Consider the following 112,836-nt stretch of genomic DNA (forward strand, 5'->3'; position numbering starts at 1 on the left):
CGGATTCCAATAACTTAATTTATATTAAATCGCGTGCGCGATTCTTAGATGATTTATTATTATGATATATGAATATATCAAAGTATGTGGGATCGTCGAAACGATTGGAGGTACCTACCGAAGTATTTGTCGAAACACACAGAAGAACATCCGTCCCACAATTAATGTAATGGATCCACCTACAAATAAAATGTTTAATACATTAAGTACCTACCTATAGGTATAATATATCGACTAATTCCAAAAAATAGACTTCTAACCTGTATAATAAGTCACGTGATGGTTACAAATTAATGTTCCTATGTAATATACTGCGGTACTTAATCGTCTAATATATGCTACCTAACAGTAAACTGATATTGCCTACTAAAAATTATTTTGAATATTTATAATTTTCGGAATGTAAATATATGTGTGTGAATGTTAATATGTTATGCTGCAGTATTTATAAATGTGTACACTGGTAACGATCCAACTGACCAACTCTATCCATAAATATAGATAGCGATACGAACACTGTTTTATTTGATCCTATATTTGTGATGATTAACATCATAATTTTTTAAGATAAAATGAAATTTTTATTGTACCATAAAAACATTTAATAAAGCTCTTATATTTATCATATTCAAAAAAATTAAATATGATTACAACCTGCATGAAAAATGTAAATAAAGGTTAGAGGAAACAAGAACAATTCAATTATTAAGATATCAATAATGTGACAGTATTACATATGTGGCAATATTACATATATAATAAGAAGAGTGGTCGATCAATTCTAAAAATTATTTCTACGAGTTTTAAAATCAATATAGGTACATGTATTGAATATTGATATATAATAATTAATAATATAATAAAATAAGCACAAAGCAAATATTTGAGGAGAGCATGAAAATGAAAATGGCTATGGTGAATGTAAGATAAAAGTAAACTGTATATAATTATGTATTGAATAATTATTGATAAGTAGGATATGATATAAGTGCAGGTGCAGGATATCTGTTAAAAACCTACATTGAAAGCATATTATTGAACATAGTTCCCAATCCCCATCACGTCTTATATTTATAATACATTAATATACAATAAAATAGTATATGGTTTATTAAAAGTTATTCGTATCTATACATCATTTATGTTATGAATCTCATTAAATAAGTAATGTATCAGTATTTAAAATGATGATGCCAGTAATACAATATGATAGATTTCTATAACAGTATACTTAAATAGTATATAATATATTATTATAAAACCAATTTTATAACTTATAACTTAAAAGTAAACTTTATTAATAGTACTCACATTAAATTATGTTCCCGATAAGTGCCACACCCACCTAGAACATAAAATATATATTCATAATTCATACTAGTCCATTCATGTATTAAGTCTTGCAATATTACAGTGAGGTAGCGATGCTCAAAGATTACTATATACTGTATATCTGTATACACACACAACTGCCATCCAACCATAATTTTGAGTGTATGTATGGAACTGTAACAGTAAATAGGTATACTTGGACTTCATAATAGGTTCATTGTTTGGTGCTACAGCATTAAATCGAAAATGATGTGGTGGGAATAAGTTTTAATTTGTCGAGCTTTTTTTCTACGTTATTATGATAGTAGGTTTTTATTATAAAGTTAAAATTTATTTTTAGAATTTATCAAAATAAATATATAAGATTTTAGATATTAGCATAAAATTTATTATTATTAAAATTAAAATATCAAAAAAAATTTTTACTAAACTTATAAAAAAGCTAATAAATTTGAACTCTTTTTGAATTGAATTATTTTGTTAATTTAGTTAAATTCTACATAAGCCAATTGTTATCTAGCTTTCAGCTGTAAAACAGTGCAAAAAATATATTGTTCCAATACTAACCAATATATTATGTTATATGTTGATACTTGCAGATAACTATCAATAATGTACGATTGAAATTTAAAATAAATAATATTTTGATTAACACTTAAAATAGCGTGTACACAAATCAAAAAAATTTAAAATTAAAAAAAAAAAATAAAGAATAATAACAAGTTTTCATAAAACAGCCACTATAGAACGCAGGTTACTGAATAATTAATATCTTGTATTAGGTATACTAAGACACAAAGTGTGTCGTATTGGTCATATACTATATATATAATTTAAATTTTAAATCTTATAATTCAGGTGTTTCGTATTAAACTATAAAAATTATGATCAAGTTGTCTTTTGGATATGACACATTATTGGGAGGTCGTTATTTGTTTGTTTTTCGGACACACAACTAAACATTGCGACCTTGCCGAAATTTGCGAAATACGGTATAAACTACTACAACGGTGGTTGACACAATAACACCATCATATCTTTTTTCTTCTCTGTCTCTCACTCAGAGAGAAAGATAGTAATTTTTTTCATAATTTATTACAACGGAATGTCGTCATTATAAGGTACATATTATAAGGTATATATATATATATATAAAGGTGTACAAGAAATATGAATAATATCCAATTCGGATGTTTCCTGAAATTTGAATACGTTTTGTTCGTGTATCGCGTATTCGATCAACATGTCATCGTGTTAAGTGGTTTGGTCACTTTTGTGTATGAATATTGTACATTTTTATTTTACCTCCGTGTGCATTTCTCTGACAATTTGCATAACATTAATTGTATTTTGTATAGTAAGTTGCGGTCGGTATATGTACAATATCTCAGAGATTCTGATAATTTTATTAAACTAAACACTAAGTGATACAACATTTATTTGTGTGTAGGTAAACTGTATATTATACTTGCACCAAAAATTATAACATTTAGGTAAGTTGTGTTTGAATAAAAAAAGGTTCAGAAAGGTCATACGTATAACTTGCATATCGCTTGCAGCGTGCATTTTTAAAAATCTAGTTGTATCCCTATAACTATTGAATGTTATTATATGTACATACAAAATACAATAATTAATTGAATTATAATAATACGTGAACTAACAACCAACTGATTAATCTTCGTTATTTTATATAACTATAATCTTAGTGAATGACAATTTTTAAAATTGGTGAAATATAACAAACAGAATGATATTAATCATAGTTTGTTTATTTTTTTACTATAATTTAAAAAAAAACACAAGAAAATAATTAAAATACTTATAACATATTAATTGTCATAAAAAAATGTATGTAATCCACTATGTTATTCCTTATATATAAATACATTATGGTTACCTACTTATTTTTTAAATTTTTAATTATAACTTAAATAGATAAATATAATGATAACTTAATTAAACAATCATCATAATAATTATAATTAAATTGTCAAAAAATATATTATACTAGCTAGAAAAAATATTTAGGATGGATTTAAAATAAATAATAGAATCAAATCTTTAAAGTTGACAATTTTTTTTTAAAACAATCCATTTGATTCTCAAAAATGCTTGTACTTATAAAATTTATATTTCTAATTAATAACAATGTTCGTTATCTTAATATTGCCCTGGACTATTGATTAATTGAGTTTCAATATATTTTATCCAAACATTCAAAACGCGTAATACTATGTGCAATAACCACCGCAAAGCTCTTTATATCCTCTTCTGGATAAATTCTTCAAACTCAACATTCGAACAAAAATGTTACTTTATAAAACCTTACTAATAACTAATGTTAATCTAGATTTATAAACCTAGGTTTAGAGTAACAAATTTGAAGAGATGTAAAACTATCTAATTAAAAAATCTAAGCTTTTCAATCTTTAATTTTTCAAAAATAACATAGTTATGCAACTTTTTATTCAGACTTGCACATTAACACAATAACTAAACTTATAGGCTTATTACGTCTTTCGCTTCATCATAATATGTTAATTACACAGCTTATTACCAATACCTTAGGTATAGGTGTTCCTATTTTGGAGACTTAAACGCAGATGCCGCAGACGATATAAATAAAAATGTGGTTGAGTACCACTCTTCTGTACATCGGTTTGTCGAGTAGGTTACTATTATAGGTGTGTTAATTTGAATTCAACGATGTATCATTGGTGTATACGATGAATGGTTCTGAAGGGAAATGGTCTATTGCCTATATCCCTATATCATTAAGTGATATATATTTATTTGGTTGTGACCTGAGGGTGAGTTGTTGTTAAATATGTCGTTTACGATGTAGAGACCGGTGAATTTCGGACTAATAATATTTTAGCTGTAGGCGAGTTGCGGCTTGAATAATTATCATTACTTATGTACCTGGGAGATGCGGTGATGGTTACATAGCGACAAACGATAAACAAAATGATCGACACGTAGGCATGCAGTTATATCTTTATAATATAATATAATAAAGATAAGATTGATTGTTTTATCGTATTATCTCTCGTATGACTTGCATTATCTATGATAATCGGAACTTCAAATAAATATTAAAAAAAAATTTGCCTAGGTATGTATTTTTAATATTTTTATGCAGATATATAATTTATGTAAAATATTGTGGGTGCTAAATTTTCAAGAAATTTGACCCAGTGAATAATTTTTATTTATATTTAATATATACCTAGAAATAAAACCAAAATTAAAAATTTCTCATGTCTATAAATCACTAAAAAGAGTTGAAAATTTTGTCGTATAATGAAAGTGATAAAATAAAAATTTGGTGTAATATTTATTAATTGATTTATAAAAACTTTTTTTGGACTTATTTTTTTATATCTTTTAATAATAACGTACCAAAATTTCTATCAACATTTATAGAAAAATAAAATTGATAATTTCTAAATTTTAAAAATATTTAGAAAATTATAATATTACGTATAGAAATTAATTGTATAACACTTGTTCAAAATATCAAGTTTCTATAATTATTCGATTTTTAATTATAAAAAACAAGGATAAATTTTGTGAAAAACTGGTTTAGTGTGAAAATTCCGGTTTAACCTCATTTTTTTTTGTTTTTTAAAAAACATATAAATATGTTATACAACTATTAATTTTGCTAATTTATATCATATTATGCAATACCCATTATTTGTTATTAAATTTACCACCTATTTAATATACCTTTTTTGGCGATGAAATAAGTAATAGGTATACTAATAAAGTTATGTTATAATAATGTATAATAAATTCAATAATATATTATTTTTGGTTAATTAAAATTCAATATCATAATAATTTCATATCGAGAGGTGTTTAAATGTAAATATTTTGTGTGACCATAAATTAAAAGAACAATAGTATAAAACAATAATGATATGCTGCTCTGAATGCTTTGATGTAATGGTGTTACCATGCCCTCCACATCACAATTGTTGGCCCTAGGGCCCTGGTACAGAACTAAATTCAGGCCTCTCTTAAATAACAATTAATTTTTTACATGAATATACGTATATTATACATACCTTCAATATTAGCTTTATATTAGCTTTTATAATTGATAAAAGTAGGTATAAAATATTAACAAATTTATAGGTATCCTTTAAAAATTGAAAACATAGTGTAATAATGTAATATTATATATAAACACCATTGATTACAAATATTATATAGTATATAGTATTTATAATCAATCATAGTAACTAAACTTGTACACTAAAAATGTATGTTAATAGTTAAAATCTTGAAAAAGTTAGTCATTTATTAGGTAAAAACAAAATAGTATGATTGTTATAACTTATACTGTATTATATTTGAATGTATGTAGGTATGTATAGTTCTGGTAATGTTATAAATCATAATACTATTGATACACATTATCACTTGAATTCAAATTTCTTTATCAACTAATTTTTTTATCAGTTATTGTATAAATATGAATATTACTTATATTTTAGATTCTCTATTTTGTTCGTACCATAGTTATTGATAGGTTAGTTATTATTATGAAGCCTGTAGACAATATCACTTCTTTTAGTGTAATAGACTGCCACTGACAGTGTAGAACCATAGACATAGTAATAAATTAACAAATGTATTAATATGTTTAAGTATAGAAATGCACGTTTACACAAAATAAATATATTATAATTATATTACGATATAATATATAAATAAAAACTAACTTATGACTAGAATAATATTCTTCCATTAATATTACATAACTAAATTATTTCGAAAAAATATCACGTGTATACTAGTATACAGCTGTATATATTTTATAAATAAACCAACTTTGGTTTTTAGTTTGGGAAAGAGAGGGAAATATTTCATAGACGATCGATTGTTTTCAAGTTATTAATATTGGTGTGATATTATAATATTTAAGATGTAATCATAAGTCATAAATTTCGCATATAATTTTTGAGTTGATTAAAAAAAATCCTAAAATAATATTTGAATCTTAAAAAAATTTAAGTACCTACCTATTTAAAATATTTTCCTAATATATTTTGAAGTAATTATTTACACAAACGTTGGGCCTCTATAAAGTCCGGACCCCAGTACAAACCCACCTCTTTTGGAGGCCCTGGGTGTAACATGTATAAATAATAAAATATTTTTTTAGTTAAATTGTTTATATACATTATAATGTAGTGAATGAATAGACGAATAGTTATCAAACGTGTTATAAAACTAAAAACTGTACGTAGATACATTTTTAAAATATTCCAATGAAAGTATTATGTCTATATAATAAAATTATAAGCCACAATATACATTATATTGTGATTGTTTAAATAAAAAATCTTTGTAAATCAGTTAATGCATTGTCTGACTAGTTATCGCTTCTGCAGGTATTGTAGGTTAGAACCAATAGTTGATTTCTAGTCTTCGTGCATATAGTTTCCGCAAACCCATAACTATAAAGTCATATACTATTATAAAATACCATAAATGTATATTCTGTATACTGCAAAGTGCAGTAATATACAATCTTTACATTATACACATATAGCCTCCTTTGCCAAAATAAAACCTAGTTAATGATCTCAACTATATGTATTTATGTGGGTAAATAAAATTAACTAAATGTGTTATTTAATGAGCATTGAGCTCTGTGATATCATAATTAATTATTATTTTTAGTGCATAGGAACTATTAGTGCAGTTATGTAGTTTAGTCCCGTTACATTTTAGTAAATGATAATAATAATTAAAACATTTTTTTTTTTAATGAAGTTATGTAGTGTATTATAATTGTTTATTTTTCTTAATGTTGGTAATATCACGATTTCATAAGTGCTTACTATTATACTGTTATACGTACGTCTTAAAAATTTCCGGTCCTGAGTGGTACATGTATATCATATTGCCCATATCCTATTTATAGGTAAGTACATTGTACATTGGCTTAACTGAAGCCCAATTGCTCCTGCTTTGCATTATTATTATTTAACGGTATATATATATAAAATTAATAAATTATATAATCGATGAACAGCTTAAAGTTAGTATTAATCTTCATTATTTGAAAATTTTAAGTAATAAAATTAAATAGGTAGCTAAAATAAAAATTGTATAAGATCATATTATTTTGCACATCTATCTTATGTGTTTTATTTTATAAATAGGAAAATGGTAAATTTATTTATAAAAATTATATACGTAAATAGTTATAATACTCGTTGATAAATACGAACTAAACATCGTTGAATAATACAAAAACTGGTTAAACAATACGAAAGGTATAAATATATGATATGGTAGTGATTGGACGGAATTATATTGTTTTATAACATTTAGTTTGCTCGAAATTATATATTATATTATTTATATTAGGTATTTATCCACTCAAAGTTTATTTATAATAAATTATGTTCATAAAGTTTTAGTTAATTTAAATTGATTTTAGTTCATTTTTAAAGAAATATGTTTAAATGTGGAACAGGACTGCTGGTGTACAATGTTGGTATGTGACATATTTTTTACACCGCATACCATATAATATATTATATAGCTTTTTTTAAAATGAACATACCGATACCATTGCTGGTTATCGTGTTATAAATAATATTTTTTTTAATACATTGATTCATACATAAAATTATAGTGTTTTAACTATATAATTGATTAACTAAAACAATATTTTGTTCTCATATTATACCTACACATTATTCTTCTAGCTTTCCATAAGTTATAATGCGATGATTATTAATATAGATAGATATATTAACCATATATTTTATTTTTTATTTTATATCGTAAAATAAAAAATAATAATTCTATAAATACTTACCTATTCTATATAAGTAGGCTGATACATTTATTATTTTTCCTTTTATATTATACCACATAAACATAATAATACACTACATATATTATATAATATATAATATGAATATGGAATATACAAGATACAACCCTTGCCCATAAACCATAATATATAAACCTGTAGATAAAGATATTGAATATTGCATGGTAATAAAAATCATATTGTAAAAATTATTGAATGGTAAAACGTTAATAAATAATAATATATCAATTACAATAATCTGAAAATATAATTAATATGCCATAAATATTTTAGATACCTATTACCTATTAAAACAAAATCATTTGAAAACAAAAATTGCGAAAGTCGGTCTGCTGGGGTGTTGAGTTTTGCTCGTCATAGTTATGCATGTTTAAAGTTTAAATTAAATTTCAATGATTTTATACGAAAAACAATATTCTGTGCGTCGATGTCCTGTCTGTCGGCCTACATTTCTCTTGATTACTTTTTATTACATATTATTTGTTTTTGTATTAGTATAATTTATTTTATTAGTAATATTTTAGATTGAATTAATTTTTACTAAAACGATTTACCTATGTATAATATGTGATCTAATAATATTATTATGATATAATTTCATAAAAATTATTACCTAGTTATTATTATTAGTACCGGATAAACCTATACAACAATGTAAATCAGTTTGTGGGAAAGTGGTATAATAATAAAAATTAGCTTAAAATAATTCCAAATATTCTAAAAAAAGCATATAATATGATGATGAAAAATTACTTGGAATAATATTTTTCAAACTTTAACAAATTAATTAAAATTATTATTTCTTATTTGAATTTTAAATTTTGGAAAAATATGAAGTTGAAAACTATAAAAAAAATGTTTAAACGAGAAACCTCGCAGTGAATTTTTAAAATTTTTAACCTAGCATAATATTTTTCATCAACTTATAAAGAAGTCTATTTTATTTACATACAGAAGAAAACTTAAAATTGAAAATTTATGTAGGTAAATTCATAGATCAAAAAGAGTTGAAATATTTAAAAATTAAGTTATGTCTATACAATTCAATTATACACATAAATAAATTTAAATATAATATTAGTAATTAATGATGAATAAACCAGTACACCGCACGGCGCCCACATCGTGGTTATTTTATAATATATCACCTTAACTCTGCATATACGATTTTTTTCAACACTTTAACTCCGAACATTAGATACTATATACAATACTTATTTAACTTGTCATATTTAAATAAAACTTCATTTAATAGTTTTAAAGAATAATATTTTAAGCAAATACTAGTTGGAGAATGTTCAAAGAACTGAATGACCGTACAAAAATACGGTACATACAGAGTTGCGGATTCACAAAATATTTGTATTAATTAAGTAGGGAAAACATTACATCAAATTAGTTATTATTAATGCATATTATTTAGTAATTTCATAAATACAAATTTATATACTAAGGATTTAAAAGTAAATTTTCATCTACAACGATTTTTTTTCAATTTAAAAATCATAGAATTGAAAAGGTTATCCTTAAACAATCCACAAAAGATTAACCAAAGTATTTGGCATAAAAGATAAAATTCATAAAAATGTTATATTAAAAGTGCATCAAGAGTAAATTAATTCGTCACCTGCAATGTATTGTAGTACAATACAAATGTATTGTCGCCGCTATACAAACGAACTGTACATCAGAAACTTCGTTCAGTAGAACTAATTTTTATTTGTTAACTTTAATAAATAATATTACACAGTAAATTGACCTATAGGCTATAATACAATTTACAAGTAAAAAAATTATCTGTATTTTTAATGATTTTATGTGTTGATGCGAGTAGGTATTAACTTTACTGTATAAAACGTAGTATATTTAAAAACTGTTGAATGTAAATTCGTTACATTGTGCCCCCGTTAACTTTTTTCCATCAAGAAAATGCAACATGATTATGCCCCGTGATATACGTACTGTATTTTAAATACCTAGCTAAGACGCCCTTATAGTTATTATTGTGTTATAGCTTATTATAGGATTATCGGTTTTGAAAATTGTATACCTTTATTTTTTACATATTGGGAAAACACAAATATTTATTTTGCCATGTATTAATACTTTTTAAATAATACATTGGAAAATTGTTAAAAGGACAACACGTATATTTCATGGAACGTAATCGCGTTACGTATTTTGCAGATAAAACAGTAAACTTGTCGCATTCGTAGTAAAGCCATAATATGCTACGTGCACAAAAATAGGTACACTTTATAGTAAATAATATACAATTATGCACTTAAATGATTACAAACAATAATTATTAAATTTGAGTTGCACTATTGTGTTGTTTTTTTATCCATGTGAATTTATCCCCAGTGTATGTATATACACACATATATATATATATATCATAAATATATTAGATATGTCTTATGTGTGTTTTTATAATAAGTTACAGTTGTTGATAAATTAATTACAGTAGTTGTGAATAAAAGTTAAGTAATTTCAGAATTTGCTAGTTACATGTAAGTATAGTAGTTTTCTGCAAGTCATAGGTAATTTAGTAATTGTAATCCAAGATTGTAGTAGGTAGATATGTATTTAGTAGATATATTATTAATATGGTAATTGTGATTTAAATAGCTAGTTGTAAGGTTTAGCTAGGTACAAGGGCATTAGAATTGTTTATTATAAAAGTTGTGGAATTAAGGTCTTATAATTAAAATCTCTACTAATGAATTATTTGAATAATATCGTGTAATGATTTGAACGATATTGTATATTTTTATGTATAGTATAGTATCGTATGTTTTCTGTAGTATGTTATTAATTATTTAATTGTTATTTACAAAAACATTGGATATCTATACGGGACTATACCTAGTTTGTTAGTTTATTATACATATATTTATTATTTAATTAGTTTGTTATTAATTTTGTTTTTCTCTTTTATTTCCTATATCGTTTTCTGTTACTAGTATACTAATGAATAAGTAAATATTGTTCGTTAAGGAAGAAGATTAATTTCATACAATAACTACCATCTATATCTAATCTATCGTATGATATTTTTCAAAAAACTTGTAATTTATGTAGGTATACAATTATTTGCCTCTTAATAATTAAATAAATATAAATCATTATTCTTGAAGTTTTAGTTAAATTATTCAAAAACTATTTTTGGAAATATTAACAAATTTATAATTTTTGTGGAACTTAAAAATGCTGTTATTTTATTGGTTTGGCTTATACTATGTTGAGTAGTACAGTCATGTCAGCTCGTATTGGAGTATATTGTATATACAGTACATATAATACATATATTAGTATATACAGTATATTGTATACTGTGCCAGTGCTACTATATATTATGTTTGATGATTAATGTTTTGTGGCATGTGTCGTATATTGGTTGAGACTCTTTGCTAATTAAATATGAGTGTGTGAGGAAGTATGGTGTTTGATTCTGATGCGTGTGAATGTGTGATTGCGATGTATTCAATGTTTTGTCGTCGGTATAAATTGGTAGGAGTATGACATTTTTTTATTTATTTTTTTTTTTTATAATATTTTTGAGTTAATGTAGGTATTTAATTTTAGTGATTTTGTCAAGATGAGAAAATTTTTTTACTAAACAGATTTTTAATGTGTTTAGTGGGTATCTATTATTGTAGAATTTATAATAGGTTTTGTTGCGTAATCGGCATAGGTATTATGAAAATTTTTTCGTTTCTTCCGATACCACTGTGGAATGGTACCCACATCAATTCAATTTTTTTTTGTTTAGATGTGTATGCTTAAATTTTAAAGGATTAGTACATTGTTTGAGGATTAGTTTTTAAGTGTTTATAGGGCACTTAGGAAATCACTGATTAATATTAAATCGTTTGATTCTACTCTTTTAGAGAATTAGTAAGTTTTACCTTTTCATAGATGTCGTATTTTTTGGCGGAAATTATGATAATTACTTTTGGAAGTTTGTGTTGAAAGATTATGTCATCTTTAATCACTACGAAACCTATTCCATGTTCAAATATAGATGCATCTGTGTATCTTTTTTTTATTGTATTATGTTATACGATTTATATTACTACAACATAACTATTAGTCTATTATACACTAATACTTACAGTTTCTTAATTTGAAAAATCGGCATGTAAATATATAATATGAGTATATTGATATCAGAATTTATTTTAAAAGTCGTAACAAATATTATTCGAATTATTTATGCTAAATTTAATTTACTAATATATAAATATTTATAGGAATTTAACTAATGGCGCATACTATATTTGTTAAATGGTAGGCATGTTATTCTAAATACACTAACATTTTTAATATTTGCATTCATAGCTATGACTTACGAATGTGGATAATATACAGAGAATTACTTTAATTTGTATTCAACTAATTATTTTAATGTTACAAATGATAATCATTAGTGGAGTGTATGAATATCTCCGTTTAAAAATGAATAGGTGTTAATGCTAAATTATCTATATTATTAATGAGGGAAAATATTGAATATAAGTGTTTGAACACTATACATATTTGTGTATGATGGAAAAAATGGAATATATATTTAAATAATTACCATAAATAACCGTAGGTTGTTTTTGTTAAAAAAAAAATAATTTATTTACACAAAACAACGATAGCATATTAATTTGCTATTAATTATCATTATTTTTATTATTATTATTAAACAGTTTAAATTATAGGTACTACATTTTTTAAATTGAAACAATATGATTACTTGAAAACTTTAAAGTATTAAATATATTATGCTTGTTTCTTTGTAAAACTTTAAGTTTTATTATTAATTATCTAGTTTTTCAAAATTAGATTGAATTGACTGATCAATTATAACATTCAAATGTAAGATTATTATCCAGGAAGTTTTTATTAATATTTTGGTTGTGAAGTAAGACCTATTACTAGATACTTGAGGTAATAAGGATATTGAGGTACTAAGTATAGTACCTCAACCTTTTCATATGATTCCTGTCAGTTAGTTTTGAGTTTTTGAAAAATAATACTCTAATTGTTGGTTTTTACTTGTTTATTATTGTTTATGAATTGAGTATCATAAAACTATAGGTAATGAAAAAGGGCTAAAATAAATAAATATAACATTTGAAATGTATTTGTAGTATACGACGTAACTACGTAAGTCTTAGTGATAAATATATCGATGAACCTTTTTTTTATTAAAAATGTTTACAATCCATTTACCAAATTGTGCACCAGTATATAGACTTTTATTATTATAAAAGTCATTCAGTTAAATAGTTATTGAATACAAATTATGAAATAAATCATTAATAATTATTTAAGAAAAAGAATTTTTTAATTTTGAATAATTTTAGTACTTAGATATGTTTAAAATGGTGTTATGTAATATATTATATATGTTATTTATTTTAATTAAATAAAATAATTAAATTTATTTTAAGTTTGTCTAATTTTACTAACACTGCATTTTTGTATAAAGAATTTAATGTACTCAGTTTTGATAAATTTTTTAACAAATGTACCCTACTATTAGCATAAAAAATATTTTACAAATTGTTGTCATAACTATAATACTAGGCTCAAAAAAAAAATATTAATATAAATGCACCAATTTGTAATAAACATTTTGGTACCAAGAGTTGTCTAAATCGTGCGATAACTCTTTGTAGAAACTTACAAATGAATATTAATAATTTTCCTAACTTTATTCATTTTAAGCGTTATATAATATTATCCATATTTTAAATTATTATTTTATCTATTTATTTAAGTATACTTTTAATTTATTTGTTTTCCTTTTCACATTGTAAAGATATTAGATGTCATGCAATTACCACCTAGAAATGCATAATCATCATATCATAATTATGTTTATTATTGTATTAAATTTAGTTTAACTTTATTTTGTAATGATAAATCTCACATGATTTTCATCGCTACCTACTACATATTATTAGTATTTAAATGTAACGACTAATTTAAAAACATCTCACCACCACAAGCTGTGCTTATATAGGAGGTAAACAAACAAACTTATTTCATGTATTGTTAAATGAAACTTTTCTTTTTCCATATGTTTGTTTTGTTTTGACATTTGTTTGCAAATATATATTATTATTATTATTATTATTAAAATTTACCTAGTTATGTTTACTTAGATTATTAATCTACTTTAATAGTTCTAATATATTATAATACTTTTCAATTTAAAAATGAGTAAAAGATTTATCATTTTATATTATTAGCATTGCTTCATTAAATGTATACTTAAAGAAATTTAGTTACGCCTTATTGATACCAAAATAAATGTTGTGTAAATTAAGTTACATATCTATATTAGTTTTAGGAGTAATGTAAATAAATATAATATGAAGTATGGTATTACTAATAAAATATATAATTCAAGTTTTTAAATTTCTTTGTTTATAATTTATGCGATTTATAAGGCAAAATAGTTTGTTTTTTTTTTTTTAAATTTTTTTTCAAGACGACTTTTGGAATGGTTAATTAACTATTAACATATTTTTTACAATAATGCATAGTCAATACATAATAATATAATAATATAAAGAGCATTAATAATAGGCAGGGATATTAATTTTAAAGCTTATCCAAAATACCACCTATATTTAATTAAAATTAAAATTGACAAATAAAGTCTTTAATTTATTTTTGTATTACCATTTAGTTTATGAAATATTTTGAAATTATATGATTATACTTGCTTATTTAAAAAGGTTATTTTGTAATTAAGTAGGTACTAATGTACTTGTACTATATATGTTAGTTCTTATAGTAAGTGTAGGTAGTAGTTAATAGATATAATTTATAGCATATAAATTCAATCGGTAGTTAATAAATATTCATACTTAACGGCTTAAAATATAAAAAGTATTTAAACAAATATAGATTATTTACATAATAATAAATTTATTATTGAAATTATTGAAATTGTTTTTATTTATTAGTATTATAAGAGTTTTATAATGAGTGATTATGCATTTAAACTTTTTATTTATTATTTACATGTTATAAGTGTATGCGTGTATTACGTATTATATTTATAAATGTATTTGATATTTATTGTTTGTATACTTATATAAGTGGCTAAAATATGTATGTATAATAAATTATAATATATATTATAAATATATATATATATATAATTATGCATTTTAACGAAAAAATATTAAATAACTAGTTTTTTTAATTATATAATGCATTGTAGATATAAAAATATTTATAAATGTGTATATATACGAGTATACTATATATTAATGTGAATACTAAAAAATAATATTTACCTACATGCATTATATATGCATAGGATATAGTTAGTATATAAATATTATTAATTTTAGTAGATAATTACTAATAAATATTTTTGAATTTTTAAACGCAATTCATTATTGTAAAATGTTTGTATTTCCATATAGTATTATATTACCTATATAAGAAGATTTTTTTAATTCAAGACATTTATTATTTAGTAAACTTATCAACATTTTTAAAATGGTTTTTTATCAAATTTTAAGATATAAAGATAATATTTAAAAAAATCGGTTTCATTATTTCTATCATTTTTTTTAATTTTTAGACCCCAATGAATGTATTGCTTTTACAATGATGTGTGTTTTTTTGTGTATGTATATACTATATATGGTTTTTAGTAGAAGCAATGTTTCAATTTTCAACTTAGATGAAATTAACTAGATATTTTTGGGTTGTCAAAATTAAAAATTAAAAATAACTATTTTTTTTAATAACCGGGAAAAACTGAAAGAATTACGTAAAATAAACAATTTTTGGTTATTTCGTTGTAATTTAAAAACATATAACCGTAGGTATTCAAAATTTTTATTTTTTGCCCCCTTACCAATACCATATTTCTAAAAGAATTATGTGTTGTTAAAAATAAAATCATAAAAAAAAAAACATATTATACGATCGACTACTATAGAACCTTTTAGAAGTGTAGTAGATCTATTGTCTATACTAGGAAATATAAATAATCTATAATATAACATAAATATACTATGGTATGATACTATGATTATAATTTAGCTCCTCCCACAACCAAGTCTCTGAAGCCGCTCCTGTACATTACAGTAAATTACTTTATGACGAGATACACTCAACTCAATATCTACTGTAGGTACTTACAGACTACAGTAAAGCATAATTCCCTCCTTTTATTTTTTTAAATGTCAGCATACTAGTTTTTATATTTATGAAGAAGAGTATTTTATTTTTAGTATTAACAAGCTAATAAAGGATATTATGGATTAGAAAAAGTGTTGAAATCGAAAGCCCTATCTAAAAACTTAAAAATAAATATGTATATGACACTATTAAGACGAATTGTTCTATACGGCTCAGAAACGTGGGCATTGAGAAAAACAGAAGAATCGAGACTTATGGTATTCGAAAGAAAAGTTCTACGGAAAATTTACGGCCCAGTCTTAAACAGCCAAACCAATGAATGGAGAAAACTATATAATGAGGATGAGGAACTCCAAAGACTTTTCCAGAGGCCGGATATAGTTAGAGAGGTTGCAAAACGAAGATTAAGTTGGGCAAGCCATGCTTGTCGCAAACAGAGTATTTTAGGCAAACGGGCGATTGAAGAAAATCCTACGGGAAAATGACTCTTAAGCTTAGGTAGACCTAAGCTGAGATGGGAAGATGCTGTGAAGAGAGAAGTTAAAAGAATGGAGCCTGATACCAATTGGAGAGAAGCAGCAGAAAACAGGGAGATAGGTGGCAAAGTTTATCTTTAGCAGTATAGTCTTAAAGGCTGTGACTAAAGAAGAAGATATAATATATAAAACTAAATTTTGAACAAGTAGTTAATCAGCTATAATTTATTTAAATGTATATATTTTTAAGTTATATCCAATTAAGACTACTTGTTCAAATTATGAATTTTATAGGTAAATTGAATTAGTTACACCAAAAAATATTTTTCATAGGAATATGAAATAAGAAATGTATGCTATGATTTAAAAGTAAAATCTTAAAGTATATAACATTATTTTGTCATATTTTATACCTTAAAATTACGAAAAAATGTTAATGGTTTCTTTTAAGTGACTTCATTTATAAGAATTATATACTATTCATTTTGTATGTTTAAAATTCTTTGGGTCTAAAATAAAATATATTATACAATGACGTCTTACCAAGGTTTGTTTTTCACATGTGTCATAAATAAAAACCAAATGATTTTTGAACTTAAACAATATAACAGTATCTTCTTGAAGAGTAAATATAACAAAAAAATCTTTTTGTTTTGTTGAAGGGATTTAGTTTATAAATGTATATATTATTACGTTTTTCTTATTTCACCCATTAATTTTTATATATATATACCATTATGAGAAGAGGAACTTCTTATAAGATGACCGAACCATTTTGTCTACAGTTGGTGTTACAGCCACAATCCCTTAGTGTCACTTCACAGATCCATCATATTGCATTCTCATCTCTGCTACAATCGCCTGTTTTATTGTTCATTCACCAAAATTCCGATCCGCGCAACACGGCCAGCCTTACAACTCTTTTATAGAATCTACCTTTTAATCTCGACGGCATTCTCTATTGTCACACAAAATACCTGACACTTCTTTTCATCTACATATTATAATTCTATTTCTAACGTCATCCTGAAAGTTACTATTATTTTGTACCACCGGACACCGGTTTTAAGTACTTGAACAGTTGAACCTATTTACCTTATGCACTACAATATCATGAATAATATAAATATTTAAATTTTAAATTTTATCAAGATGATTTAATTATTTATCTTAGATGACTTATTAATTATTTCCTATTGACCTGGATTATATAAAAGATAAAAATATACCTATTTAGATTATTAATGATTTATTTAACTTGTCGTATACGGGAAAAACAGGGCGTTTAAATAATATATAATTCAAGTTGTTCATACGTGAATTGTTCATCTTAAGAGAACGCTATACCCGTATTTATTGTCTCCGTCTGTGTAACATAGCAAATCTACGCTAAGCAGTTCTCGTCTTATAACCTAGTATAACACTTAATGGTAAAAACTTTATATGTATTCATATGTAGGTTACGATAATTTAAATTTTAAGTGAGTTATGAGCATTTTTAAACTACACTTTTTTTTTAGGCAAGAGTAAATGCAAAATAGAGTTTTAGTAAAAACCAACATACTAACATCATTAAGTTTTATAGAAGGTCAATTCACTATAATATTAAAGTTAGCGAAGTTAAACGTGAACTGCTGCAGAACATAGATTTGCTATGTTACGCATCGTAAAACGGAAACAATAAATGGGAGTATAGCATAAGTACTCTTAATATAAATAATTTTATTATTATTGGTTAACTATACCTATAAATATAAAAAAATATTTTGTTCATAATATTATATGAAAATGTATGTTATTATATGTTCTACAGATATTTAAATTTTTATGTGTTTGAACAAAATAATTCAAACAAAATATTATGTACTTATCTATAATATCTTATGTTAAACAGCAGATATGTCAAACTAAAAGTATTAATTCAACTGAAAATATTGAATAGAGTACTATATGTGAGATGTTTGAAAAACTTAAAAAAAAACATTTTATACAACTTTTTTTGTATAATTTTAAGACCACATTAGGTAGAAGGTACCAATTACTAAAAATTATATTTATTATTTTTGTTCTTTATTTTCATTTAATTTTTCGATAAAAAAGATAATTGTTGTGTGTTTGACGAGTGATTGTAAACTCTGCCAGATGTTACATAAAAAGGTAATGAAAAGGTTAAATGTAAACTTCATTAGTTTTATTTTGTTACTTTTGATAAATAAGTGGAAATTCTGCCAATTTTAAGACTTTTCACATTAAATACATTGAGATTATCGTTAAGATGACATCCGTTAAAATTTCTAAAATTACTATTCTAGTTGAATGTGTCATTTCAATTCATTTATTAATATTTAAAATAATTTTATCATACGATCCGACAACAGAATAATTAAGTTTTTTAATTAAACTGTTGAAAATTAAACTAGCGAAAATGCAGCTTCTGCCTTATTTGTGGACTAATCAATGTGCAAATATAAATAGAACTACAAATGTTTGTGAATCCTACATAATTATTTAAAAAATTAATTTTACAGTCATCCAAATCTATATATTTTTACTAGAGCTCTTATCTTATCAAATTTCATACCCAAACTAATGTTTAAAATATAAGATTTAATGATATAATATATTAATTAAAAATTCAATTCAATTTAAAATACCACTCTAATGTACATTAAGTGTTGAGTTGATCACTATAATGGCTGTATTAAATTTGAATTCAATGATGTATAATTGTATTTGAAAAACAATTCTAAACGGAGACCGTTTGTCAGCTTATATCACTAAGTATATTTCATAATATGTTTTTTGATATAGCTATTAAATACATTTATTTTACTAATATTATTATAGTAGATTGATTATAGGTTCCTGATACGCGTGTCCCGTTTGATTTTCCCTCAAGTTATTTTTAGTACGTACTGTATGATTCAATTTTTTTTAAGAATAATAATATTTAAGCTTATTCCATAATGATGTGCAGGGCTGGTTCACCAATTATGCTCACCCTTTTTCTCCATTAATGCAGACAATGCAGTTATTCAAAATTTAATTTTTGGAATTTTCAACTATACTTCAAGACTTTTTATACTACTTAAGAAGTGTTCTGTAGAGATACGAACTTCTGTTTTCAAATGAAAGCTTTGTTTTTCTACAGTTAATAATTTAGCAGATAGTTTTTCTGAACATTTTGACGTATTGAAATTAAAATTTAAACTAGTACATTTTGTATTATTTAACTTTGTATACTAAAAATATTAGGTTATATAGGTGCTATGATGAATTGTAGTAATTTATATTAATTTATTAACATTAAAATAAAAATGATCAAATTATAATAAACGTTAGATCCAATTGTAAATTTTTATTTTATATTTTTAAGAACTTTATCTTCAACATAAGAATTTTAATAGCTGACTACTCGTTTGAAATTTAAATCGAGTATATCAACGTTTTAAAATAAAATCACTAAACAATTTACAGTAAAAAAGAGGATTTTCATTTGAGAAATAAAAGTTTGTATCGCCACTTAACACTTATTAAGAGGCAAAAAAATCTTAATAATTTGAAAATATGGTCTTTATGTCAGAGTATATTTGAAAATTCAAAAAAGAAGAATTTAAATAAATACAAAATAGAGCAGAGCATACTTGGTAATTCACACTGTATACAATTATAGTAAAATCAATAAATATAATATTTTTAAGGAGGTATACGAATAGATATAGATTGGTTAATTTCATGGGTGCACCTATGTACATGTACATAAAAAATCGAGATGAATGAGTCTCGTCCTGTTATATTCCTATCCAATTCATTCAAAAACGGAAATATATCGGATGCGAATTAAGGGTATTGCAAACAAAGGAACCTTATATTATACAAATATGGAGCAACTGTTCATATACCCTTCTCGGGGCACGATATCGTATCTCTTTTTGTGTATGTGTTGTAGGTACGTTATTAAAAATTCCGAATTTGTTTTTCTATAGTTTGAGAGGGAGTGGCGGCGTTCAATAGTATACATACTAGGTAGGTAGATATAAAATACCTCGAGGCGCCGCTGCTGTAGTAGGCAGTGTATCGGTATATATTATATAATACGTTTATATATTATATATATACTTAAAATATTATTGCATTGAATTCTGACGGTCGCATATGCTTATACTTATGTTCAATCGTTTACTTTTTGGTAAACCTATACACATTTTTTACCCAATTCATAATTATTGCAGCCGGCCTTTTATTATAATATACGTATATAATATGTCTACTATTGCTCTAAATACGCATCATGTATTTTGATACTGAGTTTGCGTGGATCTACAAAAATAACGTACTTATGTGTTATGGGTGCGTGCCTCCTATATTTATATAATATGTTATATACCGTTGAGTTTTTCTTCAGGCGCGTCGTGTACATAATTTTCAACACAACTCTATTTATTTTTCATTTTTTTTTTCGCCATCAGCAATCGAACCTATACATACATCGAAAACACACACGAGATTTGGCTCGAGATAAAATACGTGTTTTATACCTTTCTATATACCTATAATATATAAGAAAAATAATAATGTGTAGGTCTTAAATATATAATAATCATTATTGTGGTGCACCGAACAAAACACAGTCGCTATGTATTATATACGGTCATTATTATTATAGAAAACACGAACACATTATTATTGCGCATTTGTCGTGTCTCCGCCGTTGCGTGTTTCTCATCGTTTTATGGACGATGTCCTACGACGTTAAATTATTAATTATTAAAATAGATAACCAATACTTAAAAAAAATCAAACCAAACGACGCCGTTTACACGATAAAATGTTTTGTGGAGCAGCGGCGCGCCATATAATATTTTGATAATAATATTATGTGGTCGGCCAGCGGCGGTGGTGGTGTGTAATACATAGGTAATAATAATATTACGTGTGCAATACATTAATTTATATTTAATATTATTATACACGAAATATACAATAATATATTATTAGGAGGTATATTGAAAAAATAAAAAAATGCTCGTTCACATAAATAACAGGCACGAGACTATAATGCCGTCGGTACCATAAACTACAAAAGTAACCATAATATACAGAGTGATTCGATAAGCATTCTCAACAGTCAACTCCATTTTTCATTTAATAATGAATTTATTCGAATTTTAATTGTATGAGTTTTTAAACACACTTAAAGACTATGTTTTAAATTTTTGAGATTCTTTGTAATAATTAAAGAGTGTGTTATACAAACTAATTTTGTTTTTCGAATAAGTACCTTCCCTCTTTTATTGTAAATATTTAGTGGATCATTTTTTTTTTTTTTTTTTGATACTTTTTATGTATCTACCTACTTACCTAGCACAAAATTCAAGGATAATAGGACCATGATAATGTGTTTGAAAGGGATATATATGAGGTATAGTAATTTAGAGGTATGGTAATTTAAAAATGTTAGTAATTAATTTTAATCTATAAATATTTATAACTTTTGGTAAAGATGGTCTATGTATAATAATCTCTAGATTCAATATTAGTAACGTTAAAAATGTCTAAATACTATCCAATAAATAATTTACAAAAAAACGAGGGGCTTTCATTTAAAAAAAAAGTGGTCTATAAATAGGAATATTTCAAAATTAAGAAAATTTCGTCATTAAATGAAAAAACGGAATTGAGCACGTTCAATGATTCACCCTGTATACTATTATTGCCGTAATCTCTGCAGTCGACACCGCCACCCGCGCTTGAAGCAGTATTCAGCAAGTGCACTCGCACACGCACGCAAATATAATAACGATGCGGATTGGTGGGTGGGTGGGTTGGATGATCGGTCGGCCGTCTTCGGCATCGGCGGCGTTGGCGGCGTTGGTGGTGGTGGCAGTAGTGGTGGTGTTGTTGTCTGGAATACCTGCCGACGACACACGCTAACGCATCCGTCGCCGTCGCGAATGGTTATAGGCTGCAGCCGCCGTGTATCGCACACCGCCGATGCACGCGCACACCAGTTTGGACCGCGATAGAAACGCATCGAACTATAGCGCCTGAACTTTGACTACGCCATCATCATGAAGTGCCGCGCACGATCGTCTTCCGTCTCGTTGCAGTGGTACCTTGTCTTGTCGACCGCGATTTTTGCCACTACCGTCGCCACTTATGCAGCCGCCACTGATGCAATAGCTGCATCCATTGGCGATCCTATGCGCGACGCACGTTGTTTTGCTAAATGTTATCGTCAGATCGCCGCCGAACAGCCCAAAGTACGTATACACACACACACACACACACACACACCAACGCAGGCGTACAATTAAGACAGATTAACAGCTACTTCGTCTGTCATGCCGTGTGCCTTTTATCGTATCCTGCGATTGGTCATTTTAATCGTAGTATACCGTGTATACAATTCACTAATCATCATCTCCCGGAAAACTTCACAAGTCAGACCAAACTCGACATTTGGACGCGACGTGACACGACAGACGACATGGCTGTGAAGCTAGGTTTGCAGCGTTTATAAGTATTACCATTGATTTCATCAATAAATTTAAAATTAAAAATATGATCATTCATAGGTAAGGGTATAGCGACCATCGGTTACGGGTACGGAATAACTGATAGCCGATAGGTATGCATTATACTATTGGTGTCGTCCGGATGGCTTTATTCGACCATAGTAATATAATATGATACGGGTATTGAGTTTACATCATAAATAAATAATATATTTAATTTTAACACATTATAATTAAGTTTTCAACGGCCTAGAGTTGCGCTGTAAATTACGAAAAAAGTTTATTAAATAAATGGAATTATATTAATGTGTCATGTGAAATTATTATGGTTTTGTATTTATTAATTACTTTATTAAGAGTATGTTACACCCGCATGTATCGTATCCATCTTATAAACGTACAATATAGCAAATTTGCTCACAGTAGAACAAATTTTGTGTTGTTACCTTAACTATTAGAGCGTACTAACAAATTTAAAGGTAAGAACATTATCTGTTATCTGTCATCGGTTTTTACGATATTTTAATTTTTAAGCTAGTTATGACTTGTGAGCATTTTTATATTTTAGTAATAGTTTATACTTATTATTCACTTAAAAATTAAAATATCGTAAAAAAATTGACGAAAGATTACAAATAATCTTCTTATCTTTAAATCTTATAATGAGTAAATTCACGTCAATGAAATCACACAAAATCGGTTCTATACTGAAAGCAAATTTGCCGTGTTATATATTTGAAAGACAGAGCCAACTTATGCGGGTGTAGCATCCTCTTAAAGGGACCCACATGACGTGTTGTCTTCGTCTTATAAACGTACAACTCCAAATTCTAAGTTCACAGTAATCCATTTGAACCTGTTATTTTTAAAACTAGAGTGGATTTATTGATTTATTATGCACTTTAAAGATAAGATATTTTCATCTTGGGCATTTTATATTTATATTTTATTTTATTGATGTTTAATTTATTTTTAAAAATATTTTTGAATTTATACTTACATACTAATTCCACTAACGTTCATTGAATGACGGTTATTAATAATTTTTTTGTTTAACGTAAAATTAACGTAGTTACTTTTCTGATTAATAAGTAAAATAATTTCATTATAATTTCATTTGAATAACGAGTAAAATTATTTAATTACTAATTAAAATAAACTTAGCAATGGCCAACCCTGCAGCACTGTATTAGATATATATTATTTCTTTTTTGTGCTGTTTAATACACCAAACACCCATAGTGCAACATCCCATCACTTGCTATGGAATAACACTTATCGAAATGACTCGTAAACACTATCGGTTTCTAGTGTGCCTGCTTACATATATCCATAACGGTGTAATAATTGTACTTAGTACTTAGTTAAATTATTCATTACACATCACAGAAATTTCAGAAAACAAAACAACTGCACCTATGTATCCACTATCCACGGTCTTACTCGTCGATTTATTATAATATTATTGTATTCTATATAATATGTACGATTTATACGATTCAAACGATTGAATTCGATGTTAATGAAATGAAGGATATTTGCGGTTATCTCTTGTCAGGGTTTTTACCAAAGAGGTTTTAATGTTTTTTTTCTTGACAAGAAATTCGTGCGCAGCTGATCTTTGCTCTTCTCGAGTCTTATTTTTAGTTTTGAAAATTTGACGCATATTCCAAATATTACATAGAAAATTAATAAGAAATAATAATAATATTATCATGTATTTGTGTTTTGAATGTTTTGATTCATTATATTTGATTACTATGTCCATATACTCCATATATATTATATTTTATTTTGCCACGATGTATAAAAAGTTGTAAAACGTGAACCTAAAAAAAATAAATAACTTTGTTTCTTTTTTAAATATTGTTATCATTGATCAGTTGACATAAATTGGATATAAAAATAATGTTTCATTAGTTACTGTATACGCATTAATAAATTAATAAAAAGGTCACTGGAAATATATATTAAACTTCTTTACATAATATATAATCTTAAATGTGTAGGCATTTAAAAGGGTATAGAATTGTGTTTATTTTTAGACTAATATCACTTGTTTGATATAGTAAAGTAGCTAACTATAATACTAAGTACTAACTTGTGTACCACATGACAAAAATAATTATTATAGTATCTCTAATGAGTTATGATTGTAGTTTGATACATTTAAATAATTTATAAATTGTCTGTCGTATTATCGTATTGGTTCTGTTGCTTACTTGCTTGTCATAACGGTTCAAAATATTATATTCTATGTGAGGTATTATTTGTGCATTAACAAGTCTGTATAATGAATAATAAAAGTAGGTATATTTTATAATATACCCATTATATTATGATGTGACGTCAAAAAAATTCAAAACTTAAGATAGGTAACTACGTCATATAATTACAGATTTGGGTTTTACGCAAAATTTTATTTGTGAGCAATACTTGTAGACTGGACTGCATTACTAGTTACTGCATTAAAAAATATACTATTACAATACGTCTTCTCTCTCTCTCTTTCTCTGAAGTCCGATATCTATATCAAGTATACTTAACGTGACTATAATTTTTTTTCTTTAAAACGAAACATCTATACATTTTTATAGAAAAACTATATCATTTTATGTAAAATGACAACACGAGAAATATAGTAAAACACATACCGTTTTTATTAGAAAAAAAATGTATACCGCATACTAAAACATCAAAAACATTGCAGTATAAAGTGATGTATGAACACAATATAACAACATGGAATTTCAGCGGAATGTATCATTTTTGTAAAATAACATACAATACCTCTTGGATTTCGAATAACAAAAGAATTTATTTGGAATTGGTTCATTAGCATTAAACCACAACGAAAATAAACACACGTAGGTATTTATATATCGTGCTGTTTTTGAATGAAACCTAACCTAACCTTAGTATGTAATGTTTACTAGTGGTATTATAAATTATAATTTAATTGTTATTCGGAAAACGAAATACAAATTTATTTATTTTTTTCAAAATTTAGAATGACCTACTATAACCTAATATAAATAGCAATAAGTATAATATATATGTTATATTATTATAATTATACTTCTAATAATTGTAAACAATAATTTTTAACTAAAAACTGTATTTGCTTTTTGAGTAAATAACCTAAAACAATAATTAAAAGCAAATATTAATATTGAATTTGATTTAGAAAATATCATTAGAATTTTATATTTTTTAAAAGAAATTGGTCAGGTTAAATAGTAATTGTGATTTTTGAGTTAAACTGTTGATATCTATAATTTTACCGGGTAAAGTTCACTTTTTATTTGATTTTTTTTAGAGGAAAAATAATTTATTAAGATTAGTATATCTATGTTTTTTAAATAAGAACCAACTAAATTGTACTGTCGAAGAGTTTCACTGTTTCGCACTATTTCTGGTTTCTATAATAATGATAAAAATAATTTTTAGGTAACAAGTAAATAATTATAACAGATACAATGAATATTGTATAGTGGTACAAGAGTAATAAATAATAATTTATAATAATAGTACAATAATTGAAAATCCATAGAATATTAGAATATAATAATATAAACAGAACAGTTATAGGGGTAACAATTATCGGGAAAAAAAATATATAACTAGTTTACCTGGTACTTCCACATTTTTGTATACCTACTCATTATTAATTAATATCTACTTGTTATATTTTTCTAATAATATAATAAAAAATTATTTCTGTGTAAGCGATTTGTATACTTATTGTACATTAAAATTAAAGTCGATGTTGGGTAAATAATTATTATGTTATTATACCTGATTAGATTAGGTTATTTTGCTAGTAATTAAAGTATGAATATAAAATAGCTTCATATTATTTTACTTGTTATTGATATATCATAATACCGCTAACTAATATAGTTAATTAAAATAATGGTTTATTTAAATATTATATTCTAATAATGAATTTAATTGTTATAGTTTAAAAAATATTAAAAAAGTTTGGCTATCACTTAACAAAGAGTTGGTATAGACTAATAGGTAAAACAATACATCGATACTGTAACTAATTTTCATTTAAGTCACGTTTTTTATTCTAATTAACTTGTGACTTTTACGTGTTAGAAAAAAGAGTTATATTTTAACACTAAACTTAATTTACTTTGTTTAATATTAACGTAACTTAGTGTTAAAAGAATAGATAATTTAGAAAATTTAGTTAACTTGCCCAGAATTAAAATACGCTATACCTACGCTATACGAGACAATTAATATATGCAATGATCATGCACCATAATATAATTGTTGTGAAATGAAGTGCAGTAATTTGAAATTAAAAAAAAAGAAGCTATTTACAATAGGGTGTGATCTGTGTTTTGTGTATTACTATAATAGGTTGTTTTGTGGGATTGTATACATTTGAGTTCTATGTCTAAATATAATGATATGTTATGCAAACATACATTTAAATAGTGTTTAGCATATAATGATCTATGAAAGTTGTTGATAAGTGATAACCATTTACATTTATAATTTTAAAATATTGAATCGATCAATTTGATTGTAAATTATTGATCAAATAATTTATTTATCAATTTAATTAGTTACGAACTATAAACAATATTTGAAAAATGTGATGTAGGTAGTTGATAAAAAAAAGTTCAGGAAAAATAAGTTTATAATTATTCACAAAATACAAATTCTAAAATCAAATTAAATTGTTTTTAAAAGTATATTACTATATTAGATAAAAAAAAAAACACTGATTCGTGTTTGTAAAAAAAAAGTATATTTCGTAAACTTTGTACTGTTTATATTGGGTTTATTTATATTTTCAAAATATTCAGAAATAGTTATTTTTATTGGATTAAGCCATCGATAAACTAATGTTTATACTAAATTTTTGTCTATTATAAATAAATTATGATATTATTTTTTAATTGTAAATATTGTATTAGTTGTAGAGAATAACAACATTGTTGTTGCCGTTTTATATGATTACTTATCTTTGAATTTATGTGATTGGTGAAAGTTTGGGTTGACGGATAATGGTCAAATAAATTTAAAAACACATACACAATACAATTTATTATTGAAAAATTGTGTAATTAAAATAATATAGCTAATTTTTTAATTTATGAGAGTTAAAAATATTCAGATTGTGATTCAGTTTAAGTTTAGAGGATTATATCTAGAATTGATAGAATAATATAGTAAAAACAAAAATATAATTAATAATACGTAAGTATTTATGATAACCATGGTTGACAATAATTTAATTTTTTCATAGTCAAATTTCATTTATTTTATCAATTGATAAAGTGTTAACACTCATCAATAACACATTATCTTCATTTAGAAATTAGAGTTGACAAATTGTTCGTTAAAGAGATATTGTGTAACGTCATAGAAATATAGATTTGACAATTAATTTTATTTGCGGTACCTAGTTTAAAATTTTAATTAATAATTGCTGCTAAGGCAATTTGTAGGTACTTATATTTTAACTATTATATAGAGTTACATAAATGTTTCTATATATTTATATCGTTTTGTTAACAGGATTTTAACTAAAATTAACTTGAATAATATTATTAGTAAAACATAGAATTCCGTTTAAAATATTTTATTATATTAGGGACTATTATAAATAGTACAGTACGTCAATATAAAATCGTAGGTTGCCGTTTAAAAAAATCACAATGACAATAAATAAGAAAGCTTGGTGAGTAACCAGAAATCTTGAACGATTTAATGTGCATATTAAATAGATATAAAATAATAATACAGGCTAAAAAAACCAAAAACCAATTCACTATTAAAATCTTTAGCAAAATCGCTGGCTCATAATAACAAAAAAAATTATCCCGTGTATTTATATATATATATAAAATAATATGTTGTGTCAGCACAATATGTTTGTCGTTATAATATAATATAGTATTCGTCGTCGTCGTCAATGTATGTAACTATACAGAGATATTCACTAAACAGACTCACCCTCATTTTTCATTTAATAATTAATTTATTCAATTATTTGGAAATATTTTTGTATATTTTAATGAGTGTATTGAGGCAATACAAACTTATGGGTTTTAAATGAGAATCCCCCTTTTTTACTATGCATTATTTAGTGGTTAGTTTTTTAAACAATTTTATGTTTTTAATTTGTTATAATATCATTTGTCTATATCACCGCAAAATCCCTCAAAAATGATTTTACAAAAATATAAAATAAATTTAATATTGGATCTATATAGTATTTATTGTATTAGGACCAATTTTATTAACGATAAATATTAATAGATTATTATAAATTACTAACATTTTAAAATTTCCATAGCTCTAATACAAATTCATTATTATAGAACTATTATTCCAAAGTATCATGGAATTCAATTGTGATATCACAAAGCAAAAGAAAAAAAGACCTATTAACCTTAATAAACAAAATTAAATGAATCAAAAATTACTCCTTCAAATTTTGATTTTAATACGTTCACATTTTTATGAAAGTGATCTACTAAATAATTTCTGTTTAAGAGGGAGGATATCTAAAGGTATACCTTAACTAGTAAAAAAATCTCAAAAATTTTAAAATATGACATCTTTAAATTTATTTAAAAAATTCAAAAATTATATTTTAAATAACTGCGTTATTGAAGAAGAAAAAAGGGGTTAGCTGCTTGCTGAATCACTCTGTATATTACTTTGTAGTATATATAATATATGATTATTATATAGGTACCCATGTATAATAAATAATAATGCTTAGCACAACACGTATGTTTTATATATATATGCACACACTTCCATGGTGGTTATATTTTTCATAATTTTTTTGTGTCTATCTTTTAGTAAATAAAATCGATTGATTGTACATTTTAGTCTATGCACGCGGCATTATATGTATTGGTATTTTTTATAAACGTACATTATAATGTTGTCGCGTGTTATTATATTGACGGGGAAAAAAGTAGAAATAACAACGAAAAAAAATCGCGGTGGCATGTAAAATATGCGTCTGGTGTTATTGGTATATTAAAGAGTATACGAATAAATAATGATAAATATATGTATATTGTATATAATATATAGTTAATAGTCTTCGCGATTACAACGACGGGGTTATAAAAAAAAAAAAAAACGGAACGGGCTTCGCCACAACCGCATTATTAGCCGCTGACGCCCCTGAGTCGTTTTTACATCGTCCGTCGTGTCCATTAAAATATGTATATTGTATATATTAATACGTGTGTGTGTGTATATATATAGGTGGTATGTGTTAATGTATGTACCGCAATGATGCTCTTTGTGTACAGAGTGATTGATTTTTAGGTTTCCACGTGGACTATATGGATATAGGTATATAGGTGTCAGTCGGTTTCAGTTGACACACTGCTACAGGGGTCGCCCATAATTCAATACTAAAAAAAATATAAATACAAATTTAAAAGTTTGACTCCACAAGAGTAGATGCAAATTACCGTGACATACCCCGTGCGTATTATATGGTCTACGAGTTTATAGGTTCTAGATTCCTTAAAAATACCTCTGACAACGCGCGCATCATCTTCATAATTTTAGTATCGATTTTTACGTTCACCATATTATTGTGATAATTTAAAATAATAAAAAAAAAAATGTCAAAATCAAAGAACAAGAAGTATAGCGTCCATTTTTTTTTTCAAAACTCTGAACACTAAGCAAATAATTCAAATTTTAATTTCAAGTCAGAAAAAGTATGTTACATTAATAAGGTATCAGTAATGTGTATACTGCGAGGTGTGGTATGGCCCATCCTGTATGTATATTAAATTACATTTTAAAGCATAATATATTGCTGACAATGCGCCGTTTTCCGTATGTGTATAGGTAATGTTATATACATCCTAACCTTTACTCAACAATAATAATATTAACCTTACATATAACATTTGACGAGTGTCGCAATAGGTAAGCGTGGTAGGTATCCAATAATAATCGTGGTTTAAAATATTTTGTTTGTATTGTATTGTTTTGATTTTGTTCGCAGTGTTATAGCGGTTGTCTGAACGAACGATGGATTAATAAGCCGGGCGAGTGTCCGGTCGGCGACCTTGACAGCGTCGCCTCACTGGACCGACCGTGTCTGGAGCAATGCAGTTCCGACGACTTTTGTCACGCCGAGTACAAGTGCTGCCGGCACAGTTGCGGAATAACATGCCAGCCGCCCATCGGCTTAGCTGACCACCGTCCGGGTACGTTACCTACCTATGTTATTATATGTTTATGATACACCACACGCTATTATAATAATACTCTGCAGTCGATTCTCGGTAACCCGAACCTTGATGACTGAAAATTATCGATATATCGATTAAATAAAATTTCTTTTCAAATAATATTGCCATAACACTATATTATGATATAGTATGATAAAGTTTAAAATATAAAGTCTCGTTGATTCGAAAATTAATCGGTCAAATTGTAGATGTTTCGAATTTTCCTAGCTACATTATATTTTAGTTTGTCGCATAGCAAATGACCAAGACGTTATCTGATTCGTTAAATTAAACCCCATTTACAGTACCTACTATAGTTATAGTTATTTGCTGTCTGTTGTCTATTCGTTTGTTAGTTCATCCGTGTTGGTATCGTGTGACAGTCTTTAGTGTTATATGCATTATAACGGCTCAAAAAAAAAAAACAACTGACGGTATTAAGAGGGCGCTAGTACGCTACACTCTTACGTATTATCTCCGTCTTACGAATGTACAACATAGTAAATTTATGTTCAACACTTCCGATTTTGTATAGAAAACTTGAATAATATAGTGAATGATCGATTATTATCAAAATTATTGAAGGTATAAATATTATCTTTGATTTTATATAGGGATTTTAAGGTATTTTAATTTTTAAGTAAATCATGAGAATTTTTAAATATGTGATTGGTAAACTAGGTCCAGTTACCTTATTTTGGTTCATTGAGTCCTGAAAATAAAAGGTTCGGAAAAACAAATTATTTATTTTTTATATCTATTATTAATCTTCATTAGTAGTCAAAACAATAATAGGTCATTATAATATTTTATAACTATGGTATAAAATATAATTTGTATAAATTATTAATTAAAAGATTAATTTTTATTATTAGAGTTATATCAAAATTAAATTAAGTAAGATTCGCTTCGTGTACTGTCCAGTTAATAATATGGTGGTATAATATATATTAATTGAAGGTAGGAACGAAACTCGATTTACTACTTTAAAAATGTACACATATTATCGCAGACCCAATTTACCTAGCCCCTTTCAATTGTACCTAATATTATACATATTTATAACTTGCTAAAAAATGTAAATATCGTGAAAACCCCATATTATGCAAAAACACAGTCAATGTTCCATTGTATTAAAATGTTAAGGTTTTTGATACCTCGAAATTTTGAGTAACAAGAATCCCCCCTCTGCTAAAACTTTTGAGTGGCTAATAGTCAAAACTTTTTTAATATTATTCTCATTTTTTCTATTATCGTTATGTACAAACTACAGGGCCACCTAACCTAATCTTACCTTCATGGTTGCATGCTATCCATGTGTGGAAAAATTTTAACCACCCTGTATATAGTATAATAATATGCCGTAAAATTTATCGTAAATATTATATCGTTTTTGGCACCAATACGATTATTCGTTTTTTATTTTTACGGGTTTGCTACAGACATGGTGATTTCGGTCTTGATGTATTTGCATTTTGCACATGTATAATCTACTTCTATACTCAAGTTAACGTGTCGTATAAGTGCATCGAAAATAAAAAAAAAAACCGGTCACTCCTATGACATTATTAGGTACATAATAATTTATTATCGTATTTTGGGACGGTGATAAATATAATGAATTTTGAGCGTATTGCACGAACAATTTAACCATGATTTACTACAATGTATTTAAGGACCTCTTTTAAAGGACTGGTTCCTATACGTACACATATTATAGGATTTAACGGGCACGAGTATCTGAATATTAGAGAAGTACATATTATTTTAGAGTAAATTTAAGGGCGAACAATATTTTATTTTGACATTTCGCTAATCATTATGCAGGATTTCTTTTTTGAAAATTATAAAATGTTTATCCATTTTTTTTTAATTTGGTTTAACTATATTGCAATCTAGTCGTTTTTAATCAATTGTATTTATAATATATAATTAATATGTTTATCATCAAATAGTTTATATTGTTTTACGATTGACTATATTATATAACATTTAATTTTCATCATTCGTATAGCTAATATCAATATTTTAAAAAAATTGTTCAACAGAAAATTTAATATTCATGTGATAAAAATATAAATTCATAATCATTGTTTATAAGCAAGGTTAGGTATAGAAGTATCTGCCCGCTAAAGTGGTGTTTGGTAAATGGTAATAATCCCAGTGATCTCACCAATGGATAATAATGTGCATAATAATAACTGTAGACCTAAATTATATAGTAATAAAATATTATTAATCAATTTATTATTAAACCCCAATGGTTTTGATGCTAAACTATATTGATATAATAATAACATATTGAAATTTGCAACCAAATTGCACATACATTGTTAACCCTCTTTCAAAGCCAAATAGTCGATAATTTGTATTTGAATCGCATCCCGACGTAAGGTAAACTAAAACTGATAGTAAATAAAAATGGTCTAGTACTAAATAGTTACCTCCAAATGAACAGGTAATAAATGTATAAGAGAATCCCATCACAAACAACATACTTTTGAAAGAGAGAGAGCTATGTATAAAATATTGTAAATAAGTGAATATTAAATTATGATTAATATTTAACATTTTAATATTAGATTATAAAATATTTTTTTTTATTGATCAACTATAATTAATGATTTATTTATCGAACAAACTCATTATTTAAATATCTATATTAACGTTTATAATACATTTTTACTTTTTTGTGTGACAACATAGGTACATATTTAATTCTATATTTTAAAGCAGAATATTTTTCGAGTTTTTTTTAAATACATTTATCTATTCAAGTGGTATATTTTAGTGATGTTAGTGAACTATTGCTTTATTCTATATTGGAGGTATCTAGTATGAATATGTTTGAGAGTATATATTACTAAACTATCTCCATGATCGTCGTCGGTAGCTAGTTTATATTAACTTTTTTATTTACGATAAGAATGGGAGGTAATTCGTATATTTTAGAAGGCAACTATATAGCGTGTACCTGATGTAATTTCATAATCACACACTATTTATATGGCCTGCAGGTTTACCAGATGTGCCAAAAATCGTTGCAGTATCGGACTATGGTAAGGCGCTGGCGGTCGAGTGGTCTGCGCAGTCCCCGGACACAACCATAGGTCACGTTACGTATTTGATTCAGGAACGGCACCACGTGGGCGTGACGTACGTACCAGAACGTATGACTAGGTGGGCAATGGTAACCAGGAGCGACAGAATACGTGAACAGTTCAGACAGCTGCACTTGCCGGGACGATGGTTCCAGTTCCGCGTGGCGGCTATCAATGAGAACGGAACCAGCGGTTACTCTCTACCTTCCGAGCCGTTTTTTATCGACATCGGATCGCGTAAGTACAATTGTGGGTATAACCACATATTTATTACTAGTTGAATTACCCGGCTATATATATAAGGATAATTATATTATAGTGAACCCAGTGTTGGCCTCAGATAGTTTTTTTTATATTTACAAACAGGGAGATATAAATAAGATATAATTATAATTATATAATTATATAAGATATAAATTCATAAATTATCTAGATGTTGATAATAATGAAATAATATTAAATATATTACAAAAATAGAAATGAAATTTCATTCATTTTTAGTTTTTACATCTAATTATTCTTGATAAACACAATAAACAACATTATTTTTAATGTTTTAATATAACTTAATAATGTATTAATAACATATTATATTTTATTTTGCTATGTTAAGATAACATATTAATTTTACCAATATTAGTTTAATTTAAATTAAGTATTATTAAAAATAATTATCTAAAAAAAAAAAAATAATAATAATAACAATAATTTATAAATTATAAATGTCAAATAATTTGGATAATCAAGCAAATTTATGTATGGATAGCTATTATTTTTATGTTAAATGGTAGCTTTAAAACATTTTTGGAATTTGTCTAGATTTGATACAGATAAGGTAATCTTATCCCGATAAGGAATCTAAGTAAATTTAGTTTTCGGTGAAATTTCTAAATCCTGGACGCCGGTTGTTAGAATTTTGTCTGCTTCTCAGAGTTCCAATTCTTAATTCGAGTTAAAAAAAAGTTAATGACTGACTGTCCCTAGGAATGATTTTAATTTATTTCGTTTTTGCACGGCACTTATCTTAAACGTAAACAATATACATATTTAAAAGTAAAGAATGACAAAGATTAAGCTGTATAGCATCATTGGAGAAGTTAAAAACTGATAGATTTTTGTTGATTTCCAAAAAATTTGAAGTTTTCAAATGATTAAGTTGCAACTTTTATTAATAATAATATGCATGCAGATAGAAAAATATATTAATATTACTAATGTAGTGTTGTATAAGTGTTTACAAGTTATAACATATTGATATTATACTGAATGAATAAAATCAAAACATTCATCAATTAAGATCCGTTTAAGCGACTCACACTTGGTTTTAGATCCAAGTGCATTTCTTATAGTCTCTATTACGCCGATCATTAATATTTAACGTGATATCCAAACTTCATCATTTTGTATCACGGTTTTCATATAATATATTATTACATCTAATAATTGTAATGCGTGTTATACCCACAGTATATTATTATATATAACTTTATTGAAAACACGTGCGCCTTCTAAAAAAAGAACCGGAAAAAATGCACAGTTTTTTTCATTTACACGTGCAGCACTCACATGCTTATATCGACATAAATTCTCGATGCGCGTGTATTGAAATAATATATTTGTATGTTGTTAATTGTTATCATACCGAATTGCAAAATTTGGCTTGGTATATTTTATTTTTTTCTTGTTTGTATTGGTGTGATATACAAACAAATTATGTCTTTTATGTTTAAAAAAATATATTACTCATGTCTCACAGAATGTATTAATGTAACTTATATTATTCGATATCAATAACAATTATTATCGTTTTAAAATTAATGTGAAAATAATATTATAGATTAAACGCCGTAACATTTTAAAATCTATACCAATGTTTTATTATTGATTCGTTAGATTTTTTTTTATGTGTTGCAGCGCAGAATACTTTATAATATGTGTAATACTATGTTAGGCACATATTTTTTTATATTGTATTTATTGTTCTATACCTAATTTATTGTAGCTGTTATTATTTAGCTGCCATGGCAACTGTGACAGAAAAAAAATTTGCATTCAGCCTTAAAAAAAATATTATTAAAAATAAAATGTTAGCATATAAATTATACCAACAATAATATAATATAATAATATTTTCTATTAAATTGATATCAAAAACTATAATACCTATAAGTTCCATTGCCGAGTTGTCTACATTGAATAACTTTGAATAAAATAACATTACTATAGAGAAAAATATATTGAAATATATATATTTTTTTTAAATTATTAAGATACTGTAACATTTTTCAGGTCATAAATCGCACGATAATAGAACGGACATAATATTATAATAAAACCAAGCTATTTACTGGAATTTATTAAACGTTTTCGACTAGTGGCGGCGCCAGAATTTTATACCTGGTAGGGCCAACTTGAAGCACATAATTTTAGTGTAGGGCCAATACAATACATATACTATATATACATCAATAATAAGGTGTACAATTTTTCCTTCACACTTCTTGTCAAAATTGTACCCAGAGAAGAAATTTATGGGCTTTAGATTTTAGACACTAACTACATTTTTGTTAGATTAATAAATAATACATTATTTCATTCATTCAAAAAGTTTAAAAAAATATGATTATCACTTTAGAACTTTCTCTATAAAATAAAATGATAGTTACATCAATGTAAATTAAATTTATATTTCAATGTTTAATGTAAGGTACACATTTGAACACGTTAACTTTTATAGTTTAACTTACATTAAACATTGAAATATAAATTTAATTTACTTTAATGTTATCCTCCTAATAACTCTAACAATCACATCGTGTAAATCATCGATGACATTACTTATTGTGTTTGCATATTATGCATTTATATTTCTCCTCGTATCCATACTAATAAAATACAACGAAGAGTATTTAATAACAACTAGATTTTGATGTACATTTTAAAATTTTCAATTTTCATAAAATTTCAGTGCGGGTCAGTTTACGGGCCAGGTATTTTCAGCTAGGGCAATGCCACTGTGTTCGTCTATAATTATACTTGTATTGTTACCAATGTTACTTATTCGCTATTCGTTTATTGTCGTGATGTACTAATATGTGTGTCGTATATTATCGGGGATGATATTATTTGCATATTATAATACGTTATATTCGTTTCGGTGCAGACGTCGATCCACCCGGGCCGCCGCAGGACTTGATGGTGTCATCGTTGAAATGGACCAACAAGGAGTACCAGCAGTGTGTGCTTTCGTGGAAGCCGCCCGCCGAATCCGTTCTACCCGTGCGAAAGTACAAAGTGTTCATCAGCGTACGAGACGGACCGCACGTTTACCACAAACGGAATGTGGTCCCGGCAGTGAGTTCACAAACACAAAATATAATATTATTGCGATATTGTACATCGTATATCACTGGCTTGTCGTGGTACACTTCTAAGGTTTTAACAATTAAGTCGTGTGGCCAGGTAGAGGAGGTGGTGAAGTAAGCTGGAGTATTTAAAATGTAAAGCTTAACAAATTATTTTAAAATCATACATGGGATATTATAGTTTACTGTGCGTTGTATCTGCTAGATGTGTTTAGTAACCGTGAACTAAGCGCGCTCGCTGAATTAACTTTTCTGATTTGTTACGTAATACATAGGGACAATATTACGTTACTTGACGTGTTGCTGTGATTTATTCCATATTATTGTGTACTATTTGAAATTCAACCTTTTATATTATACAACGATGTACAGTAAAATACTGTTATCATTTATTTAGTTGTTAAGTTGTTCTATCTCATTTATTGGTTTAAGTACATATGTACACAGGCATACACATCCATTACACACGTATATAGTTCATCAAACCAGCAAACCCCTCCACCTCAGAGTGAACTACAAACAGATTTACGCGAGACCAGGTACACGGTCTATTATTGTTCGTATCCGTCCCGTATAGACTTGTACGACTGTACAGTGTGCGAGTATATTAGTATGCACATACTTGAAATATTTACATTTTACGTATATTATTGTATTATACTATACACAATTGGTATTTCAAAAATATTTAAAAAAATTTGAACAATATAGATGTATAGAAGTAATATAAATGTACAAAAAAAAAAATATAATATTTAGTAATAGCTCCGATCAAAATTGTTTTTAGTATGCAACGATTTATTTATGAATCTAAATTTAACACATCCATTACAGTGTCCTACTCAATGACGAGGTACACTCAACATTACACTGTATAGCAGAGCGGTCACTTACTTGCTCGCTTTTTTTTTTTTATCATAAATATACTCAAATGTGATCATATAGGTATTCATTAATATGGTACGTCACACACGACACGAGTTCCAGTTTTTTTTTTTTTATGGCTTTTTATCAGAGGGAGTAGGCTACCCGAAGGCTTTATTTGATATTCTGTTTGACAGACTATTTTGTTTGGCACCCATTTAGGCATTCTCGTCATATTTAGGGTATTTTCTTTGTTTTGGGAGAGAAGTCTCAGTTACTATTTAGTTATCTCTGCTCAGAGAGATGTCGTCTGTGTGGGGTTCAAATTTTCACTACGATGTGCATGTTGGAACCACCATCTTGATTCACTCCATCTAAGATGCATCTAAATATATATATATATGCATAATAAAACGTAACAACGTAAATATCGTGTTATACATCTTGGTATATTATAACAAAGGTGGGTATAATATAGGTCAAAGGCAAACAAACAAATCAAAAAATCGTTTTTATTTAATAAATTAAAAGCAGCCTCTGGGGATTCTTAAGAAGTCGAACTTTCAGTGGTTGATACTACTACTGACAAGATTGAAAAAAAACTTGTAAATTAAGCTGAAATCGTAATTTATGCATAAAATATTATAATTTAATTTTTTTCATTGCAATGAAATTTTCATGAAATATTTCATTGCAATGAAAAATAAAATATTTATTATTGTATCTCAAAGTTTATAATCACGTCAACTTGTAAGTGAAAATTTTTAAAAGTTAGTTTAAATAAAGAAAATATGTATAATAATAAATAATAATAATAATACCCAATAAGGACCCAATTAATAATACAAGTGATAAATATCAAAAATGTATAGTGCATATTTTTGCATATTTACTATCAATATTTTCTGTATATAATCAATATATTATTTCTAATCAACTATAACCGAACACGTTTTAAAAAAGAAAAAATATTTTTCAATATTTCATTGAAATATTTCAAAAAGAGTGAAATTTTTAATTTTTCAATATTTCAATTGAAACATTTCAAGTGAAATATTTTAAATTTAGAACCCTACATAACATACATTACTATTTTCATATAATTCACGCTCTTGTTAAAAATGTAGAACAACTTTTTTTAAACTGAGTTAAGTAAAATGTATTGTTTGTTAACATTAACTTCTTTTAATTTAACAACCTTGCATTCGCTTAACTTATTACTTGAATCAATTATTTTCATTTATTCGGTCACCTTTGTCTATTGTAAAATGTTGATAGAGCACCAGACGGAGGTTAAATTAGTACGAGGAGGTAGGTGATGCAGGATAAAACGAAATGGTAAAAATATCGTATTACACGTCTTGGTCTATTATAATGTAGGTATAATATAGGTCAAAGGCAAAAATATCATTCATTTAATTGAACAATAACAGGCAACCGGGATGCTTACGGGGTCAAACTTCCAGTGATTGACATTCTGCTGCAGCTCGTCCGGCAAGTCTTCTTGGTTTTCGACTGGCTGCGTGTTCGATTTCAACAACACTGGCACCAGATACGAGGCCGTCTTGCACCAGTTTCCGCTGCATGTGACCGACAGGAGTTCTTTGGGGTAGTGGTTTTGGGTTAGCCGGTGGATCGTTGTTCTTTGCGTGCAGTTGCAAACCTCGGACGCCGCCACTGACACGCTATCGACGTATCGCGAATCACCGCTATTGCTGCGGCGCTGCTGCCATTCATCCCGCTTTTGTTGCTGCAGCTGGCGGTGGTGATGCCGTTTCTGCTGCTCGTCCCTGTGCCGCCATAGCTGCTGCTGCTGCTGCTCGTCTCGGTGACGCCACAACTGTTGCTGCTGTTGCTGCTCGTCCCGCTGCCGCTGTTGGTCGTCCTGCTGCTGAATCACATTTACGGTTGCGTGGTGGTCGGCGGCGGAGAAGCGTTCGAACGACTCGTCGTTCGGCATCGGGTCGTATACCAATTCCCATCTCACTTTTTTGGCCATCGACAGACATGAGACTGACACGCATGACACCAACGCCTGACAAAAAATATCATTGCATTAATATTGTGATAAGGAAAGGGGGTAAGGATTAAATAATTCAGAGCTAAGGGAGGACACGAATAAGAAAGCTCACCACCTGAGAGTCATCTGCCATATAGTTGAAATGGAAATTACTTAATAGATTTCGAAAAGAAAATGAAAGAACAAATGGTAGTATGAAAAAATGTGGAATAAAAAAGGACGGAGTATAAAAGCAAAAGTGGTGAGGAATAAGATGCAGATAAATTTAAAAAGGGAAGATTTTATGGCGACAGCCCGTATTTCAGATATAGCGATAACAAATCGCTGCAAATTGGGAAGCGAAAGAAATAGTGAATCTGAAGACCGTCAAGAAGAGAAGAAAATCAGATAATGACCACGGTAGGGTAGATGCGTTTTTGACTGGCAGCGGTAGTTTTAGTGAATGTTTTGTTCATTTGCATTCACATAATAATAATATATTATAATAATAGTTATATAAAAGTCAACAATTTTGCAAAAGTTTAGAGATTGACTAGATTTTGGCGTATAAAAAATAAAGAACATTATTATTGTCTTATACCATAATGATAAATGGAGATTTCAGTAATTACCAAGCTTAATTTAAATGAGGTAGAATTTTTTTATAATAATTATTTAATAAACTAATTACTGCATGTCGTAAATTAAAAATAATACAATTTACTGAATCGTCAAACATGATTCTTTACAGAAACTATAATAATTTTCGATTTCTAAGATTAAAATATCAATGAAAAAAGTTATTAATTCTCGTTTTTGTATTACAGTATTTATTACAGTGTTTAATATTATTTTGATTACAAATTATTCTTATCAAACGCATTAAGCAATATAACAATATTAAACGTACTTATATGATATTATAATATTATACGAATGTACAAATTGTGTTCCTAAATAGAAAATAACTTTAATGGGCGTGAAGGGAAATAAATATAAGTCTTGATTTTAAATTGTTTTCAACCTTTTATAAATCATAAGATACTTGGAACTATCATAAATGATTTAGGGATTATCTCACCGTATTGAATTTAATGCATGCCTGACGACAGACGAGTATTCGGTAGTATTATCGAAAATATGATCATTATATTGGGATGGGTCTTATTAGGACGTTACCACCCACAGGTATCTACCGTCTTATATTATACAATCCTACACATTATATTAATATAACGCTCTACTAGTCTTCAGAGTTAGACGGCCGAAAATTTCATTGAAAAAACGAAAAATAAATAACCTTATTTATACGTTCATTTGTTGTTATCAACTTTTGATGTGAATGATGTGATATAGCAAAACTATAAAAAAAAAAATGGTGTTAAAATATAAAATTAATTAAAACTCCCCAAAAATATATTTAGCTAATTTCTCTTAATAAATAACAAAATCTGTAGGTACCTCATTAACTTTTATATTTTATATTTCTCGTCCATGGCTTGATTACACAAATAATTGAATAGATTTTCAATAAAATGTTGAAGTTAGGTATAAAATAATACATCAAATGAGCGGGATGTGTAGTACTTTGTTTTAGATAGACACTTAGTTATACCTACCCATTAAATAAAAAATAGAAAATTAATGGTTGAGCATTTATATTTATTATGGATATTTGTTTGTTTCAAACTATTGCGTACGTTTAATTGTAAAAAATAAAGTTTGTTTATTGGGAAACGAGGAAATTTTTGGAAAAATGTTCGTTATTGCATAATATTTAGGTCTATTTTCTACGTTTATTCAAAACATAATTTATTGATATAAAAATGTAACATTTGTAAAACATTTCCTATGTTTTATCGTATCATTGTCAATATTACGTATATTTATATTTAATTTTATAACAAGCAATATATAATAAATAATTAAATTTATTAATATACCTATATTAAGATGTGCCTAAAATAAAATATAACATTCAATTCAAAGACAAAGTGTAAACTCTTAGCCTGCCGAGAATTTTTTAATTTTTTTATGGGCCTAGTTAAAAAAGGTTGGTCACCGCTTTTATAGAGTATAGACGATAGTTGATCAGAAAGTATAATTATTTGCCGGTAAAAATTCTCGTTTTTGTATCATAGAAATTTTCTTTTTTTCGTTTGTTAATTATTTGCATAGGGTAGTTTCAATGTTAAATTAAATCCAGAATTACTTAATTGTATTTATCAAAATTATAAATATATAAATTATAAATTGTTTTTTTAAATATTCAAAATTTCAAATACATATTTTGAATATATCATTAATACAGAGCATGGAGTATAGAACAGTCTTTATCATTATATCAAATATATTTTTAAATTCATGAAATTCATACAATATTTTGTTCCCTATAAAAAATATGCACATACTCGTATTTAGATTTCGTTTTTAAATTATTGTTTAAAAATTATTACATTTTATAAATTTAAGATCAATTTTAAATTTAACAAACGGAACTTATTTATATTGTGATAATTAGCTCGAGATTAATTTTTGTTACTATTAGAGCTTAATTATTGTTGAAATTTAGTTTTGAATGCGAAGAAATTTAAAAAATCAATCTACATAAATTTACCTAAAAAAATTTAAGTACTTACGTATAATGTCCAAATCGAAATACTGCCCAAGACAACATGCATCGTTCGAATGAAATGAATGTACTGAAGTCTTGCGAACTATACCTCCACTATAAATAGAACAGTATTACATTTAACAATATATAACAATAGAACTACCCTCGACTTATCCTAATGGACCACGTAACAAGATAGGTGTTTCGCAACTATTATTTTGTCGCACGATGACGTCATTTATCTGTATATGAAAAACATTATTATATACTTTTTTCCCCCTCTGGCTAGGATATTTTGAGGTTTACAATCAAAAAGCTGAACTCGAATTCCGAATATTTTCTTCAAGTGCAAGCCATTAGTGAATTCGGAAGAAAAAGATTCGCTGGTCAAAAGGCTTCAACAACCCTGAAAACCAAAGGTGAATGAAAACGTAATATATGTACCTATTTAACCATATTATACACTTAAATAAAATGTGTTTGTATAATATTTAAGGTTTATTGGTATAATATTATGAATAATTCTTTATTGTCCAATACTTCATTGAATTTTTATACTATACTCTTTATATTATTAGCTTTGTTATTAAAACATAATTTATTATGCGCTAGAACTCGTAATTAAAATCCGTATTAGAGTACTGATAATTAATATATACATTTGATGTAATAACATTAAATTGATGATTATTAAAATATTAAGATGACATTAATTAAGCATTTTTTTTTCGTTGAATTCACCTGTAACTTACGTTATTACTAATTAATACATATTTAAGGTCTTACAAAGCATAAATATTACCCAGTTTATTAAAACCAATTAACTCTAATATACTAGCTATTTTCTAAACAATATTTTTAATAATTCCTATATTTTTTATTCATTCTTGTTTAACAATAAAAATGCTGTTTATTTTAATAACAGCTACTTGAACTTTATTGTGTACCTACATTTGCACAACATTTCTACATTGGTAGAATCATTTATTTAAGAATATTCATCAATGACTTAAAACAAAAATGCATTTTATTAGATCTTGAATATTTTCCTGCTAAAATTTCAAAAAAATATATCATTTTTTATATGCTTGTGATAATTTGTCGAATTTCAACTAAAAATTAGGAACTAATAGTTTTGTATAACATTATATTATTTATTTCTCAATTCTCAATGAATATTTTAAATTTTTATCAAGTTCTTAATACACATAATAGGAAGTTGGGCTTTAATTAAACTAAATAATTATTATGTATTATGTACACATAAAGTATAATAAAATTAAAAAATTATATTATAATTAAAGAATAAAAACAAACATTTTTTGATTTATTGTTTCAGGAAAAAAAATATTAAATCCTAAACAAATCACAGGACTTAAAATTGTAGTTATTGGAAATCCTGACAAACGCAATTTAATTAATGCTAGATTATCTTGGAGACCAGTTACTTTGGCACTAAAAAAATTCCACTACACATTGTCGTGGTCTTCAAAAGATTGCAATGACGAGAGTAAGCCGTTAAGAGTTAGAACTCCGGTAAGTAATTTATTTTTTTAAGTTAGACGCTACTGATATTAATTATTAATATAAATATATAGCCAATATAGGTATATTAATTATCATCAAATATATATTTTTTGTATAATAGATTTATTTTATCTTTATAATTATAATTATCTAATTTGTATTGTTATTATAAAGAATTTATTTTTTAATAAAAATTACAAATAAGACATATTTATATAAATGCGCAATATTGTATAATTACCATTAAATTAATTGTCGCAGTAATAGAAAGTAGTAGAAATATATATTTTTATTTATGATTTCTTATTTTGAAATACAATAGTATAAAATGTTAATTGGTTATATTTATAATAATTAATTTTCGTATTATATTGTTTTAGGTACCATACTTTGATTTATTTTCATTAAAACCACAATGCGAATATGTAATAATAGTTTCAACTACATTCAATGGATCCAAATATGTGGGTTCATTTAATTTTACACCTACTGTATTGAAGCTTTAAAAATTGAAATACTTAATGTTACTATATTTATACTTTCTATAAAAATAAGAACGTTGAATTAGCTATATTCTTGCATGTGGAAACTCGTATAATTATATATTATATAACATTAATCATTAATAATGTTTTAAATTTTAAAGATTATATAATTAATACTTTTGGTGAAATTATATTTGAAAATTTTTAAGACTACCTACCTATTATTATTATTACAGTAGGTACCTACTGTTTAATTTTTTGTTTTATTTTTAACTACTACGATCAATACATATTATATACTATATAGGTATTAGTAGTAGTACATTGAACATTAATTTGTATTTAAATGAACGTTTAGGTTCCTACTACAAAGGTTTAATTATACTTGCGGGGCTGTAAATAGATGATTTAATGTAATACCTACAGTTCTTAAGTATACGTCACTCTTTATTTAAAATTTCAATGTACAATGTATGATTTTGGCAGACACGACGTTTGTTTTTGTGATAATCACAAAATATAATAATAATAAAATAATTCAATCGTATTTTATTTTATTCTACGGGAGACAATATTGACAATTGAAGATCTAATTACCAGTTAAATGCACTGCAAAGACAATAATCCCATCAACTATTTTATTTTATTTTGTACTCAGTAAATTGTTTGTAACTATGTTCAACTATGTTTTTTTATAAGTTAATTTGTTTATTTTATTGTATTTGTATTTTTTACCTAGACATTTACGTGTACCTTGTATGTATAATGTATATTATGTATAATTATTACTAATATCGTTGAGTATTTTTTACTCAATCGCAATATGTATAAATTTGAACACAAATCAAATCAATTCACACTAGTTAAAAAAAATCCCTTGAAATATTATAATATTATTTTTTACAAATTACTAAAACTATCATCATAATGTCGAAATGATATAATTTAATATTGTAGCAATAAATTAAAATTGTTTTCTTTTTAAATACTTTTTTTAAGGGAATTTTTCCTTAATCAAAATATTATATATTATAAATATTTGTTGTTTCAATTATTATACATTTGTATTCTTGGTGTACTACTGATATATTCAAACAAACTTTATAACATAAACACAGAAACAATAATAAAAAAATATATATAATGTGAAAAATATGCAATTTAATTTATTTTTAAAAAGTATGAGTGTCATCATCAATAATAACTTAAACAACTAGATAATTTTTGTAGCACAATCAGAATATAATATGTTAGTTGGGTTGTTAAATGTTACATAGCTATTATTGTTTATTTCATAATTTGCGAAGATCGTTAATTCATGTTCATTTTCTTATAAGAGGAAAATAATTAGGTATATAGTATTGTGCTAGTGAAAAGAAATTAAAGCTGAAATTTTTAGAGGTTTTTAGAAGCAGAAATGTGTTCTCAAAAACAAAGATTACGTTTTTGTAAAAACGACTGCATAAAAGATCAATATTTTTTTTTACTTTGATCATTGTTTAGAAAACTCTCCAAATAAAACTTCAACAATTAACTTGTAAAAGTACCGAAATTTTACTTACTCTCTAATTTGCTCTGAATGTAAACTAAAAAAAATAACATAATAACTTAAACACCACTTTAGTCATAATTGACTGCTTTAGTATTTAAATATAGGTATAATATTAAATGTATATGTCACTGAATCAAATACTTTAGTAATCCTATACATGCTGTAACCTAGTAATAAAAAAGTGAAAATAAAACAAGTTTCATGTTGTAGTTAGATATTTATCTACTAGAGAGCAATTACGTACTATGCAAAATAATATTGATATTATTATTTTCGTTTTATTCCGTAAGAAACCTTCGAATGGTTCAAGTACTTTAGGCTATACGCTTGTTTACATAATACTATTGATCACAATAATAATTAAACTCTGATCTTTTTTATAATGTTCTTAATATTTATATGATAATTATTAATAATTGCCTACGTAGATGGTAGATATTCCGTGAAAATTGATAATTATTATAAATATTAAATAAAATATTATAGTAATTATTATGTAGATACTAACACAACGTAGGTAGGTATTCATTAAAATAACAACTCACTTTATTCCACGTAATTTGGTAATGGCTAATTTAAATTTGAGTGCAATGATATATTATTATTATAGATGAAAAACGATTCTGAGCATAGATGCACTGTCATAAGTTTCTAAAGATATTTTATATATTTTCCTATTTATAATTCTAGTAAAATAGATTATAGTGATTACATTACCTAATATATTAAAATATTATTGTTTATAATTAATAATAATAACAATAAATATGTAATAAGTATCATATTTTATACTTATTTTTGAGGGTATTTTGATACTTAAAAGGTGGAGAAACGTCGGTGTATTGTTTTAAATGTACAATCATTTTTTTTTTAACTACAACAAAATGACAAAAATACTTTTAATTTATTATTTTACGTGTGAATATTCAATGTCAGCAAATTTTTAACTTTAATCATTCATCAAAAATATACGAGGCTACATGTTAAGTTTTTTTTTAATTCCAGTAAAAACAAAATCATGTGGATTTTCTTGATTTATTATCAAATCAAAATAGGTATGAACTTTTAACTAAAAAATAATTTTTAAATCTCCGTGATAGTTTTGTCAATATTTGAACACACGATTATAAAAAAATTATGACAATATATTTTTTTTTTAATTTCTGTAAGAGTAAGCTATGACGAATGTTGTATTAAATTATAAAGCTACTTTAGTATTTTATTTACAAAAAAAAAAAAATAAATAAATAAATAATAATAATCATATATAATAAAGCGAAGAATAACTAAATAAAATGTCTAAAATTTAAAATGTATTTTTACCAGAAGATACAAACTTTTTTTAAAGTCATATCTCATCTAGAAAATGCTAGTATAAATATTTGGTAAAAATGTAAAGGTCTCTACTGTTATATATTTTTGAACCACAATATCACAACGATTCAATTAGTTTTGATTATTTTATAAAGTATTATCAATTTCTTTAGTCATATTATAATTTCTGACCTCTCCCCCAAAGTACCAAGTAGATCCAATTTCCTACCAGACACCACATTTAAAGTTGAAGATTTATGAACAATATGGAAAAAAAATACACTCATATTATGTAATATACGCTATATTGCTCCGCTCAAAAGCTATAATCATTAACATTTCATAAAATATTTTAAATATTCAATAAATAGTATACCTTATAATTGTATAGTTGTAAATAATGGTCATGGAATAGTCATGAATTCGTGATACATGTCAGTATTTTAATATTATTTTAAATATCAAGTTAACGTAAATGGTATACATAATATGTTATTAGACTGTAGATAAATTTACAAAACCCTATGTATTGATTTACCTAAAGGTTGTGATTTTTATGACATACGATTACAAATACGGCTTCATGGGTTCCTATAGAGTTTGTATTAAGTTAACATAATTTTATTATTTTTTTATTAAGAAAATAAAATTAAAACAGAACAAATTAAAATACAATTTACAATACAATACATTTAAATTAATTTACCCCACTAAGCATAACTTGTGGTGGGTAAAATGAGTTACTTGCTTACAACTTAAAATAAATATATAAAAAGAGAACAAAATAGATAAAATAAGATAAAGTAAAAGAAAAAAAAACAAGATATAAGTTTAATAATTACATGATTAATTTTCTATAAGTTAAGTAATGACTAAAAGGCTACAATTTAAGATTTTCAAATAAGTAGTTAAATATAATTGTTTTATTAGCCTTTAAATAACTTAGCTTTCTTCCGATGTTATGAAAAATAATTTTTTTTACGTAAAGGCATTGTATTTACTATTTGGATGCTTATCTAAATCAGGTACCTGCAGTGTTATGATAGATTTGTAACCTCGACAATTCATATCATTTTATTATTTTAAACCGTCAATGTTTTTAATTTTTATTTTCTTGTAAGTACGTATAAGTTATACGTATTTATTATGTAAGTTTCATAAACTTTAAAAAATTTAATAACAACCAAATGATCGCGCTATAAGATCGATTTATTTACGTTTAGAAAAATAGTGCGTTGCAGGTGTGTATGAAATACACGGGATTAAAAATGTTTTGTATTAGTGTAATTGAATTTCTAAATAATTAGGGTATATAGTTTTTAGATGGTATTTTATTATAACCGACGATAAAAACTAATAACTCTACGGTAACCAAATTCGAATTTATATTATAGGTATATCGTGTAATATTTTATGTGAATATTTTTATATTTATTCATTGTAAAATATGTTCTTTTAAATTAAAGAAAATATAATGTGGAGTTATAAATTATAAACAATTTTAAACCGATCGATAAAGAGAATATTAATTAAACAGAGTTGTTTATCTTCGATAATCATGCCACTGTATACATTATTATATATGTTTATACTATAACTATTACCTATGGTCCACATTCATGAATAAAAAATGTATGTTATGAATGTTTCTATAATCACGATGAACTAAAAAGAATTCACTTTTCCTTAGAATATTTTAGTGCTTTAACATAAAATGTAGGTAGTTATAATATTGTAATATTTCTATTAGTAATCAATTTTAGACTCAACGTTTATTTAATATAAAAAACGGAAACAATTTAAGGAAAATCACTCGATATTTATATGGAAACGCTTATACATTGTTTCTATTCGTATATGGTACACACCTAATGAGTCTAAAATAAATACCTAAATAATTTTTGTTATAATCGGCTAAAATATGTTTGGATTTGCGTAGGTACATAAATTATAATCGTAGACTATGAATATACGACAAACATGTCTAAACATCATTGTATACATCTGTTGGCCGCTTTTAAAACATATTTATAATAAAAAATAAATATTCTTCGAAGAATTGTAAATCGATATCACTATATAGACATAATAAATATATTATAGTAAAATATATGATAATATTACTATAGCTGTCGTTTTTTTTTTTGGGGGGGAGGGGCATGTCTAGAACTTTGACTGCATACTAGTTGCATTCCTGTATTCGTAAAATACATATGAAAAAAGGTCTAATCGGAATTGCGGTACGATTAATTTTTGTCCACGTCTGCTCATCCTATATATTATTACCGTTCCTCATTCTATAATAACTACAGTCAGCAGTCATAATATTATAGGTTTATAACATTATATCGAGATAATATGATGATATTTCATCTCAACTGATAACTTGTTGACTGTTTAATAACGACAGTACAACGTAGATACCAAAATGCCAAGAACATCTTAGTCGTAGCTTTTCTAGCACCGAGAACGTTTCACCGCTTACAGATTTCAGTTCTAATATTGTTTGTGTCTTACTTTTTTTCTAATGGCTAATGAAACGAAAACGAAATGTATAGTGCGGAAAATCGTAGTTTATATGTTATCGATGGATATATACATTTCGTTTCCACAAATGTTAAAAAAAATTATTGCTGAAAATGGGAAAAATTAAAATTTGTAATATAAAATTGTATATTTAAACAATGTGTGATTAATAAAATTTGGGCTGAAACTTGTATATAAGCTAAAAAAAATCTGGGCTGCAATTCGGAAGAAATTTTTACCACCGAACGCAATTAGTTACCACTCAGAACTATAAATATCGTGGAACACCGACAAGTCAAAAAATTAATTTTTAAATTATTGTGGCCTGTGGGTAATTTAAAGAAAACGCGATTTTACCAAGTCTTTTTATTATTTACATTTTAAACAAAATACATATTAAAAATTAAACTATAATTTCTCAATTTGCTTGCAACAGTTATTTTTAAATTTGTAGGTCCATTATTTTTTAATAAAATCGTTTTTACCTATAAACGTATAGAACTTACTCACGTCAAATTTACATCGCTTTTAGTTTGCAACTATAGTTATATTTATTTTAGTTACAATAACTACTAGCATATTAATAAATAATTTACAAAAGACCTGATTTATCAGTACCTAGTGGATCAATTTTATATCAAAATTAATTTTAATTAATTTAATTTTTGTTCCTAATCTATCCATTCTAGTATATCATATGCACACACACACACACACACACACACACACACACACACACACACACACACACATATATTTATATATATATAATATTTGTATTATTTATAATCCTAATTTTATTCTTATAAGGTGCATGAAATCAGATTATTGGAAGAATTCGATAAATTTTAAGCATCATTTAGCAATCACGCGTGTAAAATACTAAACCAAAATAATCCTTTTGAATTTTAAATTAAAACTGTATAAGAATATTTTCTACAATTTTTATTATATCTATCATAGTATCATGTATTTATATTTTATTTCATTAACTATTTTATTCTAAATATTAATTTATTACTAACTTACCAATATTATTGTATCCTTTAAATGAATAATAGATATATAAATATAGATATTATTACGATAATGCTATGAGAATTTTTTTATTGATACCTAAATATTCTTAATGACCTTTATTATAATCAAAATAAATGTCTTATTTTTTTTATAAAAATACGACTGTGATTTTTAGTGATACATTTTAGAATAAATAACAACATAAGCGACAAGCAGTTAAATTTTAATAAACAAATAAGGAGTACTGTGAAACACATTAAGCAACTGTAGTAATTAATTAAAGTGATCTTATTAAAAAAAATAATTTAATCTAATTGTTGTTAACATGCAATTTAGTTGAAATACAATTTTAGTAAAAAAGAAAGAGGATAAATTACTCGGAACATTCTTGCATCCTTAGTAGAATCATTGAGAAAGTAGGACATAATTGTAGTAGTTTGGCCACTTCCCTTAAAATACGTCTTGGCAACTTAAATGAAAAAATATTTATATTTAATATAATATATATGGTATTGATGTATTACGATAAATTAATAGTTTTGTAGTTTTTATACTCATTTAATATTTATAATAAATATTACTATATATTATAATATGGTTGCTTAATTTATACAAAATTGACTTTGTTATCAACATGATAATAATATAAAATTCAATAATTAAACAAATATATTTTAAAACCTTTCTTTTTATAGATAAATTACAAAAATATTAAAAAACTTAATTTCTTTTTTCTATGAACTCTTTTTCGGATAGAAATATGCTTAGAAGTTTTCATGTTATACTTTTATTGCTAGGTTAGTATCGAGTCTAAGTATAGCCGTACTTTTAAAAAGTTCTTTATTTTTATTTTTCATTTATTATTAAAAATGGCAAGAATTATTTAGAAAGCATGAATCTGATATTACAATGTATTGTTGTATGGCTCTTTTTATACAGATATTAGTTAATTAAATAATAAAATAAAATATTTTTTAAAATATTTAATATTATAAAGAATGCACAAAAGAATCCATCCACTAAAATAGAGTACTGAATTAATATAAATAAAATTAAGTTTGTTTTCTTTAAAATAAAATAAACCAAAAAATTATAAAAATATTTAAATATAATTCTTATTGAAACTATTTTTACTTCATTTTTTATATAGTTTCCACATTAACAAGTCATAACAGAAACAAGACATTACACTGATTGATTTTTAAAATAATAATAATAATAATTTTTTTTGAAGTACGAGCAAGTTCAAATGGGCTCATTAATGAGACTTATATGATATTAAATGAATGCATTGTTTCCCTAGTATTACCTACCTAACGAAAATGTTTACATTTTATATTTATAGATTAAAAAATATTTTTGTTTAGCTTTATAAACACTAAACAGACAAACGTATTGACAATATCTATTAATATTAATTTAAGAAATTAATCTGATATGTCGATGCCAAGTAAACAATAATATGTAAAATATAGTATATTATTGATTTAAATTTTATAAGTTGCAAAAAAATCTTTTTAAGTAAAACATATGTATTGTACATAGGTATTTAAGGTATTATTTACATTTCGTGTAAAAAATTTACAAGCTAATACAAACATTGTTACTTTTGATTTTCGTAATATAATTAAAAAAACTGTTGAAACAACATGAGGCAACCTTAGTATCTACTGACTTAATCATTATTAATTACATACTATTTTAGATATAATATTAGGTAGATATTAATTCGTACCTATCTACTAAGTACCATAGGAACTTACTTCAGAATACAAAATCCATAGTTTATGCTTATCTCATTAATGTCAGTTCAATTTGCATCCATGCAATTAAAACCAGTGATAATATACTATAATTACTATAATTGCCTATTTATGTGAATTTTAATGTCATAGAATGTTGTATAGGTATAAACTTTTAAACATTTTTCACATCTAAATCAACTGTTTTTTAAAAATCGACATAGTATATTTTTTAGCATTTTAGAATTACTGATTAATCCCATTATCTTAAATAATAGTGTTATCGTATGACAATAATTAGATATCTAAAAATTAATTTCAATTAAAACATTTATGTTATTGTCGTCTTGGTGATAAAAAAAAATATACATTGACGCTCAACTTAATATTATGAGGTTTAAATCATTAAAATTTATTTCCGGAAGTGATCAGTATACATTTCCCTAATTCATAAAAATATGAAATGATTAATATAACTATAAAAATATATATTATTATAATTTTACAATAATAATATTAATAAATTATCGAACCGTCGTCGTAACCACCAACATTAATTATTATATTTATTATTCCGTAACAATCTCGAATTGATGAGACTATTTGTCTACATCTCAGTGGTGACCTCTTGTCTACTATACTATGTTCATATACATATATTACATTATATTATTCGGGGACTGCCTTCACATAATAAAACTTCTCGTGCACACACGCACACACACACACACGCACGCACACACACACACACACACACACACACACACACACACACACACACACACACACACACACACACACACACACACACACATGTTTAAAACGTTCCTGAGCTTTCTCCGAGTCACGCACATATTCTGGTGCGTTGACTGTAGTTATTCTTTGAGCCTAAATCAGCGCAGCTTATCGTCAAACATCTGTACTTAAACGTATATAATATTACGATATTAGATATTATTTTATTTGTACCACGAATCGCAGCAATATGGATGTAGCGTGCATTACTGGCAAGTAATAATAATATACTAAATAATAGCAAGATATTAATATTAATGGACATTTAACCTAACCTGTTGCCTGCGACTACGATATCAATGAGCTGGAATAAACTTTAAATAAAAAAAATATATCACAGCCGTCCCCGTGCTCTAAACGAGTATTCCAATTAATGATCAACGCAGAACCAGTTTTTTTTAAAGAGGCCTCCCGAAAAAATAACATACACATACACACCAATAATATTCATAGACAAATACCATTAATTTCATCCTGTTCGTTTCCAGTTCTTATTTTAAGGCACCGCGAAAACTAGGTCAACACGTACCTATACGTTTTCAGAAGTGTTGTTGAAAAATTATGACATATTACAATCTGTGCGACTGAAAACTTTGATCGCTTACCTACACGAAATGTCGACATTTTTATGTGGACATAGTGATAAATATTTGTTTTTATCGACCCGACGTTATTATTTACTATTATTATACGCATTTGAATACCGGATATCAGGAGATAACTGATAAAAAATATGTACCACCAAAGCGACACGTTCTCCGTTGTTGAACCAGTTTATTCACGAATTATACAATTTAATAAGTGCATTTTATTCATCGCTGTATAATATTATTATGGCGTGTTTTAAAGTGGTAAAAGTTTTATTCTATATTATTATCGGTTTTAGCCGCTCGACGTTGTGTTATAAGCTGTTGAAAAATGACGAGATGAAGTGTCCAGAAGTCAGGGCCAGGAGCAATTGTGATCTAGACGCAGTGAGAACTATATAATATATGATAAATGATATAGTATTCCCATTCATCATTAATAAATATAATATTATAATATAAAATAAAATGTATCCAAGTACAGTAAGTATTATCCAATGATAATAATATTCTTTGAACATTTTCAACATTAAATAATATAGTAAGTCTGTCTTATAGTGCCTATTTATTAAAAATAAAAACATTGTTTCATGATATATTTTTCTTACTACAAATTACATAATATATTCATATGCATATTTTAGAATAATATATTATTGCTTGCAAGATTTAATTCGATATTAACTTTTAATTAGGTTTAATATTATTATATCAGTGACATAGTGAAGAGGACTTTAAAATATTTTATTTGATTAAAACTATAGACTGTTGTTACAGTATAAAAAACAAATAAAAAAAGGTAAGCAAGTATCGCTCTGTACATTAGGCGTCAAATGGTTTATTGTTACATTTGAATTGAATGATGTTGTTTGAAAAACGATTCTAAGTGGAGTTGTGGTCTTTTAAGACTAAAGTGTCAACCTATGTCACTAATATATTTTATAATAATATGTTTTTTTGATATAGCTATTAATATAAGATCTATATTTGATATGATATTAAATAGGTATTTATATTACTTTTAGTATTACTGTAGGTTGATATAATATTTTCCGAAGATATTGTATTTATTATATTATTAATACTTAATATTACCATAATATGTATTTAAACAACATCATATCAGCTTAAATAACTCAAAATGTAATAATATATTTTTGTAAATACCGTTAAATAGTAAAAGTAAATTCATAGTATGAATAGATAATATCTTAAAATAAATCGAAAATTTCATAGCGCATAGTAAAATTCATAATAATATAATATACATCAAAGCTGTAATTTCCCGTGAATAATGTTTTTTATTTATGACGAAATAATTAACATTGTTAATCATTATTAAAACAAGAAATTTTATTCAAAATTAAATTTCTTCAATTGCATATAAAAAATAATTTTTAGCTCCAGTATAATAAAATACTAATGAGAAATATTATATTAAACTTTCAAAGTTTCAAACCTTAGCTATAAAAATTAAAGATTTCATAAACTCTTTACTACAAAATACTTGTAGATTATAAGTTTTGTAGTTAATAAATGTTGTAAAAATTTGAACTTCAAATACTCATGTATAAAAAAAAATTGTGTTTTGTATTTTTAATAATATAATTTATGTAAGATCTAGTATTAAATGCTTAAGACATTTTAACCATCAAACATTTTTTTTTTATTGAAATCTATAGAAAAAAAAAACTAAAAAATCAATGAATACTCATGCCATTAAATGCTTAAAAAGTGTCGACATGTTTAGAAAATTATACTAAATGAACATTTGGTTAAATATTCAAATATTTAGGATTATTTGTTTAATAATAAAATAAAACAAAAATCGTAAGGAAAGAAATAGTACTTATAAGGGTAAGTATCTATTGTCATAAAAATTTCAAATTCAAACGGTCATCAAAAATTTATTTGACTTACCGATGGAAAATTTTTCCAATTACAGATTTAAAAATGTTAAGAATTTTGTGTTCATTTTTCAAATGTTAGGTATAAATACAACATTTTTTATGAATTTCTAACTATAAAATAGTAACTAAAAAATACTATAAAAATAAATATTTGATAATTTTAAATTGAATTTAACAATTTATGAGGAGTTTTGTAGTAAGTTTATAAATATTTCTACCAAGCAAATAATTTTTAATCAACATTTATAAAAAAAATCAAAAATTATACCATATATCGTACATAATAAAAAATGATCATATAAAAAGTTGGTAACATTTTAAAGTTTCTACGGTTATTCATTTTTGAATTATAACAAAATAAAGAAATGATCTTAGAGCAGAAATTCTCGTTTGTTTTTATTTAATTTTTTGTTTATTTTTTCAAATTACCTATAAAAAAAAGTACTAGGCATTTTTAATTTTGTACTCTTTAAGGTAGAAACAACATTTAATTTTTTACTAAAATTAACCTCAGTGTTGAAGTGTTGAACATTGAAGCATTTTATCAACTACATGTAAATATTATAAATTACTTATACTAAGTAGTATAACTATATGAATTACACATACATAAAAGCACACACACACATACACACACATCAATGTATATCAATACATTTATCGCTCTGCTTATAATCTAAAAAACTTTTTTTTTAAATTTAATGAATATTAACGAAAATGATAAAATGTTAACTATTATGTATATAAAATACAATAACGAACTTATTAATTATATATTAATAATAATAATAATATAAGAAAATTATACACTTAAAAATGGAACAATTGGAAACAGTTTTTAAAAATATAGACACGCAATTTTAACAATATACCTAACATTTATTATGCTCTCTACTTATTTTAAAACTATTATTATATGCGAAAGTTAAAACTACAAACATAATTCTTCCATTTTATATTCTCAGAACACAATATAAATATAGAATTAAAAATATGTACTATCAAAATACAAAAAATGATAAAGTATTATTTTGTAATGACTAATTTATATTAGTACACAAAACTTAAATAATTTTTGAAGCTTTGAGTGTTTATTGTTAAAATAATCACTGTGTATATCTATATAATTTGTATTGGGTATATCGTATATGTATAATAATTATACAATAAGAGATTAATAAGGCTAATAAATGATAAAATAGCACCACAAATATAAATATTAAATAATGTATGATAGTGTTATCAGTCAAGCCCGGATTATTATGCAAATCGTATTATTTTTGGGTGTTCTAGAATAATGCATTCCAAGTACAAAATTCGTATCGTTTAACAGATATTTTACTGAGACTCGAATAAAATTACAACTAATTTTTTAGTTGGTAAATACATCGCGATCGCATATATTTCCAGTATTCCTATACAGTTCATTTATTGTGCGTGCCTATAAGTTTGGTATTTATTTTATGTTTTATTGTTACTTTAGCTAAGATAAAGAAGGGTCAAAATGCTGAAAGCTAAACCACAAGTTTCTCTAACACTTACGCAGTTGCGTGCCTATAAAAATAAATTTGAACAATTTTTTAAGGTCATTATTGTATTGAAGAGGAATTTCACAGGGTCTTTAAATACGGACTTTAGTTATCAGTCACCATTTATCAATTTATTAAAATTTTAAAGTATTATAAATAATAAGGAAAAAAAAATAGATAATAATAATATGGTATAATTTATAGGTTTTAAATATGTTTCCGCACATGTGGTTTGTGTTATATTAAAAAATCGTATTAGACAATTATTTAAAACAAATGTACGATATAATATTATGTAAGTGAATTCAAAATATATATCACATTTGATGAACGTTTGTGTGTGTGTGTGTGTGTGTGTGTGTGTACCAGTTTAATACGTAATTCGATATTCAAATGTTCATACAGCTGTTACTGATTATATGGCGTGTGCACTGTGCAGTCAAATGTTATCATCGTATACATATAGTACACATGGGTCAAAATGGGACTGTGGGAAATCATTCCACTGACCACTACATATTTTAATATACTTACATCTTTCAACCCTCTTCTTATTTTTTCCTCAATCCGCTCTAACAAATTGTGGTGTTAAATAATAATAATAAATGTGCATGTAAGTTATTTATAGGTGTATAGTTTTCATATGAACTGCAATATTCTTAATTCAACATTGATTGAAAAACCGTTTAGAGATACCTAAGTAAGAAATTTCGAAATAATTGTAGTACCCCCCCACCCCACTCTTACTATATAGGTACACACACATAGACATCATACACTCATAGGCTTAACTAGGTATTTCAATCTAGAAAGAGTAGGAAGCTTAAATTTCACTTAAAATAACGTCTTAGTCGATGATCTTATTATTTTACGCAAATGCTTACACTCTTATATATACTTCGCCAATTCAGTTACCGCATATGGAAAAAACTACATGTACCATACTACCATTACCTATATAATTAGTGCTTGAAATGTTTCGTGAAATATTTCTATGTTTTAATAATATTTTGTTTTTTTAAATAAGCTTTATTTTTTCGGACGTTTGTTACAACTTTACAGGTAGAGCTAAAATATACACTTACCTTTTTGTAAAAAACTTTAATCCATAAATATTAATATAATTAATAGCATTTAAAATAAGATTATATAATTATCTAATTTAGATATATTTCGTATTAGATATTCTCAAAAAAAAAAAAACAAATAAATATTTTATCTAAATGAAACTAACTTACATTTTAATTAGATAATAGTCAATTATATTGATCGATTACTGAATTTAATTGATTTCAATTAATTTTGTACGCGGCGTTCTTGTGTAGATACACGCGGCAATGTGCATTGTATAAGTGCCTTTAAAATTCAAATTATATAATAATATTTTTTTAATAATTAATATTGTTTAAAAAAAAAAATGAGCACAAAAGTCCAAAAATAAAGAAATATGCCTCAAAAAACAAAAAGGAATCTAAATATTACAAATTTGAATTTGTTGTATCATGAAATAAATTTGTATTTAGTCGGTCTTTTTTGCGATAGTGTAAAATAAACACGCGAATGTTACCTCAAAGTCATGCGTGATTGTTTTCTTTGATATTGTAAAAGTATTTAAAATTATTTTACATCGATAAAAAATATAAAAAATACTTTAAATAATACAATATTATACATATGTAAATACAGAGTAATTACATTACAGTAACACATTATACACTTTTATATTTAAATATGCCGACAACAACACTCAATGCATTATTATTATTATTTATTAATATTTATTATAATCGATATTTGTGATAAAAAATTCAAAGTTGCGCGTTCTTATGAAATATCTCAGACCTTAAATGACTTAAACACTACCTTTAAAAGGCATACATACATACATGCGTAGGTATCTATGATACGATTATTATTATTGAACGTCTATGTACAAGTATTATAGGTGGTCTAAAATAATCAGAAAATAAACATCGTTACATTGATGGTACCGCATGCTATGTCAAAATGTTCATGATAAATTAATGATAATACACCTATAATAAGCGAAACGAAATGTGATTTTCAGATTAAAGGCGCGTGGAACGTGATAGAGTACTACGCAAGTTCGGAAGAGGTGGAGATCTATAGATGCATGAGATCGACGTTCAATCTATCGCCGGACACGCCGGAGATTTCCATGGACTTTACGTACAGCTATGCGGACGACCCAGACAACGAGATGCTGACCGGCAACATCACGTGGAATATACCAAGCTTCGAGCATCCCGGTCATTGGGTTCACATGGAAACACCATGTATGGCACATTGTGATATCACATAACACAATATTATATGATATCATAATAGTTTGTTTTAAAATACGTGCGCCCGTCTATAACATATTATAGTGTTACATAATAATAGTATATACACTACAGTTATGCCTAGTCATGAGTTGCATAACTTTGCAAAGTTAAAATTTAGTTGAAACTTTAAGTTATATTTAATTTAATTTATGTTACGTAATAGATACCGAGAAGCAATTATTAATTGTTTTAATTGATTCTAATCGGAAATGTCGTAAGAACAGCAATAGCCAATAATTATGAGAATTAATTTGCATTAATTCATAATTATTTTTTATTTTGTATGTAAGTTATACAGTTGTTACCCCAATCGAATTGTAATACGTATATCGTACATTTTCAAAGTTTGTTGGATTCGTTCAAGGAATATAATATCAAACACTTCATGACTATTATCTAATTGCTGAAGCGTTTGAACTGAAAACCCTTGCTTAGTGTAGGCGTACGCTTGACATAATGATATAATGAAATTTCTTGATGAATTTTTTCAGAACCGAATTGTTTCTACCTAATCTCCCACATTATAATATTTGGTCAATTTTAAAACATTTTCTCATTCTACAGTTCTGCGTGTTTTAATACGATTATCTACTCATATGTTCCAATAGACTTGAGTTCAGCCACCACAAATCGCCTAAAAACACCTAAGTAATTAAGCAACCTGCATCTTTCCTATATGCTTTCATATTAAAATTAAATTTGTAATATTGTAAAATCTTATCATATTCACTATAAACTGTTAATTACGTTTTAACATAATAATATGTTACTTCAAATATCATAGATGAAATCTCGTATTTGTATTTAATTATTAAAAATAAATAATACATGTTTGTGATGACTAAATATCTTAATTGCGCTACAATTGTGCTTATAATCAATATTATGAACTTGAATAATAAACTATTAAACTGCTATACATGTTTACGTCTAAGTATACTTTTGTTGTACTCAATTGCAGACGAATCGAGTTTTCGTAGTGATAAAAATTAACTTAAACGCGACCGTTTTGTGATTTTTTAGACGAAGGCGTTTACAACACGTTCGTGCTGGACTGTAAGGACACGTGGGCGGTGCTTTTGCACTGCGCCGAGAAACCGTCCAGCCCGCGATACTTGTCTAGCATCCTGTTGTCCAGGGACAGGACGGTGCCGGTAAACGTGCGCAGTTACGTGCACGATAAATTGCCCAAGTACGGCGTCCAGCTCGAGTACACATTCCCTATGGTTCAGGACGATTGCAGTCCTGCCGTCATCCCGTTGTACTACGGTACGAAAACGGCCGGCGACAAGAAGACCGGGTCTGGGAGTAACATTTTCAAGCATCCTATGTTGCACAACGACCGAAGCAATAAGCAGCAAACCGAAATCGATACCAATAACCAATAATTACTGATACTGTATATTGTAAACGCATTAATATCGATTTGCTTTAACATATTTTAGTAAAATTAAGTATACATAAAACGTGATCGATACACATAATTATTATGTCTAGACATTTGCATATTATTTATTTATATTCAAAAACTTGCGTTTTGTTGATATTTTTTACAGTTAACCGCGTCGGCATAATAACAATGTTATAATTTACAGCGGTCGAAAACTTATACTTTTCAAACTCTTCGTTTCTCCGCGACGAGAATATTTTTTACGGCCTCAGTAGTATACTGCTGTATAATAGGTATAGTTGCATATTTTATTAATAATATGAGGTAGGTAGGTAGGTAGGTAGGTAGGTAGGTATATAGGTTAGGCTAACCTCAACGTGCAATTATACATTCTTTCAAATGCAAACACATTATTACTTTTAGTTTTCACTTACTAGCCCAAAAATTTGAATTATTTATGACGTGCGTCTTTTTATTGTAATGAAAATAATTAGACCGTTTGAAACATTACTTATATACATAAGTACAAACTATTTGAATATTAAAATTTAATATATACATTTCGTTTATTCGCTTTTAATAACAATGGACTCTTGTCATAGCAATACAAACAATATAATATTTTATTATGAATACAATCTGAACGAATAAAATAGTCGCTTGCGCTTTTCCTTCTCGCGACTGAGTATTTTGACTTACTTATAATATTGTATTGTTTGTAATGACACGTAACACATAATAATGTATTATTTATAACGATATAGTGTCATATAATGTTTGAAGTCGATAATGTATGACAATATGATGAAATGACTTTTTTCGGCGTTTCCGATCGAAACGTTCCGATAACAATATCTCATATAAATTGTAGAATAATGAGAAATCTGGTCGACGGTTTTATCGAAAAAACGACGGATGTACCCGTACGATATTATTATAATGATAGTAATTATTTTACACCGAAGAGGCGAGGGCCACGAACGCGCGCGGCGATCTCGTTTGTTTGATCTGTACACATTATATTTTATATATATAATACACACACACACACACACACACAGAACGCTAATCAATGGCATGCTAATAACGTACGCGCAAAGTGAACTGAACCAGTGCGTATTATAAACTTATATACTTGTACCTACCTGTTTATATATACAACACATATATGTATATACATTACGTGTGGTCCCGACAAGCGCGCGCGCGTGTGTCTGTGTGCGTATAATAATATCAATGGATCATTAATACTAGGTTTTTTTTTTTTTTTTTTACTTTCCATAACATTTTTTCGTACGCAAATGGCGTGTTGTTATACATACGCGCACACACCACGCGCGATAGGACGAAGAGGAGGAAGTAGTTATTCGGTTAGCCCCTGTCGGCGGTGGCTTCCTTTCGCTTCCGACACCACTGCGAGTGGCGGCTCGCGTACACGCTCACTCACACGTATTATACGTCTATCCAGTTCCCATAAAACGGGGTTCCACTTACGGCGATGACTTATGAGTGTGTGTGTGTGTGTGTGCCACGGAGAAATAAAAAGTACACAGAGGGGAGGCGATTAAGCCCGGAGCGCGTATAATGCGCGCGCGCGGGTATATACATTATATAGCTGTTGCTGCCGCTGCCGCTGCCGCCGCTGCTGCTGCTGCTGCTGCTACAGGTACTTATGTACAACTACAAGTATACACACACACACACACACACACACGTATATACACACACATAGATATGCGAGAAGAAGATAATAAGTAGGTTACGGGGCCGACCTGCCCGTTGGAATGCAGACTGACCGCCCCTCCTGCCCAAGGTGCTTTCCCTCGCTCCCCGCACCCCCTCTCCGAACACCCGTCGCTCATCCGCCAAGCGACCCGCCGCGTAGACGGCCGACGGGGACACGTGGGAACCAGCCCGCGAGTCCATTGCCAAAATCGCATTAATCCTGCTTATTATCCCTTTCGTTTTGTCATTACACGTCAGATATACATATATATACACTCGCGCACGACGCACGGACGTATATATTTATGCGTTATATCGCAGTGCCTGCGCATGATATGCACAATGGCCCTGTAGCCGACGACTCTTTCCTCCCCCCCCCCGTCCTACACGAGATCTTCCGTCATTAATCCGATGCAGAAAAATGAAAATTATGTATATATATATTAAATCTTTTGAAGTTTATAACAGTGTAGTTATGCTGAATGATCATTTAACGTAGTAATAAGACTTTTGTATAACGATCACAGACGTAACGTTGTGCGGGGTACCTCGCTGCTGTATCGCTCCACTACTCCACTCATTTGCATTTTAAATACATCGGAGAACTCCGATTAATATTGTATTTCGGCGTACTGTAAACGGTCTGCAAAATCAAAGATTACAATAATAGGAAACTAAACTTATGAAAAAATATACAATCGACGGTAAAGACGTACACGATGGCGACCATTCGGCATATAAAATTATATTATATGCATAAGTGATATCAACACTGAACAACTAACACCTCCGAATAGCGGTCAATATATTTCAACGAACGAGAGTCTTCGGAATTTAAAGGTTTCAATAAAAATATCGGCATATATACAAAATATTTAGGTATCGATTCGGCGGTGCTCAATATATTATATATATATATATAATTTAATATAGGTACGCTCTACGTCCTAGACCGGAACTGCGACATAAGCGGCGGCGGCGGCGGCGGCGTCAAACGAGGGAGACGACTCGACCGAGGCTGTACGCGGTCCATTTGATCGTCGATACGTACCTCTATATATTATTATACTCGGAAGAAGGTGCGTTACGCACGAGTCCACGTTGCGCGTATATAACTACTGCATGCACCTAATAACAATATAATAACGCGTGCGATCGCCGTATATGTACGTATAGCGTAGAAATGCATACCCGTGTATCATATATATTGTTATATTATTATTTATCATCATACGAACATTATTATTGCCGCCGCCAGTGCGGGAGAGAAGGCGAACTCGCAATAATTAAAAACGTTTTATTTTTCGTACTTTTACACGGGTACACCTACCTACATACTACGTTGGTGTTATTATTATTATTATTATTATTATTATTATTATAACGATGATAATAATTATATCGCTACACGACTGCGTGTTATTATTATTATTATTATTTTCGGTGTTGTTGTGTATAATAATATTATTATCGTCATTCATCGCACTCGTATCCGTTCCGTTGCCGGATACGTTAATTAATTAATAAGGGGAAAATAAAAACGATCGTACGCGCTATACAGCAAGCCCTCGCAGTCGATCGACGTTAACGTAAGAATATTTAATACAACGGTACGGCGCGATGCTGCGCGTGTATAATATTACATATCATTTTTATTATTATTATTATATTATATGGGCACTATACCGCTGTACAAGTCGTGATTTTTTTCACACACGCGCGCACGTCGTCGTCTTCGTTGTCGTGACCGATAATAACTATATTCGCGAGAGGAAACAATAATATAATGTAATAAAATAATGATACACACACGGACACGTCAATGATAATGATAACGTGTAACCGGTGGCGTAACTTTTGTTTTGGAGTGGGAGACATGATAACATTTAGTTAGGTCAAAACTATACACACGAATGTGTTAATAACAATATGTGTAGCTTACATTTAATAAAGTTTAAGAGACAAGATAAGTCCGCTAGTACTGTCATGGACAGCGCCGCGGTACAAGATCAACTATAATTTAATCAACTGTAAGGGGTAACAATAGATATCATTTGGAAAATCAAAGTCTAAAGCGTAAGAGGTATTACTCTGGGTGATCCGCTTTTCCGTTTAACATTAGTACATATATTTCCGTTTTCGCCACCAAAATTTTCAGTTTTTATATTTTGGTAACCCCTTACTATGAAAACATGTGAAGTTATTGTTAATTGGCAATGATTTTTAAAATAAAAAAATAAGTAGGTAGGTAATCGGTTATTAATTAAATACATTTAAAAAAAAAAAAAACATTAAATAAATACTCTTTTATTGTATAAATAGGATGTTGTAAAATATTTTAAGAAACCACACACACATTCAAGTAATACTTAAACTATTGTATAATGTCAGAATTACTGGAGAAAAAATATGATTCTAAAAATATTGTCTACGTGATCTATATTATATAATAAAATATTTCAATTTTTACAATAAGGGGTTACCAAAATATAAAAACTGAAATTTGTGGTGATTGAAAATGGAAATATATATTATTATACTGGCGGTAAATGGAAAGGTCGATTTTGGCGAAAAACGGTGACGCCCATTACTTTAACCCAAAAAACAAAATTATCAAAATTGGATCACTTCACGAGGCGTGATAAATTTTCTTATAAGGCGTGTTTTAAAGCAAAAACAGGTCACGTACAGGCCCTCTTGAGAGGACACCACATCCGCTTGTGTCGTCTCCATAAAAACTTCAACATAGCGAATTTGCGTTCAGTAGAATCCATTATAGGTGTTGTTATCTTTAATATTAAAATGAATTGAACTATTATCAAAGTTAAAGGTTAGAACATTATCAGTGACTAAACATTGGATTTATTCGATATTTTAATTGTTACGCTGGAGATGAGCATTTTAAATTCGTAATATTTTACGTAATAAATCTAACAATACATATAGTGGGTTCTTTGAACGCAAATTTACTATATAGTATGATTGTAAGACGGAGACAACATATATGATTGTTGCATTCTCTTAACGAAGAATAAGAAACAATAAATCAGTTGGCATTTAATTTGTCACAGGCTACGCTATGTGATGTACCGGATCAGATATAATAAACTGTTATTTTTAATTTATGATTATTATTATTATTTAAATATTTTTTAATAAATGATTGTGTATTCTATTATTTAAAAAAAAAATAGTCTAATGTCTTATATTATATAGTTACACTAAACAGGCTATTAATTTTAGTTTATCGTAATTATATTTTATTATTTATATATATATATTGAACACAAAATACTTTAATGGAACAATAAAATCAAGTTATTAAATTTATTTGCAAATTAAAAAATCATATTAATTATAAAAAATTGTGACAACATTTCATAGACATTAATCAATTTATAATAGAAGTCTACCGGTAAAATTATTTGATAATCCGTCAACATATTTTAATATAAAATTCACATCTCTACGATAAATATTTTGTACGTACCTATTATGTCGAAAACATAGTGGGAAAGAAGTGAATACAATCTTTCTACCTTTCAAATAATTTATCAATAATAAATCAATGCGCATACGTCAACACTGGGTATATAATACAGAGCAGTAGGTACTTCAAGTTGTATAAAATTGTTAAATTTAATGAAAAAAATATTAAACTAGTAGCGTTATTATATCGACTATATTACTTTAAGTATAGCTGTATTGATAACCTATACAATATAAGTGTCTTAATAACTTGTTAGTGATTATAGGTAAATCCATAAAACGCTCACAGAAATATAATCAAACTCATGCATTATACTTTAAAATAAAAAAATTTAACTTCTTGTAATGTACAATAAATTAGAGCTTAAAAACAAGGATAAAACTATATCATTACCATCTCTTCTATAAAATACTAAAGAGAAACCATACCCGGCTAGATTGCACACATGCATATAACTGTAGTGTACCTATTGTGTTACGAATTTATGATTAACCATCATTATTACGATGTATGTAACCAAATGATAATATTTTACGATTGTAGCGATCGCAACGAATTCGTTTTGAGAACTATCGGCAGCTGCAGAAGAATGGACAGTGGCGATCTGCAATGAATTACACATATTCAATGAGATTTAATAAAATCAACGGAAAATCAATTTATATTATTACTTCGATTTATATAATATATACCATTTACTTCCAGTCTTACATAGTTTCGAATAATTTAACGATATCGAGACGTTTCTAGTCGTTTTCTAAGCAAACGTCTATTACAATTATATATTAACTTGCGTCGTTGTATACACGCAAATTATAAAGTTACTAATACAAGGATAAAATATATTGTCCATTGAAACTAACCATACATATTGTATTAAATTTTTATGGTTTTGTCAACTTATTATTTATTTTAAGTTTTAATAGGTATAACAATATACCAATAATATACTTATAATAAGGTTAATCTTCGAAACAGTTTTCTTCTATAACATTGAATTGTAAAACTACAAAAGAGCATAGGTGATCGTTAAACTGATTTCTCATATTATACTATTATTATACCAGCTATAGTATTTCATGTTTTAATTCAAAACAATATGGATGTACAATTTTGTTAAAACCATTATAGGTATCGATCGACAGCTATTATAAAATACGATTAAATATAGCATAAAAATAAAATTTTGTATAGAAGCTCGAAAAATGTTGTTGAAAATATAATATATCACCATATTTTGAACTTTGAAGAATATTAATAGATTGACTATTTTTAATTCAGAGTTGTATGTGGGAACCATATATTATGTTATAAATACACGATTGTTATCCATTAATAGGTTTCTGAAAAATATTATATTCTTATACTTGTATATATAAAATTATTTTTAAGTACCCACATACGAAAAATAACGAATATCATTACATATAAACTTTATTTTTCTCGCAATCATACGTTTGTGAAAACATATTTTTTGACCGCTTAATATTTTCACAATTTTATGCTTCATTTTAATTTTTTTCCGTACCGTAACTGCACACGCATTGTGGCTATTTATTTTAATATATCGCTTTAATTCCGCTTAAAAGTTTGTTTTAACTTCGCACATCACAATATAGGTAATATAATACACATAATGGGTATTAATTAATTTATTGTTTAAATACCTACAATACATGTTATTAAAGTTAAATAAAAATAATATTAGATAGGTAGTACCGAAAACCACATCATTTAACATTCAGTAGGTGGATTTTATTTTTTTTTTGAGGGGGCATATATTACATAATATGATAGAATTTTGTAAACACAATATTTAAGATTTGATGTTATAGGCCTTATAAATACAATATAACTGTAAAGAAGTGCCTCAAATCCACTACTGCTAAGGTTTATATCAATTATTATATAAAATAGATCTAAGTACTAAGTAGTATCAAAATAATAATAATGAAGTAAATTTACTACAAACATCGTCGCCATCCGTATAAAATTATATCAAATATAAATTTAAATTTAATTTGATTGAATAAATTCTTACAAAATTATACCTATCAATTAAGTTGTAATTATATAATTATTTATTTTTATTTATAAATTGTATATTATGTTTTTGTTATGGTCTAATTCTCCTACTTTCATTATTGTTGACAGAATAATTGCAAGAACCCGTCTTCGTAACTTATACATCTTTAATGAAAACATCAATATTTGGTTGTACTGAAGTCTGAATTAAATAAATTACCTAATTTGGCATGAAAAGAGTTACAGTTATTTGTTGATCTCTCCATTTCTGCTTCTTTTTTGTCCCAAATAATGGGTGGAAATTTTGCATCGTTTTGATGCTGCTACTACATTAGTAGGTTGCCATTTAAAGTTGTATTTACTTGGACTTTGGAGGGACGACAACTTATAATAAAATCAAGTCTCATTTTATCCCGTTACTAATCGTTTGTCGATAATATTGATGATATTTGCATGTGAATGTGTACCTGATTTGCGAAGAATTAATATCAACGCCAATAGTGTATAATTTACTTAACGCGTTTTTTTGTAAATATGCATTTCCGTTCAATTTCTTCGGATTTTAATTCCCTATACTTTAAATATTTATAATTACTCTTTATTGATAGCACATTTTTTCGTTGACTGTATACAGCACTTATCTTGCTTGCCATATTTCAATAAAACTTAATTAAATAGATGTGTAATAATTTCATAATCTTAAAGAATAATATTTTAAGCAACTAATAGTTAAAGAATGTCTGAGAATGTTCAGAGATCTGAATTTGTCCTGTAAACATTACACCCAGGGAAAATAAATATACTGGTTATAAATTTATGATGTTATCAATTATATCAGTTTTATGGCATGCGGACTTTTGGTATTTAAAATATTTTTAGAATGTGTAGCTACAGTGCGTTAGCTTTTTCGAACGTGCAGAAGTACGGATTCACTAAATATTTTTATTCGTGCGGAGGTATGGTCCACTTTATTTTTGGTAAAGTAATATAAAATAATTTGTGAAATCAAATAATTTTTGGATAAAATTAGCCCTTAAGTACTATATATATATGTGTGTGTGTGTGTGTACTGCGCCATAAAAACATAGAATTATACAGCACGTGACATACAATAATTCGCGGTTTTACTAGGATTACCAGGATCCTACTTACTTTAAACATTTTTCAAAGTCGTACTTAGAACTTCAGTGTTTTAGATAGGTACTCTTTTAGGTACTTCATAATATATAAAAAATTTTCTTCCCGCTCATCCTATTTTACAATAATTAAGTTGATATTGTACTTTGGTCATATCAATTATTGCGCAATCTTTTTAATTATTTATAACCTAAGCTATTACTTCATGTTTTCATCCCCTCCTAAATACGACCCTGGAATTTTGCATAATTTACTGTGTGTAATATATATATATATGTAAGTTGTGAACTTTAATTTTAATTGCGTAACAGTTTAAGACAATAGTAATTAATTATTTATTATGAATAAGAACTTTGAAAAAACAATGAAATATACACAAAACATTTTTTTACAAAAATATTTTTCAATACAATTTTAATATAAATATGAAATACGTACACATAGTAAAAATAAAAAAATAAGGCTCTAAGTTATTTTAAAATGTTATTTGTTTAATACTTACAACTTTTTTCTTTGGTTTATTAAAACCTTTGAATACAATAATATTTAAATTTAGACGATATGCTACATTATTTTATAATTTGCAATTTGAGTATTTAGTTAAATTTATATCAAATTAAATTTTAAATGCATATATACCTACCTAAAAAATGAATAAACATCTTATATTTTTAGCATTGATTATGAGATTTAAATCGATATTTTCCATTAATATTTTTTTAATTTATTTATTTATATACTATTATTAGGTATGCCTAAAACTTATTATATTTTTTACATAATTGTTTGGTAGTCACATGAGTTACCTGTTTTGCATTTCAATGAACTGAACCTAAACAACTCATTTTGTTGTTAAAATCGTTTAAGTTGATTGTAGGTATTTATTACGTGTATAATATATTATGATATATAACAGGCACGGGGAATTCAAAGTTATTAGAGAGTCAATTTTTAGAACCTTTAAATCTGTCTGCATAGAGTAAAGAAATCAAAAAAAAAAAGTTATCATTTACTTTTTATATTTATAACATGTTTAAATGTTAAAAAAACATACTACAATAGTATACAAATAAACGCTAAAACTGTGTAAAGTAATTTTAAAATGTAGCACAGGCTAGGTAAAAATGTATGCGGTTTGCCAGTTGCCCATCCCTAATATATAATAATTAATGAGAAATCAAATTATATTCATTGTCGTAATAAATGTTTGTTATTGAATTTTTTTATATTACCTACGCGCGATCAGTTGAATTTACCTGAGTAATATAATAAAAATCATAAAGTAATAAAACTAACCTTAAAAAATTGTTGAATAAGTATGTCTTTATGTCACCAAGAAAAATTAAGTATCGTTTCTTTAGCAAAACGGAACTGTTTTCAAACGTTATTTCAATAAAATTAAGTAGTTTATAGAAAAAACATATTTTAAATAAATAAATATAAATTTAAACTGTAACAAAACTATATTGCCGTGAATCGTGATCAATAATGACTATACACATCGTGTCAAAAACCTGTTGAATATTATTTGATAATAATGGAAAAACGAATAATTTTGCTTTAATCTGATGTCTGATAATCTTTACACTGCACATTCGTGTAAAATCATCAATGGTAATTGATTAAATTAATTGTTCATTACTACATATTCACGTATTTTATTATCAATTCAATTATTCCTCTTCCAAAATGTTTATAACGATTTCTACGTTGTAAAACATATTTCAAGAATCGTGAAGGAGATATTCGGCAACATAACATTATGAGGTTAGTTTTAATCGTAGTTCCTTTTCATTATAGATTGTGTAAACTCGACAGTTCACACGTACCTCACATCAATGTTGTTTGATCTAAGAACAATGTTCTCTTTCCATAATCTTTGTCTGAAATCAATTAATTATATTCCCTACCCTTTATAAATAGATTTGTCTAAGTAAATCTCACATAATTATTATTTATAACAATTATATAATGGTATAGAGTATAGACTATGATAGTTGAAAAGAGCGATGCAAAGAGTTAGGTACAGAATTAACTATGATTTAGGTCTTGGTAATATAACAGGCGTAAACTATATACTCTGTGAAAAATATTAATTATTGTACATAGAATTTCGTAAACTATACGACATTTTAACCTTTAAACAATTTTATATTTAATTATGTTTTACATAATAATTATACAGTACCTATATTATTATTATATTACGGAAATTGTTTTATTATTAATATAGTAGATATATCATAATATGATAAAAATTTATATTTTGTTATAAAATTATTTTGTAGCAAAAAATAAAATCATACAAATCGAATAAATTATTAAAATAGTTATTTTCTCCGAAAAAATGTATTTACTATAAGTATAATATATTGCTTTTTAAACTTTTGTTATTTAATTTAATAGATAGTTTAAACTTAAAATATTGTATTACTCAATGTTTAGTAAAAATACTATCAAATGATAAACTGCATTCATTGATAACATGATTCATTTTCAAAACCAAATTCTTTTTTAAATAGTTGACCTACTCGTCGGGTGTTTTATTACAAATCGAGGGTTATTGTATAGAAAGCGGAGCGAAGATGAAAGCCGAAACTACTAATAATTACTGTCGATTACATGAATATCAGATGTGGAATTTACTACTGACCTTTTCTATGGAAATAAATTCTCGGGTGGAGTTGATACAACATTTTTATGGCCCGTCTTTTCCGGTGGAATTTACATGTGCCACATAATTTTACGAAAATTGACTTTGAAAATATTTAATTTCATATTAAATATCATTAAATGTATTTATTTATTCTGAAAACCACGAAAGTAATAAAATCATTAAATTAAAAAAAAAAAGTCATAGGTACTTTTTGAAATTTGTAATGTTAATAAGACGTATTTATGTATATAATGTAAATACATCAATTGATTAACATAATTATATTGAATTAATAAAACATATTACTAACTACTGTATGTCTGTATATTGTAATAAAACATGATATTTACTTATATTTTAAATTAAATGAATAGTTTATCATATTATAGTTTAATATTATGACTACAAATAACTTTAAAATAACTGTACCACTTAAATAATGAATTAAGTAGGTAGTTAAGTAAAAAAATGAAGTTAAGTGAAGTAAATGAAAAATATATTGTAGCATTATTTTATATCTAGGTACCTACCTAATTAAAAAAAAATAAAGTTAATACATAATATTAATTTGAAATTCATTGGAAAATATACATTAATAATTTTTTTATACATATTAAATAATACAATCAAAATAATGAATACCTATTACCTAGCTAATTGTTAAAAAATTAAAATATGTTATTTTGAGTTATTGCTAGTATTGCTGTCTCAAAAAATAAATTATTTTAATGGCTATACATTTTTATTAACAGGTGTTTAGTAAAGTATTTTATTTAATCTATTTTTACAATGCCTGAAATTAAAACTAAAAACCTAACCGTCTACAATTACTAAACGTGACATACTTTTAAGTATAACAGGTTACTATTTACAATAATTGAATAATATTATATATTATATTCACACATTTCACAAAATAAATTTAGTAAATTAGTTTTTTAGAGAGACCACCAATGTGTTGTCACATTAAATTTCTAAGCGATTCTTATCACATTCTAAAATGAACCATTTTTAGAGTTTTTTTTATGGTATTCCATAAAACGAGAATCTCATAACTTTAATACATACTTGTACAATTTGTTTTTAATCTTTAATTATATACCTATTACACTCGAACATTTTAGAGCAATTTTACTTTTGAAAAAAGTTTTTTTACACATTTACTGTAATTACTTTTTATGCACTTATATAGTTTTAATAAACTTTCTAGTATTTATCTAATAACTAGATAATCCTAACGGCTAATAACCTTATCAACTACATAGACCTATGAAAGAATATACGGTAAAAAATCACATTTACAAAGCAATTCTATGCAAAAAATAGGTGTACAAATATTTATTTCAAACTTTTATAATTTTTTTTTTTTTATTATTAACAGATAATAATTTTTTAAATAGGGCATATTAATAATTGCATTATTCTTCTTTTACTAAATATTTTTTTTGTATATGTACGCTGTCATCTTGTCGATTGTTTTACTTAGAGTGAATTTAATTAATTTTAACGATGTATAATATATACATACATATATATATATACATAATTACTATGTATATTACTAAAATCTTGATACTTAAAAGTAAAAATTAACACTTAAATACAAACTAAATCATTTTTAATACTTACTATTTAGATTTTGTTTTTAATTATGTTAGATTAACTAACTTAATAGTTATTATAGTAACATAATTATTGAAATAAGCAATAATTGTTATCATCAAAAACGATACGCACATACCGATACTTTTAAATATACTGATTTTTTGTCAGCAAATATTCATACATTTTTTATTGTTTTATACTAGATACTATAATTTACTATACTAAATACTAGAAACTCAATTTTCTTTTGATTGGTATCAAAGACACATCACGCTTCATTATATCTTTTACTGGTAAAAAAATATAATTTGGTTAGCAATATAAATATTTGTTTATTTATTGATTAGAATTATAATATTACATTAATAAAATAGAAAAAATGAATTCTTCATATTAATATGTATAATATAGAATACATGGAATTCAATAGCAGTTCGTACTTTATTATTGTACAATACTTGTGTCACATTATTATTATTTACATAAATAATAAAAAAAGATAAATATTTTAATAAAATTAGATAATTACTAATGTAATAGTCTTAAAAATATTTAATAATATTGTGTATTAATATTTTTTTCATTTTATGCAACAGTTGAATTAATTAATTACTATTATTTTAAGTATAAAAATTTAATTCATGACAAAAAAAAATTATTCGTATAAAAATATATGTAATATACAAAGTACCATTAGCACTTACATAGAATATAAAAATAATTCAAGTTCGGTGCCGAAAAAATTAATACTTGGCATTGTGACTTGTGCTACAGCATAATTTTACTAAAAATAAATACATCACAAATAAATACAATTGTGACGTGACTATATGAAAAATGTTTAATTAAATGTTGCATTTTATAACATGATTATTAATACTAAGAATGTACAAGGAACAAAAATTATTATAAATGTCTAATGACCCACCTACTTTGGCGTAGTGACTCAAAATCATCATCTATAATTTGCAAGTTAATTTTTCGAATTCGAAATATATATTTACCAAAAAAAGCATCGAGATTTGCAATAAAATGCGTGTAGTTGCTTTACCCATAAAACTCACTTTTTAATCGTGAAATTGGTCCATATATGTTGACCTATAACTTTAAAATTAGTAACAAATCATGCCAAATTATTTACGACAATTTTCAAGTAAGCCGTTTGCAAAATATTGTAGGATGAATCGATAAAAAGTTGTTCATGGTTGGCTCTAAAATTTCGTAAGTTCGTCATTCTGTTTTGAAATTTTATAATATATTTAATGTGGTGGAAAATTAACTTGACTTTAACCAATTATGTGTGTGATACCAAGAATATGGTTGATATTAGGTAAGGATATAGAATATAATAGATAATACATTTACTTATATATAAACGAATACAATTATATAAGTATTATAATGTACAGTACATTTACATTACTACAGATAAAAAAACGTTATTCCTAATTAGAAGATAATTATTAATGATGAGCAATAGCCATGAAATAGTACAAAATATATTTTCTTAGAATATGTTTATAATACTATACATTATCAACGTGTGATAATAACTTAGATATAGGTATAATCGTAGAATTTTAAATAAATTTATCTAGCTACGTTTTACATTAATATGTTATAATTTGCGAAAGATTTTGTTCAAAATTAGGTTATATGATTTTAATGTTAAAATTTCACAACTAAAAATAAATAAAGGCTGCGCGTTTACACAATTGTGTAATTAGACAGTAGGACTTTTCTCTCTTCTGTATGCGTTTTGGCGCATGTATACTACTTTCGTGGAGTGCCTACGTTATATTATTATCTTAGAATAGCATTATCGAGCCATATCCGTACAAATAGTTTCAATGAAGCACAAAATCGTAGTGAAACAGCGGAGAAATGGATAGAGACAGAGCGAGGGGCCTATGGGAAGTGAAAGAGTGCAAGCGAGAGAGAATAAGTGTGTGTGTGTGTGTGTGAGAGAGAGAGAGAGAGAGAGAGCAAAACAGCGAGAAAGACGTGTAGTAAATACTCATGCGCAGACGGGAAGAGAGAGGAACAGTGTACACACACACACACACACACACACACGCAGACTAATTGCTATGCGGGCTTTGATGAAACCAGACCATCCGACTTGTTCCTGTTGAGGTCTAGGTCATGACCAAGTGGCTGGTATCTATCGTGAGTGGCCGTGAAGGAGGAAGGGGACACGGAAACACGTTGTCGCCGTTTCAATATCATCATCGGACCCCTGTAAAGCTAACCACGACTAAGAGATGGATGGATCTCATTGATCCTTTCTTCTTGCCGGCCAAGAGTTCTCGATCACTAATCGTCTTGAAACCGTCGCGTCAACTGCTCGTTCGGGCCTAAATCATTAGAACTTTTTGTAGTTTCCGAAAACTTTTAACACATTTTTTTTTTCTGTTAATAGTGTGTTACAATAGTGCTGTTGTTTTGTTTTCGTAATACTACGAGTTGCTGTCTAATTACGCGTCAGTGAGACCAGATTTCTAGTTTTGAGGTAAGATTTCGAATTCTCGTATATTTAAAATATCTTAATGTCTTATATTATATTATCTGATACGAACGAATAATACGTTTTTTTAAACACTGATATTCACTATACATCTATCTCTATAAACGCGCAATTTCAAGTCTACTGCGTTATTGAGCAACTTATCGATTTATAACAGACTTATACGAATTGCATATAGGTTACGAACCTAATAGTAGCTTACAAATAAGTATTGTTAATTAGATATTTTTCGCTTTAATGGTTATATACACACATATGTACTATAATGTAAAGATATTTTTTAAAGTATCTTAGAAAATAATCAACTTCACACTACATAAATATTAAATATAATAATATGTACCATTTGGTTTAATAAGAATTTATTTCGACTTGATCATTTGTGAATTATTTTGGGTGAAGCATTTTAAAAATATGAATAATGTCAAAAGTTCTATTCACACCGTTTAATTTTAGTAAATATTAGTGTTTTTTGTAAGAAATATATTTCCGAATGTTTATATACAACATCTCATAAACTAAGAACAGCGGTCGGCTAAAAGCGAAAATCGTTTTCAACAATATCTTATTTTATCTAAATATTATTAATAGTTTTGACACGACCTATAAATTTTGAAACCAACAGATCCGCGGGCAACTTAGAGCATGAATGAACTCCGTCTAAATGATCAAAAAAACGATTATAATAAATAAACAGGTACTTACACTTTAAATGTTAAAACCTGTTTACGCGTGGGCAATACCAATCAAATCGTTTTTTAACGTCGGCTTAGCAGTGGTTAATTGTTGTGGAATATGTTAGTATGCATTAAATTGTTAATATGTGATAAATAATTAAACATTAAACAGATGTTATCTATGTCGTTTCTAAAACTATAAAACAATTATTATAAATTACACTTTAAATAATAATATTACATTGTATAAAACTTTTATTATTATATTAATTATTTTAGTTTACACCAACTGTCTCTATTGATTATTTTTAAATAAAACATTACGGTGAACACTTAAGAACAGCTAAGCCACAAATATAATGTAAAACATTACTGAATCTTTAAATTTGTATTTAATTAATAAACTGTAAACGTTTTTTTTTTTAATTACATAGGTCGAATACTATACACAAAAATATTACTTGTGACGATGGTTATTATCACAACGATTTCGTATAAATTTGTTTTTATTTAAACGTGCTTTAAAATATTAAATTCTTATTTAGTAGCTTATTAGTTATAATATTATTTCTGTAGTTGATGGTAGATAATAAAGTAAATATAGGTAATACAGTAGTAGAGAAAAAAACGAATAATATATATCATTGAACGATCGCAGCAAAGTAGATTTATAGTTTAAACGTTTAAACATAGTTTTGGAAAAACATATTTCGTAAACGGCATAGGTATTTCGACAAATATCATGAAACCGCATGTATCTAGGTATATAATAATAAGTATCAAAACCAATATAGTTTTGATTATTGATTGGGATGTAGTTAATTGAATATAGCTTTATACATTTTTCGTCGTAAGTTCGAACTGCGTTATGTTTAGATTAATAGTGCTTATCATTTATTATACGATAAAAAAATAACATAATTATACGAGATAGTAATATACTTATAGTGATTTGGAGTGAATATGTAGAGCAAATAATGGATGCACCGACGCGATTTAAGAGTTAATAACTGTGTAATTTTGTGATTAAAAATTTATTATATTATAATACACGGGAAACCATAATATTCTAGGGAATATATATTGTGATATTATACACTGCTGTTCACCGACTCGAACGGCAAAATAATTAAATCGTAACCATATTATATGAAAATAGGTCCAATAATATGATCATAAAGTATCGTTTCTGTAACCGGCTTAGAGCGCGGCGATATTAATCAACTTAATTAATAACGATATACGTGCAACGACCGCGATCTAATATAATGTAGCAGCAGGCACACACATTTGCGACGATAATATTAATGTAATTATTGTTATATTCGAATGATCTACTTGCGGGACAATATTTGTAATTTTAATTTCCTTGTCGCGTATAAAAGTGAAATTAAACTCCCGTGTCGGGACGGCGGAACTCGCAGAAGGGCGTTTCGGCGGCCCATAGGGGTCCGCGCGTCACGGGATGCTGCGGCGACACGCGTCTGGCGAAAATAGAAAGCTACTAAACTCGGAAGACAATGCACGTGTCGAACAAAAACCGTTTGTCGTACAGACTAATCCGCGCGGTTATATGCATAACGTATGCACAGTCACGTAAACCGGCAGAGAGCATATATTATTGAAATATATTATATATTATTATTTTGTGCGTATCGTTATTAACACGGGCCGGACGACGATGCCGATCGTCTCGTTTCGTGTACGGTTGTGCGATTGAGTCATAGTCCCATAGCGCCGGCACGGGGACCGCAGAACACTGCAGAACACCGCAAAGTCTATAGGTATACCGCGATCACAATATACCGAATACCAAAGTTACCCGGGTATACCGAAAACGTAACGATATACTCGGTTGTGCACGGACAATAATATAATAAGTGTATGACGACAGATTTGTCGAAAAACCTCGTCGCGGTGACCGATGAGTGTGTATAACATAACAATAACATACGCGTGAACGGATTACAACCGATGCTGCGGCGGCAGTACTACTTAATAACGTGTACAGTAGGACGACTTGGGGGATGCCAATTTCGCAAATGACATATGCATATCGTAATGTATAGCACGCAGCAGGTCGAACATAAATCAAACGTCCGTACACCGTCGGTTTGTATCTATAGGTAATAATATATAGGGAATCGCACGTGGCTCGATACAAACGGTATAATAATATATACTTTGCAACGGACGATATAATATTGTCTTGGCATCGATACACCTCACGTCTGCTGCGCATAACATTAAGACGTATGCGCTTGGACGAACGATCATTTTTTTTTTTCATTTCTTTATTTCGTTATTATTGAATTATTCGTACACTTATTCTGTTTCTATAACAACACCGGACCACGAATCAGGTCGAGTACGCATTATTAACGTTGTACTTTTCGTGTTGGTTTTGTTTTATGTTACGACGACGAACGTCACAATGTGATATTGCGGTGTACATTTTTTCGTCACATTGCGATACTATTTCGCTGTTAAACGGTCTTGTGTTTTTTGATACACATCGCGCCATGTTTGTGGGTCAATCATGAGGAAATGGGGTGATAAATCGATCAGAAATCTGACCCAGAAAACCCCGAGGGGAGCACCTGGCGCCCGGGCCAACTAGCCATAGGTATTATATATTAAGGTTTACATCCGCCAATTTTTACCATATTATTATCGTCATCATGCGCAAACCGATCGATTGGCGTAGAGAAGAGAATAGGCGGGGTGGTACGTATACATTATAATAGTTTCGTAGAAACAAAACGTGATCGCGGCTATTGAAAATCACGTTCACTGATCGACGCTGGGAGCGGGCGACCAGGCATAGGCAGCAGCCCGGGCTCGGCTGCCGCAGCTGCCGGCGTTTTCTCTCGGGTACTTGACCTAAACGTATAATATAATATATTACCATAAAAATGTTCGACATACATAATGCGTAGTAGCACTGTAACCTAGTCGGGAGAGACTGCTAAGACTTTTATCCCATTTTATTTATTTATTTATTTATTTTAAGAAGAACACTGACCCACTCACGGGCCGCACACCGGCTGTGACCATAAAACCGGATTTCGGAAGTTGAGCAGCGTATTCGTTCTTAATTATTATCGAATTATGAAACACGTTATTCCTATTTAAATATAATTATAATATTATATATATTCCCTCTCGATGATCTAAATAATGTTCGTGATCGCAATAATAACCATAACAGTTTACAGAAGTTAGCAGAACTCGTACGCGCATAGGTTGATATTATAATACAGTACGTATGATATACGATTGTTGTAACACCGCTGCGCGCGGTCCACGTTTTTGAAAGGTTATCCAGCTCAAAGACGTTTGAGAAAGTTCATTTCATATTTTTCTTTTCGATCTGTAAGCCCTATAACTTATATGGTCATTAAATAATACATATATTGATTATTTTTCTTGTTGACGCGAGATGCAGTTTGTGTGTATAATATGTGTGTGTGTGTGTGTGTGTGTGTCTGCCGTATATCGATGACCGGCATTGTTAACGATCACGTACTGGTAAAAACGGACGATTTACACACAAATATGTCCTAGTGTGTCACTAGTGTTTCTCTCCAGGTTTCCCGGTGAACAGGATGTGCCACCGCGGAACGCAGAGACGAGCGCGAAAACCGGAATCATCTGTCTGACGGTTTTTTTCCTTACCCATCTATGTACGGAATACGCGAACTGCAGCTCTAGTGCACAAAAGTAGGCAGCACGGCCCGGGACTGGAAGGAAATCATTCTTTTATTTATTATTATTATTATTATTTTTTTTTTTTAATTCAAAGCGGTCAAACGACCTGTGTATACACTGCGTATAGGTACTGCTGAAGCTACACACTACGGCAGTCCATATCACACGCGCGCGCACGCACGCAGCCTTTCGAAAGACGAATTTTTTTCTATCTCATATTGAATCGATTTCACATTTTAACTTTCCCTTTCGGTCGTCACACCCCAGTCGAACATCGCGGTAATGACCGCACGGGGATGTTGTTGTGATCATGACGCATTTATACCTATACTCTGATCTGCTCGTTTATATTATAATATTATATTATTTACTCGTATCTTTATATTATATAATATTATTATTAAATCTATTTATTTTTTTTTTTCAGATCGTTCAATAAGACCGCACGGACTAAAAATGATCCTTAGACTGTCACTGATGTTTTGCTTTCTGGCGTGCAGTGTGAGTACTTGCCCCCAAACAATAATATTGCATGTTATAACTATATATATGCGAATTATACACGACGTATAAGTAATTCGTTGTTTTGAATAAAACGTTAAAAACATTGATGACGATTGACCGCGGGCAATATCGTTGATGTCTGTATAGAGGTTGGACACTTGGAGTACGTCGTCGTCGGCGTCGTCGCAACGGCGACATACAAATATATAACTACGCGTATCATACACGACGCAGTCATTAATACCATTGGTCTATTTAATTGATACGGGATACGCGGTGTATATATATATATATATATGTGTGTATACAATAATAATATATATAGATACAACGTTATGGACAATTATACCGTATTACTGTTGTATATAGGTATACCGTACTCACTCTGCGGAATATAGATCTTATATTATACTTAGATATAGGTATATTATATATATATATATATATATACGCACTGCTGTCTGCTCGTTATGGTTAGGTAACCTTTGTGGTACCGTTAAGCAGCATAATACCGAGTATCATTTACGCGCGCAAACAATAAACACATTTCCTCGTGCACGCGTCATATTGGTAATAATATTATTATTATTATTAAAACTAAACGCGCGTGTATCATACGAGTATCATACACATATGCAAATAAGACGATATTTTACTCATGCGTATAAAGTACACTTTACGAGTCCGAAAAATACGATCATTTCGTTGATTTTCCGTTCTCCGATTGATATCTACGGCGCACAGAGCGTATATTAGATTTAGATACATGGGTATCTATAATAGGTACAACAATGTGTGTACAAAAATATGTACAACAATATAATACAATATGGTGTGTGTGCACGCGTGGTTATATATCCTTTACGACTTTCGAGTTTTTCGAAAGTAGTTCTCCGCGATCTATATTATAGTACTAGGTTTACCGCCGCGGCAGTAGTTGCCGACGAATAATAACTTATTAGTAATAAGTATCTATACATGGCTATAGTAATACAGTATACAATAGTACACGTATCGCGGGGAAATTTAAATTTCGCAAATATGTCCCGGAAACGTACCCTCGAATAATGTTCCGAGTCATTTCATTATTGACATTCCCTGTGATACACGACGGAACTGAAACAGATTATTTAATTATATCTTAACAATATGTTCGTTGTATTTGTCTGATATTGATTAGAAAACTATTTTATTTTCAATCGACGGAACTCATTTTTAAAGATCCTTGAATAGATAACGTTTCGATAGACGTGACATATATTATATTTTTATGGTTCAAAGCTATTTAATTCCACCACTATAGCCTCGAAGATTTTATATAAATCTCATCGATACATAGCATATAAATAATTAGAATAATATCATATTATGATATAATTTTTAAACTTACTCAACACGACAAATCATGAGTAGCCTGCTTAAATTTCTATTACTTTTCGTGGAAAAACGGACAACCCGACAACTGTAGTGCCCTAAAGTATAAAACATTAATATCTACATATATATACTTAATACTTATACATTGATATTGTGGACGTGACACGTAGAGCTGATACAAATTTATATTAAATATTAGTATTTTATCATATAATCGAAAATACATTCGCCCGGTTACGACAAAAAAAAAAGTTTCCCACACAACTTTGAAGTCTTTGAACGCTACATATTCTATAAAAAGCTTACTTATAATTTTGGAATATAATAAACAGGGTGATTTACCAAGCATAATCACCATTGTTTTATTTTGTTTAATAATATAATTATTTACGTTAAGCGTCCTTAGTAAATCACCCTACTATGTGTACTATAATAACTATACTATATAATATTTTTTTAAATTTGTTTTTCTTTCCTGTCGTCATCATTCTTACTGTTTCATATTTTTCTAATTTCAATGGTACATGTGAACTGTGTACAGATGACGGAAGAAGTGGACGTGGTCGAAGCTGTTTCCGGGACGTCGCAATCGATCGACGATCTGCTGCAACAGTCCGACCAACAGCAAATGCAGCTGCAGCACGGGCCGATGCAATCGCCGGCGCAGAAGCGTGATGACGCGATGGAAGCGCACAACCCTGACCAGCTGGCCATGGAGACAGGTGACGACGTGGACGATCAGGACGCGTCCGGTTCCATAGCCAAGCATAACTACTTGAAACCGCAGTCGGCACCTGTTCGCGGCCATCCACCGCTGAACCGAGGTCCGCCACCACCTCAGCAGCAGTCTCAACCTCCCCAACAGCAGTCCGCCAAGTATCACCACCACAACGTGGCTTATCACGGACCACCACCGCCGCCACCGTCATTGCAGCAACAGCAACAGCAACAGCAACAGCAACAACAATTGGTCGCCCAACAATCCGAGGCCATGGACAAGGTGTACTCGGCCGGTCCGGTAGGAAACGCGCTCGGAGACCCATGGCCGAGCAGCGCGTCTGCCGACATGCCGAAAATCGTGTCACTGGACGTCAAGTGCGAGAAGAACTCAATGAAGGTGTTCCTGAGTTTCGACAAGCCGTTCTATGGAATCGTGTTCAGTAAGGGCCACTACAGCAACGGAAATTGCGTGCACCTGCCCGCCGGTCTAGGCCGGACGTCCGTCAACTTCGAGATCGGCGTGCACGCTTGCGGCACTTCCGGCAACACCGAGAACGGTCTATACGGGTACGGGGCTGACTCCGGGTCCGGCACCTATTTCGAGAACATCGTCGTCATCCAGTATGACCCGCAAGTGCAAGAGGTTTGGGACCAGGCCCGGAAGCTCCGGTGCACGTGGCACGACCAGTACTGAGAAGTCCGTCACGTTCAGGCCGTTCCCGGTTGACATGCTGGATGTAGTCAGGGCTGACTTCGCCGGCGACAACGTTGGATGTTGGATGCAGATACAAGTAATTTATTACGCTACCTATAGAAACATAATATTTCAATACGACCATTGTAACCTCGAGCACGAACGAAAAAAAAATCCTTTGCAATAATAATATTTTATCAGATTTAGGTGATCGTGTGCCTCCACTTACCTGTTTCAGACGTAAAGAAATTGCTTAAAAACAAAATGATCACCCGTGCCGCCACTGTAGACATTTCAATTTTGCAAATAATTTATAATAATTTATTAGTACACGGTCTATTTAATGCGGATATCCGCAATAGCGTTATTCAAATGGGAATTTTTTTTTTTTTATGTCGCCAAAATGAAATTCACAATTTTGCATTATTATTGCTGGTTATTTATTGCAACGATTCAGCTCAATGAATACAAATTAATTTTGCACACACACAAGTCGATTATACGAAAGTAGTATGTAAATAATACCAAACGACGTGCATTTAGTTGGTTACGAAAATAATTCGATCGTCAACGACGTGCTATCATTTGTGTTTAAATTAGGTGATAATTTTTATCTCCTTACGCTCGAATTTCTAAAATCAAATACTAGTTTTATTATACAAATTCTAAACGTAGGTATCAACCACAATCTACACACCAATAATTATAATATACGGCCGCATAAATATAAATTTTCAATTTTGCACTACTTCGAACGCGGAAAAATATAATTATATATATCGTGCAGTCAATAGTATACGGCCGTTTACAGTTATAATATTTAAACATCAATATTGCAAATAATCGTAATCGAAAACGCATGATAATAATATATACCACATCAGTTTCGCATTTACACCAAAGATACTATATTATAATATATTATTATATGCGTTATACATCTACTGCGTTTCAACTGAGATTTTGACTACTATCTTTTTCGTTGATCTAGTTTTTCGGTATTAAATTATACATTGTACATTTGTACAACTAGCATTATAGTAGAACTTTCGAAGAAAACGCACGAGACAGCACCGCAGACGAATTTCAATTCATTTCAATTTTCTCCCTTTTGATAATTCAATTTTTAACCAACCGACGGACATCGATTATATATTATAAATGTATGAGTGCAACTCTTGAGTGTTCTCTTAAAAATACGTCTCTCCCGCGTCGTCTACTTCTTATAAACACGTGTAAATGTACTGTAACACAACAAGTTAATATGGTCAGTAGGTCCATAATTTTTTTAATTTTAATATCAGAACCTTGTTTAACCTTATTTTTTATAATATCGTTGAAAGCATTTTTATTTTAAATTTGTAGTTTTGAAGTCAGTTATTTTAATATTTCAAAATAAAAAAATATTAAATCCAACGGTCCACTGTCAATGTTGTTAACTTTTAGTTTTAATAATATGTCAATTCATTGTAATATTAAAACTAACGAAACTAAATGTGCGTAGCGTAACATTTGTATGATGAAGTTGAAAATAAATGCGGTGTGACGTCCTCTTAAAGTCATCTTTAACCTTTTGGCTCATTTATCCATTTTATCATATATCATTATCGCCCCCAAATTTGGATTCCATTATGACTTGTCCTATTTGTAGATATTAATAACAATATTCGATTTTCACTATTTATTTTTCTCTTTCTGTTAAAACAAGGTCGGCAAGGGACCTTGGGCTTCCGAAGTCTCCGGATTGGTGAAAATTGGACAAACAATGACCATGGTGCTGGCAATCAAGGACGACGACTCCAAGTTCGACATGCTCGTACGGAACTGTATGGCGCACGACGGCAAACGGGCACCCATCCAACTTGTGGACCAGAAGGGTTGCGTCACACGCGGCAAGCTCATGTCCCGGTTTACCAAGATCAAGAACTTCGGTGCCAGCGCATCCGTACTGTCGTACGCGCACTTCCAGGCGTTCAAGTTCCCAGACTCGATGGAAGTACACTTCCAGTGCACCATACAGATATGCCGGTACCAGTGCCCAGATCAATGTTCGGACAGCAACGCCATACTCAACGCTCAACATGGTAATCTGCTATCCGCCCACCATCCAGCGGTACAAGGACCCGCAGAATACGGTCCACCGCCCGCGCCCCTAGACGTGTACGCCCGCATCGGTTCGGCCCATCCGAGAGACGAGAGACGCGTCCGACCCCGACTTCACCGTAGGTCGGCCGCCACCAGCACCACCGCCAGCACCACTACTGCCGACGCCGAACAGGAAGCCGTGGGCGTGAACCGAGTCATCAAGGTCGTGTCCACGGGTGACCTGACGTTCGCCCTCGACGACTCGACAAACAGCTCCGCCACCAACACTATGGTGTTCCCCGTCAGAACCATCGAACCGGGTGCGTCAATGATCTGTATGACAACGGTCGGGTTCTCCGCCACGCTGATTGTCCTGCTCGGCATCCTGCTGGTGTCGTGTCTGGTGTCCGCGTACCTGTGCCTGCGCATTAGATCCATGCCGCAACGCCGAAAAAACGCGCAGGTGGCTTGCACCAATCCCAAACTTCAGCCGCAGACGGCGCACAAATCGGCCGTCATGCACCAGGCATACACGTCGTGATCATCGACGCCGTTTCCGGCTCACTTCCGCAGTCGAGTCAATGGTGGGCATCACGGCGGGTGAGAATTGAAACACAAATAGGAAAAAAAACCAAAATCACAAAAAAATAAAAGTCACGACCGTCGCACAAACGAAAAGCCATAATTATAATTATATTTTACTTAATAGACGTAAATATTATATTATATAGTAAGCCAAAGCAACCCCCTCCCCCCCCCAAATAACACATTAGATAGGTATATAAACGTTTTTAGTCGGACGCAACGGGCGTTAAACCGTGTTAAAGGCGGTTAAACATCGCCCGCGAACAACCTACGCGCCTCAACCCGATGCTCGCTTTATGACGATCGTCGTCTCTCGTTTCGATTTTTCCATCTTCGGGTCCGACGCTATTCATCATCGCCGTCGTATCACATCATACAATATCCAATGTAACATACTTATTATATAACGTCGCGATACCTATACATAATAATCGGTATTATAATAGGTACGTGCATTATTTATTATTATTTTTCTTTCGTTATCCTTTCCTTTCCATTCTTTGTCAGACATCGTAATTTACACCCGGGGGAACGTATCGACTTACGAGTCGCCACGTCGTTCGTTTTTAGTTCCATTATCATAGAATTATTACAACTTATCATTTGCGCCGGACTGTCGACGCTACAACACACTATATATACGTTATAATATAATATAGTATTCGGTAATTCGAGAGCGTCGTCGTCACACGTTGAAAAATAAAACTCCGACCTCAAAAAATGTGCATCCCGTTCGCACGCTTTTTTTCTAAAACGTATCACGTAAATATTGAAAGAGTGCCAAAAAACCGTCATCGCAAGGGTGTAATGAGAAATATTATTTTCTTAAATTTTTAAAACGTTATGCTAATCATCTACCGGGTATATATTTTAATCCGATTATTTAGATGATTTTTTTAATTTGTTTAAAATCCACACGTCCCCGCCCACCACAACAAACGCTTTTATCGCTAAACAATAACCCCAAGCATATAATATCGCATAGGTATATAATAGGTATGCCCACCGCGCGTAACATTTTATATTATTACTTTATTAATTGTATAGGCAGGTTAATGTAAGTCTGTTTTCGTCTCGATTTAATCCAAACGCGCATCGCTCTAGACTAATATTAAACACGTTCAAAACAAAATAAACATACGTCGACGGCCTGCAATATAATATTATGTGTCGTATGCTATTTCTTGAGCTTTTTAATATTATATTATTTATAAATATATTAGATATATATATATATATATAGTGAGAGAATTTGAGAGAGAGGAAATAATGGCATTCACTATCGCGACTACTGGTGTCCACGTCCTCATCCCCACCCAGCACTGTATAGTTTACGTTTACGATGTTATATCCACGGTGAAATATCTATTTGATAGTAACAAAATACGTCTTACAAAATACATAACGCACTTGTATCGAATATTATTACAATTTATAGACTTAAGAAAACGAGCCATATATATTATGTTATTTATTTTCGATAGGTAAATATCGTCTATTACATTTATACATAATAATACTATAAATTATTTTAGTAGTAATAGATATTACTTAAATATTATTATTATTATTATTATTACTATTATTACGTTGTACTTCATTTTTATATAGTCGATTAATTAGTCGTTATTATTATTGTATACATACTAATGCCTAATTAGTTTCTAACGAGGCATTTCCAACAACTTTTGTGCGTTTGCTTTTTACGACTTATATAATACACTAAAAACACATAAAAATAATATTCAAAAAAACATAAACATTACGATCAAAATATTAATATCGTTAATTCTCCCCGTGATGATCCGGATCTATAAGATATAATATTATTATTTATTATTATTGTATGTACTTACCGATAGAAGAGGAACAAAATTAGCACATGCACATTAGTTGTTGACTATGGTATAAGCGTGTACGATGTACATTGTGCCTATATGTATATGTATAACTTATAATATATTATATATATTACGTATGTATACTTAATTATTTATTTATTTATTTATTTATGTATTATTAATTTATTTATTAATTTATTTTATTTTAAGCTGCGTTTTTATTATAAAATGTGATTTCATTATATATAAATATTTATTATCATGTCAAACAAATATTATTTTTATTTTTTGTTTTTTGTTTAATATATACATTACACAAAGTGTAAATAATTATTTTACAATAACAAGCAAAAATGATAGACTTACACACAACACTACAACAGTATATAGTCTCGAACGAAGACTTTCCGTCCTTTATGACGGAACTTTGTGGTTGACTTTAGTCACTTAGAAGGTCACGACACCGTTTCCGTTTTAAATGTCATCGTGATCGCCCGGGATACTACGAACGGGTAAGTTGGATATTAGAGAATTACGGTGTTTTGTTTGAGTGGAGGCGTTTGGTGACTGACGTCTTTGATACTGCTGGAACGATAGATATTAATCGAAACACATACACGTGCTTTGGTTATTACTTATTTGATAGAATCACATTTTGTCGGACTGAAGTGTTTGGGTTAGCCAATCGCCGTAGTCGAATGCCATATATGAAAACGAATACTCAATCGTTATAATATTTTTATTCATTTTTTTTTTTTTACCGTATGTCATTCGGACAAGCATTTATAATTTATATTGTAATAACAAAATCGTGAGCACGTGGTTGATTTTGTTTAACGACTTGTATATAGTCGGTACAGTGTATATATCTGCAGTGTACATGCACGTAAAAATGTCTATAGAAAAACGAAACAAAATAAAACATATATATGTTAAAGTCATAATATAATAGAAAAAAAAAATTCCCGAAGAAAACGATTTAATTATTATTATTATTGTTGCGCGGCTGGACGTCGTTAATTGGCTCTGTGTGCAGTGTGCGTATAATATAATAACGACGGCGGTAATCGTGTGCATTTCCGCCGCCGGCAGGACACACTAAGTGCGTAAAGCTCGTGTGTGTGTGTGTGTGTGTGTGTGTGTGTGCGCGCACTCTCGCGCGCGCGTGGTAAATCACAGTCGGCGGCGACGGTCTATCTTTGAAAATGCGGACGTCGATTCGAATATACTTACAAACTCACACACACACACACACACACAAACACACAGACGTAGTATGGCAAGTACGGACGTATGACGGATATCGTCGTACGGTCTCGCGCGCGTAAAATACCAACGGGTCGATCGGCCACCGGCGAAAACCAGTCTCCCGCGGGAAGTAGGTGAATGGCACACTTTCGATCCGATCGCTCGAACACATCATATATATGTACTATATATATATATATATATATATATATACATATGTATGTGTGTGTGTGTATATCTGTAGCTATATATGTAATATATAATAATAATAATTTACTAGTGTGCGTATGTGTGTGTGTGTGTGTGTGTGTGTGTGTGTGTGTGTAGTATCGGGTTTTGTATCTCCGCGACGGACGATAAAGGTATATATTATACGAATGTACCATACTATACGAGTGTACGAGACGCGGTGCGACGGAGAGAAGAAATTTTTTTCGCGTCTTTCAATCAGTCGCCACCGGGTCTGCTGAGAGTAGTATATTATACGATAAAGTGCTGCGTATATGTATACAGGACGATTTGCCAACCATACTCATCACCGCTACCCTCTCTTTGCATCGATAATACCGCGGTCATATCTAAAACCTTATTTTGGAAATTTTTAAATACACTATAATGGACAATATATTTCCAAGTTCTTCAAATTTTTTGGACTAAGTAATTTTTTTTGAAATACAATAAAATATGTACTCGATGTATTCTATAGTTTTGTAAAACCATTTAGGAGGTTTATATTATCCTCGATTTTAATAACTGAAAAACTATTCGTTTGAATTTAAAAAAAATCGAATTTTCAATTTTCACCTATGCAGCAACATTTTTTTAAAAGAATTATTCGTTAAATAATTTACTGATAAGGGGGTCTCATTTAAAAAGGTTCTATTTGTATCACCACTGTAGAATACTCGTTAAGTAGCGAAAAAATTTCTAAAAATTGAAAATATGATCTTTAAATATACTTAAAAATTCCAAGAAATAGAAAAGAAAATTTGGCAATGAACATACTTGGTGAATCTTCCTGTATACATAATTTTTTTGTTATGATGCTAAAATATAATATTATACCCGTCGTATAAGCGTTTATCATATACCCATACATGATACCACGCGCGTAGTAGACCGATTCTACCTAGGAGGAAACTATTATTATTAATTATTTATTATATACGATCGTATAATAAATGTAATATGTACATATATTATAAGCCAAACTGCAGTAATATATTATCGTCAAACGAGCCGACGCCACGGCGAGGCACTCCCCCGCAAGAGTGTCCCCGTCGGCTGCACGCACGTGCATTTGTTGTGCACCATAATATATTATATTATTATGCTGCAGTATAATAATGTTATATTTGAACAAAACGTGGCGGGCCAAATTACAATATTATTATAATACATTTTCTACGTGCATTTTACAACGTTATAAGTTATAAAAAAAAAAATAATATTGAAATTAGATTCTAGAAATTTTTTCTGATATATATATTTTTTTTATATACGATTTTGACTAAACACGTATTACGGTAATTTAAAGTTAGGTCATCGGGCTATTACAATTTTTTCATAAGAAACACGTAGATATAGATACAATTAATTTTTATGTTGGTAAATAATATAATTGCTTGATAATATTTTATTCCGAGGAAAAAACGATTACAAAAAAATAAACCAAAGACAAATACCCTCTCGTTGGGAACAACATCGAATAATGAACATGTCTTTTGAATTACGAGAAAATAACTATAGTTTATACAGCAAATGCAGATATCATCATCAAGTGTGAAGGAATTTATGATTATAAAATAAATTATTTACACATTCTTCCTGATGAGAATATAAGTAACCAATGATAACAAAATAACGTTTTACGAATATCTGATGGACACCACCTAAAGACACGCTAACATATATTAAAAAAGCTTTCACATCTATATTTATTGTATTTTTCATAATATATCATAATATTGGTGAAGATGCATCATATAGGTAATAATATATATATATTAAATAGTTTTTTTGAATAAATTTATCCTCTGCAACCTATAGTTATTAATAAGTAACAATTAGTAGTAGTATAACAAGTTACCACGCTATCACAAGATATGTCGCGAGATCTGGGCTAAAGATGCTAAGTCAATGTCAATCAATACTAGGAAGTCGTCTTTTGAATTAAGTACTATTCGGACTTGATAAACTTACGATCTTATGAATAACAAATGTAACTATTAAACCACTAGATATAAATATATTTCACTCGAAAGCTAAATTAAAGTAATAATCGTAATTAAACCTAAAAAAGTGTGTTATATAGCACATCAATCATACACCTAATCAAATTTTTAAATACGCACTGCACCGGTTTTTGTGACGGCTGCAGGTATAAGTATACCATACAAGACTGAGCATTAACGAGTGAATAATTAAAAGTATGTTAAAACGTCAAGTTAATTTTAACTAAGTTAATTAACTCGTTACTTATTTTTAAAATGGCTTTTAAGTTTTAACATAACAAGTTATTTTTTAACACATATAACGTATTAGCTTCAAGTTATTTTACACAGAAGTATAATAAGAACCAAATACCCGCATGTGGTGCCTCCGATAAAAGTTAAACAATAGTAAATGTGCGCACAGCAGAACCGACTTCGTGTTGTTAGGAATATATAAGAGTGAGCTTACCATCTTTATACTTATTATTATCAAATTCGAAAGTTCTTACCTTATATTATAAGGTATAATATGGGTATAAGGTTTATATGATTTTTTAATTTTCAAATGATTTGTTATAAGTGTTTAAAAAAAAAAAAATGTTTTACTTACTAATCAAGGTACTCATAATTCGTTTAAAAATTGAAACATCTTATAATTCAACATACAACACAGTTAATACCTTTTTATTCTTACCTTTAAATTTGATAATAGATTAAATTTACTGTTAATTGTTACAATAACGCAAACTATACACGAATTTGGTTTTGGTGTACACAAGTTTACTGTGTGTACGTTTTGTTTAATTGTGACGTCTCTTTAAATTTATTGATACAATAAAATTAAACCATTGTAATGATAAATTACTTTTATTCAAGAAAAACATGAGATATAATGAATACAGCCAAGACTTTAACCGCGAAAATCTGAAAACGTATTATTTTGATATCTCATAGATGGGTTTATCTACTTTAGAGTGAGCGTATCATAAACGAGTTGGAAAAAAAATAAAAACCATTAATTTGCCACCAACTTCGCGTACGTAGACTTTAATACACTTACCTGCCAGCGGAAATAATTGTCATAACCTATACACGACGGAAGCGGCGATAGCATTCTGTAAAATAATAAATAAAAGTCTCACGAAGATCGATATAATGATGCTTGACTGTGGTACAATACAAAATATATGGTAGGTATATATTATTATATGTGTAATATAATATAATGTGTATAGTGACCTAATGGCGATTTCGGTGAATATGATTTACGACGATGATACTACACGAAAGTCCGCCATAACGTGTGTATGTATATATGTGTGTGTATGTGTGTGTGTGTACTTATATGTATTATTACTACTATACACTTTTGTGGCATTCGTCATGTACACTTTCGACCGAAAAACGCTTTCACCGTCGGCCTTTATTATATTTATTATAATACACTAAAACAGTTTTGAAACAATCGACTTTTATATAGTCTGATTACGCGTGGCGTTTTATTTTCTCATTCTTATATAGGTATTATTATTCTTTTACATTTTCAATTCTACTGCACATTTCTGCTGCTATTTACATTATAATATTATATCAAAGAGTAAATTATAATAGCGAAGAAATTTGCGCAAACGATATCATAATATATATTATATTATATAATTGTATTATATTACATACACATATATATATTATAATTTATAATATCAGATATTTTATCAATACCTATATACAATGATAATTTATTTGCTTTAAAAATCGATCGTAAAACGAAAGCCGATCGTATGAAAAAAAAAAGTGTTGAAATTAAATTATTATAATTATATCTCACGTACATGCGCAGAATTCATCACATATTATAGACCATTATCAACTGTAGGCGGTAGACGTGATGTAAGTAAACGATTTTATTGTGCGAATCCATAACGAATTTTTAATTTAAATTGGATTTTTTTACGTTTAAAATAATATTATATTATAAACGTTAAAATATACTTAATATGTGTGGGACAAATTAAATTCGAAAAAATTATTTATACATACGTATTACTATAATATATGTATAAAATATACAAATACTCAAGTTTCTAGTTTATTCATAACAAAGATGAGATTGTATGTAGAGTGCATTTAATATACTATACCAACTTGTCAAAACACTGAGTGACATACACTAATGCATTGAAAATTCTATAGAAAAGTTACACGAATAATGAATACCTATACATTATTATACTATACACGCACTACAGCCACTACCGAAATACATGAATTCAACTAATTATTAGGTAGTCATTTTAAAGTATTAGTAACCTACAAAACTATAAACATCTTAGTGATATCGAGTAAAATTCTTATCGATTGAACGTTTTACTTGTATCAATACTAAATAAAATTCATGTCAAAGATACTTATTTACACGTATTTTCGTTTTAATAAAATTTAAACGGTAATAAAAAAAAAAAAATTAATATTTTAAAAACTAACTAGTTTTTATTTATTTATGTAAAAGAAAATTATAAAACACGTTAATGAATATGATAACAAAACAATTTTAAAACTTATTAATCGGGTGACGGAATCTAAGTATCTTTCTAAGCGATCGTTAAAGTTTCCGGATACGATAAAAGAAAAATATAAATGAATAATATAATTCAACTTAACCTATACATTTTTTAAAAATGTTTAACCTTATAACCATAACTGATCTCTTAATAAAAAAATAAAAAAATAAACCATTTTTATTATTTATAATTTATAACATTGAGAATAAATTTACATTATAACAAGTTATAACAGTTTTACTACGTCACTTAGTGTTTAATCTACATTCGAACATATTTTCTACAAGTGATAATTATATTATCCATATTTGTTTTCGTCCATACTAGTTTAAACGTTTTTTAAAAAAATCTGTTCTTATAATTATAGTAAAATTCATCAAACAATAGACAGTTAAATTATTACTAATTATGCACGTGCTTACGGGCCGCGCTATTTTTTACAGTAATATCAATGTCAAGCATTATATAATTCATGACCAGGCATCGTGCTAATACCTAATATGCACTTTTATACACCTATATTATACAAAATGTGCATTTCGAAACAATATTAATTTAAGTACGTATGTGCATTTCTACTTTTTTGCATAAACCGAAAATGACTAATAATATTTTGTATTGTTTTAATTTGTGTCAGTCGATTTTCATAAGCTGTAAAATACGATTTTATGCGTATACTATAGGTACTTAAGAAATTACGATCGCACAATGTTATACTTAATTTATAAATATTTTTTATTTGCTTGGCGTATCTATTTAGTTTAAATGGTGAATTATACATATTGTAATATTCTATTCAGTATTCAGTACGTGAAAATAGTTTCCAAAATTATGAGCAATTTCAATTTTTATTTATTTTTTTAGAAAGTTTTAAACAGTAAAATGTAAAAGTATTTATTTTATAACTAATAACAATGCTTGCGACGTTGTTATATGTATTTTAATGATCTTTTACGCGTAAATCATAAGCTTTTAATATTATTTGCAGCGGTAAATCAATGCATTTCTAATTTTAAATCTTAAATTGAAAATGGATATCTGATTGTCCACAAGTATATTAATATGTGAACAACTTTTATTTCATCCCCTGCAGGCTGCAGTTATATTTTACCGGCATCCGTCTAAATACAGAGGTTCTCAACTTGAGAATAATTACCCCCAAGGAGTAAAACTGGATTTTAAGAGGGGTAAAAATAAGATTAATTTTTCGATTACCATCTTATTGATTGTAAAAACAATTCTTTTGTTTTAAACTAATTAATTCATAAATAATTTTAATTTATTAAAATTATTTTTTTTTTTTGTTTTTTAAACTAAAATTTTTGAGAGGTTGTTTACTATATAATATCTAAGCTAATTTATTATTAATAGTATCAAAAAGTTTGTGAACTGCTGATCTAAGACTTACGGCAAGATTATATTGTATTAAATGCTGCAATATTAATGCATTTAAAAGTACTACTATATTAAATTAAATTGCTTTTAGAGTAAACTTATTTAATATATACATAAAAAACTCTTTATCCACATAAATTCATATATTATTATATACTATCCGCAAGAGTGAAAATAAAAAACATGCATCGCTATGTACGCCGAATTCAACACGAGCAGATTTTCTAGGCCTTTCCTCATGGACATTGCTATTATCTTGTTGTAACTTGCAACTATACTTATATGCATATACAGAATGATTCACAAGCATGATTATAACCCATTTCTTCTACAAGAATTAAATTATTCAAAACGTGTTTTTCAGAATTCTCAAAAACACTTATACCTATTCAAATACTTCAAATTGCATGTAGCGCCTGCTTAAGGAGTGTCCTGTGGAGATAAAAACTTCTCTTTTTCAAATTTATCATTTGGAAGAATTGTCAAACTATGATTCATACTAGATCCTATATTACATGTATATCATATTATTATAAAGACATTTTTAAGATTATTATCCTTAATATAAATATTTTAAGAGACTACTAATTTGAACTTGGAATTGGGCACCTACTTCAAAATTTATAAAAAAAATTATAATAAAAAAAGGTGTGACTCATTTAAAAAAAAAAAAATAGAAGATTATATCATCACAAGACCCTACTTTCTTAAAAATAACAAGAATTCTGAAGAATTCGAAAATATTATATACCTAGTCTTTAAGTATATTCAAAAAATTAAAGTTTGATTATCTTTGCATTATCAAAGCAAAAATGGGGATGTTAACATGCTTAGGGGATCATCCTGTATATGTGTACGTACGCCTCATTTAAATACGATGCTAAATTAAAACCACAGACGAAAGTCGTATGTAGCATAATAACGATGTTATTATTTTTGAACTATTTAATATTTCTCTTTCACGAAAAATAGTATACATATACCTATAATAGCTCTAATAGGTATACAGAACAGCTATGTATAATATAATTACAACGCGACGAGATGAGAAACAATGCACGTCGTGCATACACCTATCTATGCGCGTGTTATTTGCCGCAATATGTGCACGCATATTCACATAACATATAACGAATATTATATATATATATATATATATATGCGGTTTGTGTATACGGTACGGCGTTCTATGTAAACGGTACACTTATTAATTACCTACACGCCGTAATTGTATTTGAAAATAATATCTTCGAATTTTAAATAATGAGGCTCATCGGTCCGGGTATTCGCGATGATGGTATAATAATATATAATATTGTGTATGTATATTATAATAATGTGTGTATGTACTCGATATGCTGTGTGTACGAAATTAATGGTTGCACTAAATATCTTTTCTGGAATGACCTTCAATCTGGACTGCGCGTATATGCGCATACGAAAAGATTTTTTTTTCGTTTTAAATACGACGTTAATTTTAGGTAACTCTAATCTCTGTATAAAACACATATACATTATGTATAATATAAACGTGTATAAATTGAACGATTTAATACTTAAATTTTTAATTTATAATTAATGATAATTTTTTACGAGGTTTCTAATTTAAATTTTAAGACTGCTGCTGACAGATAGCAGGTCGAAGTTTTAGCCCACAATTACTGACGGGGACTTTAAAATACATAAGTACTGATAAGTAATAAGATTTTTTAAATTTTTTTTTCGATAAATCAAGTTGATAAAAATCTTTTAAGCTCTAATACGTCGTATTATAATATTGGCAATGTTTTACACATATGTTGTCGCGTGGTGTAGATAGGTACGCCCATATATAATAAAAATAAAATAATGTTAAAATATCGAATTTTTCCCAAAACGCGTACATTATATATAAATAACAGACAGGTACTAGTTAATACATAATCCAATATTCTACAAAAAATTATGTTTAGTTGATTTATTCATTCATTCGTGTATTTATGTATTTAGTTAATTCTATTTAAGTTTCTCGTCGAATTCGGACATACAGAACACAGTGCGTACACGCGCTTAGACTTGACGCTCTTGCCCAATCGATAGCCTAACCCATAGATATTGGGCAGAGAGTTAAACACCGGAATGTCTTAATACTTTATGAATAAAAAGTAATAAAAATATTCATTAAGGAAAATTTAGTTTTTCACGACTTAAAATTATGAAAATAATATTTTCGAAAACTTTAATAGTTTTTGAAATAGTGTTACATTAAATGGATCGTCTGATATATATATTACGTCATCCATATTTGCATTATTTATTTTATTTACATTTTATTTTTATTCACACCGATAAGTTGTGTTTGGTGGCTAAAATTTAGTCAGTAAATTGAAGACTGAATCCTGCTTAATTTAAATAATAGATAAAAATGTCATAACAATCGTCACGAAACGAAGATCCTGTACTGTCGCATCGCACAACCTTCAAAATCACACAACTTTTACTTTTAAGCTTGGACATTGTCTGCACGTCACTCTCTACGGTACTCAAATTCCATCAACTCTGACTGTAAAATATTTTGACTTAACCCTAGATTGACGATTAATCTGTGCTCATAATACGCTTGCAAAAACGAAAACTGAAAACTTAACTAGTTAATAATAAACACACAAATCTAAATATGAAAGTACTAATGTATAAATCTCTCATCAATCCAATTTGGACTTATGATCTCCAACCTTGGGGAAATGCTAAAAAATCAAATATAAATCGAATTCAAACCTTTGAAAATATTGCATTAAGAAAGTTATCGAACTCCCCCTTATATGTATCAAATCATACTCTCCACACGATTTGAAAATTGAAACTGTAAAAGAATAAGCAATATCATATTATAAAAGATTCTAAAATCGTCTAGCATCTCATTCCAACTCCCCTCCTAATTAAAGCTCTTTCGACAAATGTTATTCCTGGTAATTCTCCAAAGCGCTTAAAATGAAATTAATGTAGAGATCTTTTAACCTAATCTGAGAAAAAAAAATATCTATAAATTAATTTAAAACAATCACTTAAAATTGTTATCACTGAGTGATGGTTACTTTTATCAGAATTATTCATGTATTCAGTTTTTTGTATTATAGCTAATACACTTATTGTACCTATGAGGTACAGATGGTGTATATAACAATACAAAAAAAAAAAACAATCATCAGATACACACACACGTTCGACCAAATATTCGCCAATAGACCGCGGCTTGTCGGCGGAGACAACATTATTTATTTTCAACTTTTTACCAGGAACCGCGATCAGCCGACTGTAATATAACCGGTTGTTCCAAACTATTCGATCGAACGTCAACTATGTGTAAAATACACACATATATATATTATATACGAGTACATATACATAGGTGTTATAAATATAGTATTATGTACCGATGTCCGATACACATTATATACATTTACACGATATTTATCACTGATCGTCATCGAGTCGTCGACACGAATCTGCTGCAGCACTGCACAATTCCGGGGTCAATACCGTTGTATAGTGAAATTATTATATATAACAGGGGTGGCGAACCTTTTTGGTGTCAAGTGCTAAATTTTCCCAATCAAGGTTTTGAAGATTTTTCACGTGCCCAAAAGAAATTCAATTTTCTAAGGATAAAAATAAAGTTACTGATTTATTATATATTATTTTATTAGGTTAGCACACCTTTTTTTTTTTTAATTATAATTTTTAAAATGTATATAATTTGTTTCTTTGAATTTCTTATAACAGTTACAATCAAAATTTTATAAATAGCATAATTTTTAATAATTTCAATTTTTTCACGTGTGCCATTGAAATTTAATCAACGTGCCACCTTTGGCACGCGTGCCGTAGGTTCGCCACTCTTGATATATAATCTCGTGTCGGATCACAACCCTATTTATTCACAGGAAAATTACTTTGAATTAGCCTATTGGCGTTACTCAGAAGATACCCTTCCGCTTCCCCGGAGATTTGCAGGGAAGTCTCCAGGTTCAATGTTTTACTATCATGGTGTATAAAGTTATTACTTATAGAATTATTATCAAGTTATTATCACGCCCAAGAATAATATTTTTATTAAATAGCCACACTATGGCAGTCATGTCGTTATCAACAACATTATAACTCTATTAAAATTAAATATAACGACAATCATTTGTCGAGACTACCGAGTGCAGAATAAGAGCCCGGTATTATCAAATTACTACACGAACCCAATTATAATCCAAAATTTCTCGAAATCCAACTCGAGTTTTCCTAAATCATATTACATTATGGGTACCTACTATAGTATTATATTATACTATATTATATATATTAGGTGTATAATATATAGCTACCGCGCAGTATGTAGCTCTAAAGCTCTAAATGCCGATTAACTGCAGGTAATAATATATACATATATTTATATATAATATTATATACCATACTTATTTGCATATTTAAATATATATTTCACATATAATTTACAGAGACGTTCGAAAATAGAATATTTCGTATTTTCGAAGGATATGGACATCGACGGAGATAACTACGACTATGATTTTGTTATTATTATTATTATTATAAGACACGACGATGGTCATACGCACATCGGACGCAGTCCTAGGTAGGTATCTTATACTCATATATTGTACAGTATAGGCTTATTAAATAAATAAAACCAGTTCCCATATTGCCACATATACGAATGCCATCAAGTTAACGTCTATATAATAATATTATTATTATTATTATTATTATTATTATATTCGCGTACATACTCACACACACACACACACACACATATATATATATATATATATCAACGTTTATTTAATATTGTTTCTTTCGTATAGTGTATAATATTATACTGTAACCGCGCAACAGAATATCCGTCGGATCGACTCGGAGAGTTTACTTATCCACATCAAACGTCGGCGATATATTATTCCACGCGGCTGTAGTCGCGCACTCGTGTTATTGATTCGAAACGAAAAATGTATACGAACTAGTCAGATGTGTGGCAATTTGAACACCAAATAATTGAACCATTTAAACCCATTATCAATTATTTTTATTGCATACCAATATAATATTAAAATATTATACATAGGTACGCGCTCGTATCTACAGCAGCACAGCTTATCCGTAGGCGGGAATCGGGTCAAATTATTAGTGGCGGTGCCAATATATTTTAATACCAGAACTGGAACGAAAAAAACATTCTCGATTCTCACGAAAAATCCAACATCGACATCATGACACGTGACGGAAATCCGTTTAATTTTCAGGTAGATCTAATATTATAATATTAATAATATTGATTAAAAACGTGTAAAGTATTACGCACATCCTCAATCACTTATAGTCCAGGTCATATAGCAGGGGTGGTCAACTTGTAGCTCTTGTCAAAGTCAAAAGTAGCTCGCGTCTTATTTATAAAATCAAAATGTCCTCATTACTATTTATTACTATGATTTTGAATTTTTTATTTTGGTATACATTAATAAAAATTTACCCAATTATGTATAATGTATTTATCAACGTTGTAGCACTTGATGTCATCGTATTTATCCGTGTAGCTCCATATCGGTTGCCCCTTTTGTATAGACTATTTGGTTTATAAGTTTCTATTTTTTTAAATAAATGTTATAAGTTGTATTCATAGCTTGAACAGAGGATCCAACTAAAACAAAAAAGATTAACATTAAACTTGTTGTGAATACAACTATTCTATTTTTTTTATATATATAAAATGCAAAACATATTTACAACTACAGCTTACAGGACAGCATTTTGGAATGAGGAGATACATAAAATATAACTTAGCCTCTATATTAAGTCCCGCCCACCGTATTCCGCCTATGAATTAGCTTTAACAACGTTATTCCACTTATTACAGATAGGTATTAGGTATAAGTAATATAGTAGTAATGATATCCCGACTTCTGCACTTGCAGTCACTAAGACGGCTATAGTCGTTGTTGATATAAAATATAATATGATGACATCTCAAACACTGGCTTACAGTTCTACTATACAACTGCGATTTTATACCTCGTCGGTTAGTCTTAAATTGTTTTCACTTATTTGTTTCATTCAAAAATATAATATCTGTCCGACATATTGATTAAGGCCAAACAACAATCTACCAGAAAAAAATACCAAAAGGTCATGATAAAACGCGTATACGATATAAGCTATCTATATATAATTTATATTGTAGTAGCTACAGGTATGTGTATGAAGACAGCAAATGATTGAACCTGTTTGGATGCACTTTACGTGTATAAATAGACCTCCGAAATAAGCTGAAAAACTCACAAATCTGTCTAAATAGGTTCTCGTGGCAAACGTTTATATAAACACAAACATACCTATTTAGGACAAATATCTTTTAGACCGACTACAATGCATATAGGTAATAATATAATGATACCTTACGATGAGCGTCTCTTAAAAACAGTAAATTTTTTTTTTTTGAGTTACGTGAGAGACCGACATCCGGAAGACCAATTAAAATGCAATTCAAGGTTTGTCTAATAATAAAAGAAGCCGTATTCCTAAACAAAATAAAAACGTGTATTTAAATCAAAAACAGACAGAGATTCATTACCCAAAAATATTATGTTCAAAAATTAATTTCTTCACCAACCGGTTACTATAGATATATATAAATTAAAAACACTTACCAGGTGGTGGTGACCTATTAAATCATCACAGTACCATTGTTAATTTCCAAAATTGAAAATTTTCACAAATGTCAAAAATGATTTTTTTTTCGGACACAGATCAAATAATCTTTCGGTACAGCTGCACACATCGCACACCGTATACGTATTACGTACACTATAATTTTCACGTTAAAAAATGACGTAAATAGGTCATAATTGTTCATAGACAAAATATAAAAGGCCGATAAAATAATACTAAATTTAAATAAACAAGTGATAATACATCACATGCATATGTAATATTATTCATTAATAATATTTATAGTCAATGATAATATTTATAGTTATTCAAACTTCAAGATGTTCATGTGTTCAATCACGTATATCCTTTACAGTGATAAAAAGCTAGTAAATACTTTACATACACAGAGCATTATTTTGTCCTCACCAATAGTTTTTTTTATTAACTTTTTTATCGTCGTATTTTTATCATCTGGTCACACGTTAATATTTTGCGTGCTTAAACTTAAGCATTCTCGACAAAAATATAGTGTGTAAGTTGTATTGAATATTTGAAACTTTCCATATCTGTTTAATGGAATAATAAAATAAATAGTATACATTTATTTTAGAAAATAAGCTATACAATTTTAAAATCGCTGTTAATCAAATATTGAAATTATATAAAAAAAAGAAAAAACATGCCGAGACATCTCTACTCCTACAAAGAATCGGGTATAAATGGTGACTGCGGTGTTGTGGTAACAAATTTTAAATTTATTAATCTTTGAAAATCACTCTTTTCTACATATCGCTAAAAATTAAGTATAATAATGAAATAAACACATTATGATAGATTGATTCACTTATTTATATCGATCATATGCATAATCATTGCAGTTAATAAAATTAGAACAACTAATGTTTAGTTAAAACAAAGCTGTATATAGCCTACCAACGACTTTTTGCTTATCCGTGCATGCGCTATGCGAGACCTGAGCCACAACACGCGTGCCGTGGATTTTCCATCCCCGATGGCAAAGGTATTAAGTATTTTAATAATGTTGTACTTCGAAGTAAATACGCCTCTTAAATAACAAAATATATACAATAACAACAATTAATTGGTAGTCGTCTCAATCAACATTGAATAATCGTTCTTTATATACATATATATTTTATGTATATGTATAGGTACAATTGGTATACCTACATATAACGTGTCGTTGTAGGAATAATATTCGACACTATTAATTTTCGATACAGTTTCAACAAATTGGAGTGTGTACATTTATTAATGTACCTACAATCTACATAAAACATATTATAATTATGTTACCTATGTATATTTATAATCGCATACCTCTGGAAATCTGTTGGTCTGATTGTCTAGAAATGCATATTAATCCATTGTACATCATCAACATACTGTCTACGCTGTGTTTGAACTACAAACACCAATAACGGGATAACTATTAATTATTATTCAAAATTATATGAATTGGGGTTCGCCAAATTTCCAATTTGAACTTCAAATGCTTATTTTAAAAATCGTGCATATATATTATGCGTGGTTATATAATTTATGATTCATGAAATTATAAATTCAAACAATATAGGCACCTATTATAATAATATGTCAACTACTTGTATACAATTAGGATGATGTTTGACTCTTTATAAATTAAGATAGGCACAGCGATATTATTTTTAAATAAAACAACTATGCAATCATAACTTTTTAAAAATAATAAAATATATTTATTACTTATGAGTTATGAGATACATTTCGTGATATGTACCAAAAAAAAAAATCATTTGGAAAACAAAAATTAATTTATTAATAGTCAAATGTATTAATATATTTTAATGGTTTTAATAGTTTTTATTTAAAAAAAAAATATAATATTTTTATCTATTTTCTATATAATATGTAATAATATAATTTAGTATAGTATTTTAATACCTTTTATCATTTAAATCCGCATTATAGTTGCTACGTGTTATATAAGCCATAGTATTAAAGTGTATTAATATCCAACAAATTTCTCAAATATAATTTAATATATTATAATGGATGTAGTATTGTTGCTGAATTTCTCACTGTCATTATAAAATATGGTTAAAATTTCGATTTTTAACACATGAACTTTGATGTGAAACAGGTTATCGCAATAAATTTCATTGGCTCTACAACCTACATGTTTGTTTCAAACATATAAACGAGTATGCATTTACTATTCTGTCTTACTGTAAACGGCATCGAATTTCGACGATATTGAAAAGTTCTGTACCAGTGAAAATATAACTCAAAATCTGAATTACTTTTAAACCAATATCGTCATAATTTCATAAATCATAAGACTTCCAATTTATATCCATATAAACTATAAATAAACAACAACTGTTTTTGAGGAAGCTTCACTAGGCATCTCAAATATCTACTTATTTATAATAACCTATTATAGGTGTCCATCTTATAAATATATTTATAATATCTACAAACAACACAATAATATACAATAACTTATCTCACATTATAGCTTTTTAAATGTATCATAATAATATTCATGTAAAAAGTATGTAAGGTATATCTAATAACTATTGAACAGTAATACAAGGCAAAATTACAATAAATGAATATATATTATTTCAAAATTATACTCAACTGAATAAGAAAAACATTTTCTGATGTTCACCGGAATATATAGATAATATTATAATATATAGGTACGTCGTACACTAAGGTCATACGCGTGTGTAGGCATACGCCGAATGACCCAAACAAAATATTATTATGTTACATTTTATTTCGAAAACATTTGTGATGATGGAATACAAACTTACAACGCACAATTTCATCGTAACAGATGCACATATAATCTCAGTGTGTATAATAATAATATGCACTTTTCGATTTCGGTAAGCAACCTTGCGAGTAAAAAAAATTGATTTTAAAATTTTAGACAATACAAATTTAGAAAAAAATCTAGAATATTTTATAGTAATATTATAACCATCGGATTATTTCCAAAGGTAATATAGACTTAAAGTAGGTAAATCCATTTTAATCAACATATTTACAAGAATATCACTTATCATCGCATACTCGCATAATATAAAATACTACGCGAATCGTGTATCAATGTTTTGACAATAATATCACGTTTTCTTAAAGTGATAATTTTCAATTATACTAATGATATATTGTTATAACAATTTTTACCTGTTTTCACCCTATTCGTATATAATATATATATATATCTTGAAAGTGGACTTTTTTGACTTACGAAATGCTTCTTCACTGATATATTATATTAATCAGTATTAAAAAGATATTTTTTTTTATAAAATTATAATTGCTTGCTATTTATTTTACTACAGTGCAGACTGCTGCAGATACTTTCACTTTATATTATACAGTTGACTTAAAACCACTCTGCCGAACTAAATAAATTATCTTGCTCTAGCATGTACCTACTATAATAATATTTGTCAAATCTCCCGTGTTCTATTCCGCTTTCAAAACTTTTAATATTTTATTTTTATTAATTTTTTCTTTGCCAAATTTAAATATTTTTAATTTTTATCATCGCATATGTACAATTATATTAATTAAATAATATTACATTTTATTTATTGTGTCTACAACAGTTCGTTGCCCTGTGATTGCAATAAATAAATATTATGTAACGTCTACGCTCTACAATCTTTTATAATAATATTATTAAATGTTAAAGGTACTAAGTTCTAATACGTGAGTTTCTGTATATTTTTAACGCACGCTAAATAAATTAATGTAAGCTATTTCGTCACAAATCGAATTAATAATAATGTAACTAACTACCTATAACATTATGCAGGCTGCTTTACAAATTACCCAAATTTTTCTATTATTAGTAAATTTATTAAAATTCTAATTTTTAAAATGTTTAAGTTTATTCATAGGTATATACTTCTTTTTTCAAAGAAAATCCAACATTTTTACTGTAAATCGTTAAGCAGACAGTAAAAAAATAAAAAATAGTGTACTTATAAATTAAAATTCAAACGAGCATTTCTAAATTATTAAAACGGAATAATACATTAAAACTTAACAAGGCCGTAACTGAAAAAAATTTCGGGGAGGGATCCAACATTTTTTTTAAATATAAATGCTGACAATTATTTATAATCAATAAATATATTCACCACTAAAATATTTCTACTTTTAAATATTTTGGGGTAAGGGAGGGGGTCTGATCCCCTGAGACCCTGGACCCTACCCCCATTTACGGCCTTGATACTTAGAATAATAGTTTTTAAAAATAGTTTAAAAAATATATAATATAGATATTATATTCTAACTAATTATTATTTACAAATTATTAAATTTCGATAGATTAATATTAATTGAGTTCTAACATTTTAAAATCATCATAGACTTATTCTCCTTACAATATAAAGTTACTCAAAAACTACACATTCAAAGTTCAATGTAGATACATCATCATTTTTTTTTTTAAAAACCGTCAATTATAGGTAATCACTTTACTGTACAGTAGATTTCGAATAGGTATGCGAAGTATCAAAGAATGCCGACACCCACTGTAATGAATGTGTTATAATTTTAATTCAATGATAAATCATTGTATACGATGAAAAATGTAGATGGTTCAACTTTTTGTTAACCGAGGTTACCAAACAATTATTTAATAATAATATTAAAATTTTAACATAAATATGTTTTTAGAATGGATATTACTTTTTTTCTGACCGATTTTTGTGGGGCCGATTTTAATAACACTATAATATATGTTTTCGTTACTATAGTAAAAAAAAGATAAAAAATAAACAAATTTATAGTTTATAGTTTTTCCATCCCAAAAATATATTTATAACTCATAGATTTTGCAAAATATCAAGTAGCACTGTGTCGTTATCAACTTATATATACGGAAAATATTTTTTTTAAATTCTTTAGTTAATAATTCAGGCACAAAAATAAATTTGAAAAAAAGAGCATTATTATAAAATCAATAGATACGCTCCACTCAAAATCTTAATGTATTCGATTAATAATTTAAAAAAGGAGATTCATTTTTGAAAATAATCTTGGTTTTCCCAACAGGACGCTCGTCCTCAAATGATATAAAAAATATAAGTATTTGAAAATATAACATTTTAAACGTACTAAAAATTTTTAAAAATTTGGTTTTTAATAAACTCATTATTAAAGAAAAAAAAATTGTGTGAGACTGTGTACTTTCAAGTGAATCTTTTTGTAGGTATATTATTATTGTTGGAATCAAGCCAAATCCTCGCAGATCGTTTATTTTCTCGCTACGAGGAATAATTGCATACCTATATATTTTTATCACGTTAAGTATAAAAAATCATAAATAGGTTGATTGATTTTTTTTTAAATTTTTTTTTAACGTTTATGTGTGACATTTTAATTTTACATTCTTGTAAATAATACCAATGGTATATAATATTGTTATTATTGTTTGGAGGTCAAGTTATGAATAATTATCAGTTCGTTATCGCGAGCCCCATAAGGCTATAACTGTTCATAGTTCACAAAAGTATATTCATAAGTAATATGTTTTTATTATACCTATACCTGGCTAATACAATTATTCATTCCTAAAATGACTAATGCATTGCAGGCATTGAACAAGAACGGTTCGTTAAAATGTAAATAGTCATCAGTCATCACCGTACCTAAAGCATATTATATGTATTCACATGTGTATTATAAACCTAAACCATAAAATTACATGATTTTTTAATTTAAAAAAAAACATTTTAATGTAGTAATTTATAGCGCATAATGTTTATTATTATTTCATCAAATCGAGATATTATTACGAGTAATACCTTACAAGTTACAACTATATATAGGTTCAATACAAATAATAAGTTTTTCATACGCGTGCCATATTATAACTATGTGATATTATGTTTAATTGCAAGTCGGTCGTGTACCTCATCTATATAAAGGTATTCGTAGAAGTATATGGATATATTGTACTTGTTTATTTTGTACCAATGTGGTAAACTATATAATAATTCTATGATATCGTGTATATTTATCACGAATAGTACTATACCTACCTTATAGTAAACTCGGTAAATTGGAATCCTTTTTTTCAAATGTTTTTACAGATAGTTTCAAAAACTGTTATATCAATCGATAATAGCATTAGACAGGTAACCCCCTCCCCCTATATTTTAATTTTTTACAATATTTTTTATGATGAATTTGTATTATTGGTTCATTTTAGTACTCGAAATTAAACGTAAAAGTACAAAAATTAACCGAGTTAATATGTTATAATGATATACAGGATACACCAATCATACTCATAACCTTTTTTCTTCAATAATATAGTTATTAAAAATCTGATTTTTTAAATTTTTAAATATTTTACTAAAAGGTCACATTTTTAAATTCTTGAGATTTTTTTTGCACCATTAAGTTTCATTCCCATTCCCAGAAGTATTTTCCAAATGAAAACCCCTTTTTCTATTGTACATTTTTAAACTGTTAATTTTTCTAAACATTTTGACGTATCAAAATCATAATTCGAACTAGTAGTTTTTGAGAAAAATTAGTGGTGCTGGGACGGGTGAGCATACTCGATGAATAACCCTATACCTATATAATATACAATGGTAATCTGCACTATACCTATGCATTTATGATGCATATTATACTTTATACCATATTATATATTTTATGCATTATGACCATAATATACTTAGTACTATTATTCCGTTTTAATCATTTACTCGTCGTTGTGCGAAAATTAATTTCTCTGTATGTATATTTTTTTTATAATACGCATAATTTACCACGAAAATGTCTATTCAATGATGTATACGCGCATAATATATAAGTTTATATTATCATGATTCTATGCTTAAAAAAAAAAATGATTATAATAACAACAATAATAATAATACCTAATAATAAAAATAATAAATAAATAACAGTGTAGATTAAATTATCTGCTATATAGTTACTACCAATAGTACTAACTATATTAGTAATGGTATTATTCGTATAATGATGTACCTACCTATACGTAGACAGAAGATTTTTTTTTTTTATCGTGTTTAAGGAAATTGATTTTGCGAGTAATTTTTATCCGCATACGAAAGCGACGGTAAATTGCTTTCCAGTCATTAAACAGATAATGATGTATCATACACAGCATCATATAACCTACAGCACAAGGTATATATATAAGTACGCATAAATAAGTAATAACCTAACCGCAATGATCGCGGTTTATATCAGCAGCTATAGAATAATATATAGATACGCGTACATTGCGTATCTTGTAATTCGTATACGTGCACGCACTATACATGTATAATATAATGTTGACCGTGATTTTATTATACTTACCAAATTTAATAAAAATAATTCCGAAATGGCGAGATACATTACTATAGTATACTTGCAATGTGGAGCTCGTCGGTGTCATATAAATACATAGGTATATTATTGTGCGTGAAGATTATTTGTTCGAGATAAATTAAACTGTGTCAGTTAAGAATTCGGTACTCAGATACGAAAAATATATGTAGTCGAAAAAAAAACATATTATCGTCAATTAAGAAATTCAAATTGCAGGACACCACAGCATTTATTGCTTTAGAGAAGCGAAAATCGTTATTAAAAATTCACGTTTTTGAATGAATTTCACGAAAAGTGACGACCTTAATTTATGACAAACACCTAATTTTTTGTTGTTATTTGGCAATATTAGTGGTTTTTAATTTTTTATAAACAATGTGAATATTTTGATAATACACTGAATGGCCCACTGTGAATATTTCCCTGCTATTATTGCATTAATTAGCCTATTATTTTATTATGCGTATGTCTGTTCCTGGCGGTTCCTGCCCACACCGCGTACCGGCCCTATCATCAATTACCATACAGTAACATCATTCAACAAAGTTCACAAGATTTGTACGTCTGTAAAATGTTTATTATATATACAATATACACAATATTATACATATACATAAATACGTATGACGTAGCTAGGTATAGCCGGTATAGGTACCTGTAGTTTTTAAGCAATACATTCTATTGACAAATTGTATAACTAAAATTAAATTCAAGTTTTGTTGTGTGCCTTACATTGTCCATTATACTAACATAGTATAAATTATCATCAATTCTTAAAAATATTTTTTGTACGACGATATATTTATCTTTACCTAAAAGCATTTAAAAGAAAAATAATATTCTACGTATGTATAACAATTATAGTGATGAAACTCGATATAACGTGATTATTATTATAAATTCATAATTAAAAACGTATACACCTTCACGATTGATTTATGCGATGTTAGCATCCAATTTCAATAGGCATAATTATTATAATATAATCGTAAATTTATGTTCAAGTGTCAATCGGCTAGTAAATTGTAGTTAGCTGTAAAAAACGATAATATTATATCAATCACCGACAAATCGGTGTCCACCGAAAGAACTGGGCTGAAAGTATAAATCGGTTACTATTATTGAGTGGAGGAGAAGGAATAACTATTAAAAATCGTATTTTAATAATTATTTGTTTTTAAAACAATGACAATCGGTTGTCGTTCACACAGCGCTTAGAGAAAAATAAAGATTTTTTTGTCAAAATATTACTAGATAAGAAAATATTCTATATGAGTACACATACATATAGTAAATGTACATAGATGATTTTTCATTAATATTTTGGTCAACTTTATTTTATATTTAGAGGGGCTTGAAAGACTTTTTAGGCTAAGCTTTATCACAGATCTCCGCCAATGTGCGAAAAATTATGTTATTTAATATTTCAGAGAACTAAGCCGTAATCCTACCTATAAATAAAACGATTCGCGCGCCGTCTCCATCGTGTCAATAGATGCGACCGGAAAAGTCCACATGAAATATTTACAATATACGAGTACAAAATGTTATGTATCGATCGACGCCGTTCACATAACTATATCGATCGTATCGTAACTAGTTACATCCAAACAATATCGTTAAGTAATCGAAGTCTGCTGTGCACACATATATTATATTATATTATTGGTTCACTATATAAAAATTATATTATATTACCTA

General features: G+C 28.1%; 4 protein-coding genes across 4 annotated transcripts; 3 read left to right on the forward strand and 1 right to left on the reverse strand.

The window, feature by feature from the left end:
• Positions 1-22,750: 22,750 nt before the first annotated feature.
• LOC113560938 (anosmin-1) lies at positions 22,751-45,668 on the forward strand. Its single transcript, XM_026967074.1, has 7 exons — positions 22,751-23,108; positions 31,381-31,585; positions 34,627-34,947; positions 37,874-38,064; positions 43,842-43,971; positions 44,892-45,088; positions 45,460-45,668. The coding sequence occupies exons 1-7, from the start codon at positions 22,917-22,919 to the stop codon at positions 45,583-45,585; spliced, it is 1,362 nt and encodes a 453-aa protein (XP_026822875.1). The 5' UTR covers positions 22,751-22,916; the 3' UTR covers positions 45,586-45,668.
• On the reverse strand, positions 40,098-43,834 carry LOC113560939 (UPF0746 protein DDB_G0281095-like). Its single transcript, XM_026967075.1, has 2 exons — positions 43,578-43,834; positions 40,098-40,974 (listed from the first exon to the last, which is right to left on the reverse strand). Exons 1-2 carry the CDS (start codon positions 43,617-43,619, stop codon positions 40,351-40,353), a joined length of 666 nt encoding a protein of 221 aa, XP_026822876.1. The 5' UTR covers positions 43,620-43,834; the 3' UTR covers positions 40,098-40,350.
• A 9,607-nt stretch (positions 45,669-55,275) lies between the features above and the next one.
• Positions 55,276-62,385, forward strand: LOC113548854. Its single transcript, XM_026949941.1, has 3 exons — positions 55,276-55,487; positions 60,608-60,836; positions 61,911-62,385. The coding sequence occupies exons 1-3, from the start codon at positions 55,347-55,349 to the stop codon at positions 62,273-62,275; spliced, it is 735 nt and encodes a 244-aa protein (XP_026805742.1). The 5' UTR covers positions 55,276-55,346; the 3' UTR covers positions 62,276-62,385.
• A 14,780-nt stretch (positions 62,386-77,165) lies between these two features.
• Positions 77,166-89,297, forward strand: LOC113559778. The gene is given in 5 exon segments (XM_026965534.1): positions 77,166-77,427; positions 82,258-82,331; positions 84,253-85,122; positions 85,124-85,222; positions 86,834-89,297. Coding segments are annotated over 4 exon segments (1,932 nt in total). The 5' UTR covers positions 77,166-77,427; positions 82,258-82,286; the 3' UTR covers positions 87,752-89,297.
• The last annotated feature ends 23,539 nt before the right edge of the window (positions 89,298-112,836 follow it).

This window comes from Rhopalosiphum maidis, chromosome 1 (genome assembly GCF_003676215.2).
Source record: "Rhopalosiphum maidis isolate BTI-1 chromosome 1, ASM367621v3, whole genome shotgun sequence".
Taxonomy (NCBI): Eukaryota; Metazoa; Arthropoda; class Insecta; order Hemiptera; family Aphididae; genus Rhopalosiphum; species Rhopalosiphum maidis.

What these genes read in the sequence shown, in the direction of transcription:
- LOC113560938 (XM_026967074.1), top strand. Translation starts at nt 22,917, where the DNA reads ATGAAGTGCCGCGCACGATCGTCTTCCGTCTCGTTGCAGTGGTACCTT. An exon ending in AACAACCCTGAAAACCAAAG is followed by an intron (nt 43,972 to 44,891) that starts GTGAATGAAAAC and finishes TTATTGTTTCAG; the next exon opens with GAAAAAAAATATTAAATCCT. An exon ending in CGTTAAGAGTTAGAACTCCG is followed by an intron (nt 45,089 to 45,459) that starts GTAAGTAATTTA and finishes ATATTGTTTTAG; the next exon opens with GTACCATACTTTGATTTATT.
- LOC113560939 (XM_026967075.1), bottom strand. Translation starts at nt 43,619, where the DNA reads ATGCATGTTGTCTTGGGCAGTATTTCGATTTGGACATTATAC. An exon ending in TTTCGATTTGGACATTATAC is followed by an intron (nt 40,975 to 43,577) that starts GTAAGTACTTAA and finishes ATTTTTTGTCAG; the next exon opens with GCGTTGGTGTCATGCGTGTC.
- LOC113548854 (XM_026949941.1), top strand. Translation starts at nt 55,347, where the DNA reads ATGGCGTGTTTTAAAGTGGTAAAAGTTTTATTCTATATTATTATCGGT. An exon ending in GCAATTGTGATCTAGACGCA is followed by an intron (nt 55,488 to 60,607) that starts GTGAGAACTATA and finishes TGTGATTTTCAG; the next exon opens with ATTAAAGGCGCGTGGAACGT. An exon ending in GGTTCACATGGAAACACCAT is followed by an intron (nt 60,837 to 61,910) that starts GTATGGCACATT and finishes GTGATTTTTTAG; the next exon opens with ACGAAGGCGTTTACAACACG.